Source organism: Hyaena hyaena, unplaced genomic scaffold (genome assembly GCF_003009895.1).
Source record: "Hyaena hyaena isolate Hyena2069 unplaced genomic scaffold, ASM300989v1 scaffold_152, whole genome shotgun sequence".
NCBI classification, from domain to species: Eukaryota; Metazoa; Chordata; class Mammalia; order Carnivora; family Hyaenidae; genus Hyaena; species Hyaena hyaena.
The window spans coordinates 1,572,658-1,688,412 of NW_024080784.1; the positions used below are offsets into that span (position 1 = coordinate 1,572,658).

General features: G+C 37.1%; 1 protein-coding gene, 1 long non-coding RNA gene and 1 pseudogene across 2 annotated transcripts; 1 reads left to right on the plus strand and 2 right to left on the minus strand.

Moving 5' to 3' along the window:
* Positions 1 to 2,750: 2,750 nt before the first annotated feature.
* LOC120236342 lies at positions 2,751 to 34,928 on the minus strand. The gene is made up of 3 exons (XR_005529639.1): positions 34,554 to 34,928; positions 19,454 to 19,587; positions 2,751 to 2,998 (listed from the first exon to the last, which is right to left on the minus strand). It is a non-coding gene; the product is annotated as an uncharacterized LOC120236342 (long non-coding RNA).
* A 243-nt stretch (positions 34,929 to 35,171) lies between these two features.
* RSBN1L (round spermatid basic protein 1 like) lies at positions 35,172 to 108,675 on the plus strand. The gene is made up of 8 exons (XM_039239105.1): positions 35,172 to 35,768; positions 70,864 to 70,980; positions 79,480 to 80,120; positions 97,223 to 97,360; positions 99,600 to 99,742; positions 103,414 to 103,581; positions 104,638 to 104,746; positions 104,828 to 108,675. Exons 1-8 carry the CDS (start codon positions 35,198 to 35,200, stop codon positions 105,464 to 105,466), a joined length of 2,526 nt encoding a protein of 841 aa, XP_039095036.1. The 5' UTR covers positions 35,172 to 35,197; the 3' UTR covers positions 105,467 to 108,675.
* LOC120236362 lies at positions 59,415 to 59,529 on the minus strand (annotated as a pseudogene).
* Positions 108,676 to 115,755: the final 7,080 nt, after the last annotated feature.

The following is a 115,755-nucleotide window of genomic DNA, read 5'->3' on the forward strand; positions in this document are numbered from 1 at the left end:
AATCAGTAGGGGCAAGAGTCCGTGGAATTCAAATCATTACTGTTTATGTTACTTCCCTTTTGTACCTTTACAACCCATCATGGGGCTTGAACTCACAACCCCAAGATCAAGAGTCACATGCTCTCCTGACTGAGCCAGTTGGGTGCCCCTACACTGTAATTTTTAAATTATCACTTTTTCAAGGTGACAACTTTCTTTACTACTTCCTTGGCCTGGAAGGGCATTTCCATATTCAGCACAAGTTCATCAAGTTAGCAAACATTTATCTCAACAGCTACTATGAGATATTTTTAAACAAATATTTTTATCTCTACAGGAGAGGCAAGTTGTTTTTTGATTGTGACTATATAGAGAAATACACAAATAATTTCAAATCCGTCAGTTTTCCTGTTAGGGATCACAAATGGGAATCAAAAGATGGAGAGAATAGTGAGTTTAAAAACCATAAAATCACCTTGTATTTTGTGATGAGAGAAACAAAGTCAAGAGAAATGTAGCTTAAATTAAATCTCCTTACAGCCTGCAGCCCACAGACAGACACCTGAAATGGACAGAGTTTGACCTTCGCCAAGGATCTCATGGCTGCCTTACTGCATTAGTGTTTTTGATTTTTTAGAGAATGTAAGTAACCTTACCTTAACAGCAGCTACCCCTCAAGGTCCTGAAAGCCTTGGTTCCAAATTCCTTAGAGCCTTAAACTATCCCTAACCCTCACTAATTAAAAAGTATATAACCAGTCACTCACCACAACCCCAGTGCAGCTCCTTCTGCCCACGGTCCTGTCCCCATGCTATAATAAAACCACCTTTTTGCACCAAAAACATCTCAAGAATTCTTTCTTAGCTGTTTGCTCATGAACCCTACTTCATAATTTCATCATTTTATACTCAAAATAGGTACTTGAAGAAGTCTTAGGACTTAAGCTATAAAAGGTTAGAGGTGAAGCAATATCTTGCCCCAGCTAGTGCTGCCCTCTTAATAAAAGGAATATAAGATGTGTAGACCCCCCAAAGACTTTCAAATGCCCCAGACATGCCTGTTGTTAAAGTATACCTGGAGAAAATAATCCTCCCAGTAGAGCCGTGAGAGGCTCCCTGCCACATGGTGGGATGACATACACTCCCAGCACTGAATGTTGGCAGAAGGTGGTTGACTGAGACCAAATATTCATTTGTTCTTTCTCAGAACACTGCTTCTCTATGTCAAAGTTTCCACCAGTCATGGGTACTTCCCTCCAAATAAAAAACATGCAGTGAATGTCATTTTCATAATGGTAAATTTATCTAGTTAAATTAAATGTCTTTTTTTTTTCTGTCGTGACTTTTCTATTTAATTTCGTGTTAAGATGTCCTTTTGTGAATAGGGTGGTGAATGACAGTTTTTTCCTTTTCCCATGGTATTTACCTTGGCAAAAGTAAAAGTAAAACACTCCAAGCTGAGGCGCCTGGGTGGCTCAGTCCGTTAAGTGTCTGACTCTGGCTCAGGTCATGATGTCATGGTCTGTGAGTTTGAATCCCACATCAGGCTCCGTGCTGACAGCTTGGAGCCTTGAGCCTGCTTCAGACTCTGTCTCCTTCTCTCTGTCTGCGCCTGCCCCACTTGTATATGTACTCTCTCTCTCTCTCAAAATGAAATCAATAAAACATTTAAGAAAAACCACTCCAAGATAGCCTCCAAAGATATTTTGGAAATTTTACTATGCATAAAAGTCTAATGCCTAGAAAGCCTAAAACGTCTCTCCTGAATTAAGATTCTATAATGCAAAATACAAATAAAATAATCAACAATTCAGGGAATTCATTTTTCCTATGCAGGTAGTGGGCATGAAACTGAACAAACAGAAAACTATTGATTGGTAGAACAGGAATTCCCTGTTTTCAGCCACTCCAAGCATCTCAAATTCTCTCACAGGATATAATTAAATTGATAGAAGACAGCTTCTAGGGGTGCCTGTGTAGCTCAGGTGGTTAAGCACTGGACTTGTGGTTTGGACTCAGGTCACGATCTCACGGTTTGTGAGTTTGGGCCCCGTGGTTCGAGCCCTATGTGGGGCTATGCACTGATAGTGTGGAGCCTGCCTGGGATTTCCTCTCTCTCCTCTCTGCTCCTCCCCCGCTGGTGCTTGTGCTTTCTCTCTCTCTCTCAAAATAAATAAATAAACATTAAAAAAAAAAAACCTTTTTAAATGTTTTTGAGACAGAGAGCTGGTGCTCATGCTTTCTCTCACTCTCTCAAAATAAACATAAAAAACCCTTTTTAAAAGCAGGCTCCATTCAGGCTTTGAGCTGTCAGCACAGAGTCTGACACAGGGCTCCAACCTATGAACTGCGAGATCATGACCTGGGTAGAAGTCGGATGCTTAACCGACTGAGTCACACCCAATAAGCATTTTTTAAAAAAGAGAGTTCTAAAGGCAACTGCCTGTGATTAATTCCTGGTTCTGCCATTCACTAGCTGCTTTATCTTGGTCAAAAATTACTTAACCCCACTCTATGCCTCAATTTCCTTATTCACAGAATGGGGATAATAATACTGTCTAGATCACAGGGCTGTGGTAAGGATTAAATCAGTAATCCATACAAGGAGCTAAATACAGTGATTGACACCTAAGAGCAAATTTACTTTTAGTGGTATTAGTTAATGTCTAGGTAAGGTGTTATACCAATGAGCCCAAAATACATTGTTTTAAATCAGATGTTTATTTCTCATTCTTCTACAGTGTTGCAAAGGAAGACAGACTGCTCCATAAATTCATCCAAGGACCCAGTTGACAATGTGTCTCTATTAGCCTCAGTGTATGGATTCTAATTAACACCAGAGTAAAAAGCAACTGCTTCAGTTGTCCTTTCTTCTTTGGGTAAGCTCTAGGTCCAGTGTGGGGATTGGACTTGCAGACCTGAGATCAAGTCACATGCTCTTCTGACTGAGCTAGCCAGGGGCCCTTCAGTTGTCTTCATCCACAAAGGCTGAGGTAGCTCACCAGTACTATGTCTGCAATCTAGCCCATGAGTGAGGAAAAATAATGTGTTAAGAGTGAGCATTTCATTTTTAGGACACTGAAGCAGAAACTACACCTATCATTTCTATTCATATTTATCAGTCAAAACCTAGTTGACATGGCCACATTGAGCTGTAAGGGAAGCTGGGAAATGTCCCTGGCTAGACAGCCATGTGCTCACTCATCATCCAGTGTACAGTGTAGAGGGTATCAGAAGAATGGATACTCAGAGATCATAATAGTCTCCCACATTACATACTTTTTTTTTATACTGTGGTAAAATATCCATTACATAAAATTGACCATTTTAATTATTTTTAAGTGTACAGTTCAGTGACATTAAGTACATTCACACTATTGTGCAGCCGTCACTACATCCATCTCCCATTTTCATCACCTGAACTAAAAACTCTTTACCTATTAAACAATAACTGCCTATTACCCTTTCCCTAGAGCCCCTGATAACTACCATTCTATTTTCATCTGTGTGAAACTGACTAATCTAGTCACCTCATATGAATGATATCACACAGGGGTGCCTGGGTCACTCAGTTGCTTAAGTGTCTGACTTCAGCTCAGGTCATGATCTTGCCATTCGCAAATAGATCCCCGCATTGGGCTCTGTGTTGACACCTCAGAGCCTAGAGCCTGCTTTGGGTTGCCCCTCTACCACTTGTTCTCTCTTTCTCTCTCTCTCAAAAATAAATAAACATTTAAAAAGTAAATAAATGATATCACACAATATACACAATATGTGTCCCTTTGAGTCCTTTGTTTCATTTAGTATAAAGTTTCCAAGATTTATCCATATTGTAGCATGTATTAGGACTTCACTTTCATTTAAGGCCAGTAATATTGCATTGCATAGATTTACCACATTTTATTTATACATTAATTATGACTGGGGACTTATCCTATTTCCACCTTTTGGCTATTGTTACATTTCATATTCTGAATAATTACCTGAATTATTTTTTAAATTATAACTTACTACTTTTAGGAAACTCTTATACAACAAGCAACAAAATCAAAAAAGGACTGACTGTGAGGTTCACATTCCACTATCTCCAAATAAATGGACTGTGCTAATAAAATTACTGTCATTATCTGCCAGTAATTAATCTTTGTGCAATATCTGTGCAAGTCATTTGAGCGCTCTCAGTTTCATAATTTGTAGAATAAGGATACCAAAAGTAAAAGCAACAAAAGCAAAAATAAATAAGTGAGACTACATCAAACTAAAAAAGCTTCTGCACAGCAAAGGAAACTATTAAGAAAATGAAAAGGTAACATAATGAATGGAAGAGCATATCTGCAAATCAGATTATCTCATAAGAGGCCAATATCCAAAATAAATAAACAACTCCTCCAACTCAATATCAAAATAACAATCTGATTAAAAGTGGGCAGATAATCCGAAAAGACATTTTTCCAAAGCTATACGCTGGTCAACAGGTACATAAAAAGATGTTCAACATCAGTAATCATCAAGGAAATGTAAGTATGAACCACAGTGAGATATCACTTCACACGTTAGAATGACTATTATCAAAAAGACTAGAAATAACAAGTGTTGGCAAGAATGTGGAAAAAAGGAAACCCTTGTGCACTATTGGCAGAAGTGTAAATTGGTGCAGCTACTATGGGAAACAGTATGGAGCTTCCTCAAAAAATTAACAATGAAACTATCATACGATCCAGCATTTCCACTTCCGGGTATTTACCCAAAGAAAACAAAAACATTAATTTTAAAAAAACCTATGCACCCCTATGTTTACTGCAGCATCATTTGCAATATACAACATATGGAAACAACCTAAGTTTCAATCAGTGAATGAATAAAGAATATGTGATTATATCTACAGTAAAACCTTGACTTGCAAGTAACTAGTTCCGTAAGTGTTCCACAAGATGAGCAAACATTTCTCACAAATTTTAACTTGATAAATGAGCAATATCTTGCAATATAAGCAGTATGTGACACTGAATATCACATGATCACAACTAAATCGGTAGTTCTTGAAATTGATGTATGAGTCCTTTGAATTATGCTCACAAACCAAGGTTTTACTGTATATGTGTACACAACACACACACACGTATGCATGCATACACAACACACACACATGCATACACACACATGTGCATACACACACACAGGAATATTGTTTGGCCATGAAAAGGAATGAAATCTTGTCACTTCTGACAAAATGAATGGATAGACCTTGAGGACTACATACTAAGTAAAATGAATCAAAGACCTTTTTTATATGTGGAATCTAATATAGATAGATAGATAGATAGATAGATAGACAGATAGATAGATAGATAGATAATGTATGATATATATATATATATATATATATCATATATCGAGAACTGATTGGTAGTTGCCAGAGGCAGTGAGAGGGTGGGGGAAATGGGAGAACTGCTTTTGGTTTTGTTTCAGTTTACATAAATTGAAGTTAAAAAAAGAACAACAGGGGCACCTGGCTGGCTCAGTTGGGAATGCATGCTACTCTCGATTTGGGGTTGTGAATTCAATCTCCATGTTGGGTATGGAGATTACTTAAATATATATATTTAAAAAAAGAGAACGCTAATGTTATCTATCTTACAGGCTATTTATAACACATATATTGCATCTAGAATAGTAAGTGCTATATAAACATCATTTTTTAATATTATCAATTTGTCAGAATGGTATTTCAGGTACAATGGACAATGTTGGTTGGCCACCGAATGTCCATTTTCCTCCTCCTCCTTCCTAACAGATCCTTTGTCCAGGAACCTATCCCTTGCCCTTGTAGCCTATGAGACTTATAGATTCTACTAAATTCCTAGCTCCGGGGATGGGCTCTAAATGGACTAACACAAAAATATTCATCTATTCCTTCCTTCTAAGAATAGGCAAACAATCCAATACTCATCAATTCAATGCCAGGAGAGGGTTGCTGGAAACTTCTGGAAAAGATCTCCTAATTTTTAAAAACAGTGATAGAAAACCAGTCTTTCCTGCCAGACATGAGCTGTGTTAAGATCTGCCTGCTAATGCTAACGGCTTCAAGTGGCATGATGGGGTAATCTGCTGGAAATGGAATCATCAAGAAGAGTGACTCATTGTATCCCTCAAAGAATTTGTAATTTAAAGGATCTGCTGAATTGAATACTGAAATGGGAACACAGGAAATCGAAGATCCCAGAGAAGGGTAGGGTGCAAACAGCAAGACTGAGTGCATAGCTGATGGGAAGGGGTAGGTGTATTACTTTGCTATACAGAGTACCACAGACTGGGTGGCTTACAAAACCAGAAATCTATTTTCTCACAGTTCTGGAGGCCAAAAGTCCAAAATCAAGGTGTTGGCAGGGTTGGATTCTTCTAAGGCCCCTCTCCTTGGTTTGTGGATGGCTGTCTTTATGTTCACCTGGGTTCTCCCTGTGTGTCTGTCCAAATTTCCTCTAAGGATACCAGTCATATTTTACTAGGGCCCACACTGACTTCATTTCAACTTAATCACCTCTCTAAAGGCTCTATCCCCTACAGTCACACTCTGTGGTGCTGGGGATTGGGTAGGACTTCAACATTTGAATTTTTGAATGGAAATAATTCAGGGGTTAGAAAGAGTGGAAATAATACTTGGAAAAAGAAGAGTGGGGAGGAAAATGACCAATAATTTGTAGAAGATCATGAGTTGTTCCTAAGAGAAAGGGTAAGGAGGAAATATGAAAGAGGTACAATGGGCCTCCAGGAGAACTGCTTTAGGCACTGCTCCAGAAATTTAAATATTCTGAAGCCCCTTCTATTATAGGCTTATGTTCTTCAGAATTCTAATGATAAGACTGCTCTTTGGGTTACTGAATAGGTGTTTTCATTCTATATTTATGTCTGAACTTCGTAAGTTTCCATTTGAAGTCAGGAAATAAACTCAGTCACCATTTATATATGTTAATTTTTTTGAACCAAAGAAATTAGCTTTGAGAATATAGGGATAAGCAGACAAAGTAATGAATGTGTTCATGGTACCTACTAGTCATTAGCTAATGCCTAGTCCTTAATTATGAGTTCAAGTTGTGTTGAATGCAATGCGAGAAGATCTAACAGCAGGGATACTCCAAAAAAGATTCATTAACACATGCAATATAAAGTGGTGGAATAAAGCAGAGGTATATTTCAAGGAAGAAATATCATTATGAACATAATAAAAAGAAGAGCCTGACTTATAACAATTTATACTTGAAGAGTTATGTAGGGGTCCTATATTGAGCCTGAGCTCTGTACACTCTTAAGATTAACCCATGGACGTTCTATCTGGTGCACTGTGGAGCCAATTTGCCTGAGGATATATTTACATTAGGGATTAATAAGGCTTTTAGGGTTCAAACCTCAGGCGTTTGGGGGCACGTGGGTGGCTCTGTCAGTTGGGCGTCCAACTTCGACTCAGATCATGATCTCACAGTTTGGGAGTTCGAGCCCCATGTCGGGCTCTGTGCTGACAGCTCAGAGCCTAGAGCCTGCTTCAGATTCTGTGTCTCCCTTTCTCTCTGCCCCTCCCCCACTTGCACTCTGTCTCTCTCTGTCTGTCTCTCTCAAAAATAAACAGTAGGAAAAAAAAAAAAAGCTCATGTATTTGGTTTAAAGCAAAACATCAAGAACTGTAAGCAATCTGAGATTTTACCCTGAATGCAAACTAAAAAATTAGCCTGCCACATGGATATTGGTACAAGATATAAGGCTCTTGATTTAGAGAGAAAGGAGAGTTTATTATAGCAATAGCATTATCCCAAATATCAGCATTTGAGGTGTGGGAGGAGGACACTAGTTTAGAGTCCCAATTCCCTGCACATGCAGGGGGCTACATTATAGGAGAGGAACCTTCAGCCTACGGAATCTGAACCTTTTATAAGGGACAGTAAAAGCTCGTTTGCTCTTTGCTCCAGGTGATACCATTTCTGTCTTCTAAGGTTGTTTGCTATACAAACATCCTGAAGATATAGCCCAGAACAAAGGGCAGTCAGTGCTTCATTCACCTTATATGTAGAAATGCAAACTTCACGAAGAATTATCTTCAAACAGGCAACAGGTCTAGTGTCTGAGGGAAAGGGTATTTCTGAGTATCTGTTATAGTAACCTCCCATTCATCCTTGCTCTTAGAGAGTTATGCCAGGGTTCCAATCCAAGAGGGCTGTGATAAAAGAAGAAAAACTAAAGGGACCATTTCACTAAAACCTTGTTGAGTCATTGAGAGTGCAAGGAATTCTTGGCACTGGTATAGTTACTTTGACAGAACTGATGAATTTGACTTTGGCACCAAGAGAAGGCATTACCACATCTCTACAAATATTACCACAGTGGCTTGGACAGCAGAGAAAGAGAATGAAAGATGCTACCTCATAATCAAAATGATGTGTTCATAGATGCTTGTGGTATTCCAATAGTAGCCTGGATTTTAAGTCTCTAAGAAATTTAAAATTATAGGGGCGCCTAAGTGGCTCAGTCAGTTAAGCGTCAGATTCTTTATTTCATCTCAGGTCATGATCAGACATTTCATGAGATCAAGACCTGGGTCAAGCTCTTCACTGACAGCACAGGATGTCTTTGGGATTCTCTCTCCCTGTCTCTGCTTGACCCCCACTTATGCTCTCTCTCTCAAAATAAAAAAAAAATTAAAAAAAAGAAATTTAAATTATAAAGTTCTATCAACATTCAGTGATTTCTGAACTGTCCCAAAGACCTTGAAAGTATTAAGGAGCGCAGCATTGTTTCTTTAAAAAAATTTTTTTCTTAATGTTAATTTTTGAGAGAAAGAGAGAAAACACAAGAGGGAGAAAGGCAGAGAGGGAGAGGGAGACATAGAATCTGAATGAAGCAGGCTCCAGGCACCGAGCTGCCAGCACAGAGCCCGATGCAGGGCTCACACTCATGAACCATGAGATAATGACCTGAACCAAAGTCAGAGGCTCAACCAACTAAGCCACCCAGGCACCGTGCTTAGCATTGTTTCTTAATCATTATGCCACATTATCTCAAAAGATGGATGATATTTATCTATGTGACATACTTCATGGATGCATTCAGATTTCCAAAAATGACATATGCAAAAAAAAAAAGAGCAATTTTGCATATAAATGAAAAAAACTGCATTACAAAATGGTTTGTTAAATGTTCATCTAATAATATCATGAATACAGTAATAAAATTGGTCAAGTAAGGGTCAACAAGGTACAGCTTGTGTCTTTTTTAAACTGTCATGATTCTCCCCTAAACTCTACTCTATATTAACATTAATAAAACAAGTTCACACTATTGAAGACCACCTAAATTAACCTTATTTTATTACTAAAATAAAAACGTAAAATTGGTAGATTCCTCCTGCCCTTATTACTAATGTAAGGAGTATTTTTATACTACTTTGAGAGCTCTCATTTGGCCATCATAACTGTTAGGTATCAATTAATAATAATGCCCATAGACATTTTATTTTTGGGTAGTATAAATGTTGATGCAATCATTTGCAATCTCCTCTTCTTTCCAGTCATGGGAAAAAATTTGAAAAGTGAACTCACAATCATGAAAATAATTCAAAATGGCCACAAAGGTAGGTTGTGGATTCTGCAAATTCCCTGTATGTCAGCTGTACTTCTACCCTTCTCTCTCAGGAGATCATATTGGGACATATGTGAGAAAGTGATATTTAAGCCACTCATCAACGTGTGTGTGTGTGTGTGTGTACATACATGTAAACATAAATAATTCAGAACTGTGGTGCCTTATTATGGGGAAATTCTTTTGATCATTTTATATCAAAACATGACTCACAATGTGTTATCTCACTGAGGTTGCAAATAAACAAAAAAACACTCAGATTCATTTAAGTCTTAGTTCTTGATACCCTTACCATTAAATTCACATTTATACCAACTATTTATGGAACAATCTTTGAAGTAAAAATATGTGGAAGAAATCATTTTATAGACTTAACAATTAACTTTTAATATGCCAGTGACTTGTAACAAACATGTAGAAATACCAGCTAAGACAGCCACAGATGAAACAAAGCCAAGTGAGATCCAACAATTATGGTTAGTGTTAAATTGGATGAGTCTTCTCTCTGTTGAAATAGGAGACAAATGCTTTATAGAATTTCATTAAAGCATACATGTGAAAAAAAAGAAGCAATTATTTTTGCTTTATTTGGCATTGGGCAGACTTCAGTTGGAACAAACCATATTTAATTTTCATGTCATGCTGTATAAAGAGAAAAAACTTGGAGCATGTCCAAAGAAGAACAGCAACTGATTAAAGGTTTATAAAATTAGACCTATGAGAAATTGTTAAAATAACTAGGCATGTTCAGTCAAATGCAAGACATTCAGGGAGGATGAACAATTACCTACAAATATGTAAAGAAATGGTGGTTTCCAACCCTGAGGTTTAGGCTAAACAGAAAGTTAAATAATAGGATTAAGAACACAAAACAAAACAAAAACCAGAGCAATGAAAGTTAGAAACTAAATATTGTAAAAACAAACGAAAAAGCTTTTAGAAATTGATGAATGGAGGTACCTATAATTTGGAATTTTGCATATATAATTATTAAAACAATGAAATTCAATTCTGTACTTATACAGAAATAATTTAGAAAGTAGAAAAAGTATTTGATGGATTGCATTGAAAAGTAAAAATCACTAAGGGAAATAAGTCAGAGTAGGATGAATCCTATGGTTTGGCTTATATGTGGAATCTAAAAAACAAAACAAAATGAACAAAAACAGAAACAGACTCAGATACAGGAAACATACTGCTGGTTACCAAAGTGGGGAGACAGTGGCGGGAGAGCCAAGAAAATAGGTGAAGGGATTAAGAGATACAAACTTTCAGTTATAAAATAAGTAAGTCATGGGGGTATAGTGTATAGCATAGGAAATATAGTCAAAAGTACTGTAATAACTTTGTATGGCGACAGATGGTAATTAGATGTATCATGGGGATCATTCTGTAATGTACAAAAATATCAAATCACTAAGATATACATCTGAAACTTACATATTGTCATGTCAATGACACTTTAATTTAAAAAAGTAAAAATCATTTGATCAAGTATGAGGAACATTTCTAAGAAAATATGTTATACTTGGTGGCTTTCTTTGGGATGCATGATAGTGAGAACAGAAAAGAGCTCTGATAGTTAAGTGTGAGCTTCTGTGTAAGGGCAGGGAGGCAGTGTGGTGAGCAGCTTTTCTGACCTATGCAGGGGTGGGGGGGTTCACCAGGAATCCCCACCATGATTCTCTCTACAGTGGTCCTCAACAGTTAATTATTCTTTCTGTTATTTCCAGGGGAAATAGTTATTTCTCGGAAGTATCTTCTGCTTTTTGGAAATCTTGTTGGGCAAAGCATGTAGACAAATATTCTCTAGTTTACTACACTCTTTACCCCTTATGTAGAAGGTGGGGGAGGGGGGGATGAAACCACAAAGTCTGCACCATGTTCTTTGACTTTAAAGCTGTTCTACTAGCCTTATGATAATTTGTTTTTTAACTTAGAAATGCAGAGAATCTAACAATAATCACCTTTAAGTGTTCTAGTTCCTTCTGTATGTTTGGCACCTGAACCCTGTGTTTAATACGATCCCAACATCAATTACAGTGTGTGTGTTCTTCCCCATGCTGAACAGTTCTCAGACCCCAGCTGGGTGTTCTACAATTCAACCTAATTCTGACACTATCTACCTGGCATAGCATCACATCCCAGTTAAAGATTCTGAGTGGCAACACTGCCCTCCTCACCACCCCACCCCTTCTTCGGATCCAATCTCAAGTCCAGCTTGTTACCTGTGTTTCTCACCCGCTGTACAGAACAAGTTCCCACAGCCTCCTCACTGGGTTCAATTAATTTGCTAGTGTGGTTCACACTCAGAAACATTTTACTTATTACATCATCAGTTTATTATAAATGGATATAACTCCTCCAAGGAGCCCTAATTCTTCCCTTCCCTTATGCCAGTTCCACAGTACCTCCCAATACACCTGACAAAAGTTAATGATCAATTCAGTTAATGCTGAGTTCTCTTGAGTATAACATGAAAGGGCCCAGATCCAAGTTGTAAAAGCAGGTTAACACCCTCAGGTCTGCACTATCTTTGAGGATACCACACCAGCAGCTCTGGTGATGGGAGAATAATACGCTATAGGCTTTCACAGGGCAAAGTCCTATCAGAACATTCTGATGAAGCTGTTAACAAGATCAAACAAAGTCCCAGATAGGACTGGTGTCCGTTGGGCCTACTGAAGACCAAAACAGATTAGTGATAAGGCAAATATGGTATTTGTAACATATTTAAATACTGGTGAAATACAGGTGAAGAGTGTTAACATGGTGGGTCATGTTAAAAATAAAAAGTTGGGATACTCTGAGTCTTAGTTTCTTGTTTGGGCCCCTGTTTGCTAATTTGGCTTCATTAATCTTGTTTTGATATCTTCCTACCAGTAATTTTATGTTGCCATTATGTTATTACTGTGCATGCTGGTGGATAAATCTAAATTTCAGCTAATCAAGAGGCACCTGGGTGGCTCAGTCTGGTTAAGCATCCAACTCTTGGATTTCGGCTCAGGTCATGATCTCACGGTTTGTGAGTTGGAGACCCACACTGGGCTCCACGCTGTCAGTGTGCAGCCTGCTTGGGATTCTCTCTCCCTCTCTCTGCCCCTCTCGTGCACACTCGCTCTCTCAAAATAAATAAATAAAAAATATTCAGCTAATCTATATAAATAATACCTGTTCTATTTTTCACTAGCATAATATGGTCAAAACATTTCTGTTCACAAAAGATGCTATTCAACACTGGACATCTGATTTTTAAACTCCATACAATTAGTTTATTTGGTTTACTGCTGGGATACAGCTTGTAGCTGACATACCTTGCAAGCACAGAGTGCAGAGGGGTCAGACTGCCACTTGTCATTATAGTTCAGGTCAGTATCAGATAATAGTAGTCTTTAAGAATCTACAGAAAAAAATCATCCCATTCATATGGCATGGCGAAGAATGCTCTCACCATATGCTTGTTTAAATACTTAAGAAGATTCAAAGTTTCCTGAGAAAAATACAGGCCACATAATAACCCTGTCTGGTGGTGCCTCCCACATATAAATCCAAAGCAGAGAGGGGTAAAATTTATCTGAAGAGACTGCATTTTTAAAAAAATGACTAAGTAACAGTTTTATTTTAAATATCAATATTTATAATAAATTAGAAATCACATCCTTAGTAAATATTTAAACTCCTGATAACTTAATTCTTTTTAGATGTCAACTTAAAATTATATAAGAAGGTGCACAGTTCAAATTCTCTTGGAGACACTCAACATTTTTTGAGGATCACTGTTCTAACCTATAATTATTGAATCCCAACTGTTTCTGCCTCTGCAGGGCACACTGAGTGAGAGCTCCATTCTGGGCTTCAACAGGGATGAATGACTTATAGGCAGGATGAGACTGGGGAAGGTGGGCAGAATCATTCCAGAGATGAGTATCTGGTGAGGCCTCTGCTTGATGTGGCCACATGAGTACCCTCTCCTGGTGGCTGGGCCTGGTGCTGCTGTCCTTTGTTACAACTCACCAGGTCAACAGAGGATGAGGGAGCCAATGTCACTCAGGGATCTTTAACTTCCCACTAAATTATTCCCAAGTGACCTGAGCAGTTCAGTTCTGCATCATGACTGACAAAGTCAGAGACTCCTAGGGACATCTTTGCTTCTTCCCTTTTCTTTGTCCCCCTTTCCCTTCCCCATTGCCTTTAAGCCTATTAGAGTGAGCATGGGCATCAGAGCTGTGATTTTCACCCACATATAAAATGAATGTTGACGACCACTTAAGGAAGTTGTTAAACTCATCTGCTATAGATAGAGAATCTGGTGTAAAGAGCATTTTTCCACCCCTGATAAGCTATATGTACATTTTCTCCTCAGGCAGACATCAGGGGTCCAGGGGCTTGGTTTACAGCAAAGATGCTAAACCTCTCTGTCATTTCACTCTCTTATTCTGAGGAACAATCTTAAGCAGTAATGCAACATGATACATTTCTATACAGTGTCTGATTTTATTTTTTGGAGGGGCTTCTTACACCGTATTGATTTTATTTCAATAGCCTCCATTTATGTTCCATGTTTCATATTAGATCTGTGTCAGTCTCTATGCAGTTGGCCATTTCTCCACAGCCAGGACTCTAGATGCAGAATATCTGAGGTCTCTGAAGCTTGCTCTGTAGGTAGTGTTTGCACAGGTCTTGTCTTGGAGTGGTGTAGCTCTATAGAATCCATTGGGTCTGGCCTGGCTGCTTTTGGCTCAGTCTATGGGTGAAACTAATTGCTCCTCCTTGCTCTCTTCTTTATTCTCGAAGTAGTTATAAATTTAGGAGAGTACTTTTTTCTTGAATTCGTGTGAAGTGATCTTTTTGTCTTCTTGTATATCTTTAGCACCTGGTAAGGCAACAAGGTGAGCCCAGAGGACACTGGGTCGGCAGAAGGGAAATAGGGACTGGGTGGAAAGTGGAGGTTTGTACTAGGCGGAGGCAGGATTATCTGTGGAGGGGACTGGGCTGATGGGGCCGGGGGAACATAAATGGAGAAGAAGAAAAGTTGGAGTAGGGTCATCTGACCTTGCTATTGCCTCTTGATCTGGGTTGAGAGGTAGTCTTCCTCTTCTTCCATCGCTTGGTGCTTGTGGTTTGTGGCTTCCATGATTTCTTCACCACTTTTGCCATGTTGCAGCCTCTCAGTCATCTAACCCCAGGAATCTGGCCTCTGTATCTATATCTCTCCCAGAACAATGGGGAGTCACACCCCTTCTGCTCTGTTTGATCAGCATGGCACTCACCAGCCAATGGTGGCTAAGGGGAGCTCAGACATCACAAAAGACCCCTCTGGAGGGGTGGAGATGCTAGGTAGGCCAAGATCCTCTAGCTGGAAAAGATAACTGCTAAAGAGCCTTCTTATACTGTCCTGCCCCCCTCTTTGTCTCTCCCTAGTCAATTCTAATTGTATACACAGCAGAGAGGGGTGTTTACCCCAAGTCAGTCCCCATGGTTCATTCTACTGACTCCTACTTTTTACTGTTAGTTAGTATTGTGAGATATCTAAAATCAGTAAGATATAAGCATGGCAGCCTGATTTGGAAAACCTAGGAATCAAGAAATTAGGGGACAGTGTTTGAGGCATGAAGCCCTTCATTGTCTGCTCAGAGAAGAAGGCTTTGAAGTATAAATTAGGGGCAGGTGAGTGTGTGTGTGTTAGGATCACTCATTCACAAGAAATAAGATTATATTTAGGAATATATTTATGTTTACAGATATTATGTATAATTATCTTTTGGAGATCAGATGGAAATCTTCGGAAGAACATCTTCAAAGAAGCAAGGAGTTTTATTTAACTTCAATTTTGGGGGATTGCAGATTAGCAGGGATCAGAAGCAAAAGCTCACTTCTGAACCAGAGCTCACCTTTCTCCTCATCTGCACCCATCCTCTCTACCAAGAGTAGAAATGCAAGACTACAGAGACAGAAAATAAAATAGTGGTTAATTAGGGCTAGGAGAAGAGTAAGGGAAATACCGAGTGACAGCTAATGGATGTGTGGTTTCTTATGGGTGATGAAAAACATTATGGTGATGGTTGCACAACTTTGTGAATATGCTAAAAACCACTGAACTGTAAAAAAGAAAAAATACTGGGGTATGATTTAGTTCTATTAAAATTTGATTGCAACTACAAAGAGAGCAAAAACCAGGCAAGGACTAAAGCTACAGACCTCAAATGCACACCTGAGGCTATGAAATTTTAAGACACAAGAAGAAATCAAGTGAACTAGGCCTTCACTTTTTCTGTGTGGAGACATGGCATTCCAGACAAAAAAAAATAGCAGTCTTTTGTGAAAATCCGGGAGGAAAGGAGGTAAAAGGATAAGACTGTGGAAAGAAGGCAGGCATAAAGGAAGAAGAGTCAAGTCAGGAGATGAGAAAACATCCACAGGACCAATGTCTTATGGTTTAAGTCAGGAGACCTCCGTTATCCGCACACACGATGATCTGTAAGGAACTGAAATAGCTGGCACGCCGCTGATCCTACTCCCAGACTGATGCCTATTCTGCCCCAGCCTCCAATTAGGGAAGAGCGAGCTCAACCGGCACCCTTAACAAAGACTATTGTGCAGTCAGAAGTACCTATCTACCCACAGCTTATCCAGTTGTAAGGTGGACAAACAGTATAGCCAGAGATGGGCTCTGTGAAGCAGATCAGGAACAGGGCCTGCTATATGAACTGTAGAGTCAGGTTAAAAACAATAGGATCTTATTCCTGACACATAAAAATATTCAATAAATAGTTTTGCTCCTGTCTTGTCATGTGCTATAAGTTAAAAAGCAGAATAAAGCATGAATAGACTGAAGAGAATAAAGACTGAATAGACTGTATAAGTGCAATGTATTAAAAAAAACTGTAAGATTAAGATCCAATAAAAATATACCCAAAATAGTGGTATTTTAGTGGTTGTTTCTACCTAGCTACTTTTTTTTTTTTTTTTTTATTTCTAGGAGAGAGAGACAGCGTGAGCAGGGGAGGGTCAGAGAGAGAGGGAGACACAGACTGAAACAGGCTCCAGGCTCTGAGCTGGCAGTCAGCACAGAGCCCGACGCGGGGATTGAACCCACGAACTGCAAGATCATGACCTGAGCGAAAGTCGGACGCTTAACCGACTAAGCCACCCAGGCGCCCCCAGAATATTATATTTTATTATTATATTATGTTGTATATTTTTTTGTGTTATGTATGTATGTATATTTGTAATGTATCTATCCCATGAGGCCAGGATCATGTTCATTTAATTTGCCACTGTATACTTAAAACTTAGCATAATGAGCATATGGTAGGGCCTCAATAAACATTATTTGATACAAGACTCTGGGTTGTAAGGTATAGAACTGTAGAATCATTATATTGTACACCTGAGACTAATATAACACTATATGTTGACTATATATACTTCAATAACAAGAAAAAGAATAAAGACTCTGGGTATATTTTTATTGAAAAGATTCACTAATGACCAAATTACAGCCTGTTGTTTCTGTCCTTTTATATGTACATTTTGGAAAAAGGTGGAAAAGTCTGAATTGTAATTTACTGGCAGTCAGATTGGCTACCTTACTTATTTTGTTCTTTAAAAATAGCCATGCAATAAATACCATGAAGGTGAAAATTCTAATTCTGAAAGACTCCACTGCTAATCCCCACCTTTTCCATACAGTGCTAATTTTTATAACAATCTAAACACACAAAAAGTACATATAGTTCCAAATATTTATCAGCTTACAGTAATATGATTATAAGTCATGAGTGAGAGTGAAAAAAAAAAAAAAAAAAACCTCGACATGTACTGAACTGGACGAACAGGTTTTTGAGTCCAAAGGTGGCAAATGTGTAGTTGAATAGAGCAAAAACAGAAATTGTTAAAAGAACAGTAGTGGAAGCACAAAGAGGAAGTTCCTTCGTAAGAAAAATGCGTTTCTAGGGACAGCAGACATTATATTCTGGACCAAGTAGCTGTAGGTCACAGACTGCTGTACTGGTTACAAAGGGGACCAAATTAGAGATGATGGATGTGTTCTTAGAAATCTAGTTCCACTATTGGATAGCAACTCCAAGTACAGGCTCTATGATCATAGGTCAGTACCATATTTATTAACCTCTTGTATATAATTTCATTTTCATTCTGCTAACAAATTACAGTGAGTATAGAAAATATATCCACAAAATATAGAATTTCCAGACTAGATATAAGAAACAAGATTTGAAACATCAGGCTATATTTTTACAAATGGCCAGGTCTCTATGATGGGTAAACTGCTAATGCAGTTAGGAGCATACTTATGCTAGGCTTCCACATAAGAGTTTATGTGAAGAAATGATTCTACAAAACTAAAAAGTCAAAATACTATTTGTCTAAAGAATGGCAGAGCTATTACAAATACATTTGAATTTTTTAAAAAGTAGTACTTCAAAATGCTTTCGTTGACTTGCATAAATAAGGCCATAAATGATCAAATATTCAATGGCCAAGAAAGACCTAAAATAACAAAAATATTTGATATATATGTTCATTGCATTAATGTGTAAATACATTTTGTGTTACTATATAACAGAATAAGTAACTGACATATTAATTGACATATTGCTGACCTGGGCTTTATATTAATATATTAGTTAATATTAAATAATATACTAATTAATTAAAGTACTGCTGACTTCCAGATTTTGCTGACCCACACAAGGGTTCTAAGGAGACACATCTGAGTTGAAGGTGTTACCCCTGGCCTTGACAACTGTCTTAGTCATACTATTTTGGAACCTCATGCACATGACTATGTATAACTTGCATAAAAAGGACTGGCTGTCTTTAGCACTCGAAGATTACACACCTAGAATAACGTATGTTTTGTCTAAAGTCCTCCCAGCACCAATGATAAACTATCAAACTGTTGACAGCTATGACTTCTGTTTGTAGGGCCCTACTTCTGATTTTAGCTCCACTTCTGCCTCATGTGGTTCTTAAAGTAAATTTTTTCCCCTAAAACTGGCCCTGTTTTGAACTGAAGGTCAAGTATTTCCTAATTCCTCCTTCAACATAAACTACACCAAACACAAAGGTGAACAGATTGTTTTCTAACAATAGTACCTTTAATAGAAGTACTGAAAAGCTAAGAAATCTCTTCAAGTTAAAATAAGTCATTTTCTTTTGGAGATTTAAAAAAAATGTTTATTTATTTATTTATTACATTTATTTATTTTTGAGAGACAGAGTGTGAGCAGAGGAGGGACAGAGAGAGAAGGAGACACAGAATGCGAAGCAGGCTCCAGGCTCTAAGTAAACACTCAGTACAGAGCCTGATGTGGGGCTCGAACCCACGAATCATGAGATCATGACCTGAGCCAAAGTCGGATGCTTAATCGACTGAGCCACCCAGGTGCCCCAATGTTTATTTAGTTTTGAAAGAGAGAGACAGAACTTGAGTGGGGGAGGGGCAGAGAGAGACGGAGACACAGAATCTGAAACAGGCTCCAGGCTCTGAGCTGTCAGCATGGAGTCCAACACGGGGCTAAACTCATGAGCTGTGAGATCATGACCTGAGCCGAAGTCGGATGCTTAACTGAGTGAGTCACCCAGGCACCGCAAAATAAGTTATTAAAGAGCATGAATAAAGACAGGACAGATATAGTTTGTACTCAAACTCTTCCATGGCTCTCATTTTCTAACCAGGGTCTCCAAACTCTTTGACTATGCACCATGTATTAGTTTCGAAGGCTACCATAACAAAGTACCATAAACTAGACGGCTTAAACAATAGAAAATTGTCTCACAGTTTTGGAGGCTAGAATCCAAGATCAAGGTTTCAGCATGATTTGTACCTTCTGAGGGCTGTCAGGGAAAGATCTGTTTCATGCCTTTCTCATAGCTTCTGATGATATGCCTGCCATCTTGGAGTTCCTTGGCTTAAAGAAGTATCAATCCAACATCTGCCTTCATCTTCACGTGGCATGATCTATTTTTATAAGGACACCAGTTAGATTAGAGGCCCACACTACTCTGGTGTGATCTCATCTTAACTAATTATATCTGCAAGGACCCTATTCCAAATAAAGTCATATTCTGAGATACTAGGGGTTAGAACTTGAACATGAATTTTGGGGGAACACCATTCAACCTATAACACACCATAATATGTGTATATTTATTTATTTATAAGTTATTTACATCCAGTACTACATTAGGAATTATACACATTATAATGCCCATTTTTTAAGTTTATTTATTTATTATTTTTAGAGAGAAAGCAAGGGAGGGGCAGAGAGAGAGGGAGAGAGAGAGAATCCCAAAAAGGCTCCATGCTGTCAGCACAAAGCCCAATGTGGGGCTTGAACTCACGAACCATGAGATCATTACCTGATCTGAAACCAAGAGTCAGATGCTTAATCGACTGAGCCACCCAGGTGCCCCCTATAATCCCTATTTAATTGGAAGTTTGAAAAAGATAAGGCAAAGGTAAATATACATATAAGTATGGGCACCTGGGTGGCTCAGTTGGGTGAGTGTCTAACTCTTGCTTTTGGCTCAGGTCACGATCTCACCGTTTCATGAGTTCGAGTCCCATGTTGGGCTCTGCACTGGCAGGGTGGAGCCTGCTTTGGCTTCTCTTTTCCTTTCTCTCTGTCCCTCTCCCACTCATACTGTCTCTGTTTCTCTCAAAATAAATAAATAAGCTTTAAAAATATATGCATATAAGTAGTAATATTTTCTTTCTGAATACTGACAGATTGCCTTGCACACTCCCTGGATTACACATATCTCACAGATTTCAAGGATAAAATCAAGTTCTTTGGCTTAAAACACCCAACCTTTCACCATCTGCCCTCTGCTTACTTCACCTGCCTTGTCTCCTATCACCCCCAGCATATCTGGCATTCCAACCAGCGTGAACTATGTGCAATTTCCCACATACACTAGGGCTCATTCTCGCTTCAACAACTCTGCACATGCTGTTTCCTATTTCTGGAATGCCCTCATTCTCTTTGCTTCCTGTAAACACACAGTGAACTCCCAATCATTTTCTAAAACTCAGCTCAAATGCCATCTCCTTTGGGAAGCTCTCACTGAGTGCTCTAGGCAGCATGAAGCACTTTCCGAGTGCGTGTAGTACCTCTTTCCTATCTCTATCATGGCAAATCTGTTTACACATGTATGTTAGGCTGAACTGATATTTGACCATTTTTGACCTTAAAAAAAGCAATTTTATATGTTTCAATTTAACACTTTGGTAGACAAGTCCATTGAGGCCAAAGACATTTTACTCATTTTTGTATTTCCAGTGACTAAAATAGAGTTTGGCATATAGTAAGTACTTAATATATGTTTCCTGAACTTAAAGAAAGGCTTATTTTAATACCACAAACATTCCACATTCAGATTTTTCTTCTCAAGAATGGGGTAAGTATTGACTTGGCCTCTCCCATAAGAATAACCACTGGTTTAACCTTCATTGGCTTTATTTAGTTTAACAGTATTTTAAACCATTTTCCCCTGCTTTGGCATTTATATGTGTGGCAAAATCTCTTCGTAGACATTTAAATTTAAAAAAATAGAGAAATAGCAAGAAGAAGTTACCTAAGTATTGTTGTATGACCAACATAAAAGTATTTAATGATTTTACTTTCAAAGTATTTGTATGCTTTTAAATAAAAAAGTAATCATAAATAGAAATACTTATGACTTCAGCTAAATGAAGAGATTAGTTGTGTGAAATGAATATTACATTTTAAATCCCAACAATTTTCTAGTAAGAGCCAAAGGAAATCTAATTTCAAATTTCAAATTGTGCCTATTATTATTCAGTTTGCGAGAAAGCTGTGATAACTGGAAGAGTGTTTAAGTATTACATGATAGTCTAAAGGCAAACGAGTCCTGTATGCTAAGCAGAACTATTCGGCTAAAGTCATGAAGCAGCACCTGGTGAAACTCATGAGCAATTAGCAGGAAATGAAACACAGTTACAGGAACATTTTTCACTCTTCCTCATTAAAGCCCTTAAGTTAATAAGATGTGTTCACTGACTCTTCAGCATGCCAAGGCAGTCGTGAGCAAAACCTTTCGCAATCTGGCTCTAGCCCATTTGAGAGACTCTTCTCCTTTTATGGCACTTCATGTCTTTTATACTTGAACTACAATGAAGTTCTTACAGAGAGTAGCACATTGAACATGTCATTCCTTATCTTTTTCCAAATGCTCTTTCCTCAGCCTCAAAAGTCCTTCTGTCTTCTTTGCCTCCTAATTTTTAATTCTGCTTGAACACTGTCTTCTCCAGAATGCTTTTCCCTGTTTCTCCAGACACAGCCGTTGATCTGCCTTTTCTATTTTCAATGTACATATTTCATGCTACCACTGTATTATTTTAACAACCGTGCTATAATTTTATATCTATTTTCTCACTGATATTGTCATGGTGTCCTGGGTACATACAGATACTCTCTACTGTTTGTGTATGAATAAATGAGTAAGAAATGAGAGAAGAGTCTTCAATAATGAAGCACCACTGAAAGGCTTATTGGAAACAGATCTTGTGACTAGAAAGTAAGGTTTGCTCTGTGAGGAACAGCATGTGGATGCTCAATAAGTATTTGCTAACTGGGGGCATCTGAAGACTCTTGATATTGGGGTTGTGAGTTCAAGTCTCATGTTGGGTATAGAGATTACTTAAATAAAAACAAACAAAAAATAAGCACCTGCTAACTAAATACCGAATGCACAAGGAAAATAAAAAGCAGACTAATAATTACTTGAAAATAAACTGAAAAAGGGAATTCATAATAGGTAGTAAGTAAGAGAAGCAAGCACCTCTAGCATAAGTGGTAGTATATCAAAGAATGTAGGGGCACCTTGGTGGCTCAGTTGGTTAAGCGTCCGACTTCGGCTCAGGTCATGATCTCACGGTTTGTGGGTTCGAGCCCTGCGTCAGGCTCCGTGCTGACAACTAGCTCAGAGCTTGGAGCTGTTTCAGATTCTGTATCTCCCTCTCTCTCTGACCCTCCCCTGCTCATGCTGTCTCTCTTTCTCTCTCTCTCAGAAATAAATAAAACATTTAAAAAAATGCTTAAGTTTAAAAAATATTTTAATGGGGCACCTGGGTGGCTTAGTCAGTTAAGCGTCCGACTTTCGCTTAGGTCATGATCTCGCGGTTTGTGGGTTCGAGCCCCGCGTCGGGCTCTGTGCTGACTGCCAGCTCAGAGCCTGGAGCCTGTTTCAGTCTGTGACTCCCTCTCTGACCCTCCCCTGTTCACGCTGTCTCTCTCTCCTAGAAATAAATAAAACATTTAAAAAAAAAATTTTAAAAAAGAAACTGTAGAAAATGATATCACTGAATAGCAAAAAAATTTTTTTAATTACTAAAATCTCTCATCATAAACATGACAGATTATCCTGGGAGGCAGAAGAGGCAATGTGAGTTGAGGTAAATATGATTTATATTTTCAATTAGTTATACAGGGGTAACAGGCATTATTAGTATCCCACTAGAAATAATGATGTCCTTCACATCTTCAAAAACATCTGTGTCATTTGCCACTAATGTATTTGTGTTTTTCTGTTTTAATGCTTCTACCTGGAGTATCAGAAACAGTATTTAATCCCCAAACTAAGTTATTTATTCATTTATAAGCAAAACACATGATGACTGCATACCTGTAGTGATATTGGTGCTGCATTATTTTAGGCTTATTTCCTATGATATTCATTGAAGCACTTCCCTTGGTATTTACAACTTTTGTGACTCTAACCCCTGTGCCTATGTGCTGACAGTTCACTGTGAAGAAGTTGGAGAGACTGAACATCCTATACTCCTCACACTTGTGACAGTATCAAAGTGATGAGCAACGTACACTGCTAGGATTTGTGAACTCAGATGGCAAGATTAAGACTTCAAGGCAAATTCTACCCAAGTTACAATAACTTTACAAAAACAAAGTTATCCACTTTGGCACTTGGACTTGTCCATCTCTGCTGGCAAGACTGGATATAGCAAATTTTGCCCTGAGGCTTTGTGCCTTGGTATTCAAGGTTTCCAGGTACTAGATTTGTACCTTTTTTTTTTTTTGGTCCTCATCACTAATACATGTTAAAACTCCTAGTGACAATAGTATTTATCAGGCAGTAAAATCTAATATAGAGAAAAGAAAATTAAAATTCTAAGAGCAGGAATTACAACGGTGCCTGACTGGCTCAGTCGGTGGAGTGAGTGACTTGATCTAAGCATTGTGAGTTTGAGCCCAATGCTGGGTGTGGAGATTACTTAAAAATAAATTCTTAAAAAAAAAAAAAAAAAAGAATAGGAATTGCAATGTAGCTTGTGTTAGATTTAAAAGTTAACTAAAAAAGTGGCTATGTATTTGATGGTTCTTTAGTTTAGCTGTTTAATTATACATCTATTTTTCAGTCAAATGGTATAGAAATAGTTATTCATCTGATGGGAATCAGGAAGAGCCAGCACTTGAATCTACGGCAAGATACATGTTACTTCAAGGCTCTGTACATAAATTATACCGAAAAGCTTTTCAAAGCAAAATCTGTAAGACTAAAATAATGAAATGATAATTTTGTGATAGTCACAGCTGTCTAATTTCTTGGTTCTAGGTGCAGTGTTTACACAAAACTGTTTTCTTCTAACTGTAGGACATGCCCCTTGCCCCTTGGAATCTGTTAGACTTGCTTCGGGATGTTCAGGTTACCCAGACTTTCTCTGGGCAACTGATTATAAAGTTCCTCTAAAAGCTGAGGCCACTGTTTCTATAGGTCTGTTGGTCTTCCCCGACTCTCCCTGACTAACACTTCCTCTAGAAGTAATCATGGCCTATTGTTTTCTGAAAGATAAAAAGCAACAGTGCCCTAAGAAACATGGTATCTTTTTTGAATGACTGTTTTCTGAAGATAGCAATTTAATTGAATGAAACTTCTAAAAAGGCCTGGTTAATGTTTGAATTTAAAATCTGATGCTTTAGAGGGTCAGTCAGCAAGGTGGTGGACTTCGGCTCAGGTCATTATCTCACAGCTCCTGAGTTCGTGGGGCTCTCTGCTGTCAGCACAGAGGCTGCTTTGGGTCCTCTGTCCCCAACCCCCACCCCTCAAAAATAAACATTAAAAATTTTTTTGATGCTTTAAACTTCTGCTTTCCCTTGCAAGACAGGACACATTAGAAAGAAAACTGCTTTAGAGTCAGAATGAATGTGCCATTCCAGCTCAGCTTTGAAGTGCCTTGGAAAACTTTTCTGAAAGCACGGGACAAAGTGAAATGTCCACAAATAAGAGGCTTGTATGAGGCACTCAGTAAATATTACCCTTCTACCCACAGTAATGGTCTGACAGTGTGGCTACATCTATAAAGCTGAGAATAGTTATTCTGGAGGTGAAATTTTCCTGTTTGAAAGGAAAGGATATGTGGTAAAAATTATTCACAAATTGGGTACAGGGTTGGTTGTTTAATCCAAACATTCTATTAGTTTATCATTTTTCTTTACACCTTCTTGCCATACCTAGGTTTCATGGTTATAATAGACTTTACCCTCTACCCACCAGACATCAGCTAAAAATGTTCCTTCTTCCCAGAGAGCTAAGTGGAATGACAAAACATGCTTTTAAGAGCTTTACAACGTTGAGTAAGACTCCTGTCATACATCTTAATAGGCTTCCTATCCCTTTCTAAAATGATCTGATGTCCTCTCATATTAAAATTCTAGCAGCAAAATTAACTCCAGAAGAGACATATTTGTGGATGGTTTCTATTTATTCTATAGGCCCCTTTTACTCTTTATACCTTCTTTCTGCTTTGTGGTTCCTTCTGGCTCTACACTAAAGCCTTTAAACAGTGGGCCACTCCCTCACTTATAATTTTTAACTTCGATTTCCTCTACTTTGCTCTCCTTCTGGTGAACTCGAGTATATACTCAAACTGGAAAGAAGATTGTGGTTGAGCAAGTGGTTGGCTCATATTTGTTGGAAAATATTACTGGTTAAGAAGAGAGCATTCAATTCATCTAAAATGTTGAATAAAGAAATACATGGGCTGAAAGCTTTCAATCTTGATCATTTACTGTCCTTTCTTTTTTATCCTTTATCCAAGTTCCTGGCAGAAGAGAAAGGGGGAAGGGAAAACAGGCTAAGTGTCTCTTCCCACCCTTAAAGAGGCTTCCTTAAAGCCTCACCCAAAGACTTCCACCATATCGTTGCTATCTCCAAGAGTAAGGGAGGTTGGGCAGGCTACTTTTTTCTTATTAAGCTAGGTACATTGCAAACTAAATGAAATAAAGGTTCAGGTAGTAAGAAGAAGGGGGAAAACACACACTAGCCATCTCTGCCATAGAAATGTTGAGTTTGAGGTGTCTTTGACATACTTGTGGAAGATGCTGAGTAGTTAGGTCACAAACACAGAGGAGCAGTCAGGTTTAGAGATGTTCACTGGGGAGCTGTAACTATAAAGCCAATTTACCAAAGTTATGGCATGTTTGAGATTGGCCAGGAAAAATAATGTGAGGGGGGAAAAATGCATCCTTGAATTGAAACTTGAGGGCCTCTACCACTTAATAATGCTTGAGAAGAGGAGGAACCTGTAAAATACTGTGAGAAGGAACCAAATGATAAATCTGAAATGTTTTTGAGATATCCAACTGAACTGAAAGTGGCTGCTGAATTTAACAGATAATTCTCTCCACTGACTGAGCCACTCAGGCACCTCATTTTTATTTGGTTACTTTTCTATGTGTTTTTAAATTTAAAAAAAATTTTTTTTTGAGAAAGAGAGAGAGAAAGAGAGAGAGACAACTCGTGCAAGGAGGGGAGGGGCAGATAGAGAGGGAGACACAGAATCGGAAGCAGGCCAATAGCTCAGAGCCTGATGCAGGGCTTGCACCCACCAACAGTGAGATCATGACCTGGGGAGAGGGGAAAGTGGGTGATGGGCATTGAGGAGGGCACTTGTTGGGATGAGCATTTGGAGTTGCTGTATGTAAGCCAATTTAACAATAAATTATATTCATAAAAAATAATAATTCAGACTGACTCACTGACTGATTTGTCTATACTGATATGTCCAATAAACATTTGTTGAGTGCTGAACGCATATAAGGTATTTTGCTAGATTCTACAGATACATAGGTGAATCAGAGCGAATAAAAAAAAGATAGTCTGTGTCCTATGGAGCTTACTGTTTACTGAGGGAGATGATAAAAAGTAAAGAAATAATTGTAAAGTAATTATAATCTATGATAGGTACTCTGAAAGAAAGAATACTGTGATAGAGAATGATGAAAAGAGAACCACCTTCAATTGAATGGTCAAGGAAGAAAGGCTGTAGGGAATCTGCAAGAAGGGTTGCGAGTGGGAAGGAGGAAGCATTCCAGGCAAGGGAAACATTGAGGGCAAAGTGTCTCAGGCAGGAATGGGCAAAGGGTCTCATGATTAAGGAACAGACAGGGGTGCCTGGGTGGCTGATGCAGCATGAGGGGAGTGTGGGATGAGATATTCAACTATCTTTTCACATGGTATAAAGTAGAAATCAAAATCCTAAAGCAAGAGTTGGTAAACTATCTCTTGCAGTGAAATCTAGCTCGCTTCCTATTTTTATAAAGTTTTACTGAAACATAATCACACCCATTCATTTACATGCTGTCTATGGCTGTTTCTGTGCAACAAACAATATTTGCTACAAAGACTATGTGGTCTGCAAAGCCTAAAATATTTATTACTTGACTCTTTAAAAACAAATTTGCTGGCCCCTGTACTAGACGTGGACTAAATTAGAAATGACAACATGGTAGCTGTAAAGGTCAGGCAGAACCACTAAAGCACAGAACCACTCTTTACAAGCAATAGCTCAAAAGAGAAAGCTACATAAAGATGAGCAGATCAATGTGGTAGAAGCAGAACTTAGAGAAGTCTAAGATGGACTGGTAGAAGAGATGTCTTTAAGGTTAATACAGGGTTGTACAAAGCACAAGGACCTATAGTCAAGGGTGTCAGGAACCTGGACAAGGCCAGAAGATAGTATACTGGTACAGTGAACATATAGTTCAGCTCAGGAATACTGGAGGGCGTCATGTACAGAGGAACAGATTCTAAGAGGTGCAGCAGGCAGCTCTAAGCACTGGTAACAAACATTTATTATGGCTGGAAATCTGAGTATAAAGTGACCCCTGAACAATAAAGGGACTAGAGGTGCTAACCGTTACCTGTGCAGTCAAAAATCCACATATAACCTTTGACTCCCCAAAAACTTAGCTACTAATAGCCTGCTGTTGACTAGAAGCCTTAACAATAACAATCAATTATTATATATTTGGTATATTGTTTCTATTATATACTGTACTCTTATAATAAAGTAAGCTAGAAAAAATATTAAGAAAATCATAAGGAAAATACATTTATAGCACCGTACTGCATTTACTCAAAAATATCCATGTATAAGTGGACCCATATAGTTGACATTGGTGTCCTTCAAGGGTCAAGCGCATTTAATTAGCATCTATTCCAGCAACTGACAAAGGTAGGGTTGTGAATTAACAAACAAAACTCTCAAAAGCTACCTTACGCAAATTAAGTTGTTCTTTTCTAGATCAGAAGTCGGACTGGGTTACATGACTCACAGATAAGTTTTGTTTGGATTACACAGTTTCTTAGGAAACGTGTAATATCTAGACATTAAAAAGGTCTAGATATTTAGCAAGTAGGCCCACTACATTTCCATATGGAAAGAATCAGTTACTTGAGAAGCAAATATAGCTTGTTGATAAGGCAAGTATTCCTAGTTTTCCACAGTCCTCACCACTTCTTACTAGACTACATTCAGTTTGCCTTAATTTTTCTATCTACCAAGACCACTTTGTATTCAAGTTTGTAGCCCCAGGTCCCCATCTTAACTGTAAAGATCACAAACCTGCACTTTATAGATGTCTTTTCAATATACATTCATTGAACACTGACCATATCCCAGATACTATGCACACAAATATAAATACTGCATTATCTCTGTCAAAGAGGAACTTATGGGTTAAAAGCAGAGACCAATGATCCTATGCAGAATGATGGTGGCACAAAGGAATGCCCAATTGTCACTGACCAGTCAGTGAACAACACACAAGGGAGATATTTAAACTAAATCTGAAAAGGTATGCAGACCTTTATTACTGTATTCCAGGCAGAGGAAACAGAATGCATATGGGGACAGGGAGTGCAACTCTTTTGGCAATTATAGTTCTGAACAGATGAAATAGAGGGAAGCTGTAATAGAGTGAGAAAGACAGTGCTGGGATTATATATCAAGAATGGCTCTTATCTACACTCAAAAGTGTGACTTTTATTCCATATGCAAAAGGGAATTCCTGAAGAGACTGAAGAATAACTGAGTTTACATTTTAAATTTTTAAATGTTTTTTAACTTATTTCTGAGAGAGAAAGAGAGAGAGAGAGGCAGAGTGAGCAGGGGAGGGTCAGAGAGAGAGGGAGACAAAGAATCTGAAGCAGGATCCAGGCTCTGAGCTGTCAGCACAGAGCCTGACGCAGGGCTCGAATCCACGAACTGTGAGATCATGACCTGAGCCAAAGTTGGACGCTTTACCGACTGAGTCACCCAGGCTCCCCCTGAGTTTACATTTTAAAGTTTGTTTTTTTTAAAAAAATTTATTTATTTCTGAGAGAGAGAGAGAGAGAGAGAGGGAGAGAGAATCCCAAGCAGGCTCTGCACTTCAGCGTGGATCCCAATGTGGGCCTTGAACCCACAAACCATGAGATCATGACCTGGGCCAAAATCAAGAGTTGGACATTTCATCAACTGAGCCACTGAGGCACCCCCAAATTTACTTTAGAAATACAATTTGGTAGCAGCATGAAGCATAGTTTAGAAGATGGAAGACTGAAGACAGGGACCAGTTAGTAAGGAAATCATTGACAAAACCCAAGCTGACTTGAGGCCTAAAGGCAAGAAGCAGCAGTAAGAAAGGAGAGACAGTGACCAATTGAACGTGGAGGAAGGGAGAAAAAAGAAGTCAAAGATTCCCAAGTCTGTAGCCTGAAGGATAAGGAATGTAGGAGATGACACAGGGGGGGGATGGGAATGGGTGGTATGAACTCGGAGGTGTTTGTGGCCACACGGGCGGCAATGTCCACTCGGCATCTGGATAAGAGTCAGTAATCAGATACAAGGTTAAGGCAGGAGGGAAGTCTGGAACTGTCAGCATTTATGAGCTAGCAGAAGACACTGTGATGCATACTATCACATAAAAGTGTGCAAAGTGAGATCAAGAGGAGGGACATATGGCTAACAATCCCAAACATTTAAATGGCAAAGAGGGAACAATGCTCAGGCTTCTCTACAGAGAAGGTATAGATGTTACCAGCAGCATGGAGATGAAGAGAATTAGAGTGTGTGAGGAGCCGAGATGCTAGTAAATGTTTGCTACCAATTACATACTATAGACTCTAGGTTGGAGAGTGAAGAAAGTATAGAAAGGATGGATTACTATAGAACTGCCAGATTTATTGAGAAAATTAAAAAGGAGCATCCAGTTAAATTTAAATTTCAGATAAATAAAGAGCATTTTTGGGGTGCCTGGGTGGTACAGTCAGTTAAGCATCTGACTTCACTCATTTCGTGATCTCACAGTTCATGGGTTTGAGTCCCATGTTGGCTCTGTGCTGACAGCTTGGAGCCTGGAGCCTGCTTCAGATTCTGTCTCTCTCTTCAACCCTGCCCTGCTCATACTCTGTGTCTCTCTCTCTCTCTCAAAAATAAATAAACATTAAAAAAATTAGAGGTGCCTGGGTGGCCCAGTGGGTTAAACGTCCAACTTCAGCTCAGGTCATGATCTCATGGTTCAGGAGTTTGAGCCCTGTGTTGGGCTCTTTCCGGAAAGCTCAGGGCCTGAAGCCTGCTTCAGATTCTGTGTCTTCCTCTTTGTCTGCCCTCCCCTTGTACTCTACCTCTCTCTCAAAAATAAACAAACATTAAAATAAAAAAAAAATGTTTTTAAAGATTATCTTTTTAGTATAAATACATCCCAAATTCTGTATGGGGCATACTTATGTTAAAAATTTATTCAGTGTTTATCTGAAATCCAAATTTAACTGGGTGTCTTTCCTATATTTTACTTGGCAATCATAATTAAGTAAAAAAGAAAGATCTAGAGTCTGTGAGTACTCTTGAGGTTGAAGGGAAGGAAATGGTATAGAGGAGTGAAGAATGTGAATATTTAAACACTGCAGTTTAGGATTTCAGAGATGGAAGAGTGATGAAAAGGATCAAGGAAGGTCTACTTTGGTATTGAAACAGATGGAAATGCAAGTCCAAGAAGAAACACTGAGGCAAGAATACTGGATGGCTCATTAGTGCGGACACTGAGGTCAACAAAAATGTTAGCTGAAGGGTAGAGGGCATGAACATGAGAAAAGTATCTAAGTCTTCATTAAGTTTGGCAAAAGGATCAGGAAATCAGTGAAGGATGGTACAGCCATACCACAAAAATCTGATAGAAGGGAGGGCTTTTGACATGACACTGAAAGAGTACAAATAACCTGAAACTCTGTGATGTAGAACCGAGGAAGCGATCCCCACCTCAGAGAGAAGGAACAAGTTTTCTGTTCTTTTTAGAGAGTGAGTGGAGGAGGGGGAGGAGAGAAGGAGAGAGAGAATCTTAAGTAGGCTCAAGACCAGCATGGAGCCTGATGTGGGGTTTGATGTGAGACCATGACCTGAGTTGAAATTAAGAGTCGGACGCTTAACTGACTGAGCCACTCAGGCACCCTGAGAAGGAACAACTTTCAAATGTACAGACTGTGTCCTCAAGGTTGCAAACAAGATGGAGAAGCAGGGTATATGATGGTATGTTTTCAACAGAGCTTGTTATAGAGGAGAGGATGCAAAGGTGTGGGAAAGATTATCAGTGGGTTGACAACAACAAACAAAAGAAAAAGAAATGGGGATGAAAAGAACAGGAACAAACAAGGAAGGAATATAGTCTTGACGGGGAAGAAAAGGTAGGCTTTAAAAAAAAATTTTTTTAATGTTTTCTTTATTTCTGAGAGAGAGACAACGTGAGCAGAGGAGGGTCAGAGAGAGAGGGAGACACAGCATCTAAAGCAGGCTCCAGGCTCTGAACTAACTGTCAGCACAGAGCTCAACGCGGGGCTCGAACCCACGAACCAGGAGATCATGACCTGAGCTGAAGTTGGACGCTTAACCGACTGAGCCATCCAGGCGCCCCAAAAAGTAGGCTTTTCTAAACAAGTGAGAACTGGTTTAAGCTGAGATCCAAAGGATGTGACTTCTCACCAGCATCTCATGTTCATCATGTCCAAGGTCAAGGAGTAGCCCAAACTTGTCACTTTTCCAATATTTTTTAGCTCAGTGAATGGTAACACTGTCCATCAAGTCATGCAGGTTAGAAATATTGGAGGCATTCATGATATCTGCCTCCATTATGCTCATTATCCAAACCATCACAGAAGCATCAGGTAAAGAGAAAAGCATTCCAGGCAGTGGAAAATACATATGTGATATTTTTAGGCTGAAAGATATTCAAGTGCATTCTAGATATTCTAGTGCACTCTAGAAACTAAAGAGTTTTTACCTTGATACAGAAGAAGGTCCTAGATCATGATATGTCCTGTAGATGATATTAAGGATTTGCTCTTTATACTAAAAGGAATGGAAGCCATTGGCAGGTGTGAAGCAAGGAAAGAGCCATTATCATATTTAGGTTTTGAAAAGAACATTCTGGGTAGAATGGAGAACATATTTGAGAAAATAAGAATATAGGGAGATCACAGAAAAGTTCAGTGTAGTCATCCCGATGAGAGGAGGCAGTACTTTGAGTAGGGTGACAACAATGGATGTGGAGAAGAGTGGATGGTTTCAGTAAGGTAGCAGAGATTAAGCCAACAGGAATCGGTGATAGTGGTGGGAATTCTTTCCTAATGTTATGAGGAATGATCTAATTGAAAGGGAATGGCTGATTACACAGGAGAGAAAACAGTTAATTGAACCCTGATAACACATAACTGAATTACCTGGAAAGATCTTCCTCCAATTGCAAAGTGGAAGGAGTCCATGAGATCAAGGGGCCATGTCTGCCCACATGAGAGGACAGACAGAGCTGCTGATTACACATCACTATCTGCAGATAGTGAAGGATGTGGACATAAGCTTGGACATGTTGAATGCACACATGCATGGTCTCTTCTGGAGTGGTGGGTGAAGAAACTGGGAATGGGAAGAGAATGGGATGCATTGGGATGCATCTGAGAATGCTAGAAATCTGAGAATTCTTTTTTTTTTTTTATTTTTTTTTTTTTTAATTTTTTTATTTCTAGGAGAGAGAGAGCGAGAGAGACAGCGTGAGCAGGGGAGGGTCAGAGAGAGAGGGAGTCACAGACTGAAACAGGCTCCAGGCTCTGAGCTGGCAGTCAGCACAGAGCCCGACGCGGGGCTCGAACCCATGAACCGCGAGATCATGACCTAAGCGAAAGTCGGACGCTTAACCGACTAAGCCACCGAGGCGCCCCATGAAATCTGAGGATTCTAAATTTAAATCTGGCCTTCCAGATCATTATTTTAGTAGATATGTCAAAGAGTAGAGTGGATTACATTTTTTATTTTTATTTTTTTTAAGATTTCATTCTTTAAGTAATCTCTACACCCAACGTGGGACTCAAACTTAACAACCTTGAGATCAAGAGTTGCACGCTCCACTGACTGAGCAGCCAGGTGCCCCAGAATATATATTTTTTTATGATAGTTTGTTATCTTGATTTATAACTTAAATATTTAGACACATAGTATGTGAGCCTCTAAGCCACACTTGCCCAAGCTCTGCAAATTTAAGGTTAGGACTGGTAAGAATGTCTAACAGTATAAAAGACTATATATAGCGCAAGCAGAAACAAATTCCTGAAGGCCAGAGTACACTGTAGCTGGGCCTTTACAAAGTTAGATGTTCTAGACTTCTAAGTGGGAGAAAAGAAAATAAATGGCACAAGTTTCCAAGTATCCTATTAACATACATAAGAGACACATTTATGCATCTGGAAGGTCAACAATTAAGAGGCTATTCTAATTGCAATGGTTTCAGTGTGACTTTGTAAAAGCTTGAATATGGCAGAAGTTTAGCACATGGAAGAGACCTTAGAGGTAATGAAACTGAATTTACTCCAGTAAAATATAAGTTCTGACAGATAAACCATTGTGACTGAGGTCTCAAAGCTGATGATTTCCAGCCCCATCCTCTCTGTCCACTTTTCTACCAATGTTACTTTTCGTGAAGACATATGCTGACACTCGATTCTAGTCACAAAGTTTTCATTTTCTTTCACTGATATGTATTAAAGGAAGTAAATACTTTCATTATTTAAAAAATTTGAGGCACCTAAAAAAAGGACCATATTAAATTTTGACTCCAAAGTATTCTAAACAAACAAAAAAGGGAAAACAAAAAAAAGTTCCAACTTCATTTGGCCACAAGAATTGGTAATCCTGGAAAGTTACTTTTAAGTGTTTTCCAAAAACTTACAGGTTAACTTGGGCTCCTCTTAGGATTTAAGAATATTCTCCGACTGCTCATTTCCTGAATTTGACTACTTTTATTTTTACCTCTGTTCCTTTGACTTGTTAATATCATGTCAGAGTTACAATCTTACAACCGTATTACTGTAACTCATCTCCCCCAATTCCTTACCTTCTAAGCTATAAATCAAAACACACGATTATACAACATCGAACACTCCGGGTGCTAACCGCTATTTTACAAAAAAAAAAAATTAAAAATTAAAAAAATACTTGCTTTTCAAACATCGATAAATGTCACTAACGGAATTTTCTTAGCAAGTTTCAGTTGTAAGAGCTGCAATAAAATTAAGGTTTTTACGGGTGTATCATAAAAGTTTAAAAGAAAAACTCTCCGCGGGGGGTGTGGGGGGTCTTACCTTCAAGCTCGGAAGTAATCCGAAAGTTCTGGGTTTGCAGGAAGTTATCTCTCTCAAAGCATTAGAGCTGACGATTTTAGCAACAGTAACGAATCTGGTCGGGACACCAAGTGACTTTTGGTCCCACCCATCCAACTGCCTAAAGAAGGAAGGACTTAATTCCGCATACAATTTTCTCCCCTGAGCTGAGCATCTGAGAAACTCGGATATCTGAGAGCGAAGACACAGGGACGGACCAAAGGGACTCCAAGATAAAAAGGAGGAGAAAGTGATACAAAAACAAAGTAGTCTAAACGGAGACGGGTGCGACCTAGGCCGGGGCAGATTTGGGGGTCCATTCCAAACACAGGACACTGGAGTTCACGCTGGCGACAAGTGAAGACCCTCCCCTTACAATTCGCTCCGCCAGTAAGCCGCGCCCCGCGGAGCTTTGACCTCCAAAAGTGGTCCGCTTGACAATCCCGCCTCCTAGGCTCCAGATCCGTGCCTTTGGTTGGCTCCCAGAGGGATCCCTCAGCATAGTTCGTCCAATGGAGGGCTTTACCGGTGGCCGGTCCGCTCCGCCCCTCCCCCGCCCCTCGCTGAGGGCCCGCCCCTCCCCCGCGCCCGGGAGCCGAGGAGAGTAAATACAACAGGAGCGCAAAATGGCGGAACCGCCGAGCCCAGTGCACGGCGCCGCCGCCGCCGCCGCCGTCTCGGAGAAAGAGCCGTTTGGCAAATTGCAGCCCCCCTTCCGGGACCCACCGGGTCCTCTGTCGGCCAAGAAGGTCCGGACTGAGGAGAAGAAGGCGCCGAGGAGATTGAACGGAGAAGGAAGCAGCGGCGGGAACAGCAGGCAGCTGCAGCAGCTGGCGGCACCTTCGCCTCAGAGCTATGGCAGCCCTGCGTCTTGGAGCTTTCCCGGTCTGTCTGCTGCCCCCTCCCCGTCCTCTGCTCGGAGCAGTTTTTCTTTTTCCGCTGGCACCGCGGTCCCTTCGTCAGCCTCTGCTTCCTCGTCTCAGCCGGTGCCGCGCAAATTGCTGGTCCCTCCTACGCTGCTGCACGCTCAGCCTCACCATCTCTTGCTCCCGGCCGCCGCCTCCTCGGCCAACGCTAAGCCGCGCCGACCCAAGGAGAAGCGAGAGAAGGAAAGGCGGAGGCACGGCCTCGGCGGGGCAGGCGAGGCCGGCGGGGCCGCCCGGGAGGAGAACGGGGAGGTGAAGCCGCTGCCGCGAGGTGGGTGCCGGCGCTGGGGGAGGGGGAGGGGAGGGGAGGGCGCCCCGGGTCCCCGCCACCTCCTCGCGCCTGCGGGGCCGGGGCAGGGGGACTGCGGGGGCCGGGGGCGCCAGCCTGAAGGGGGCGGGAGGCGTCCCATTCTCGGCGGGCGATTTTGCCTCCCCTTTGGGGACAGGAAATGGAGCCTGTAATTTCGGTGGCCTCGAGGGGAATGCCCGAAACTCATTTTTAAACATTGTTTCTATCTCCCATTTAATGCGCTGCAAGATTTGTAGAATCCGGTCTAGAGTACTCGCTTAGGTGTACTGGACTACGGAGGGACGTGGGAGGGGAGGGGTCGCGAAGGGGTTGGTCTTGTAAAAGATCTTTGATTGATTATTAGACTGTTTATACGTGGTCACGGAATTCGTATGTGTGACACAGGCTCCAGCGCCAGAAAATCCTGTCAAAAAAGGGGTGTGGAGAGCATTGGCGTCAGCTGGAAGCTACCAGAGGCCTGAGCTTTTCATCCCTATTAGGGAAATGAGGTAGTTAGTGTGCAAGGGCCCGAAGTGTGCTGTTTCGTAAGGTGCTCTCCGCACCGCTCCGTATTCTCAAGTGCTTTCTGGGGTCCTCTTTGGAATACCACCACCCTTCGGAAAGAATTTTCAGCCATATTCTTTTTTTTCCTGCAGCAAATGATAAAATCAGGAGCGTTGACGTTTTTTGGCCAGATCAAGTGACTGCAAAATGTTTTAACATGAGAAAATGGCAAATTCATGAGCGTCCGTTTCAGACAGGGCTAGGCAGTTTTCTTTTAAAACGTAAGCTAGCTATATAATTTTCCGAAAGTATTTATTTAAAATAGATGGTCCTACTTGTTTAGTTATTGATATGCAGTTGATCTGACAGTGGCACAACATGGAGACTGGTTGAAAAGTAGATCTTCGTGTGACCATAAGGATATAATGATGTTTATTATAAATATACGTTGAAAATGTACTGTGAAAGTATTACTGGTTTTTAAGGAAAAATGACATGTCAGGCAGTTTTAGCATTGCCGATCGAACTGTAGCTTAAATCATGAGTAAATTCTGTTTGAATTAGAACGGCTGTTTTCACAATTTTTAAAAATGCTGCCCAGGAGTATGTAGCAGCGTAACACAGGGTTACTTCTTCCCTGCTGTTTTGCCTATAGCAAAGCTTTGACATCTAAGCATAGCCATCAAGTACTGTGGCACTGAATAAAGTTCTCTCAGTTTTGGACTGTGTCGCTTCTAGGAAAGTGGTTTTGAGGATGGAATTTATAGTACTTTTTAGTTCTGGAATTTTAGGTGGTTAGAATTATAAAGCTGTTTTGTTTTAATGGTTACCTTTAAGTTACAAGTGCCTGAAAGTCTGTGCGTGTGCAGCTTGGTATTAGTCATATTTGTGATGTGTAAACAATGTATTTGTTCTTCTAAGTTCTTTGAGGAAGTGAACGTGGGGTATAACATTTGTCAGTGTATTGGAATGGCTGAAAATAAAGAAGTAAGCATTCTTTCACAAGTCTAGCTTAAAATATGGAGCATAAAAATGGCCCTTAAAGTGAAATGGCTGTTAAAGAGAAATTTCTATAGTTTTTTACATTTAGAACCCTCCTTTTGAAGGCTATGGCTTATATTATGCCTTAATATGAGGAATCATAGCTTCTATTTTAAAACGTGCAGAACATATTTTTCCCTGACTTATGTGGGTTTTATTTATTTTTTTGCATATTACTAGACGTAAACACTCTTGTAAGATTTTCATTTTTTTGAGAGAAATACTGCCATTTTACTGAGAAAAAAACTAAAAGAAAAGGATTTTTTTTCAGTGTCTTGATAAATTTAATGGTGAAAATTTTTCCTTCTTAATTTAAGAAGTACTCCTTCTCACGTTCAGATTTAACAATCCAATTTGTTTTAATCAAGACAATTTTTTTAGTGTTTTTTATTTTTTAAAATTTTTTTAAAAATGTTTTATTTATTTCTGAGAGAGAGAGAGACAGCAAGACAGTGTGAGCAGGGGAGGGTCAGAGAGAGAGGGAGTTACAGAATCTGAAACAGGCTCCAGGCTCTGAGCTAGCTGTCAGCACAGAGCTGGATGCGGGGCTTGAACCCACTAACCGTGAGCGGATGCTTAACCGACTGAGCCACCCAGGCGCCCCTCGAATAAGAATATTTTTAAGCAACTGTTATTAAAATAGCAAGATTACATACATCAATCAATATAAATATAATTGCAAATGTGAAAGTCCTAATTTGTAATCCAGCTCTCATTTCTATGAGCTTTATATAAGAATCTTAGTGAGTGGATGGAGGTGGGGCGCCTAGTTGCCTCAGTCCGTGGAGCATGTGATGTATGATATCAGACCTTGAGTTCAAGCCCCTTGTTGGGCTTAGAGTTTACTTTAGAAAAATCTTAGTGCGCAGGTAGGTCTATTGTGTTAAATATATAACTTTTTCTAGCGTTGCTCTAAGTTAGGTAGTTCATGGATAGCACATAGTTCAGTGACCCCAGTTTTCCCATAGCTCCCAGATTGAACAATCTGAATTAGAACAGGAAGTGAGTTATAAAGACACCTAGCAAAGAAAATAGAACCTTCCCTGAAAAAGCAAACAATAACAACAAAAAAAAATCAAAAAAATCTAGCCCCCAACTCTATTCACCAGTTAAGTTCCTGTATTTTAGTAGGGTTTTTTTTTTAAGTCTTTAGTGAGAACTGCTAATTCTGCTAATTTTTTTTTATTGGCTACCATTCTAACAGGAATTATGTGGAATAAATGAAACTGTGTATAAAAAGGCTTGGCAGGCCATTTAGTCAGTGTTATTTGAGTCAGAAACATGATGATTTGTTTTTTAACCCCATGACAAATTAAAAAGTGAATTAGTCCAGACAGGGAAAGATCATTGACAGTGGATTTGAAAGTTAAGAGTGATAAACAACAGAATTACAGAGATGTAGCGGTTTAAGCCCATTTAGCATTTAGACACCTAAAACCTGTGAGGCCATTTAGTCATAGTGCGTAGCTGATTTCCATCATAGCCTGAGTCATCATGTAAAAGTTAAATTTATTTCTTATAAAAAGGAGATGTGCAAAACATTTTAGTTTTTTAAAACTAGAAAATAACCAGATTTGGTGGATATAGAGGTAATCTACTGAAGAATTCACAGCCCATTTTCCTGTAGGATTGAATAAATTTTTGAATTGGTAAATGTGGAAGGTAAAAAACAGATATGTGCTGGAGGTATCTGACATTTAGAATGATATTCTAGCAAATAGTGGAACAAACATGTTATTAGATAACAAAGTGCCTTAACAATTCCAGTAACCAATAAAACGTGTATAGGCCTTCTAATTTTTGTCAGCGTTTTTGCTTTGCATTTATTAACTTATTTTTTTTCTATAGAATGATCCTGTGAAGTATCCCAAGATAAAACCAGAGCATTTCACAGAATGTTTGCCTTGAAAGTATAGTTACAGAATTTAACTCTAAATAAAATAGAGGTTTTTTAATAATCAAATAATTATTTTTGTTTTTATTTTATTTTATTTATTTTAATATTTTTATTTTATTTCTAGGATAGAGTAAGAGACAGCGTGAACAGGGGAGGGTCAGAGAGAGAGGGAGATACAGACTCTGAAACAGGCTCCAGGCTCTGAGCTGGCAGTCAGCACAGAGCCGACGCGGGGCTCGAACCCACGAACTGCGAGATCATGACCTAAGCGAAAGTCGGACGCTTAACCGACTAAGCCACCCAGGTGCCCCTTTTTGTTTTTATTTTAATTCCAGTTAGCGTACTGTGTTCTATTCATTTGAGTTATACGATGTAGTGATTCAACAATTCCATACATCACCCAGAGCTTATCACAGTGCCCTCCTTAATCCCCATCACCCACTTAACCCCTCTCCCTCTCCCCTCACCTTTGGTAACTATCAGTTCTTTACAGTCAAGAGTCTGTTAGAAGTGAATAATTTAAGGTATGTGAATGTTAGTGATTTAAAAGGATAGATGTTGGAAGACTTTTCAAACTATACTTTCCCATATCTTTCTAATATTGTTAATTCCACAACTTTAGATTCACAGTTTTCATCTTTATGACCAAATATTTGTCACTGCTGAAATAGTTTACTGTGATTTCATTTTCTAATATTATAACCTTTTGTTTTTCATGACTTGTTTTTTCATTTGCTTAGTTTTGCCTGGCAAAGTCTTTCTATACCCTCCAGCAGCTCCATAAAATAATTCTCAGTACAATTTTCCACATGGTCAAATCTGTCAGATAAACTTATCAGTTCTGTTTGTTCCTGTAGTCATCTCTTCGTAACTGTCCTTCCTGTTTTAGTCTGGATAGTTTTCTCTTTAGACCTGCTGCAAAGCTGTCATCTTGGGACTTCCCTTAGCTGACATTCGGAGAATTTCTTTCACTTTTGTTGAGTCCTTTTTTTTCTGGATCCTATAACTTCCTTTTGGTTTATTCCTTCATTTTGGTTTCCTCTACTATTACTGTGAACGTGTATGTTGGAAATAAATACTTTTTAAATTTTATTTTTATCCTCACACTAGACTATTTGGCTCTTGAGACATTTGTATATTAGAAATCATTTTCCCTCAAAAGTTTGGAGGTGTTCCCATATTGCCTAGCGTCCAGTGTTGGTGTTGAGAAATTTGATCTCCAAAAAGATGTCTATTTTATGATCTGGAAGATTTCAACCCTTTCATTGAATTTTTAGATTTTAGCTCTCTTTCAAAACAATGGTTATGACGTCTTGATCCTGTATTGTAGCATCTTTTTCCTTTTTCATGGGCATAGAATCTTCTGTTATGTCTTCAAGGATATTAATTATAGTTTCTTTGTTTCTTGTATTGTTTTTGGTTCCTCTGAAACTTTTTTTTTTTGGAGCTTTCTGCAGCTCTGTGTGATCCTTAGCAGTTCCTTCATACTCAACTTCAACATTCAAAGCTGATTGAAAGCTCACTGGGCATGCATGAGCATGGCTTAGTGACTAATGAACTCCCATGTCTTATTTATTTATTTACTTATTTAAAAAAAATTTTTTTAATGTTTTATTTATTTCCAGGAGAGAGAGAGAGACAGCGTGAGCAGGGGAGGGTCAGAGAGAGAGGGAGATACAGACTCTGAAACAGGCTCCAGGCTCTGAGCTGGCAGTCAGCACAGAGCCCGACGCGGGGCTCGAACCCATGAACCGCGAGATCATGACCTAAGCGAAAGTTGGATGCTTAACCAACTAAGCCACCCAGGCNGGAGATACAGACTCTGAAACAGGCTCCAGGCTCTGAGCTGGCAGTCAGCACAGAGCCCGACGCGGGGCTCGAACCCATGAACCGCGAGATCATGACCTAAGCGAAAGTCGGACGCTTAACCGACTAAGCCACCCAGGCACCCCTATTTATTTATTTTTTAAGATTTTGTTTTTAAGAAATCTCTATACCCAACATGGAGCTCAAACTTCACCCTGAGATCAAGAGTCTCATGCTCTACTTACTAAGCCAGCTGGTCACTCCTCCCATGTTTTATCTTCTTTTCTCTGGGTAGTGGGTAACAAGGCTTTCAATTTCTTCAGAGAAAGGTCCTTCATTTTTCTGTCCATCTGTATAACTGGAATAATGAGGATGAGGGGATTGGCAGGGTAATAAGTTTAAATGGTGAGGCTCTAATGCTGGGTAGAAGAAGAAAGCTGTAAGTTTCACCATTCAGTTTCTGGATTTTCATTTAGTCTCCCGTTTTCATACGAATATTTCACTTCTTCCTTTTTCTGTGTGGAATGCACCTGAGCCTGGAGCCATTCTGATTCAGTTTTGCTGAAGATACCTCTCTTCCCCTTAGTAGAGACAGAGAGGGAGGGGAGGAGTGTGTGTGTGTGTGTGTGTGTGTGTGTGTGTGTGTGTGTATGGGAGGGGTGCAGATTGAGTCTGCTGTCTTCTCCCTACAACTCCAATTTCTTTCTTTTTTCTTTTTTCATTATTATTATTTTAGAGAGAGACAGAGTGCAAAGGGTGGGGAGGAGAGGCAGAGGGAGAGAGAGAATCCCAAGCAGGCTTCAAGAGAGAATCCTGGCTCAGGGCTCAATCCCATGACCCTGGGATCATGACCTGAGGTGGATGTTCAACCGACCGAACCATCCAGGCACCCCTAACAACTCCAATTTCTAAGGCTTTCTGAGGGTACTGCATAGTAAATGGGATCATTTGGCATTATCTCTGTAGGTACTTAACATTAACCTTCTTCCATTATCCTAAATTATTTACCATTCTACCACCAGGCAGCTTTCTGTCTTTATACATTGTATTTCAGGTTATAGTAACAGTATCTCTTGGTTACATCAAAGATGGAATTTCTGTTTCTGTTTCTTTTTCTCTCTGTTGTTTGTGTATGTTTTTAAACACTAGATCTTAAATTTTAGCCTTATTTTGATGTGTTCCTATTTTTGTGACATTGGCAAAATCACTTAATCTAAGACTAGATCTTAAATTTTAACCTTATTTTGATGTGTTTCTATTTTTGTGACATTGGTGAAATCACTTAATCTTTTGAGCCCAAATTATCTGTTTTCTAGAGATACCTTTTTCACAGTGTGGTTGTTAGAATTACAAGAATCTAGCACATAGCACCCATTCATAACAGATGTTAATTCCTAACTCTTCTTTCCTACCTAACACAAAGGAGACCTTTCAATACACTGAATTTATGGATAGGTATAACCTATATAGTTTTTCCACTGATATCCTGGCTTCTGGGAATTTCTGGTATTTAGTGTGGCCTATACTAACTTTTTTGAAAGAAGTTTTTATTTTCAGGGTTTAAAGTTATTTTAGTAAATGCTATTTTTCACCATACTTCAATGAATTGAGCTTCCAAGATATGCATAAACTACTTAATATAGGATATTGAAAAAATAAGGATGTATATTTTGTGCTAGAGTAAAAAGTATTATGAAGTATTGTGTCTTACATAAAATCTTCGTGTATGAGATTAGGAGAATCCGTGGTAAAAGTGGATTCTTAACTAAAGTAATATTTTTATTTTTATAACTTCAGACACTTCTATTTTTCAAGGTACATTAAACTTTATGTTATACATATTATTTACTCTTTTTTTGAAAAATTTTTTTAATGTTTTATTTATTTCTGAGAGAGAGAGAGATAGACAGCATGACAGGGGAGGGTCAGAGAGAGGGGGAGATACAGAATCTTTAATTAGGATAAAAGAAACTGTAACAATATAATGAATTCTGGGTCTGCCCTTCACCCTCCTTCAACAGTTAACATTTTACACTTCAAGTTTCATTTCCCCTCCTCCACATGTTTTTATTTTTTTGCACTGGTATTTTAAAGCATATTCCCAACATATATCATTTCACCCCAAAATAAGTAGGATAGAAATTTTTTCCATTATGGAACTAATAATGCCTGTAAAATTTCAACAATGCCTAGATATATATATTCTTTTAGAGTGAAAATCTGCCCTAGTCTCAAACTGTCATTAATAATTTGATATATCTTTTCTTGGAATAGATGTGCTTATATATATATGTGTGTGTATATATACACACACATATATATATATTTGCTTAACTTCTTTTAAAAATACTTTTTAAAAATTATGGTAAAATACAATTAAAATGTACCATTTTAGTCATTTTTAACTGTATAACTCAGTGGCATTAAGTATATTCACTTTGCTGTGCCACCATCACATCAGTCATCTTCAGAACATTTTTTATCTTCCCAAAATGGAACTACATACCCATTAAAGAATAACTGCCCTCTTTCTCCTCCCCATTTGCGTCAGCAACCCCTAGCAACCACCGTTCTACCTTCTGCCTCTGAATTTGAGTAAGCATTTCCTTGTATGAGTGGAATCATAAAGTACTTGTCCATTTGGGACAGGTTTATTTCACTTAACATAGTGTCTTCAAGATTCATTCCTGGTGTCACAATTTCTTTTTTAAAGTTGAATAATACTGCATTGTAGGTATATACCACATTCATCGTGTGATGGTCACTTGGGTTCTTCTACCTTTTGGCTTTTGTGAATAATGCTGCAGTGAACATGGGTGTACAAATACCTGTTTTGAGTCTCTGCTTTCAGTTCTCTTGGGTATGTGTCCTGAAGTAGAACTGCTGGATCATATGGTAATCTTTCAGTTTTTTAAAGGACCTGCCACACTGTTTTCCATAGCAGTTGTAACATTTTATATTCCCACCAGCTGTACCCCAGGATTGGGTTAACTATTTAGTATCAGCAAAGTAAATCTAAGCAGACTAAAGGACGCCTGGGTGGTTCAGTTAGTTGAGCATCTGACTCTTGATTTCAGCCCAGGTCATGAGATTGAGCCCTGCCTCAGGGCTCTGTGCGGAGTGTGAAGTCTGCTTAACAGTCTCTCTCCCTCTGTTCCTCTTCCCTGCTGTGTGTACTCTCTCTCTTTTCCCTCCTCCAAAAAAATAAAAATTAAAAAAAAATAAGCAGACAAAACCCCCCCAAAAATGTTTAAATTAGAGCTGATACTTGTGAAGTCAGTCTGCAGTCAGCCACAACAGCTTAGGAAATAAAATTTGGAGGTTTGCTGAGAGAAAGGAAAGGCATTTGTTGAGTGCTTGTCATGTGCCATGGTATTATCTCAATATTTTTAGATTAAAACTCTGAGTTTTTCTTAGCTCACAGAGAGTTGCATAGCTAATGTGTAAAGAATTTGGATCAACCCCATCTCTGCCGGAGTCTGAGCCTAACTACACAGTGTTACAGTTAATTCATTCCCTTTTTTTCCCTTCCCTGTGATAAACAAGAAGAAGAAAGTGAAGATGAACTTTAAAACTTTTTCCAACTTTTAATTTTTTCCTGACTTTTTATTACAAAACCTTTTAAGCATACAGAAAAGCTGGGAGAATAATAACAATGATCTTATGTTGACTTTCTAGATTCAACAGTTGTTAATATTTTATCATATAGAAGTACTGAATCATTTAAAAGATATCATGATATTTCATTATTAAATAGTTCAGCCTTCACCTTCTAAAAGTAACCACATAACTACAAACATTAAAACATTTTAGAAAATGATCATAGCTAGTACATATTCAAAGTCTTCCAATAACCTCCAGTTTCCCCAGTTTACCCCAAACATACTACATCTGTTTATCTTAATATAGAACTGTCCCACTCACATTTTTTCTTCATGTGACAATGACTTAAAAAAATTTTTTTTTTGTTCATTTATTTTGAGAGAGAGAGAGAGTGTGTGTGTGTGTGTCTATGTGTGTACGCCCACTGGCAGGGGGAAGGGCAGAGAGAAAAGGAGAGAGAGAATCCCAAGCAGGCCCTGCACTGTTAGCGCAGAGTCCTTTTTGGGGACTGATTTCAAGAACCAGGAGATCATGACCTGAGCCAGTACCAAGAGTTAGAGGCTTAAGACTGAGCCACATAGGCTCCCCGAGATTGATTTTTGAAGATCAATTTTGAAGATCAAATTTGATTTTATGAAGATATCAACATACCTGTTACCTTGTAGACTTTTTTTATATTCATGATTTTTAAACATTTATTTCATTGTGGTTTTTAGTTATTTTTAAAGATTTTATTTTTAAGTAATATCTGCACCTATGTTGTGGTGGTATTTAACTTGATTCTTTTTATTTATTATAAACTGGAAGTTGGGTATTAAGATCATGTCTCCTTAAATTCAGATTAAGTCGTTTTGGTAAGACTCTTTCATAGGTGTATTTCATATTACATCCCATCAGGAAACATATAATATCAAGATTTTGCCATTAGTAAGTTGGTTGAGGTGACCATTGTCCCGATTATTGTAGTTCGTTTTTTGGTTTTTATTTAGTTTGTAATCTACGTGTTGATGCTTTGTGAATATCCAGTTTCTCAGTTATTTTTTACCTGATGGCTTCAGTATCAATTAATGATTTCTGCCTGAGTCACATGTTTCATTGGGGCTTAAGGAATGAAACCAAACTATTTCTAAATAAAAAGTGAATTAGATTTGGGAATGAGGAATTCAAAATAAATTGCTACTCTTATATGTAGATTAACATTTGACAGTCTGTTTTGATTTGGGGTACCAAAGTAAATAAGTTCATTGGTATAACTAGAATTTTATGGTAAACATGTTTCTTGAATTCTTAATTCACCATAGTTTGAATTTTGGAAAGCTACTTGCAGAATGCTTGTAGGAAAAGGTTTAGTGTAGTAGTACAGTTACACTTGGTGATCTGTTACAATATTGGTAACAGGGCCAAAAATAAGAAATCCCTACTATTTTTTTAATATGGTAAGTATTTATTAGTATAGTGTGTTAAAAACTATAACTACTTCAAAATTATAACCTCTATTATATAATGTCCTCTGTTGACAATTAGCTGTGTACCTATATGAATTCCCTTTTAACTAGATTTTATCAATTCCTCAGAGTGGGCATCATTGTAGTCATTATTTAATGATCTTTGCCTTGTTCTCAGTGATTGGTTTGAAGGAAAAAAAGAATACCTTTTTTTTTTTTTTTTTTTTTTTTTTTTTAAAGACAGAGCATGAGCTTTGGAGGGGGAGAGAGAGAATCTTAAGCAGGCTCCACAGGTAGCACAGAGCCCGTGAAATCATGACCTGAGCCAAAATCAAGAGTCAGACACTCAACCTACTGAGCCATGCAAGCGCCCCTTATGAAATTAATTTTATCTGTTTCTTTGCATTGCAAATTGAAGTAGCTATGCTGGTTAGCTTTCTTTAGATATTATTTAATTCAGAACCACTTTCAGTGGTTTGACATATGGAACAATATTCTGAAAAGTGGATGTCCCCAGACATTCATTTTCTGGCTGAATCACTGGTGAACTTTATACCTTGAGGGTGTAGTTACCATTTTTCAGCTTTCTCCTTTCAGGATGACGAAAATGTCAGAATTAGTAAATTCTGTCAGGGTTTTTTGAGTTGGGCCACAAGCTGATTCAATGAGAAGTTGGATGTAACTTGAGCTAGAATTTAAGCTTCTTGAGGACAGAAACAACAATAACAATAATAATAATGATAGTTAACATTTACAGAATTTGGTTAGATCTTAGCTTTTTATAAGTACTGTATGGAAGCTCAGAAAATTTAAGTAACTTACCAAGGATATTAAATAAGCAAGCAATCGAAATTTTAGATCATTATGTAGTTTGACTTAAGAGCTCTGGCCGTAAACTATTGTGCAAACTGGGTTAATGTTTTTAAATCTCCTTCATCCAGAATTGCACCTTACTTTGTGAGGTTAACCAAATAACCTGTCTTTGAAAGAATAGGAGTTAGGTTAATGGAGATGATGGAGACAAGCTTATTAGGGGGGATGATGTGAGCAAGATCGTAGAGACAGAAGCAGACGTGTGGATGGCATGTTCAGTGGTCTGTGAATAGAACCATTCAGCTGTGCTTGGTTATTTTGTACAAAGTTGGGAAATAACACTGCATGCCAGTTGAAAGTTTACCACAATATGCCTTCTATTTACCAGGGTAAGGAGTTCAGACTTCATTCTGTGGGCAACAGAAAGGCACAGTTTTTTAAAAATAGAGTGATAATTTATTCAAATTGGTATTTTAGGAATACTAATTTGTTAGCACTGTGTAGGATGAATTGGCTGAGAGAAAAATTAGAGACAGGGATATTGGAGAATACTTTAGTAGTAAAATGAAGTGATTTTAGTAGTAAGGTGATTGAGACTCCTGGACATGGAAAGGAAAAGGTGTTTTGTTTTGTTTTGTTTTTTTAAGCATATTTATTTATTTTGAGAGAGAGAGAGTGCTCACAGGGCAGGGGTAGAGACAGTAGCAGAGGGAGAGCATCCCAAGCAGGCTCCTTGTCAGCATGGAGCCTGACACAGGACTTGATCTCACCAACTGTGAGGTCATGATTTGAGCCGAAATCAAGAGTCAGACACTTAATTGACTGAGTCACTCAGAAAAGATTTTGAGAGGGAATGTATGATAGGGCTTCATCAATATTAAATATATAGCAAGATAGGAGGACTTATATATTTAATTTTATTGTTTTGGATGGAGAGAATAGGCATATCATTGAAAAAATGTGGGTAAGCTTGCAGGAGATCTGGTTGGAAAAGATGCTTGCAGGAGACCTGGTTGGAAAAGATGGATATAAGTTTGAGATACAATCAAGTACTGTGTATTAGAGTTTTCTTATCACATGAAGCTCCAGTTGGTGAGTCAATGTGTAAAGTTTAAAAATTAAAAAAAAATTTTTTTTAATGTTTATTTTTGTGAGAGGCAGAGCATGAGCAGGGGAGGGACAGAGAGAGAGAAGGAGACACAGAATCCACAGCAGGCTCCAGGCTCTGAGCTGTCAGCACAGAGTCCGGCATGGGGCTCAAACCCATGAACTGTGAGATCATGACCTGAGCCCAAGTCAGATGCCTAACGGGCTGAGCTACCTAGGCTCCCCTAAAATTTCAAAATGTTTAGGAGATTTTTTAAAAAAATTTTTTTGTGTGTGATTTATTTATTTTTGAGACACAGAGAGACAGAGCACGAGTGAGGGGAGGGGCAGAGAGAGAGGGAGACACAGAAGCTGAAACAGGCTCCAGGCTCTGAGCCGTCAGCACAGATCCCGATGCGGGGCTCCAACCCACACTGTAAGATTATGACCTGAGCCGAAGTTGGACGCTTAACCAACTGAGCCACCCCTGTTTAGGAGATTCTGTTCAGTTAGTGTGTATATGCTTCCATATTGCATATGTGGAGGCCACCGATTTAAAAGTCATTTATAGTGGCAGACAAAAACCATTGGTTTTTTTGTGAGGAAAAAATAATGTCAGATCCTGCCTTAGATCTTAGGTAACCAGCTGTTCACAGCCTTTAAAAGAGCTCTAAAAAACCAGGATTTGACATGGTCTAACAATTTACCTCACATTAGTCCTCCCTCTTCCGGCCTTCCCCACCATTTTCCTTATCTCTGCTGCTACTATTTAGTATTTGTTTTAGTTTGGAGCTCTTTTACAGTACTCTTCTCTCTGGCTTTGCTAATCACCCTCTTGGTTTTCTAATGTCTGTTGTTAGCACTACCCACATGGTAGTTTAGTTTGGAGTTTTAGATCTATATATTCAACTGCCTTCTTGACATAATCCCTGTTGGATGTTCTATAGGGCTGTAGAATTAGTATATTTCAAAATAGCTTTCCTTGCTCAAATTTGTCTTGCTGTGTATGTTCTTTATCTCACTGCCATCATATATCTAATGGCTCAAGCTTTAAAACTGGATTCTACATTTTAAATTCATGTGACCTGTAGCCAAGTCTTGTCAGTTCTAATTGCTGTCTTTCATATCTGTCTCCTTTTACTGTCCTTTCCAGTCTTAGTTCAAATTACCATTATCTCTAATCTAGATTATTGTATAACTGCCTCTTTAGTGGGCTCTCTACTTCAGGTCTGTGATCTTTCAATTCATTCTTCGTGCTACAGCCCAAGTGATAATTAGAGATGTAAATGCATATGTGATCATGTTACTCCTCTTTATGAGATGATGTTCAAATTCCTAAAAATGTCCTTCAGTTCTCTGAATGATCATATTCCTGTTTGATTCTTCAGCTTCTCCTCAGTGCTCCTTGCTGCCTAGGACTTTCTGTACCTGTTATTATGCCATCCGTGGTTCCACATTTCTACTGCACCTAGTGAATGTCTATTCATCTATCAGGACTCCACTTGAAAGGAAGGGTTTGTTATTCCCTCTATTAGGTTAGGTACCCTTTTCTCTTCCCATGTCGCCTTGCACTTCTATCTTGACTTTCTTCACTTCATTTTAATCACTTATTTAGTTGTCTTCACTAGACATAGCCTGTGAAATCTGGAGGCTGTGGTTTTCTTCTTTCAGGTCAGGGTACCTCTGGGTACTCAATAACTGTTTGGAAAATGAATGAGTAATACTGTATGTCAGCTCTTTCTGCCTGCTCAGAAGAGATGCCTGCTTGTTATTCAGGAAAATTTGGCCATGTATTTCCAACTAAGAACAGCAGAAAACTGATAATGGAATCACAAGTTGACCAGCAGCTCACAGACAATGGTTAAAATGTCAAGTGAGCACAAGAGGCAGCTATTAAGGGCACAAGAACTAGAAAGGAAAGACACTGTGTAGATGATACTAATTGTATTGTGTTTGCCTCAGCTTCAGTTAATCAGAATTGACATTCTATATACTCTAATCTCCAAAAAATGAAGCTTATCAATACATTATACAAAAAGGATATTTTATGGTTTTAATCTGCATGTGTTTACCAAATCTGTAATGGCATTATAAATGGAAATCCTTTTCCACAGTGTCAAAAGAAGTTGAATTCTACAGTCTTTCTCATGTTTGGCTTCTTTCATTTAACATATTGCTTTTTTGAGATTTATCAGTGTTGTTGCATTAATCAATTTGTTCCTTTTTTTTTTTTTTTTTTAGAGAGAGACAGTGTGAGCAGGGGAGGGGGAAGGGCAGAGGGAGAGAATCTTAAGCAGGTTCCACACTCAGCACGGAGCATAATCGAGCTCCATCTAATGACCTCAGGGATCATGAACTGAGCCAAAATCAAAATTTGGACACTTAACTGACTAAGCCACCCAAGCACCCCCCATTGCTTTTATTTCTTAGTAGTGCATTGCATAGAGATACCATTGTTTGTTTTTTCATTCACCATTAATGGACATTTGGATTGTTTCTGGTTTTGGGTTTTTATTTCTGCTACAGACATTCACAGACAAATCTTGTGGTAGACGTATGTTTTCATTCTCTTGAGCACATATCTAAAATGAGATCACTGGGTTATATGGTAAATTTATGCTTAACTTCCTAAGAAACTGCCGTACTTTTCTAAAGTTGCTGTACTTTTTTCATTTCCACCAATTTTGTTAGTTTACTAAATCTTAGTCATTCTAGTGGGTATGTAGCAGTATTTCATTATGGTTTTAATTTCCTGTTCCCTAATGACTACTGGTGTTGACCATCATTTCATGTGCTTATTTTCCATCCTTGTCTCTTTGTTGAAGTGTCTGTTCAGATTATCTGTTATTCTTATTTTCAAATTGTGAAAGTTCTTTACTCTGTGTACAAGTTCGTTATCAGATATGTATTTCATGAATGTGTTTATGTATTTCATGAATGTGTTTTCCCATTCTGTGCCATTTCAATCCCTTAATGTTGTCCTTCACACCTTTTCATAGCAGAAAAATTTAATTTTCATGAAGTCCACTTTGTAATTTATTTTTTCTTATGGAATGTGCTTTTTGCATCTTAACTGTGAGGGCTTTGCCTAACCCAGGATCACACAGGTTTTTCTCCTACATTTTCTTTTAGATACTTTATGGTTTTAGGTTTTACCTTTAGGACTATAGTATATTTTGAAAATTTCTGTATTTGAAGTTTGGATCAAAGTGCCCTTAATTCTTATTTTTCCTTCTTGATTAACTTGAGAATTATTTTGTAAAGTCCACTCTCCCACCCCCACCATTCACCTAGGGTTTTTCATTAATGTATTGATTAAATTAAGGACAAATTGTAATTTCTGAATTTTCTTTATATTTAGAGTTACATGTATGTCTTGGGGCACCTGAGTGGCTCAGTTGGTTAAGCATCCAACTTCGGCTCAGGTCAGGATCTCGCAGTTTGGGCCCCATGTTGGGCTCTGTGCTGACAACTCAAAGCCTGCAGCTTGCTTTGGATTCTGTATCTCCCTCTCTCTCTCTGCCCTACCTTGGCTCATGCTCTGGCTCTCTCTCTCAAAATAAACGTTAAAAAAAAAAGTTACATGTAGGTCTTAATCTACCCTTATATTCTTATATATCTCGTAAAGTGTATTGATTTTTAATACAGATTATGAGTTTTCTTTTGGCATTTTGTTTCATTTTAAGGAGTTTCTTCCAGATTGTTACTGGTATATAAGAAAGCTTTTGGATTTTCTACATATACCTAGTAGTTGGATATGTAATTATATAATAGTGAAAGGCTATCAATTCTTCATAATCAGGAACAGTTGAATTATAATAAGATACTTAGTAATACTTAGGAAGTTATTTCTTTGTGGTACTTCAAGCATTGTGTTTGTCTTTGAAATCTGGCATCTCATTAGCACAGTAGAACTATTCAGCTTGACAAACATTTTTAGTGCTTAGGTGCTGTGGTAGGCTTTAATAAGAATGACAAAATCAACAATATAAAGCATCTGCCTTCAAGTACCTTAATCTAGCAGGATACTAGAAAAAGTAATTATTAGTGCAGTAAGTTAAATACCACAAGACAAATGGAAAGTAGAGATAGTACTTGTGGCAATGCGGGTAGGCAGGGAGGATGGGATTTTTGAAAGAATCTTTGAAGGATGGTGTGGTAGGATTTCAGTAAAGAGATGAAAAATAGCATTATTTGAAGTATAACATTCATAGAATTAGGAAAACATCTATACAATGTCATAAAACTAAAGGAAGGAAATAATTTCTAGATGTTTGATTCTCTTTATAGATTTAACAGTACATATTGCTAAACATCTTTATGTTAGCCCTTCACTCTTTATTTTTGAGAGAGAGCGTGTGCATGCATGCACAAGTAGGGGAGGAATGGGGGGAGAGAAAGAGAAAGAAAGAAAGATCTTAAGTAGGCTCCATTCCCAGCGGGGAGCCTGATGTGGGGCTTTCTCTCACAACTGTGAGATCATGACTGAGCCCAAGTCAAGAGTCCAATGCTCAACTGACTGAGCCACCCAGGTGTCCCGTAACTTTGTAAAATTTAGAACTTTGATTGCATGAAAAAACATAAGTGTATATAATAAAAGTAGTGGTTCCCATATATGCTGTTATTATTAACAGAACTATATGATTTACTGTCTGCATTGTAGATTATAGTTTTAATTAAATAATGTAATTGTATAATGTTGACTTAGAGGTCTAGATGCTCCAGGGTGTGTGTGGGTCACATTTTATATGACAGCTATAGTATAAACTTTAGTGACTAGAGTGATTTAATTTATAATCTACATACCAAGTATAATGTCTTGAAGTATAACATTAGGAAGTTATTTTATATCTTTCTTTTACAATATATTGAGAGGAGAGGAAATATTTACTTCTGTTTTAGAAGCAGGTCTTTCCTGGTAGATCAGTGAAGAAAACCTGAGCTGAAGGTTATAGTACAAGAGGGAGCCCAGACCTCTGTTTCATGTTATACCTGGCTTGGCTTTCATGTAGGTACATCTATATTAATTTTTTTGTTTTCCTTTTAGTGATTGTATTCTTATGACTACTATTACTATGCTATTTTGTCACTCTTTGCATGTTACTAGATAATAGAAATCTGTTTATATTTAATGATGATAGCTACCTTGTCAAGTGCCTAGAATATAAACTGGGGATAGTTGGAAATAATGCATATGTTGCCTTTAATCCCCATAAAAAGTCTAAAAAGCTAAGTGCTATTATCTTTAACAATTGAGAACACTGAGGCACAACATAGTTAATAAGTAATTTGTGTCCGTTAGTGGCAGAACTGGAAATTAAATATGTCTAATTACAAAGCCTGAGTTATTTCCAATGTATTACAGTGCATTTAGAGTTTCTTAATACACAGCTCTCTTAAATTATATCATTTTCAACATGCTTTTCCTTGTTTTTTTTTTGTTTTTGATCTCAGTGTGTTAGCCAAAGCAGCATGGCTATCCCTGAATAGTAAGAAAAATAAGTATTGTACAATCTGAACTTCCTCATAATATGTTCAGGCAGAAACATTTTTTGCATTACTGTACAAAATATAGGACATTGTTGCTGTATGAGTCATTATACTAAATTCTTCCCCTTCGTAAGAAAATAGAAGCACAGAATCGGGGAACACTAGAAGAGAAAGTGCCATCAGAGCTCAGTGAGCAGAAGCCCCTGATTTTGCAAGTACAGGCAGCGGAAGCTCCACAGCCCTCCCACAGGTTAGCAGTTTCTGAGTCCTTGGGTTCTTACTTACTGGAACCGCACAGGTCTTTCACAGCTCAGGGTTCTAACATGTAGCAGGTTTCATAGTCAAGTCCATGAGGACCTTTCACCCTTGTAGCATTTTCCCCTCACTGTGGATGAGCAGACGACTCTAGAGGAGTCAGGTATCTTGAATTCATCTCCCTCATGCTTGTCACATCTCAGGCATCCTTTAATTAGAAAGGAAGGGTTTTCTTCTTTATCTTCCAAGTTTCTGAAACCATTTCTGTTCTTCCTTCCCCTATTATGTTACTATATTCTGGTGAAGATTTAGTGTGGAAGCTGGAAGTCGTGCTGCTTCTATGTGCAGATTGTAAGTTAGGAACTACCTACCATTAGTTAAGTGCAATGAAATATCTCTGGTCCAAATGATTCTTATTATATTTTTTGGTTTTCTTTCCTAAAGTGTAATAATAGGAGCTTTTAACTAGAAATTGAGGGAACTATTCAAGAGTTTTCCTAGTTCTGCCACTTAGTCTCTGTCCCTGAGAAGATCTTACCTGCTCTGAGCCCTGACTTTTCTTCTCTGTAAAATGAGGAGAGTAGCTGAAACCTTTAATTTGTTCCTATGAAAGAAACTAACTTGGAAGCCTTTCTGGCAATTGTCCCACTTCAACACTATCTTAATGATTTCATCGTAGATCTGCTGTTGGTTTTATTGTTTATTTTTAGCATCTTAAAAAATTTTTTTTCAACACTTATTTAATTTTGAGGGACAGAGAGTGACTGAGTGCAAGCAGGAGAGGGGCAGAGAGAGAGGGAGACACAGAATACAAAACAGGCTCCAGGCTCTGAACTGTCATCACAGAGCCTGATGCCGAGGCTTGAAGTCTCACACTGTGAGATCATGACTTGAGTTGAAGTAGGATGCTCAACTGACTGAGCCACCACCCAGGTGCCCCTATTTTTAGAGTCTTATAAAATATTGATAAAAGTATTTACTTTCTTAAATGATATCACAAGTTCTCTAATTTGTCCTCTGCTTCTTTCTTAAATGATTCAACAAACATTTATTTACTGCCTGCCGTATGCTTGGCATTGTGTAGGGGAATGCAGAGAGGAGAGCTGTTTATATTTCTTGCCTTCAAGAATTTATAATTTAATTGGAAAGATTATTAGCTGCAATGTAAGAGACAATTTGTATTGTTACTCATCTTGTTTCTCTTTCTACATGTTGCTTTTTGTTGGGGGGGGGTTCTTCTGTGATTGCTGACCCTTCAGATTATTATCAGGAGTAATTTGCTTCTATTTACATTAACCCTTTTTCATCCTCTCCCTCTGGACTCTTCATTGATTTTGAGCATCAATTATGTGCAAAACACTATTCTGAGTTCTATAGAAGACAACAAAGATAAATTAGATGTAATAACCAAGAAAGAATTTATAATCCAACAGGGCATATAGAACAGGTACACAAAGAAACAGAATTCAAATCATAAGAGAGAGAGAAGGCAGTGGTCATTTTAGGCTGAAGGGATCAAGGGGTCCGTGATGAAAAGCTGAATTTCAGCTAGATCTTGCAGGATGTGTAGGATTTTAGTGGACAAGAGTTGGGATGGGAAAAGACATTCTAACTGAATGGTATTAAAAAAATATTATGGGGCGCCTGGGTGGCTTAGTCGGTTGAGCGTCCGACTTTCGCTTAGGTCATGATCTCGCGGTTTGTGGGTTCGAGCCCCGCGTCGGGCTCTGTGCTGACTGCCGGCTCAGAACCTGGAGCCTGTTTCAGTCTGTGACACCCTCTCTCTCTGACCCTCCCCTGCTCACGCTGTCTCTCTCTCTCTCTCTCCTAGAAATAAATAAAAAAAAATATTTAAAAAAAAAAATATTGGACTCAGGTGTAGTAATGAATCAGTCTGGGATCTTGTGTAGATAGATATACAGTAGAAGAAATTAAAATGTGTCTTGAATATGTAGATTCTTGAATGGCATACTGTGGGAATTTCTCTTTTTACATGGGGTGATTTTGATCATTTGTTTAAAGTAGAAGAGAGTGACATGTTCAACTGTATTTTCAAGGAATGTATTTTGGTCACTGCTGAGTGGGTTGGTGGAGAGAGAAACTGTAACTAGGAAGGTCACTTGTTTCAAAAGATAATTAATCAGTTATGCGATGGCTATGGAAAGGGAAAGGAAGATGGACATAGTCCAGTGGAAAAATAGACCGAACTGAGAAAGTGATGTTAATGTTAGGGGAAAACTGAAGAAGGAAGTATTATAAAGGCTTTTGAGAGTTTTTTGAATTTGAATGTTGGAAAATGTTGTGCCATTAACATAAACAGGGAATTAAAAGGAAAGCTTGAACTTTATTTATATGAGAAAGATGGTAATTTTTATGTTAAATATTTCTTTTTTCTTAAAGATTTAAAAACATTTTTAAGTAATCTCTATATCCAATGTGAAGCTCAATCTAACTCAACCCTGAGGTCAAGAGTTTCACGTTCTCCTGACTGAGCCAGCCAGGCACCCCAAGTTGTTACTTGGGGTTACTTGAGAGAGAGCGAGCAGCGTAGAGGGGCAGTGGGAGAGATTATTTCACGCACTCCCAGTGCTTAGCACGGAGCCCTATGTGGGGCTTGATCATATGACCCTGGGATCATGACCTGAGCTGAAATTTAGAGTCCAATGCTCAACCCACTGAGCCAGGTGTTAAATATTTCTTATGGAAATGAAGTGGTGGAGATTAGCCAAGAGGCTGAGTTGAGTTATTAGTCTGGGATTCATTTATCTAACATTTATAGTTTGAATCATAGAAATGCATTTTTAGACAAGTATGAAAAAAGAAGAAAGAAGCATGCTTAAGGTAGATCCTAATGAGAATGTGCAGGTTTTGATGATAGGATCGTGAGTTACTGAGTAGACAGGATAGTGCAGTACCACTGAGACTTAGGGAAGGGTTTTGAGGAAGAGGATAGTAATGTCTTTTGCAGTGAGGACTGAGAAAAACAGGCTGAGAAGGCATTGCTTCTCATTTTACTATATTCTTTACCTTTTTCTTTCCATTTTTGTGATGTTACCTTCCCTTCTATTTCCCTCCTTAAATTCTGTATTATCTCTCTTTTTCTTCTGTTTCCTGCTTGTTCTCAGATATGTTTCTAGCTATACTTACTCCTGTTTGGGGAAGGTGTTTAGGGAGATCAGTGTTGTTGTTCAGACCAACTGATTTTACAGACTGTATTATTATAGTGTGAATCTTGGCACATACCCAAAGCAGGAAGAACTGTCATAGCATGAAGCCTATTTGAGGTTTGTGGTACAAGAATGTATTGTAACTGAAGTCTTCAGTAGGAAATTCTATCACTTATACTCCTTAAGAACAGGTAGTGTGGGGGCTCCTGGGTAGCTCAGTCGGTTAAGCGTCTGACTTTGGCTCAGGTCATGATCTTGTGGTCTGTGGGTTCGAGTCTGGCGTCGGGCTCTGTGCTGACAGCTCAGAGCCTGGACTCTGCTTTGGATTCGGTGTCTCCCTTTCTCTGCACCTCCCCCTCTGCTCATGCTCTATCTCTGTATCTCTCTCTCTCTCTCTGTCTCTCAAAAATAAGTAAACAAAATTTTTTTTTAAAAAACAGTGTGAATTTTATGATACTTCTATATTTTTTATTTTTATTTATTTAATTATTATTTTTTAAATGTTTGTTTTTTGAGAGAGAGAGAGAGAGACAGAGTGCAGGTGAGGGAGGGGCAGAGAGAGAGACACCCACAGACTCTGGAGCAGGCTCCAGGCTCTGAGCTGTCAGCCTAGAACCTGTTGTGGGGCTTGAACTCAGGGACCATGAAATCATGAAACTGAACCAAAGTCAGATGCTTAACCAACTGAGCCACCCAGGTGCCCCTATTTTATTTATTTTTTTAATGCTTATTTATTTTTGAGAGAGAGAGACAGAGCATGAGTGGGGAAGGGACAGACAGAGAGGGAGACGCAGACCTTGAAGCAGACTCTAGGCTACACTCTGTCATCACAGAGCCTGATGGTGAGCTCAAACTCCCAAACCATGAGATCATGACCTGAGCCGAAATCGGGCACTTAACCACCTGAGCCACACAGATGCCTCTATTTTTTGTTTTTAATTATTATTTTTTTTATGTAAGCTCCATGCCGAAGGGAAGAGTTGAATTCAAGACCCTAAGATGAAGAGTTTACTTAACTGAGCCAACCAGGCACCCCTCTGACATCTCTTTATAAAAAAGATCTAATGAACTTCTATGAAGATCCTTCTGTATACAAAACTCTCTGGTTTAATGAGACATGGTGTACTGTGGGATTTCTCTTTTCCTTAAAAGCTATTAAATCTAACAGATAGTGTATGTATATATACATATTCAGAATAGATGTATAATTGTATCATTTTCTCCTTTTCTTCTTTTTGTTAACTATGACATAGACTTAAGAGAATATATTTAAATGAAGTAGAAATGCACTTGAACAATTTTAATGAAGTGAGGACTTTAGAAAAAGTAACATTATTTTCATGTGTGTTTGTGTATTAAGTTATATATTAATTCACTCTTAGTTTGAAGTTTTTTTCTTTTTTTCCTTCTGAAACACCATAAGTGATACTAAATCTTTAAAAAAATTTTTTTAATGTAATTTATTTTTGAGAGAGAAAGGCAGAGTGTGAGCAGGGAAGGGACAAAGAGAGAGGGAGACACAGAATCCAGAGCAGGCTCCAGGTTCTGAGCTGTCAGCACAGAGCCCGATGCAGGGCTCGAACCCACAGGCTGTGTGATCATGACCTGAGTCGAAGTTGGATGCCTAACTGACTGAGCCACCCAGGTGCCCCAATTCTAAATCTAATTTAAAAAGTTTGCTAAACATAATTATCCGTTCTTTCAGGAAAGAGATGTATGCTAACAACTTAATTACATAAAGTAGTAAATATGAATCCCTTTCTGTTGTAGAAATTTCAAATAATTTAGAAGTACATAAAATAAAAATCAATAATTCCTTTCGGGGCACCTGGGTGGCTCAGTTGGTTTAAGCATCAGACTCTTAATCTCAGCTCAGGTCATGATCTTGCACTTTGAAAGTTCAAGCCCAGTATTAGGAGTTGAAGTCCCGCACTCTCAGTGCAGAGCCTGCTTGAGATTCTGTCTCTCCTCTCTGCCCATCCCCTGCTTGTGTGCATGTATACTCTCTCTCACACGTGCTTTCCCAAAGTAAATAAATAAATTAAAAAACATTTTTTTAATAAGTTCCTTTTGTTTCTTCCATAGGAGTAAGCCCTGGTAGGTATTTTGTGTTCTTCCTTTCATATTTTTCTTTGCATTTACATATATATTTACATACATAATATGTAAATACATATACACACACGTACACACCAGAAAAGAATATGTAGCCTATTTTCAAAAACCTAAATATACTATATGCATTTTTGTGCAACTTGCTCTTTTTACTTAACAGTGTGTCTTGGAGCTCTGTCCGTTATGTACAGTGAAATTTATATACACGTGCTGTGTGTGTCTGTGTTGTGTATGTATGTATAGCTGACACACAATGTCACATTAGCCTCATGTACACTACCTGTGTGTGTCTGTGAATTTGATTGTGGTGACACACAATGGCACTTTGGCTTCAGGTGTACAAAGTAGTGATTTGACAGTTTATAAATATGCTGTGCTCACCACATGTGCAGCCACCATCTGTCCCATACATATGGAATGCTTCATGATTTACATGTCATTCTTGCTCGGGGGGGGGGCCATGCTAATCTTCTCTGCATCGTTCCATTGTTAGTATGTGTGCTGCTGAAGCAAGCAAGCACTGTTATTTCTTTCTTATAATTAAGTTTTGCCTTTATAAATTTTTATAAATAAAAATTTTGGTAAGCTTTCAATTTTAGAATAGTTTTAGGTTTACAGAAAAATTTTCTTTTTTGAAATTTTCTCACTTTTCTTGAAATTTTATATTTGTATGATACATTTCTCACAATTAATGAACCAGTACTGATACATTATTAACAAAAGTCCATACTTTATTCAGGTTTTCTTAGTTTTTACCTAGTGTCCTTTTTTTTTAAAATTTTTTTAATGTTTTATTTCTGAGAGGGAGACAGTATGAGCAGGGGAGGGTCAGAGAGAGAGGGGGATACAGAATCTGAAGCAGGCTCCAGGCTCTGAGCTAGCTGCCAGCACAAAGCCCAATGCGGGGCTTGAACCCATGAATCATGAGATTATGACCTGAGCTGAAGTTGGACGCTTAACCACCTGAGCCACCCAGGCGCCTCCCCTGACCCCCTACCCCCAGTGTCCTTTTTTTAAAAAAGTTTATTGGAGTACTTGGGTGGCTCAGTTGGTTAAGCGTCCAACTCTTGGTTTCAGCTCAGGTCATGATCTCGCATTTCATGGGTCTGAGCCCTGCCTTGACAGCTCTGAGCCTGGAGCCTGCTTCAGATTCTCTGCCCCTCCACCCATCACTGGTGCTGTCTCTCTGTCTCTCAAAAATAAATAAATGTTAAAGACAGAGTTATTTTAGTTTATTTTTGAGAGAGGGAGAGGGAGAACGAGTGGGCGAGGGGCAGAGAGAGAATCTCAAGCAGGCTCTGTACTGTCAGCATAGAGCTGGCACAGGGCTCCATCTCATTAATTGTGACATCATGACCAGAGCCAAAATCAGGAGTCATATGCTGAGCCATCCAGGTGCCCCCCACAGTGTCCTTTTTTCTGTTCAAGGATCCCACCCTGGATACCACATTACATGTAGTCATTATGTCTATTTAGGCTCTTTTTGGCTATAACAATTGCTCAGACATTACTTGCTTTTGATGATCTTGATAGTTTCAGGAGCACTGGTTAAAAATGCCCCTCAATGGGGATCTTTGTGAAAAACTCTCATGATTGGAATGGGAAGTTAGGTTTTTGAGAGGAAGGCCATGACTGTCAATTTAAAAAATAAAATTTAATCTAAAAATTCCAATGAGGTGCTTGGGTGGCTCAGTTAGTTGGTTAAGCATTCAACTATCCTTTTCCGCTGAGGTCATGATCTCACAGTTTGTGAGATGAGCCCCACATTGGGCTCTGTGCTGGGTGGGTGTGGAGCCTGCTTAAGATTCTCTCTCTTTCTCTCTCTCTCTTTCTGCCCCTCCCTCCCTCCGTCCCCATCCCCTACTTGTGCTGTCTCTCAAAAAATAAAATTAAAAATTAAAAAAATTAAATGCTGAAAGGTTTATAATGAGAAATGGCCCTAAGTGTTTGCATTCTCCATCCCTACTCCCAGCTGTTAACTTTTAGTTCTTATCTTTTAACTTCAAATTTCTGAGTAAAGTGCTCATAATGCCTTTAAATTTTTGACTGATTGGTTTTAGACATACTATATTCTTGTTAAGGTTAATAAGTTAGCACTTTTATAACTTAGTATCTTTCCTAACCAGTATTCTCATAAAACTTAATTAAAGTACAATAATCACATGCTTATTATGACTTTGTAAATACTGTTCAATGCCAATCAGAGATCCTTTTCTGTATGGCCTTCTGGGTTTTCATAATAGTTAAAAATGGCCCTCTCTTTTCATATAGATGGTCCCTGACTTACAATGACTTGCAGTGTTTTGACTTGATGATAATGCAAAAGTGATATAATTTAGTAGAAAGTGTGTTTTTGAATTTTGAGTAGGATACTCTCGTGATGCTGGGTGCAGCAGCGAAGTGAACTCCTAGGCAACAATGGGACCACAAGGGTTAACAACCCACGGGCTTACAACCATTTTGTCCCCATACAGCCATTCTGTTTTTTCACTTTCAGTACAATATCCAATAAATTACTTGAGATATCCAATACTTTATTATAAAATAGGCTTTGTGTTGGGTGATTTTTGTCCACCTGTAGGCTAATGTCAGGGTTCTAAGCATGTTTGTTAAGTTAGGTATATTAAATGCATTTCTGACTTAATGATATTTTTCTTTCTTTTTTTTTTTTAATGTTTATTTACTTTTGAGAGAGAGACAGAGCACAAGCAGGGCAGGGGCAGAGAGAGAGAGACAGACACAGAATCTGAGGCAGGCTCCAGGCTCTGAGCTGTCAGCACAGAGTCCCACATGGGGCTCAAACCCATAAATTGTGAGATCGTGACCCGAGTCAAAGTTGGACCCTTAACTGACTGAACCACCCACACACCCCAGTGATACTTTCAGTTTACAATGAAAGGTTTTATTGGGGTGAGATCCCATTGTAAGTCCAGGTAGATCTATTTATATATATTGGCGTCTTCATTTTCTGCCCTGTTCTTTTTGTTCTGTGATAAGAGATAATCTGGCAGTTCCTTCCGGGTGCCTGGGTGGCTCAGTCAGTTAAGCATCCAACTTCTTCGGCTCAGGTCATGATCTCGCGGTTTGTGGGTTTGAGCCCCGTGTCAGGCTCTGTGCTGGCAGCCAGCTCAGAGCCTGGAGCCTGCTTCGGATTCTGTGTCTCCCTCTCTCTCTGACCCTCCCCTGCTCATGCTATCTCTCTTTCTCAGAAATAAAACATTAAAAAAAATAAAATCTGGCAGTGCCCTTTTATTCTTGGAGATAGTTTCTGCAGGGCTGTTATTACTGTACTTAAACCTAAACTGGTTATCTTTCAAGCTAGCTACACAGTTTTCATACTGATATCTTCTTATGTGCCCTTCTGTGCTGGGTGTCCTGTTTCCTTGGTCTCATGCCATTTTCCTTCTTTGTTTACTCCTTAATTTACTTAAGCATATCCCAAGAACGGATGTGTATGTGGTAAAAATGTTTGAATTTTTGCTTGTCTGATCATGTCTTCCCTCATACTTGGTTGATAGTTTGGCCAATCCTATAATTCTAGGTTAAACGTTACTTTCATTCAGCATTCTGAAGGCACTTGCTGTATTGCTTTCTAGTATCTACTATTGTGTTGAAGAGATCTACACTGTTATGTGATCTTTTATATGGGGTCTGATTTTGTTTTGTCTTGTTTTTTTAATTCCTCAGGAGGCTTTTAGGATCTTCTCTTGAAAATACAATTTTATGGGGGTGCCTGGGTGGCTCAGTCAGTTGAGTGTCCGACTTCGGCTCAGGTCATGATCTCACAGTCTGTGGGTTTGAGTCCCGTGTCGGGCTCTGTGCTGACATCTAACTCAGAACCTGGAGCCTGTTTTGGATTCTGTGTCTCCCTGTCTATACCCCTTCCCTGCTCGCTCTCTGTCTCTCAAAATAAAGACACACACACACACAAAAGAAAATACAATTTTATGATGATGTGCTTGGTATGTATGTGGTGAACAGGGCTGTAACTGTGAATTCCATTCTTTGTGCTCATCCCTTTATTACTATTTTTTTAATTTATTTAAGTAATCTCTACACCCTGTGTGGGGCTCGAACTCATGACCCTGAGGTCAAGAATCTCATGTTCTTCCGACTGAGCCTCTGTGTTCATTCCTTGATGCAATCTTAATTTTGGTGATTCATTTTTTCTGAGAAAATTTCTCATGTATTTTGATATTTTCCTTCCCTGTAAAATTCTATTTTCTTTTTCTGAAATTTCAGTTAATTTGATATTGGATCTTCTGAATAGATCCTTTAGGTTACCTTATTTTCTGCTGCTTTTCACTTTGTCTTGTTGCTCTCTTTCTAGAAGATTATCTCAACTTTGTCTTTTGACTTTTTTAGCTTTTCAGTTTTGCTATTACATTTTTTTAAGATTTTTTTTCTTTAAGTAATCTCTACACTCAACATGGGGCTTAGACTCCCAACTCTGAGATCAAAGAGTCATATGTTCCACTGACTGAACCATCCAGGTGCCCCTTTGCTATTGTGTTTTTATTTTTTATTAAAAAAAATTTTTAATGTTTATTTTTAAAAATAATTTGTGGTAATGTGTATTTATTTTTTAAAAATTTTAAACATTTATTTATTTTTGAGAGATAGGAAGACAGAGCATAAGCAGAGGATGGCACAGAGATGGAGACAGAATCTGAAGCAGGCTCCAGGCTCCAAGCTGTCACCCCAGAGCCTGATGTGGGGCTTGAACTCACGAACCGCGATACCATGACCTGAGCTGAAGTCGGCCGTTTAACCAACTGAGCCACCTAGGCCCCACGATGTTATTTTTGAGAGAGACATAGACAGAGTGTGAGCAGGGGAGGGGCAGAGAGAGAAGGAGACACAGAGTCTGAAACAGGCGTCAGGCTCTGAGCTGTCAGCACAGAGCCCAATGTGGGGCTTGAACCCACAAACTACAAGATCATGACCTGAGCCACAGTTGGATGCTTAACAGACTGAGCCATGTAGGCGCCCCTGCTATTGTGTTTTTAAATTAAGTTTTATTTAATGTTTATTTTTATTTGATTTTGAGAGAAAGAGAGAGCAAGGTGGGGAGGGACAGAGAGAGAGGGAGAAAGAGAATCCCAAACAGAGCTCCATGCTCAGAGCCTCAATCCCATGACCGCTAGATTACAACCTCAGCCAGTGTCAAGATTCAGACACTTAACTGACTGAGCCACCCAGGCACTCTATGTTTTAAATTTTAAAAGTTCCTTTTTAAGAATTTCTTGATTCAATTCAGTTTAAGCATTTTAGAGGAATATAGTTAGCTTGTTTTTAGCTCCACCTTTGCCTTGCCTGGGGTACCTGAGTTTTAAAGCCTGTTCATTTTCTCCTGAGAACAAAAGGTGGATATTTGCCTTAAGGAGTGAGATTAAATGATTATTTGACCATTTGCTGTGAGGGTGGGAAAACTGAGAAGCCCAACTACTTCTTATATAAACTTTAAACAATTTCCCTTGTTTTAAGACTCCTGAGTGTGTGTGTGTGTGTGTGTGTGTGTGTGTGTGTGTGTGCGTGCGCACGCGCTTATTGAGGTAGAACCTTTTCTACTCTCAAGGAGTATTAACTACATACTGGTCGGGGAGGAATGATTATAAGGAGAAAGATAAGGTTATAACTAGAAAGAATACCATGTGAAATTTGCTATAGAGCAGCTAGAGGTAGAGAACCTGCCTACTGTTTTATACAGTATAGTATTGATGGACTTGGTCTAATTCTTTAGCACAGAACAGATAAGAATGAGCTCGAAGTTATAGCTGTCACCTCTTGTATGTGGAATGATAAATGACAGCTTAGATAAAAAAAAAAGTAAGTGATACTCAAATACAATTTTTTTAGTTTTGAACAGGTAAATTTTGTTTTGATTTGTTTTTGAGTTCATCAATATGACTATGATAATGAGTTTAAATTTTTGTCATAATGAAAAGACTAAATTATATTTCTTAGATTTTGAAAGCAGAGATGTATATAATACATTTTTGAAAATTATTAGAATGATTAAAAAACAGTGGCAGTCTTCTGTTATGTAGGAACTATGACTTTATTATTCTGAAGATTCCAGATAAATGAATTGTTGATGTATTATAAATCTCTCAAAAAGACACTCTAACAATGCTTTTTATAAGTTCTACTTTCTTTTAACTGGACTGATTCATCTAATACTTGTATATGTGTGTGTGTATTTTCATTCTATATTATTATAATGATTATAATACCAGTGGAGACTAGTAAATTTTATAATAACCAGATGAAAACAATGATTTTATTATTTAAGAACTGGTCTTCTTTTTTTTTTTTTTTTTTTTTTTAAAACTGGTTTTCCATAGTGGTACCGACAGTATAAATCAACCAATATCAACTGATATTGTTGATGGTAAGACTCTTTAGTATAGCACTATTATTCATTTTTATCTCTTGCACACAAGTGCTCAATAGAAGTATATTGAGTGCATTAAATCTGAAATTTACTGTTAAATCAATGAATTGAATAGATCTTTGAAAATCTCATTTATATTTTATTTGAAATTATTTTAATCAATTTTATATCTTAACTTTTATGTATAGTTTATGTCTTTAGCAAATGTTTATTTTTCCAACTGTGTTATTTAGTTTGTTCTAGTTTGATAATGACAGTCATTTATTCCTTCTTTCCCCCATTCTTATATTTCTTTCGCTTCTCTGGGTTCATACTGTTACAATGGGTCTGTTTGTATCTGTTTTTCCTCTGCTTTTTGCCACCCTTTTTATTTTTATTTTTATTTTTTTATTTTTTATTTTATTTTATTTTTTAATATTTTTATTTATTTCTAGGAGAGAGAGACAGCGTGAACAGGGGAGGGTCAGAGAGAGAGGGAGTCACAGACTGAAACAGGCTCCAGGCTCTGAGCTGGCAGTCAGCACAGAGCCCGACGCGGGGCTCGAACCCACGAACCGCGAGATCATGACCTAAGCGAAAGTCGGACTCTTAACCGACTAAGCCACCCAGGCGCCCCGGACCCTTTTTATTTTTAAATGAAGCTTGTAGTCCTTATGTTAAGTTGGACATTTTAAAACATAATTTCTTGTTGTTACGGTAGAATAATTCTTACTTTTGTTCCAATAATTAGCTAGAAGTTCTTTCCAAGTCCTAGATTAGACCATGAAGGTCTATACAAATTCTTGGTCATGAAGAGAAATGAATAAAAACTAAGAATGATACTTTTTTTTTTGTTTTTAAAGAACAGTGTATAATACTAAACATGATGCCAGGAAGCTGTTGTCCTTGTGATGAGATGTAAAAGTGGCTTTTATGAAGGTGAATGCATTGTAACATAGTAGCAGCAGACTTGACATTTTACTGACATTGGTGTTCTGAATTCTTACAGCCAAAAAATGTTTATTATGGCTCAGTGTTATGGACAGATATACATAGGTAATATTTGCATTCATAAGGCTTATATCTTTATAACGTGCTTTTGTATATATTTTCAGTTTAACCTTTATATAAATTCCATTTACAGATAAAATGGGAGATCTGAAAGTTTGTTATCAAGGTTGTAGAACTTAAATGAACCTAGGTCTTCTGAACTTGTAGGCTTTCCACTTTCTTGAGGTTGTAACATGTTTGCCTGTAACATGTAAACATGTATTCAGCAACCTTATGTTATCTGTAACATAATTGTAGAACATTGAATGGAGGCATTTAAAGTTAGATTTTGAAAAAGGATATGCCCTGACAAGAAGCAAAGAATTTTAGGAAGGGTGAAAGATAGGTTGACAGGTGAAGACAGGTATGTAGGTTGGGATAGCAGTTGTTCCACAAAAATGCTTTTCTACTATGAATATATAGGATGATTTGTGTTTGCTTTCTTTCCTTAGAAGGTTTTGGGTGTGGGGTGGGAGGTAACTGTAATTATGTTGTCAGTCAGTTTTCTTGCCTTGGCTATGCTATTGTTATTGTTTGTAGTTGTTTTTCATGTAATGACTTCACACCTTCAATTTATCTTTATTGGAACTATTTAGTATCATACCTGAAGGCATATTCTAAGGCCCATTTTTCTGTTTTATGAAACTAATAATGGTCCTATTACAGAAACTTTGAAACTTTTTGCTACTTAAAAATAATGGCTTTTAAGAGTACCTGGCTGGCTCAGTTGGTAGAGCATGCAGCTCTTTATTTGGGGGTCATGAATTCGAGTCCCACGTTGGGCCTAGAATTTTCTTTAAAATAAATAATGGCTTAGGGGTGCCTGGGTGGCTCACTTGGTTAAGCGTCCAGCTCTTGGTTTGAGCTTAGGTCATGATCTCATGGTTCATGGGTTCCAGCCCTACATCTAGCTTTGTGCTGACAGCGGGAGTCTGCATGGGATTCTCTCTCTCTGCCCCTTCCCTGCTCATGATCTCAGTCTCTTTCTCTCTCTCTCTCTCTCTCTCTCTCTCTCTCTCTCTCTCGCCCCCCCCAAAATAAATAAACTGAAAAAAAATTAAAATAATGGCTTAGAAAATTTTTTTAAGTTTATTTATTTTGGTAGAGAGTGTGTGCGCCTGCATGCGCACAAGAGGGAATCCTAAGCAGGGTTACACACTTTCATTGGCGCAGAGCAGGGGGCGGGGCTCAAACTCACCCACCTGATCGTGACCTGAGCTGAAAACCAAGACTCAACCCACTGAACCACTCAAGTGCCGCCAAAAATAATGGCTTTTAATAATTTGCACTGTTATCTTTCAGTCTTTTGATTGTGTGTATATTTTAAATTTTTAAAAATTGGGATGTATATAGGGACAGGAGTTATATATGGAAAATCTGTATATACTTGCTGTTCAGTTTTGCTGAGAACCTAAAACTGCTCTAAAAAATAAAGTCTATGCTGTCTATAAATAAATATATTTATAAGTATATAAATAAAGTTTACTAAAAAATTGGGTCATAACCATATTATAATACTATTTCCTGAGAAGCTAGTTTGATTTTATTCTGAAAAATATTCATATTTTGTGACTGTGGTAAGTTTATATTATATCATAGTTCTTATATATATATATATATATATATATATATGCCATTAAAATTCTGTAGTTATCTCCATCTGTGTGGGTAGAAATTAGGATCATGGTTACTCTTAGGAGTACTATATAAAGACTAGAAGGGCAAACAGAGGGGTCCTGAGGTGCTGTTCATTTTTGTGAAGATTGAGCTGTATACTTACATGTTTTTTTTTCTCTATGTATATTACACTTTAATAAACTTTTAAAAAGTTAAGTAGTTACTGAAATAACACTTTTAGGTTAATAAAATTAACAAAGATGATTGGGGAAATACATGCAGAAACAGATGATTATTTTCTTCAGTTGTGATTTTTAAAAGTTACTAAATAGCTCATTAAAATGTATGTTTACTTAGAAAATATTAATTTATATATGTGTCTAAGTTCCAGCTATTTGGAGTAAATACTTAGTAGCTGGATGACAGCTTATGACAGGATCTCAAGGACTTTATTTATTTAAAAATATGTATTATTGTTTATTTATTGTTGAGAGAGAGAGAGAGAGACAGAGTGTGAGCTGGGAGGGAGAGGGAGATACAGAATCTGAAGCAGGCTCCAGGTTCTGAGCTGTCAGCACAGAGCCTGATGTGGGGCTAACTCACAAGCTGTGAGATCATGACCTGAGCCTAAGTCGGACACTTATTAACTGAACCAACCAGGCACCCCCTCAAGGACTTTTAACATCGAAAACTAAGAGTTATAAACTAATCTGAAGTGTGAAAACATCTTAATGTATTTCTAGAATTTAAGTCATATGTGAACAGATGAGGACTTTACTTCCTCATTGTATTTCCCTAACCCTTTTCTTATACTCAGCAATGTGTATTTGTTAAGTCAGTGGTCTAGACCTGAGTTGTTCAGTGTGGTAGTCACTAGGTCACTCTCATGTGGTTGTTGAACACTCTGAATAGAGATGTGATGTTAAGTATAAAATATACACTGGATTTTGAAGTCTTAATGGGAAAAGAAAAAAGAATATAAAATGTCTCAGTAATTTGTTAATATTGTTTCTTTTTTTTCAATTTTTAATGTTTTATTTATTTCTGAGAGAGAGAGAGACAGCGTGAGCAGGGGAGGGTCAGAGAGAGAGGGAGACACAGAATCTGAAACAGGCTCCAGGCTCTGAGCTAGCTGTAAGCGCAGAGCCCGACGCGTGGCTCGAACCCACAAGCCGTGAGATCATGACCTGAACCAAAGTAGGATGCTCAACCGACTGAGCCACCCAGGCACCCCTGTTAATATTGTTTCATTTTGAGATGACAATGTTTTACATTCTTTAGCTAACTAAAACATATTATGAAAATTAGTTTCACCTGTTAGTTTTTGTTTCTAATGTGACTACTAGAAAATTCAAATTTACATATCAGGTAAGCATTATATTTCTACTGGGCAGTACTGATATAGATGATAATCTAATCATGAAGAGGTTACAGCCTCAGGGTAGTATTTATAAAGGAAAGTAAGGGGGATTTTAAGAAATTCTGCATTATGTATATACACACTATATAATCTCTGTTATGTTTGAAGATATTTTATAGCTTTTATGTGCTTCAGTCATGACTTCGTAATCAATGAGAAACTTTTTGAGAGCAAAGACTCATTATTTTAAAATTCTCTGTATCTTCTCTTGCTGGAGGCATAGGAGCTTGATTGAACAAGAATAGGACGATACGTCTTATAAACTCAAATTTTTAGAATGTAGAGCAACGATTCCTAGGGATTCTTATACCTTTTATTAAAAAAATTTTTTTTAATTTATTTTTGAGAGGCAGGGAGATAGAGTGTGAGTGGGGGAGGGATTGAAAGAGAGGGAGACGCAGAATCCAAAGCAGGCGCCAGGCTCTGAGCTGTCAGCACAGAACCTGATGCAGGGCCCAGACCCACAAACTACAAGATTAAGACCTAAGCCAAAGTTGGATGTTCAGCTGATTAAGCCACCCAGGCGCCCCTGTACCTTTTATTTTTTTTTTTTTTATATTTTATTTATTTCTAGGAGAGAGAGAGAGATAGCGTGAGCAGGGGAGGGTCAGAGAGAGAGGGAGTCACAGACTCTGAAACAGGCTCCAGGCTCTGAGCTGGCAGTCAGCACAGAGCCCGACACGGGGCTCGAACCCACGAACCGCGATATCATGACCTAAGCGAAAGTCGGACGCTTAACCGACTAAGCCACCCAGGCGCCCCGTTTTACCTTTTATTTTAATATCCTAATCTCACCAGCTAGCCAGATCAGTCATATCCTTTTTGAAAGATGCAAGGGTAAGGGAATTGACACCTAGTCTTATATATACCAGGCTCTGGGTAGTCATTTTATAAATTTTATTATTTGATCCTTATAGTAACCTGTGAGAAAGATAACCATCATTTTATAGGTTAAGAAACTGTGGCTGATTATTTTTTCATTGTTTTGGTATTAATCCAGATATATCTTCATATCTTCAAAGCTAACACTTTCCATTGTAGTTTACTATTTCAATTAGTCAATTATTTTAAGTGATTTGAAGTTAGTCTAATATTGTGGTTGACATGAATTACATGAAGAATAGTCTTTAGAATGAAGATTTTTCTTTAGAATCTTTAGAAATCTTTATAATAAATTTTGACCTAGTGTGATGTGTATATTATGTGTTCCATGTTAATGAATGACAGGAAATTTGGAAATCTATTTCCCCCAAAACTGAGAGGACGAACAAAAGGTCTGTTTGTTTTAAATTCTGATTTTTCATGGTGTATTATAACTCTAGAAATTGCACTATGGTTCATGGGGAAAAATTATAAAATGATTTTAAATATTTCCTTTGTTTTGTCTTTCAGATAAAATCAAAGACAAAATTAAAGAGAGAGATAAAGAAAAAGAGAGAGAGAAAAAGAAGCATAAAGTAATGAATGAGATCAAGAAAGAAAATGGAGAAGTAAAGATTTTGCTGAAAAGTAAGTTTAGTGATTTTAGATGTACTATATTATATTGTTCAGTGTACTTACAGACTTTGTCATTTAAATAAGAAATGTTTGTCTCTGAATTTTGGTGAGAACAAACTTCAATGTTAAGATATTAATATGGAAAGTTATTGTAATAATAGTTCTAATCTGTATAGTAATGTTGTTAGTAGTGTATATATATATATATATTTTTTTTAATGTTTATTTATTTATTTACTTATTTCTGAGAGAGAAAGACAGCGTGAGCAGTGGAGGGTCAGAGAGAGGGAGACACAGAATCCGAAACAGGCTCCAGGCTCTGAGCTAGCTGTCAGCACAGAGCCCGACGCGGGGCTCTAACCCACGAAACGTGAGATCATGACCTGAGCCGAAGTCGGGTGCTTAACCACCTGAGCCACCCAGGCGCCCTGTTAGTAGTATATTTCTTTAGTGTGTTATGAAAAAGTAGTAAAGGTTGGGCTTCATTAAACTATTAGGTTCCCTAAATATAGCTTATCTAATTTTGTGTTTCCGTTACTAGACTTTACCCATAGTTAGATCATCTAAAAAGCTAAGGCAATTTTAGTACAAGAGGGATGGATGGTAGAAGAGATCTTAAAAATATTTGACAGTAACCACCATCTGAAAGTCTGGTATCACACAGGGCTCATTCTACTCTGAGATGAATTAGAAGGTGTACTGTTTCATTGTGTGCTGCTTGCATACCTAAAGATTATCCTCTTGTTTCCGCTTTTTCTCTTTTACATTTGTTTTCAGTTGCTGTTTATACATAGGGCTGGGTGGTCGGGTAATAATGCAAACCCTATCAATAAATCTTTTTTAGGGAATATGTGGTAGAAGAGAAGAAAGGACAGTTTTAAATTTACTCAGAGAGCAAGATAAGAAGAATCAATGGCAGTTTGGTTGCTAGACGGATAACAGATTCATTTGCTGCCCCTATTAAGTCAAGAATTTGCGGATCAGAACACATTGACTTTGATTAATTTGATGTTGAACTCATGTTAATAAGCCATTATATATATTAGGAAGAAAAGGCTATAGCACTGTATGTGTAATGAAATAACTGCTTAATTTATATTATTTAAGATAAACAGAATATTAGATTCTGTATTTTCATTTCATTCTTTGTTATGTTTCCAGATGTTCTTAGGCTAGTTTCTACTTTTCAGAACTTTATTTTTAATACAATTCTTTCGACCTTGGAAGAAACAGGTCAAAGCTTAAGTTGATGGTTACTTAGTTAATGCTCATGGTCCTTTTATTCTCTCTTTTGACAGTGTGTTAGCTGTGTTGTCTAATTAGATTGCAGGCTTTTGAGGCAGGACTCAAATCTGACTACTCTAGTGCTAATGATTAATGCTTGAAGCGTTTACTTAACTTTATCCTGTTGGTTTAGTCAAATAGTCATTTTTTACTGATTTAGTCAGATAGTCATTTTCTTATCCAGTGGAATGCACAGTGATGGAAATTCCTGTCACTTGGTTAAATATTAGATTCCTTACATACCATTAATATGAAATATGTGAATCGAGAGATTACATATGCAAATAAAATTTAAAATAGCCTAAGAAAATGGAGATTTTTCAGTAAAATGCAGTAGTAACCTTGACTTTGAAGTACATGAAAATTTAGAAGGTATTTTGAACTGAACTAAACTGAAAACCTAGAAATGATAAAGGGGAAAAATGAGATAAATAGTTTTAGAAATGAGTTTTAGTGACCTCTGAGATGACCATGGGAAAATGCTTTTATTATAGAATGAAGAAATAATAATCTAATTACTGCCTTACAGGGTTGTGAAGATTAAATCAGGTAAAGTATGGTGGAAGTGCCAATCCTGGTGTCTGGCCCGCAGATAATTTAATAAGTGGATGTGAATCTTTTTTGTAAACATGTATGAAAGATTAACTCTTGTGATTGAAAACCAACAACAACAAAATTATCTCCTCTCTAGGTAAAATATAGATAATTAGATGAATAAAACATGATTCATTTTAGAAATAGTGCCTGTCCCATTGTAAGCACCAAGTAAGGGTTCACTATTCTTATTACCCAGTAAAAGCAATTTGCCCTGCTAGTCTCTGATCAAGGAGAGGCACTCTGTTGTTGGTGTCCTGGAGCAACAGAATAAATTTGGTGGAGGCATTATGCTGGTATTTACTACTGTGTGCCCTTTGTGCCCTTTTTTCTTTCAACCTTTCTTCTCTCTTTATAATTTTCTCCTGATAATGCTGATGTTACAAGCTATGGCACCCACAGGCATTGATTAATGACAGCGTTTGAACTTCTAAAATAGATGCTAACTCTTACTCTGCACCAGCCTCATTTCCTCCAGGTTTTCATTAAAAACTGCATCAGATTGACTATGACTAGACTGTGTATATAAATACATAATTATATACATGCTAAAAAGTTTTCATTAATGCATAGCTTTTAAATGTTTTTTACTGACAAAATAGGACCTTGCTTTATGAGAAATAGTTTAAAGGAACAAATAAGCCTATTTAGTTTATCCTTTTATATTTAACGTCTACCACCTACTTTTTCTGAGCATACTTAATATGTTTCAGCCATTTTTATGTTGTGAAAAGTTGTAATAACAGAGGTGTTATAATTACAGTATTTTTGAGACTGAGTTTTATCATTATAGCACATAAAAGAACTTTGCTGGTGAGCAGGGGGGAATCAGGGTTAAAAGAAGTCAATATCCAAGATTATTGCTAGTATACCAAAGGTCACAGGTAGGTAATTCATGTCAGGAAGAATGAAAATATTGCCATGCAAAACAAGCAAAGTCATTCCCCAAAGACCCAGAGGTTGAAAATAGCTAATTATTGGGACGCCTGGGTGGCTCAGTGGGTTAAGCATCCGACTTTGGCTCAGGTCATTATCTCACGGTTCGTGGGTTCGAGCCCCATGTTGGGCTCTGTGCTGACGGCTAGCTCAGAGCCTGGAGCCTGCTTCAGATTCTGTGTCTCCCTCCCTCTCTGACCCTCCCCTGCTCACGCTGTCTCTCTCTCTCAGAAATGAATAAAACATTAAAAAAAATTAAAAAAGAAAATAGCTAATTACTACTTTTTTCTATGTATGATAATAAGTTATATATAAATGTTAATTCCCATATTGGATATGAAATCAGATCCAATTTTTCTGACAGCCCTTATTTTTTCTTTTATTAACACTAAAATACTAAGGTTAGTGGTGGAAATTAATGCCAGTAGGTTTGTGATTCTTTTTTTGTTTGTTTGTTTATTTAATTAGTCATTAACATTACACTCTGGTTTTGTCTCTCTTTCGGTATGTGTTTATTTCTGTATTTAAGTAAGGGTCTCTTTCCTCTCTGGCTGTGTGTGTGTGTGTGTGTGTGTGTGTGTGTGTGCGCGCGCGCGCCCCCCTCTCTTTGTGACTGAATCTCTCTTTGGCTCTCTTTGCATATGTCTGTGTGTGGTGCTCTGTGTATGTGTGTGTGTCTGGGGGCCAGTGTGTTCATGGATCTATGTATCTGTGGAGGGAAGGTCCCCTATCAACCCTATTTTGTATACTTTTTGAGGGTCCAGATTACTGACAACCCCTCTTTCTGTTATGGCTACCTATCATGATCCTTTAAAAAAAAAAACATAGGTCTGATTTGAAGAATCATAGGATTTAGAGAAATATTACTTTAAATACTTTTTGTGTAAGAGAAGAGCACTGTTAATCAAAATGGTCTAATTATCTTAAGGTATTTAAAGATTTTCATATGCTATATGTCTACTGCATTTCACATGGTTTTCTAACACAGGAAATTAATGACAGATTATATAAAACTTTAAAAATCTATCTAGTGAATGTAAAAATCTATCTAGTGATTGATAGTGCCTTAGTTTGTAAAGAATGCATGTTATCTTATGTCCATCAGAGGTCTCCAACACTACCCCCAGGTTTGATGATTTGCTAAGAGGACTCATAGGACTCTAACACAGAGATGATTTACCGTAGTGGAGGATACAAAGTAAAATCAGTAGAGAGAAAAGGCACATGGGGTAAAATCTGGAGGAAATCAGGCAGAAGCTTCCAAGAGTCCTCTCCAAGTGGAATCACATAGGAAACACTTAATTCTTTCAGCAATGAATTGTGATAACACATGTGAAATGTTCTCTATTCAGAAAACTCTTTAGAGACTCAATGCCCAGGGTTTTTATTGGGGGTTGGTTACATAGACACCTTTTGTCTAGCATGTACCACAATTCCAGGCTCCCAAAAGGAAAATGGTGTCAACATAAACCATATTGCTTACACAAAAAGTTAAGGTACAGTGAGCCACTCTTACCAAGGAATTGTGAGAACATTCTCAAAGTACAAGTTTCTCAGATACCAACCCAGGGCCGCCTCTGTAAGCAGGCCTTTCTAAGACAAGCAGTCTCAGCCATGTTATGTTAACTCTCTTGTGCATACTGTGCTCGCTTTAGTATTTAATTACAGAGTACTTAGTCTTGGGAATTTAATTCCTTGATACTCATTATGAGACTCTCTTAACTGATTTCTTATTATTTGACATTTTTCAGTTTCTGACTATTTAATACTGTTACTATTTTCATCCATCCTTGTGAATAGAAAATAGACTGTTGTGTCTAATTTATTTCAAAGTAACATGTATTCTAATGGCTGGGTATTTTCTATTTTACTTTTTAAACATGTGTCAGGTATAAATGTAATAGGATGTGAAGCTTTTATTTTCATTCAAATGAAATTATTTTGGCAACCCATTTAATTTCTACAGTTTTACACATATTTTCCATTTAGTTATTGTACTTATGCATTTTAAACTGTAAGTTCTGTTTTTGGTGCTCACTTCAGCAGCATATACTAAGTTCTGTTTTTATTTATTTACTTTTTTTTTTTTTTTTTAAGTGGGTTCCATGCCAGTGTGGAGCCCAACTCGAGGCTTGAACTCAGGACCCTGATATCAAAACATGAACTGAGAGCAGGAGTCAGACACTTAGCTGACTGAAACCACTCAGGCGCCCCTTTAGTTCTATTTTTTTAATTCACTGCTATCATTTTTATTTGACGCATTTGGATTTTGCTTACATATATAAACCTCATTTATTTTTCATACTGATTAACTCCCTGTTTAAATTTTTTTCATTATTAATTTTGTTCTTAAAATGTTAACTTGAATCTAATGTTTTGGTAGTTCATTCCTAGGTAGCAAGTATGAATTTAATATATTTACTTACTTACATGTAAACTTTAGAGAATTAACACTTTGCATTTTCTGACTTTACAAACTTATGTAATCAGTAATGTTGAAAGATTTTTATTTTTGCTTTACACAATTATACCAAGTAGGCCTTCATTGTGTATTTATGAATTTTTAGAAGTGATGAGTTTTTAGAAGTTAACATTAAACTTCCCTTTTTTAGAATTGCTATCGACTTAAGAGAATTTTTATGCTTGTTGTTTCCAAGATTAGGATTTAGTGCTATTTATATTGTGGAAAACTTTGGCTGAAAGAGGGACAAGGAGAAAACCCACAAACCCCATTAGTTTGTTGGTGAGAGAAATCTCTTTATTTATAGATTTACTAAATGTTTGTCTGTAGCAATGTATTAAATGTCATGAGGAATACAATTACTGGGGGGAAAAGTATCACTTCACTTTGAATTCATATAAAAGTTATTTGTTTTACTCATATAGTATGTGGAAGGACATGTGATGTACAGGTATCCTATGAATGAAAAAATGACTTTATGTGAATTTATTTAAAATTTTTTTTATTTGTTTATTTTAAAGTTTTTATTTATTTATTTTGAGAGAGAGCTGAGGAGAGGCAGAGAGAGAGAATCCCAAGCAGGCTCCACACTGTCTGCACAGAACCCTAATGTGGGTCTTGAACTCACGAGCCATGAGATCATGACCTTGGCTGAAACCAAGAGTCGGACACCTAACCAGGCTCCTGAGCCACCCAGGTGCCCCTGTATGAATTTAGAATGAAGTGATTACAGTTCCAACTAGAGGTGAGGGAAAGCAAAATGAAGGAAATGACATGAGTTGTTTTTAAAGAATGGTAAGAAAGAAGTCAGGAGTGCTGGGTAGGACAAGGGTTGTTTTCAGAAGAGGAAATGTCTTAGCAAGTAGTAGAAAAATAACACCGGCGTAAGTGTTTTATAAGAAATTGTAAGTGGTGCAGATTGACTAGAGAATAAAGTACTTGAGAGCATTGTCTTTTTTTTTTAAATTAAAAAATGTTTTTTTAAATTTTGAGATGTAGTACATACTTGCAAGCAAGCAGGGAAGGGGCAGAGAGAAGGAGAGAGAATCCCAAGCAGGCTTCTTGCTCTCAGCAAAAAGCCCAATGCAGGGCTTGATCTCACAAACTGAGAGAGAGATCATTACCTGAGTTGAAACCAGGAGTCTGACATTTAACCTCCTGAGCCATCCATTCGCCCTGAGAGCATTGTCTTTAAATTCCGTACTGAAGAGGTTATATTTTATTTTATTTTTTTTAATATTTTTATTTATTTCTAGGAGCTAGAGAGAGAGAGACAGCGTGAGCAGGGGAGGGTCAGAGAGAGAGGGAGTCACAGACTGAAACAGGCTCCGGGCTCCGAGCTGGCAGTCAGCACAGAGCCCAACGCGGGGCTCGAACCCACGAACCGCGAGATCATGACCTAAGTGAAAGTCGGACGCTTAACCGACTAAGCCACCCAGGCGCCCCTGAAGAGGTTATATTTTATTTGGTAGGCATTGAGAACCTTTGAAAGCAGTTTACTTAAAGGATGAGTATGATCCAACAATATATAAACTTTATAGAGAGATTATTATGACTCCAGCATTCAGGATGAGAGACAGTCATGAGGCTTTTAAACCAAAAATTAATACGGGAGTAATGTCAAGAAAGCAAAAAAAAAAAAAAATCAAGGATGAACTGGTAATTCTGTTAAAGCTTAGAGAGATCAAAAAGAATAAATGGAGAGGCTATCATTGGATTTGATATTTGAATATTCTGGGAAAGTAAATTTGAGTAGACTGGAAGCAGACCTAGAATTTAAGGGATAAGAATGATAAGGTAATAAATGGAAGGCCCTCAGCATAGATGGTTATTTTGAGAAGTTTGGTCAAAAGAAGAGGATAGGAAACTATTTTTGTAAGGATTTTTGGAGTTTGTGGGAGGGACTTATTTTTGAAAAGTAGTCAGGACCTCTCAGTCACTGGAGACAGAAAGGAATAAAAAAGACATATGTGCATATGGAAAAGTTAAGGAAAGGAAGCAGATTGGGAAGATTTTATTTATAACAGGTTGTCTCTAAAAGTGAAATAACAGGTAGAAACAGTGACTGCTTTCTCTTCTTAACTCTTACTATAATGGCTTTCTCATATTATCTTAGGAACCATGATATATTTTTTAAGTTTATTTACTTATTTTTGAGAAGAAGAAAAGAGTACAAGCGAGAGAGGGGCAGAGTGGTGGGAGCTCAATGTAGAGAGCCTGCCATGGGGCTCGATATCAGGACTGTGAGATCATGACCTAAGTATATATCAAGAGTCCAGCACTTAACCTACTGAGCCACCCAGGTGCCTCAGCATAATATTTTCTTGTGAAGATGTTTACTTTCTCCTATTTTTCTTACTGTACAGAAATAAATATATTGTGATGATATTACATGTTTGTGTGTACACTCAGTGTATAGCTGTATAGCCTCTGTGCATTACTCTTGTATGTTTTGAAGTTCTAAGTTTCTGGGCCCAGAATCTACCTGACTTTAGTTGCAGAAGCTTATTAATATATAAGGCCATAATATCCTAAATCTTTTCCTTTTTATTCATCTTTTTACTAGTACATAGGTATCATTTATTATATGACATGTGAAATTATTCTAATTTTGTCATCTCCTTTATGCTTCCTTATTGAGTCTTTGGGAACTTTGCAAAGTCTAGTGGACCTCAAAAATAGTCCATTTTAGATGTAAGAATAGTTTAGTAAGGAGGAAATATGGTAAAAAGCTAAGGAATTGCTGTGTTTGTTGCTGTTAATACAATGCAAGTAGTTTTCTTCCTTTGTGGTTTATAAGTTTTGATACCTATATGCAATTTTTAATAAGTTCGATGCATAAAAATGATGATATGTATCAATGGGAAACATCTGGTAGACATTATTCATATTGACCTCTGTTCAACTCCCATTTCTGGTTTTTTACATTTAAATTTGAAGAATATGTTTTCTAAAACAACCATTCATCACTTCATTAAACTGATGGGAATGTCTGCTACATGTGAAAATGGTACCATGTGCTATATGTATATATTTGTCTTAGGCTTTGCGCATGCGTGGGGGGGGGTGCGGCAAGAGGGAAAGAAATTGACTATATCATGTTTATCAATACTGTGTGAAACAAGTTCCAGATATAAAGCTAAATCTAAGTAAACTTTGCTTATTTATTATAAAATAGTTCCTTAAGCATGATTTTTAAGTAAAATATGGAGTTAAAAATTTTTTTTTCTCAACAGGTGGGAAGGAGAAACCAAAAGCAAATTCAGAAGACTTACAAATTAAAAAAGTAAAGAAGAAAAAGAAAAAGAAACACAAAGAGAATGAAAAACGGAAGCGTCCAAAAATGTATAGCAAATCTATTCAAACCATCTGCTCAGGATTGCTATCTGATGTTGAAGATCAAGAAGCCAAAGGCATCTTAAATGATAATGTAAAGGATTATAGTGGAAAGAATTTGGATACCAAGAACTATGATTCCAAAATTCCAGAGAACAGTGAGTTTCCATTTGTCTCATTAAAGGAGCCACGGGTTCAGAATAACCTCAAACGGTTGGACACTTTGGAGTTCAAACAGCTCATTCATATTGAGCACCAGCCTAATGGAGGTGCATCCGTTATCCATGCCTACAGTAATGAACTCTCCCACCTGTCTCCTGTGGAGATGGAGAGGTTTGCAGAAGAGTTTGTGGGGCTCGTGTTCAGTGAAAATGAAAACTCTGCAGCTTTCTATGTAATGGGTATTGTTCATGGGGCAGCTACTTATTTACCTGACTTTTTAGACTACTTTTCATTTAATTTTCCCAATTCACCAGTGAAAATGGAAATATTAGGAAAGAAGGATATAGAGACAACAACTATGTCCAATTTTCATGCTCAGGTAAGAGGTTTTTAGGGTTTTTTTTTTTTAAACTTTTAGTTATAGGTTTTAAAGAAGTTTGTTTTTTATTTTGCTGTAGGTTTGAAATAAAAAGGTAAGACTATAATGACAACTCTTGGGAATATTAAGAATAAATTACCTTCTTAATGTGAACATAAGAGTTTAAATTTCGGATTCTGAGGTTCCTGGATGGCTTAGTCAGTTGAGCGTCTCACTCTTGATTTCATCTTGGGTCATGATCCCAGGGTTGTGGCATTGAGTCCTACATCAGGCTCTGCACCACTGAGCACGGAGCCTGCTTAAGATTCTGTCTCTCTCTGTCTGCCTCTCTTCCACTTTTGTGCTCTCTCTCGCTCTCTCTCTCAAAAAAAAAAGTAATCTAAAAAAATAAATTTCAGATTCTACTTAATTTCTTTTTTCTTAGAAATAATGAAATAAGATTCTGTTGTCCTTTTTTTACAAGGATTTATCTTGGAAATGAAAGAAATGTGATGAATGTAGCCAAGTATTTTCCAGTCCGTACAGCAGTACTCTTCCCTAAAGATCACATAAACTTATTTTCTTGTCTTATACCTTAAAAGTGCTTACCAGTGAATCCTCCACATAGTAGGTGCTGAGTAAATGTTGGCTGTTAAATATATTGTAGTACAATGGAATCTATTAATTCCGCAATTATGTGAGGAAATTAGTGTATCAGTGCATTTATTGAGCTAATTTCCTTTTCCTGCCCTCTTCTTTGGTATAGAATGCACTTTATTTTAGAAGGCAGAGGCAGAATCAAATCCACTGGCTTGAAAGTGAATGTGGGTTCATCTAAAAGGCCATTACTGGGGCACTTGGATGGCTCAGTTAGGTGAGCATCTGACTCTTGATTTTGGCTCAGGTCATGATCTCATGGTTTGTGGGATCAAGCCTCATATCTGCTCTGTGCTAACAGTGAGGAGCCTGCTTAGGATTCTATCTCCCTCTTTCTCTGCCCCTCCCCCTGCTTGCTCTTGCGCGCGCGCGCGCTCGCTCGCTCTCTCCTCTCTCTCTCTCTCTCTCTCTTTCTTTATCTCTCAAAATAAATAAATAAACAAAAAATAAGTAAAAGGCCTTTGCCATTTGTCACCCACTCTCAGATCATGGACTGCTTAGGCCAGGAGATCAGCCAATTTTCATACTTACGGGTGCTGAAGTTCCCAGTTTTCTAAGTAATAATGGACATCATTCTAGTTTGGAAAGAAGGAAAAAGTGTAAAAAGTTCCAAAGAGATCTTAGTGATCATCTGTTGCAACCTTTCTCACTTTATAGATAAGCAAACAAACATAGATAGGAGTAATTTACTATTTTAAGGTTAGTAGCAGTGCCAGGAGTAGAACACAATCTCCTTAATCTTCATCCAGAACTGTTTCACTTCTTCTGAGTATATTTCTTAATATGTGTTTAAATTACAGTCTCCACTTTAAGTGATAGTCTGGACGTCCAGTCACATCCACGTATGCCAAGTCCCCTTCGCCCACTGTATGCTTGGTATATATTCTGTAATATACTGTAGTCTGGAAAATACAGTAGTACTTACAGTTTTAATGTGCCTTTGGGGGGATATTCCTTAATGTAACATGTTTGAGAATCAGAATTTAAATGCTGAAAGGGAGTGCCAGAGTATCTATTATTAGCACTGTCATTTTATAGAATTCTAGAATGGTTAGTAACTTGTCTGAGATTACACCTTCGTCTAGTGGTGGAACTAGACTGGCATCTAGTAATAGTACCTAGTATTTATTGACTAAGTAGTAGATACTATTACTTGTTCTGTGCCAAGAACTGCTCTGAACACACATGTAATAACTCCTTTAAGCCTTGTTACAATCTAATTTTAGAAACAGGGAGAGAGGAAATAACTTGCCCCTAGTCCTTTGGTCTAGATCATTCATTCGTCATTTATTATATGTCTACGTGCCAGGTTTTATGCTAGGCCTCTTGACTTCCAATCCACTTATTTTCATTATATCACAAACTGTCTTGCTGCCATGCTATGCAAGTTTATTTCAGTAATCTTATAAATGTTGTAATACATTTGCTTTTCAAATAGCTCTCAAATATATTTGCTTTCAAATTAGGAATTTTTTTATTAAATAAGGACTTTTATGTTTACTATGTAATAAGTATATAAGTATTTGGTAATAAATGCTTTTGTTATTTTTTTTTTAATGTTTTATTTATTTCTGAGAGACAGAGACACCGTGAGCAGGGGAGGGTCAGAGAGAGAGGGAGATACAGAATCCAAAGCAGGCTCCAGGCTCTGAGTTAGCTGTCAGCACAGAGCCCGACACGGGGCTCGAACCCACGAACCATGAGATCATGACCTGAGCCGAAGTCAGACGCTTAACCGACTGAGCCACCCAGGCGCCCCTAAATGCTTTTGTTATTGATTAAAATGAGATACTGGGACTCATTAATGGTGCCACTGTGTGGCCAGGTTGTGAGTCGTGAGTCCTTGAAGAGCCACGTACCATTACCTATTCAGTGTTTTGTTTTAAAACATATTACACAGAGGAAACTAGGCAGATGCTAGAATTCTTTGTTACCAGCAGTGGCTCTGGCCCCTATGTCATCTGTCAGCTGCAAGGACAGCTTTTACTTCTTTAGCTTTACAGTTACTGGCAGGAAGCTGCCTGTGCAAGATCCATGTTTTACTGCCTCAAGAGCCTCCAGATCAAGTCATTCCTGTGATGTGGGGAAGAATATCCAGTGAAAAGCCATTTGAACTACTCATTTGGTATTTCTTCCATACTGGATTCTTGTTTTTTTAAGAACAAGGAAACCTAGGGGTGGGTGCCTGGGTGGCTCAGTTGACTTCAGCTCAGGTTATGTATGATTTCATGGTCCGTGAGATCGAACCCCACGTGTCTGTACTGACAACTCAGAGTCTGGAGCCTGCTTCAGATTCTGTATCTCCGTCTCTCTGCCCCTTACCAGCTCCTGCTCTCTATCTCCCTAAAATATAAGTAAATAAAAACATTATAAAAAATTTTTTTAAAAACAAAAAATAGAAAAAGAAGGAAACCTAGGAAGTTGTTTGCTGCAGACTGGGTGGGTAGCCTTGAGTTTGTCCTTAGGCACTAGCTATCTGAAACTGAATAGGATCCATAAGAGAGCAATTGGAGAGAAATGAGTATAGTTTTTGTAGTTTATTTTTATTTCTGATTTCTTGATTCTTCTCAGTAAAACCTCTATCTCTTAACCTAATTTGTGGAACACTCCAGGAAATTATTTTTTTACCCATTTATATAGGTTTTTATTTGGGAAAATGCTTTATGAATTGCAGAGACTAATTTACCAACATGTATTTATAGCTAAACCAGTTTATAACTTGAGCCTTTTCTTCTCTTGAAAATGAGAACCTCTCTTCAAAATTTAATTTGTAGTAGTATTTTATAGTCATAGTGAGTTGTAACTGGGTTAGTATGGGTGGTGGCTTGAACTCTGTTGTGGGGTGGATAGAAAGAGAAGGGGTCTAGTCACCATCTTGCAGTTTACCCGCTGTGATACTAGCCTGCTGCTTCTGCTTTGTCTCCATTTCCTCACCTACAAAATAAAGCTAATATTAATCAGTTCACAGGGCTGTTAGCAATATTTCATAAAATATTAATGGGTTACACAAAGAAAGTTATACTTAGTACAGTATTAAAATTTTCTATTTTGTTGAATAGGTGACAACTGACTTCTGAGTGAGGATTCTTAAAAGTATGGTAATTTGTGGTAGGGAGTTCAGCAAATACTGAAGATAAAAAATTACCACAAATACTTTATATACAAGTAAGAAGTTGACTTCATTATGGTGTATGCACAAAATGGGCTATTATTGAGCCATAAGAAGGAATGAAATTCAGATACATACTGGTACATAGTGTGGGTGAACCTTTAAAACATGATGCTGAGTGATGGGGCGCCTCAGCATCATGGGGCTCAGGTCATGATCTCACAGTCCGTGGGTTCAAACCCCACTTCAGATTCTATGTCTCCTTCTCTCTCTGCCCCTCCTCCACTCACATTCTGTCTCTCTCAAAATAAAATAAAGACATAAAAAAATGTTTTTAAAAAACCCAAAACATTATGCTGAGTGAAAGAAGCCAGTTATGGAGGCTTCTCGGTGGCTCAGTCGGTTAACCTTCCAACTTCGGGTCAGGTCACGATCTCACAGTTCGTGGGTTCAAGCCCCACACCAGGTTCTGAGCTGACAGCTTGGAGCCTGGAGCCTGCTTCAGATTCTGTGTCTCTCCCACTTAGACTCTGTCTCTCTCTCTCTCAAAAATAAATATAAAAAAAAAATCCAGTTACAAAAGGTCACATATTATATGATTTCTCTTCTGTGAAATATGCCGAATAGGTAAATCTGTAGAAAGAGCAAGCAGATTGGTGGCTGCCAAGACCTGGGAAAAAGGGAAAATTAGAAATAACTGCTTAATGGATATGAAGCTTTCTTCCTTCCTCTCTCCCTGGCCTTTCCTTCATTGAGATTTTTATTTAATTTATTTTTTTTCTTAGTTTATTGTCAAGTTGGTTTCCATGTAACACCCAGTGCTCATCCTTCTTCTTTTTTTTTTTTTTTTAAATAATTTTATTTCTAGGATAGAGAGAGACAGCGTGAACAGGGGAGGGTCAGAGAGAGAGGGAGACACAGACTCTGAAACAGGCTCCAGGCTCTGAGCNGTCTGGGATTGGTCATTGTACGCACTGACAGAGGTCGATTTGCCACTAAGAGCATTTCTTGTGCATACTGTGGGTGACAGTGTGGCTGGGCTGAGAAAGAGTACAGCAGCTATAGACCTTCTGCTTAATTTTTTTTTTATGTTTTTTTTTTTTTTTTTATTTCTAGGAGAGAGAGAGAGACAGTGTGAGCAGGGGAGGGTCAGAGAGAGAGGGAGACACAGACTCTGAAACAGGCTCCAGGCTCTGAGCTGGCAGTCAGCACAGAGCCCGATGCGGGGCTCGAACCCACGAACCGCGAGATCATGACCTAAGCGAAAGTCGGACGCTTAACTGACTAAGCCACCCAGGCACCCCGCTCATCCTTCTTTTAAAATCTTTTTAAATCCTTTTAAAAATCTCAATGATTTTTAAAACATTTTTTTAACTTTTTTTTTTTTTTTAAGTAATCTCTGTGCCCAGTGTGGGGTTTGAACTCACAATTCCAAATCTAGAGTCATGTGTTCCACCCACTGAGCAAGCCAGGCACCCCTTTTATTGAGAATTTTAATTGCAACGATTGAGGTATAACATTGTTAGTTTTAGGTGTATGACTTAATGATTCAATATCTGTATATATTCCAAAATGATTACCACAATAAGTTAACAACCATCACACGTAGTTGCAGATTTTTTTCTTGTGATAAGAGCTTTTAAGCTCTATTCTCTTAGAAACTTTTAAATATAAAATACAGTATTATTAATTATAGTCACCATGCTGAACATTGCATACCGGTGACTTACTACTTATCTTGTAATTGTCTTGCACCTTTTGAACACCTTCACCCTCTCTTATCCCCTCCCACCCCCACTTCTGACAACCACCAGTCTTTATCTGGATCTGTGAGCTCATTTTTTGTGTGTTTTATTTTAAGATTCCACATAGAAGTGAGAGCATACAGTATTTGTCTTTCTTTGTCTGAATTTATTTCAATATATACTACCTGCAGGGTTCATCCATGTCGCTGGAAACAGCAGGATTTCCTTGTTTTTTTTTTCAATGACTGAGTAATACTCCATTGTATGCTTCTATACACCACATTTTCTTTATTCATTTATCTACCAATGGACACTTTTGTTGTGTCTTGGCTACTATAGATAATGCTGTAGTAAACGTAGGGGTGCATCTGAGTCTATTCAAGACAGTGATTTCATTTCCATTAGATAAATACCCAGAAGTGAAATTACTGGATCATATGATACTTTTATTTTTCATTAAAAATTTTTTTAAAAGATAAACTTCTTTAAGCCTTTGTTAAACTGGTTTTTTAAATAAACAACTTCTTGACATATATATATGCACAGTGTGCACATTATAAATGTATAGCTTGATGAATCTTTACTAAATGAACACACCTGTGATTTTAAAAAGTAGAATATTACTGGTAGCCAGAGCTTTCTCCAAAACCCTATTTTTACTACTTTGCATCCTTCCCTCCACCCCGCCCACACTAGTACATACACAAACACTCAGGTAACTACTTCCTGACTTCAAATATCACAGATAAATTTTGCCTGTTTTTGAACTTCTTTGTAATAGAATCAAATAGTATGTACATTGTTGCGTGTGGCTTCCTTCCTTTTATCATTATGTTTGTGAGATTTATCCTTCTTGTGTGTAACAGCAGTTTATTTTCTCATTGCTGTATGGTGTTCTGTTGTATGAACATAACCACAATTTATTTTGTTTACTATTGATGAATATTTGAGTTTCCAGTTTGTGGCTATTACAGTAGGGGTGCTATGAATATATGTACATGTGTTTGGTGAGCATATGTATTTGGTTCTGTTGGCTATGTATATAAAATTAGAATTTCAGGATCAAAAAGTATGCAAATGTTCAGCTTTATTGGATACTGCAGGTTTCCCAAAGTCGTTGTACCAATATACATTCCCACCAGCCATGGTCCACATCTTTGGCTACACTTAGTAGTATCAGTCTTTCTCATTGTAGCCATTCTGGTGGCTATGTAGTAGTATCTCACTGTAGTTTTAATATGCATTTCCCTGATGACTCAGGAAGTCACATTCGTTTTTATATAATTATTGTCCAGTATCCTCTTTTTAAAAGTAAGTAGTCTACTCTTTTGTACATTTTCCTATTGGCTTTTTTTTTTCTAATTGAGTTGTTGGAGTTCTTAATATATTATGGATGGGATAAGAATCTTGTCAATTATATGTATTGCAGATATATCCTCTCACTCAGTGGCTTGCTTTTTCACTCTTAAAATAGTGTTTTGATAACTAGAAGTTCTTAAGTTTAATGTAATCTAATTTATAAGGTTTTTTTCCCCTCCATTTATGATTAGTGCTTTTTGTGCCCTACTTAAGAAATCTTTGCCTACCCCAGGTCATTTTTGTATTCTCTGAAGTTTTCTTTTGGAAATGTTTGTTGTTTTGTCTTGTGCATTTAAATTTACAGTTCTTCTGGAATTGATTTTTATATATGATAGGAGGTAAACATCAAGATTCATATTTTTTCATGTAGGTGCTCAATGGACATGATCATTTATCAGAAAAGCACCCATTCCACATTATATTGCAATGTCCACTTAGTCCTGAATCATATATATGGTGTGCGTTTCTGGGCTCTAACTTCCTTACTCTTTTTGTCTTAGTTGCTGCAAGTTTATAATAATGCTTGATATCTAGTAGAGTTAGTATTAGTTTTTCTGTTCCTCAAGATTTTCTTGGCTCTTTATATTTTCATATAACTCTATAGTAAACTTGTCAGATTCCACAAAAAGTCTGCTTAGGATATTGACTGGGATCACATCGAAGTTTTAAAGAAGTTTGGGTAGAATTGATGTCTTTATAATTTTGACTCTTTCAGTCTGTGATCATGGTACTTTCCTTCATTAGTTTTTTATTTTCTCTCAGTAATATTTTTTGTTTTTCATCCTACAGATCTTATACATCTTTTGAGATTTATTCCTAGGTATTTGAGGACTTCATTTTATTGATCATTGTTTTTGAGAACTTGGAAGCTCTGAGTACCTCTTAAAATATGACATTAACACTCATCTTGAGAAACTGAAAATGTGTCTCGTACCTTATTCCCTTTCAGGATCCTTCTTCCCCTTACTTATGGCGTTATTGTGCAACATGCTTATTAGTAGAATCATATAGTGAAGCTAAATATTTTGGTGACATCAAATGAATTAGCCTGCCTACTGTCATGTGAATTTGTCTTCACCAAAAGAATTGGTTGAGATAACATTAATTGGACTAATGCATGTTAGTATTCTACGGGAGGAAGGAAAGGAGGTATCAGTATTGGAATGTAGTTTCACTTAATATCAACCATAGCAAAGACAGGGTGTGGGAAATAAAGCCAAATTCATGTTTTAGTTTGATTATTTGATCATGAGCCATCATTAACTAAGTTCGGTAGGTTAGGTTCGGTAGAACCTGGTATAGTTGAGAGAGAATACTTTTTACAGAGTGGAGGAAAGCATATCTGTAGAGAAGTTTTGAATTTTAAAATTTTGTAGTTCAGTAACTGTCCTTTAATTCCCCATTCTACCTTTTATATTCTGAAAAACCTCTGATCCAGTCAAAACCAGTCCAAAACGCAGTATTCAAAAGATCAAGAAACATATGAGATCATTGAATGAGTTGTTGGAGACGAAGGGTGCAAATCCAACCTTGATTTTTTTTTTTAATCTTTGTTTGGAAAATGCATTTAGCAGCATTAAAGAAATTCTTGATAGGGGTGCATGGGTGGCTCAGTCACTAAAGTGTGTCTCACTCTTATTTTTGACTCAATAAATGATCTCACAGTTCATGAGGTTGAGCCCCACATTGGGCTCTGCCCTTCAGTGTGGAGCCTGCTTGGGATTCATTCTCTCTCTCTCTCTCTCTCTCTCTCTCTCTCTCCCTCCCTCCCTCTCCCTCCCTCTCCCCCCTCTCCCCCCCCGCCCCTACCCTCCTTGCATGTATGTGCATGTGCACTTCTCTCTCTTCAAAATAAATACATAAACTTTAAAAAAATTTAACAAAAAAATGAAATTCATGATAATGATAGTATCTATAATGATTAGCCCTATTTTTTAGTGGATAAAACAGTATAATAAATGTTAAAATATGTTTTTTGCTATTTTCTTATATTGTAATATTATACTCTGTGCAAATATTGGAGCTTAAAATGTAAATAAAACCCCTTCAATTTCAACCTAAAATAGGTCCTCATTTGCCCAAGGTTAGATCACACCCAAGGAAGTAATACCACCAGCAAGGTCGCTATATATTTGATATAAAATTGTTATTGTAGCTGTTCATAGTACAGCCTGATGGTCCTGACTACCAGTGGCTTGTGGAACCCAAACTAAGTCCATCCTCATGAGACTAGTTTGTTTCTGTCCCTCACTCCCTTCCCTCTCTCCCTTCTTTCTCCCTTCTTCCCTGATTAAAATCTGAGCAACCAAAATTCATTTGTCCTCAATTCTTTGGAAACTAAAAGATGACAAATTATGTAACCATTCCTAGATCTTTTTAGTGTTTGTCTTTGTAATACTATTCTGTAGTTTTCACAAAAACTCTTTTTTGCACCTGTTCAGGCTTTATCCCTGAAATGTGTTAATTTGAAATTTTTTGTGTATTTGTGTGTGTGTGTACACATAGTGTACACATAGTGCACACACACACATATGGCAGTGACAGAGGATTGAGATATCCTAGACTTTGAATTATTTTGGTTTTAGAATTCATTTTACTTGTGTAATTATGTTTTCCATCTTCACCTGTATCCTTGCAGGTTGCCTGAAAAATTTAAAGACCATGTGGATTATATGTTGTTTTAATAGGTCATGTCACGTCAGTAATGTTGTGGCTATGAGGTTAGTGATATAATGTCAGTCAAACTGTATGATAAAACTCTATTTGAGAACAGAAACATATATACATGGATTTTGGTTGTAAGTTCATAACCTAACTATATCATCAGTTATTTTGCTGGAGCAAACAAAACCTTTAAAACTTAATGACTTAAAGTGATTTCTCACAATTCTTCGGGCTGTCTGCAGAGTTCTTAAGGTCTCTGTCAGGTTGGCTGGCACTGAATGGCTTCATCCACATCTGGTGACTGGCAGGTTAGTTGGTCTTAGGAGATCCTGTTTGTATGTCCAGTGGTTGGTGCACTGTCAGCCGGAATGATGATCACATTTCTCTCAGCATGTAGTGGGTTAGCCTGGGCTCTTGCACATGGTGGTAGGCGTACGATTCCACAGAGCAGAAGGAGGGCAATCCCTAGCGCACAGGCCTCAGCTTCTGTTGTGTTTGCTAATGTCCACTGGCCAAGGGAAGTGAAATCGCCAAGCCCAGATTCAATTCTTCATGACAGGACTGGTGCAGTCACGTTGGTTAGAAGTGAGCATACAGGGCCGCCTGGGTGGCTTAGTCAGTTAAGCATCCGACTTCGGCTCAGGTCATGATCTCAAGGGTGGTGAGTTTGAGCCCCGTGTTGGGCTCTGTGCTGACAGTTTGGAGCCTGGAGCTTGCTTTGGATTCTGTGTCTCTCCCTCTCTCTCTGCCCCTCCCCCGGTTCCACTCTCTCTCTCTTTCTCAAAAATAAACATTTTTTAAAAAGTTAAAAACAAAAGTGATCATACCTACTTGGGAAAAATCTTTGGTGGTTATTTGCAAGTCTCCACATTTGTCCTCATTTTTCTACCATCTCCATTTTGTTCAAATATTCATTTGAGTCAGGAGACAAAATGGCAAGTAAGACAGGAGTTTTATCTGTCAGGGTATAAATGAGATTTCTTTCTTGTCATTCAGTATTTAATCCGTACATACTCTGAACCCTGTATTTGGAGCTGTGAGAATATGAAAACTGGAGCTCTTGTCTTCTAACTTCCCTTTCCCCTCCAACTCTGAATCCTGTTTATTATTTCATCTTGGTTCTGGGTTGTTTATATAAAATAACTTAGGTTACGGTGTTAACTCATGATTAAATAGTTGATAATAGTGAAACAGTTATTAAATCTGATCTGTTAAGCTTTGTCCCTCTGCATGATGAGACAGTTAACATTAGTTGGCTTCTTCCTGGGGTCATTCAATGTTTTAGGCCAGTAAAAAAAATTTGATATGCCATCTTTGAACCATTGGCTGCATTTGTATTAAATTTCAATTTTGACCATTTGTGCCTGCCACGTCTTCCTTGAATGCTTAGGAGCAGATCTATGCAAAACATGACTGTGGCAAGTGCCAGCTCTAAATGAGAAAGGGAACTTTCTCCGTCACTGTACTGTGTTAAAAATTAATAATAACATTTTTATCTTTATTTTAGTTGAAGTTACATGCATATATTTTTGAAAGAGAATGTTGACTAAATGTCACCATTACCTGTTAGATTTTGATTTGAGAGGATATGCCAGATGTGGTGGGGAATGGCTCCCCCTTGTGGCACACTCATTAAGTAGATTTTAGATTTGCCTCAGTAAGAATGTGATGAGCTAACTTTTTTTTTTTTTTTAATAAGACTTTCCCTCTCCTTCCCCCCTTCTCTCAAAACATTCAGCAGAATTGACAGCCTCTTCTGCCCTCACCCCCTCAATTTTTGGTTCTGAGAACTATTCTGTTTTTGTGTTTTCTTCAGTTTGATGCTGATACTAACTAGCTAGGAACATCTGTAATATCTTCTGTATTTATTATGGCTCACTATTATTCTGTGGAACCTTTACTGTCTCAGGATGTTGATAGGTATGCTAAAACAGCTATGAGAAAAACAGATTTTGAAGTCAGAATAGTTTGTGTAATGTTGGGTCAAATAAGTTATGTTTACCATGAGACGTCTCAGAAATGCTAACAGTCCGTGTGTGTGGTAAACCTTCCACACATGGAACAGTTTCCCAAATTTATTGGACTATACTGAATCCTCTTATCAGGGGCTGACATATCAGGAAGCATATTTTATGAAACAGCAAGTTGTTTCAAGTGAGTCTTCATGTTTTTTTGAATTACTTATTACATATTTGCTTCTTCCCTTGTAACAATATTTATACATAAAATAAAAGTTTTGAGTCTTAGAGATTTATTTTTGGCAGTGTTTTTCTTTGTCGGAAAGACTACTTTTTCCTTTTTGTAGCAGGCTGATCTCAGGATCGTTAGATCTTCTTTTTGTTCATTTATTTTAAAGATTACTTTTCATGAGGAATAATAAATAGGATTTAATTTAAACATGATTTAATTAATCAGTTCATTTCTTGTTAAGCAGAACTTCTTAGACTTTGTTATTGACACTTAAACAGACATTGGGTATAAGAAGTCTCCTATTCTTGCTTTTTCTTTCCCTTTATAACATTTATAAAGAATATATGAGAGGAAAGGTAAACATGCATTCATGATGGTGGTAGGTTTTGAGGGTGAAGGGAGCTATGGGAGGAGATTTAGATTAAAAATATTCCATCTGCTTCTAACAGGCACTATTTAAATATGAACTTAAGTATTTAAATATAAGCAGAAGTATTGCTTGTCTCTTACTGTGTTGTCTTTTAAAAGGGCACACCTTAATTGAGAGGAAAAATATGTGTACTCTTTGTAAAAATGCATTTTTTTAAGGAAGCATATAGGGTATGTTTTAAAGCAGTGACACGTTTTGATATTTTCTAGTAGATTTTTTAACTGCATCAGAAAACTGATGGCTTGACTGCTGTTTAATGAAGTGAATCAAAGCAAATAAAGTAATCTCATGTCCAATCTCATCAGAATGCGATGTTTTCCAGATAGGTGATTTTTCCTGATAATGGAAGCCCATAGTTTTAGTTACCATGATTTTAATGAAAATACCCTTTTTACTGAGCATGTGCAATAAAATTTAACTCTGTCGTCAGTCTAGGTTTGTCATTCTGATGCTCTAATACTGACATCCTAGGGGAGGTATAAATATGTATGCTTGGTCCTTGCCTTCCCTTCCCCCTTCACATTCGTGATTTCTTATCCTTTATGATTTTAGAGATTAGTTAGGATTGTGCCTGCTGTAGAAACATAACGTCAGAAGAGACCCTTGTAAGAGTCATGGTTTTATGGTGTTTATTTTGGCGATCCAGAGATCCTTTAGACCTTGACCTGTTTCCTCCTCCCCGCCTCTTTTAGTTATAATTGTTAAATAGATGTTTTTTGGAGAATTGAGGTTTTTTAATCTTACGATATTGTAGATTTAATTTCATTCCATGTAAGAGGGGATATTTGCTATATAGTATTGCAGTAAAATAGGTGACACCTAAATCAAGAGGTACTTACTTTTTTGTGAAAGGTGTGTGGATTACATTCTTATATTTTGTTTTAACCACTTAAGTGTCCTCTTTATATTTCACCAAGAGAGACCTTTTTGAATTTGAATGCATTGTTATGTGTAAATTTGCCATGCTTAAAACATTAAATTAGTGATTCTGACTGATTTAGTGTATGTTTGAATATTGGGTTATGAAACTACAAAGTTGTGTTTATTGGTACATAATTAAGTTATATTACAGTGTATTTTAAAAGATTGCTTTCACAAAATTACTTTTGTGAAATTTTCTAAGATTTTGATGACTTCAGTTTAATTTTTAAAAATTAGTTTTAAATTTAAATATATTTGTATCCATTGTATTAGGTCATCAGATTATTATTTTTAATATTTAGAGAATAAATGTCTTGGATGAAAATAGCTGTTTTTGAACATGATAGATAAGTATATATAGTTTATATAAAGACCATACTTTTAGTAGAATTTATTGTGATTTTAATAGTAGTTAAATAGGATGTACTTTACAGTTTTAGCACATTTTGGTGAAAAGGAGAAAGACCTGTACTATTATAGCAAATTATGTGTGCAAGTAAATTTCACATATTATATATATGTAGCTTGTCATGAGGTGACAAGAACTATAAAGATTCAAATACAGTATTTAAGATTATAAGCTGACAAGTAGAGTCTATATTACTTTACTCTTGAAAATTCAGTTTTTCCACATTGTCTTTTGAAATATTTATGACTTATAATAGGGCCATATTTTAAAACATCAAAAGATATAGGCTCTTTTTAGATAGCCTCAAAATAGAAATGGTGGGAGGGGGAATCAAGTTTGTTCTAATGTATTTAGTGTATTATGTTAAAGTTTTTAATATTTATGCCTGTATTCATTTAGATGTGTTTCATTTTAGTTTCAAAGAAACAACAACGTTTATAACTTAGAAATTAATGTAAAGGTAATTTGAATGCAATGAGATGACTAGGTCAGTAATGTTCCCTTCAATTAATAATCATTCTAGCCTAAGATAACATCTAGTTAACATTTGGTTAAGTCAAAGTTAGTGAAGTACTTAAGTTATAAGATAAAACATTATCATTTGTCTTTAATATTATCATCCAAGAAGCTTTACCCAGTTTTTCAGTTACTAAATGATACATGTTTTTACTTAACATTTAAACACAGAAATTATACTCTAATAGGGCTGAATGTTAAATTTTTTAATAATCAGCTCTGGTTTTCTGATAACTTATGATCCTTTCTTCTCTATAGTTTAATAATGCTTTTAGTAGTGTTTTGTTTTTCGTAGGATTGAAGCAGTTTGAATTGCATGGCTGCTGCTTGGTAGAACTCAAAAAAGTACCTCAATTATTTGCGAAATGAATTATTTCATATATAGTAAGACCTGTTTTTACCTATTACATAAGTTGTTATCATTTCACATTTACATTTCCTCAGAGAAGATAATCTTTGACTCCTAACGTTCACATTAAAGAACACTCTTTCATGGTATTATCTTTTATATGTACACATTTAATTTTTGCACTTATCCTCTTGGAAAAAAAGCCTAGTGGACCATCCACCCATTTGACTTTTCTTGAAAAGTATGTTCAAAGTACCCATTTCTTTAGGAGAGCTTATAAATTGAGTATGCTTAGTATTTTAGAAGAATTTGATCATTGAAGATTCCTCCTTACCCAAATTATTTATTTGATCATTGAGTCACTGCCCCAATTATTCAGTTGATCGTTGTTGATATTTTGATGTCATAGGATGAACCAACTGGATAGCAAGGACTTCCTTGATTTGGCTTTGTTAGAACTAGTTAATGATTTTATTTGAGAGAGAGAGAGAGAATGTGTGTTAGCAGGAGAGGAGCAAAGAGAGAGACACAGAAACTGAAGCAGGCTGTTAGCTGTCAGCACGGAGCCCGACGCAGAACTCGAACTCACGAACTGGGAGATTGTAACCTGAGCCAAAGTTGGATGCTTAACCTAAGACTGAGCCACCCAGGTACCCCAGAACTAGTTAATGAGTTAGATGAGTTATTGGAGTTAACAAATTAAGGAGATTTGAGGCACAGAAATTTTATTTGTTTGAAGTGGAAATATTATCATCTTTATGTGACTTTTACAAGTTAAAGGATGTATTTCAAAGCACTTGGAGAATTTTGAGTTTTGTGGTGTAAGTAGTTTGATTTCACTGAATGGCCATGAGGTCTTCTAATACAATCATTTGCAGATCCAAAACTGAGACACAAACTCAGAATCACCTAATAGAATTAATGTTATGTCCGTTCTGGTAAATTTGCTTAATTTTGAATTGATAATAACCCTTAGCTTTGTTAGACTACATTACAGAAATGCATACTGGTGACTAATTTTCTTGTAGTACTGTTAGTACATGTAATCATCTAAAACCTCTTACAGCCAGATCTTAACTTTTAGTTCTGTCAGTTATAGAAGATGCTAAGAACTTTTGGAAGACAGGAAAATGGGGCGTGCGTACAAAATGGGGACACAGAACTCTCAATTTTCTTTTTGTAACTTGAGGATTGGAAGAATGTTTTATGGTTCTAAGAAGTGAGTTCTAAGAAGTGAGTTTTTGACAGTTAATCAAAACTTAAATTTGGAATTCTGGTAAATAAACTTATTAAGGAATTAATGTCTCATTGTTAATTGCTTTCACTGATTATTATAAAAATGAAATAAAATCCCCTGGTATTTGAGTCAAATTACTCTATTATCACAGAATTTTTATTATCATTGGTTTTTATTTTATTTATTTATTTTTAATTTTTTATAGTTTATTTATTTTTGAGACAGAGAGAGAGCATGAGTGGGGGAGGGGCAGAGAGAGAGGGAGACACAGAATCTGAAACAGGCTCCAGGCTCTGAGTTGTCAGCACAGAGCCTGACACGGGGCTCAAACCCACAAACAGTGAGATCATGACCTGAGCTGAAGTCAGATGCTTAACCGACTGAGCCACCCAGGCGCCCCTCATTGGTTTTTAAGTATGGGGTTGAGAGGGCTTAGATTCTTGGATACATAAGACTGTCTATACCAGCTGTGATAGTAAGGATTTGCTTTATGATGTGACTATCTTTTAGAGTGTGTCCATGACGTGTTAAAAGCCTCACCATTCCAGGTTTGCCTCCTGAGATATATAGGACTTTGAATTTTAAAACTGCAGGAGACCCAGGCAAAGTGAGACACTTTGATCTCCCTAAATTTAGTGCCCACAAAGGCTAATCCAGAGATTAGAAAGATTATTAGGATTTTGCCTAAAGTTTATGAAAGAAGTTGTTTTGCCTTATAAAGATTTTTGTTTACTCACATTAGGATATTGAAAAAGCATCGATTTCTTTGCAGGATTTAAATGTGCTTGTCAGAATTCAAGTACCAAGATTCTTGAGGTGTGGGTTTGTTTTTATTCGACTTGATACTCAAAGAATGCTGCCCATTTGCTCCATTGTGCAGGTGGCTTTGTAGCTTTATATAATTGTTAAGTGTTCTTCAATCTGAGATGAATCATTCCACTTAAAGAAACTAAAACTCAAGGAATTTAAGATTTCTGAAGGTCACATAGGTGGTAGATAAAGGTAGAGTTGGAACCCAAGACTCCAGATTCTCAATCTCTAGTAGTTTTTATTAGAGTTAATCATAGAAATAAAGCTGGATCTTAAGTAACATGGTATGATGTAGAAGGGAAAATGATTCCTAATGGCCTTTCAGACATACAGACCACTGGATAAATTGGATAAATGTAACACTTCAGGGGGGAAATTCCAATAAAAAGATATGAGGCATTTAGGAAAAATTAGGTATATAAACTTTTTAATATAATTTAATTGACCTTATAGATCAAATAATGAACTGTATTGTGAGAAGTTAATGTATAGAATTATGCTGTTGATCTCTGTGTTTTTATAAGCAGTATGGAGGAATAGCTAGAGAAGGTAAAATAGCTTTAGTATTGATTTTTTTCCATGCCTTTTTTTTCCTATTTGTAAAGGCTGTTTTGTTTTGTTTACCTCACATTATGTTCTTATGTTCTCAGACAATATAATTTAGTATTACAGAATGATAGCAAGCATTATCTTACGTATAACTTTTAATTAAATCCATATCCTTCAGGTAAAAAGAACATATTCTCACGGTACTTATAGAGCTGGCCCAATGCGACAGATCAGCTTGGTGGGAGCAGTTGATGAAGAAGTGGGAGATTACTTCCCTGAGTTCCTTGACATGTTGGAAGATTCGCCATTTTTAAAAGTAAGAGAAAACAATATCAAGTAGTCTAAATTGTGGGTGTCATTTTCATGGTATGGGTGGCACAAATCATGGTGTTTCAGAAATAGAACTCTTATGTAGTGTGTGTACACATGACTTCTCAGGTACTGATTATAACGGCAGAGCTGAGTGGTGAACCAAAATAACATTTGCCTGTTGCTCCCACTTTAGGAAATTAGGTTCCATCTGTTTGTTAGCTTTTTATCTACTGAGTACCAGAGGATTTAAGAATTACAAAAGGATGCTTACAAATTAAATGTTTAGGACAAAGGAATGGTAGTTTGCCCTTGTGGAAAACTGGCTCAGGAAGTTGTACATCTGTATTTCAATCTTGGCTCTACTTACCTGGGATGGGCAAGCCATTTAAACTTTCTAGACTTCAGTTTTCTCATCCATAAAACATTACATTTAGACTATGTAGCTTTAAGACCCCTTTAAATGATTTCTAGCCAGATTCCTTTTATTTTTTTTTCAATAATCTCTGCATTCTAGAAAATATTTCTTCTTGTGAGCTGCTGGGACTGTTCCACTGAGAGAGAAATTACTGAGCTATATAGTTTTTTGATCAGTAATTTAAAGGTCAGAATGTGACATGATCATTTATCTCTAATATTTGCTACCTAATATTGTAGATCTCTTCTTTTGTAACTTGTACTTGTTCCATTTTCTAATCTATGTGTGTATACATATCTTTTCTAACTTATTTTTTTCACTCCATTCCCCTTACATTTTCTTTTTTATTTCTTTAAGCCTTTTGTTATTTTTCTATTTTTCCCAACTAGTGAGATCATGGAATTTGATGGCATTTATTTTAAGTGGTATTTTTAAAATGCCATCATTTAGGGGCACCTGGGTGGCTCACTTGCTTGAGCGTCTGACTCGGTTTCAGCCCAGTTCATGATCTCACAGGTCGTGATTTTAAGCCCCACGTCAGGCACAGAGCCTGCTTGGGATTCTCTTTCTTCTCTCTCTCTCCCCTTGTTGTCTCATTCTTTCTCAAAATAAATAAACTTTAAATTTAAAAAAATACTATTGTTTAAAAACATCAATGTTTCAGATTTAGTTTTAAAAGCAAATGAATTAAATGCATTCCTTTTTTTAGTTTTTTTAAATGTTTTATTTATTTTTGAGAGAGAGAGACAGACAGCATGAGCAGGGGAGGGTCAGAGAGAGAGGGAGACACAGATCTGAAGACAGGCTCCAGGCTCTGAGCTAGCTGTCAACACAGAGCCCGATGCGGGGCTCGAACCCACAAACCATGAAATCATGACCCGAGCTGAAGTCAGATGCTCAACCGACTGAGCCACCCAGGCACCCCTAAATGCATTCTTTTAGGAGAAGTTTTATGTGACAGTCCCTTTCTTGGAAGGAGATGGAATAAATGTTTTTTAAAATGCCATTCTCACCATTACCAGGACAATGGCCCTTAGACATTTTTTCTGTCTTTTTTTTATTTAAAAAAATTTTTTTAATGTTTTATTTCTGAGAGAGAGAGAGACAGACAGACAGACAGCGTGAACAGGGGAGGGTCAGAGAGAGAAGGAGACACAGAATCTGAAGTAGACTCCAGGCTCTGAGCTAGCTGTCAGCACAGAGCCCAACACGGGACTCAAACCCAGGAACCATGAGATCATGACCTGAGCTGAAGTCGGATGCTTGACCAACTAAGCCACCCAGGCGCCCCATCTTTTCTTTTTAAAAGCAAAGTTGCTTTTAGACCAACAACCTCTTCAAGTAACTACTAAACAGAAATAAATTTTGACTTTGGTTTGGTTTTTCTTTTTGTTTTGTTAGGTCTTGATTATAACTACAATGAGGTATCCTTTTTTTTTTTTTTGGAGATACCAGGTTTTTAAAACTTAGTAGTTCATTTTTCTGGATTCTCATGGAGAACACATGCTTATTTTGCCAACTTATTAACATTATATGACCCTTTTATTTGGTAGAAGGAGGAATAACAAATGATGAATATAGTAAATCATATTTCTGCCAGGGTTAGAGGAGTGAACCATCTGAAAATAATTACTCTTGATATGTTTGAAATAGAATTTGTTGAAGGAAAATGTATGAATACATAGGAATATATTCAATATAGGTATGTATTTTAAATGTATAAGTATAAAGGTGTTTATGAAAGTTTGTCAAGGGGGCAGTATTCTTTAATGTATATTTGAAGATGCAATTGAAAATAATTGGTTTCTGTGTAATTATTTGCCTCTAGTGTACACTGCCATGGGGGACACTGTCTAGTCTAAAATTAGAGAGTCGAAAAGACAGTGATGACGGTCCCATCATGTGGGTACGCCCAGGAGAACAAATGATCCCTGTGGCTGATATGCCAAAGTCACCTTTCAAAAGGAAAAGGTATGTTGAATACAAATTTTTATTGCCAGGGATAGATGTTTGTATGTTGGGGGTGTGCGTGTGTTAGTTGGAAACTGGAGAAAGAAGGAAGGGAAGGTTTAGAGCATACTTGGAATGTAAATTCAAAAATGGCTACATATGCTGATAAAATCTTTTATAAAATATCAAATATAAATGAGGCTTGAGTAATGTAGGCAAATGACAATAAATTGTAACTAGGAATGGATAAAAATGTCATTTACATCAAAGACATAAACTATCTTGGCATAAATTTAATAAGAAATATTCAGAACCCATTTTAAGAAAACTACATCTCCTAGAGGATATAAAATAATAACCTAAACAAATGGAAAACCCTGCTATGTTCTAGATTGGATAAAAATGAGTGTCCTTTGAAATTTTTAGCATTCCACTTGGACTCACACTTCCAGCACAGGATTTAATGATTTTAAACTTCAGAAGGAAGACTATTAAAGTCAACAAATATCCAAGAAAACTGTGAAAGACAAAATAAGTGAGGGGGACCTTGTGTTACTAGATATTAAAAATTATAAAGCTCAAAAAGATCATTGGAATACGAAAGATTATCCAAATAGATCGAAGTATGATGGGACTTTAATGTATGAGATAGATGGGAAAAGGAAGATTAATGTTGGCATAATTGAAGTCCATTTGAAAGAAAACAAAGCCATAGCCCTTATACAGGAAGTCAGAGATTTGAACATAATAGATAAAAAATTAAAATATAAGAATAAAACCTTTAAACCTAGGCGAGACTGAGCAAGTTAGAAATATATAATAGTAATACTGTTTGTGAGAGAAAAGACATCAACAACTAAGTTCAAAACTGTGACAGACTGGACTAAAACATTTATAAATGTGTGCCAGACTAAAGTTAATATACAAAGAACATTCCCAAATTGACAACAAAAATGTAACACAACCTGGTAGAAAAATAGGCCTCAGCCAGTTGTATTAAAAGAATCTTGAGATACTATTTTTACCTATTACATTGGCCAAAAAAAAAAAAAAAAAAAAAAAAAAAAAAAAAAAAAAAAAAAAAAANTAAAGTATTAGAGGCTGGGAGGTAAAGGAAACAGGATCATTTATTTATATATTGTTGGTAGAAAGGTGAGCTGCTATGATCATTCTGTGAAAGCAATTTAACAATAGCTCATGAAGTTTAATGCATAAATACTATTTGATCCAGCACGACTACTTTTGGGAATCTGTCTTAAGAAGTGAAATCACTAAAGGTAAATGTATGTATAAAAGAATATTAATTGCAGCATTCTTGGTAGTGAGAAATAGAGTTTAAAATGGTCTCAGTGCCCATTAACAGTGGAATGGTTGAATACATTTTGGCACATTCCTATTAAAAATATGGTGAAATAAAATCTTAAAAGATGTTATATATCCATTCCTTTGGGACTCCTCCTGGCTGGCTCCATCAGTGGCTCATGCAACTCTTGACCTTGGGGTTGTGAGTTTGAGTCCCATGTTGAATGTAAAGACTACTTAAAAAATCTTTAAAAAAAAGAATATGTTGAAATAGTTAAAATAAATGAATTATTTGTGTCCGTTGATTTGGAAGGATTTTCGTGACATTTTTAAAAGTGCAAAGTGAAGAGTAATATGGCCATTATGATTGTATTTTTATGAAAAGAAATAAATGTGTATAAGTATATATTTATGTGAGTACAGAGAAAAATGTGGAAAAATGTACACTAAGTTAACATTGGAGTGGGTGATGGTGGAGATGATACGTTTTTTTATATCCATAGATGTTATATTATTAATTAAAGTGATTATTAGTTTAAAAAGAAAAGAAAAAAGGAAAATAGTCACTGAGTAAACTGTAGGTTGCATGAGGACAGGAAGTCTGTTGTGCTTGTTACTAATGTGTCTCTAGCACTTAAACAGAGTGCCTGGTGTTTAGTAAATATTTGTTGGTTGGATGATTTATTATATAAGTTGGTAGTAAATGATAAAATGACAAAATTGGTGTGTTTCTCATGGTTCTTAACTTGGATATATAAATCATTTTGAGAATCTGAAAGCCTGTCCCCAGAACAGTGCAGATATACAGAGTTTTACATGTAATTTAAGGGAGTTCACCAGCCCTCTGAGGAAACTCCCTGCCCTTAGGGATTAGAAACCATATACATGTGATGATTTCATATCACGTAGTCTGACTAACTGATAACAACATTGGCCAAGGCACTGTGCTAAATGCTTCATCTAAAGTTTTAATTTATTAGAATGTGGTGTTAATGACACCAGAGTTGTAGGCTTGAAAGCCTGTTAGCTTTCCATAGGAATCATCATCTAGCTTTCTGACACCTATAGAACATAGTCACAAAGGGAAAAAAATATGATGTAGCATCATCTGCATGTGTGTGTGTTTGTGTGTGTTGAAAAAGTGTAATACAAGAGTGCACAAAGAGCAATAAGTAGGAGAGATGGATGGTGGGAAATTAGAGAACTAATAAGAAAGAGTGATTCTAGGGGTTAAGACTAGGATGAGAGGAGAAAATTATGGGGGCAATCTGGATTTGTCTTTGAAAGCAACAGGAAACTGCACAGGAAGATGATAACAAGACGATGACTCCTGTCAAAGAAATTCTTCTCACCCTTTTCCCCTTTTGCAGCACAATTAGAGGGTTTTTGCATTGAATGAGACTAAGTAGCAGCTTCTGTATGCATATCTAGGTGAATGGTAGGGGAATGCAGGTGGCTGTCCTTTAAGAGGGAGCTAAGGTTTTCCTTTCTACCTCCAATAAGTCATGCATGTTTTGTGGAAGTACTTATTACTTGGTATTTTCTTCCTATTTATTTGTTAGTCTTCACGAGAATATCAACTCCTGTGAGAGTAGGGAACTTGTCTGTTTTATTCACTACTGTCTTGTTCACTAGCTGCAGTGCCTAGATAGAACCTGGTAGGTATACAGTAGGTATTATGTAAATATTAATTAATCCATTTTTGAAAGTTACCTGTTTGTTCCAGATAATATATCTTACATTAGCCATGTGATTTGAGTGGGAGGCATGGCTCTACAGATAAGACCCAAACCTCAGGTAAAGATTCTGGAAGGGAACCTGGGTAAACCACAGGACCTATGATTTAGTTGTTTATCCACCTTACAACTGACATTTTTGTGAAGGGTATGTTAGAAAAGGTAGGGGATTGTATGTGTTTTTGTTTGTTCTTGTTCATTTTAAAAATAGAACTTGATTTGGGAGCAGGTGATGTAAAATTTCCTTTTGTCTCTGAATTATGTAATTACTAAATCCTTGATGGCAGTTAAGCCTCAGGACTTCATTACAAATGTTTGAAGGTGATTTCAAGCCTTAATACGTAAGTCAGCCTCTCTTCCTACCTCCTCTGTCTTTTTCTCTTTCTTTCTTTCTTTCTTTCTTCCTTTCTTCCTTTCTTTCTTTCTTTCTTTCTTTCTTTCTTTCTTTCTTTCTTTCTTTCTTTCTTTCTTTCTTTCTTTCCTTCCTTCCTTCCTTCTTTCTTTCTTTCCTTCTTTTTCTTTCTTTCTTTTCTTTCTGTCTGTCTGTCTGTCTGTCTGTCTTTCTTTCTTTCTGTCTATCTGCCTGCCTGCCTTCATGCCTGCCTGCCTGCCTACCTACCTCCTATCTGTCTATCTGTTATTTTATTTTAATAGAACTACCAATGAAATAAAAAACCTGCAGTACCTACCTCGAACCAGTGAGCCCCGTGAGATGCTCTTTGAAGACAGGACAAGAGCCCATGCAGATCATATAGGACAGGGCTTTGAACGACAGACTACAGCTGCTGTTGGAGTGTTGAAGGCTGTGCACTGTGGAGAGTGGTATGTATTAACTACTGCTTTTTCTTTTTTTTTTTTTTAACTACTGGTATTTTAATGAAAGATTTTCTTCTAAAATTTTTCTTGGGAAGTTTCTCAGTAATTCTCCTTCCTCTGGGGAAAGTAAGTTTCATTTTTCTCTCTATTTGGATATCCTAATTGTATAATTGCATTAGAATTTTTCAATTGTTAGAATGTACTTTTACTCTTTTGGGTTTGACCATAATAGTTTGATTTTCTAAGTGATTAGAGGTGAAAACAATTGTCTTAATTAAAGTTAAAGAAAAACTAAGGTTCACTTGGTGCTTACTGTGTCATCATTGTCCTTGATGATATTACCCTACTTTCCCTCTGTATCAATATATGTTTCAGATTTTCTCTTTATCACTGTTTTTTTTTTTTTAAAATCTTTTTATGATTTGTTTTGGTATGACTTTTTTTGTAATTCTGTTGCTTGGGATTTCATTTCAAAATCTGTTTTTTAGCATGTTCTGTAAAAAATGTTATTTGTGTATTGCTCATTAATTGATGAATTTGGGGATTTTTTTTAGAATTAAATCTTAAAGACACTATTAATCCCCCACAAATAGAGTATTAATAGTTTAGTAGCACTTTTCTAATGAATGTCTCTTAATTTATTAAGAGTTATTTAGGAATTTTATATGTAATTGCAGTTATATATTTCTTTATTGAAAGTATTCTCTTTTCCTCATATTTACCTCTAATTTTTATGTAGCAGTTTCATCTTTAGTATTTAATTTGTTGACGTATTGACTTTTAAGGTAAAGCCCTTACTTTTTGATTCCCATAATTAACCAATTCAAATTATTTTTCATTTTTCAAAATATGGTTATACATAGCTATAATAAAATATGAGGCAAGTTGTTCTATTTATGTTTAGGCCAAAACTCATGGTTTTATCCCTTTGTTTAAGTATGAAATATCAAATTACATTTGATTTTATTTCTAAGTACTTCTGTTTTGACCATAAATTTGATAAGAACTTAACCAAGTGAAATATTAATGGAAGATTCTTCACTGTTTCATGTTCTTTATTAGGCCTGCTCAACCCCGAATAACCAAAGATGTAATTTGTTTTCATGCTGAAGATTTCTTGGAAGTAGTTCAACGAATGCAGTTAGATTTACATGAACCTCCACTGTCCCAGGTATATCTTCAACCATTACTGTCTTCAGTTTAATTTTTATTGTGGAAAAGACTTAACTGGTATTCCTGTTTCTTTTTTTAGTGTGTCCAGTGGGTTGATGATGCAAAACTTAATCAGCTGAGGAGGGAAGGCATCCGCTATGCCAGGATTCAGCTGTATGATAATGACATTTATTTTATCCCAAGGAATGTTGTTCATCAGTTCAAGACAGTTTCAGCTGTATGCAGTCTAGCATGGCACGTTCGGCTCAAGTTATATCACCTTGAGGAGGACACTGTTCAGAATACAGCTACTCATGAAAAAGGCACATCACCAGATTCCACATCATCAGTTCCTGGACCTCACACTGACCACATGCTTTGTGCTGTAAACAAACCCTCCTTGGATTCTAATTTTTCAGACAAACTTCATTCTAAATCTGAACTACAGCAGATTAAACATGAACCTCTTGCATCTGTAAGAATCAAGGAAGAACCTGTGAATGTTTATATTGCTGAAAAGACTAGAGCACCGAACATGGATGGCAAGAATGTTAAAGCAAAATTGGATCATGTTCAATTTACAGAATTTAAGATTGACGTGGACTCTAAATTTGAAAATACCAACAAAGATTTAAAGGAAGAATTATGTCCTGGAAGTCTCATAAGTCTAGTTGATACAAGGCAACCTAGTTCAGCACATTTAAATCAAGATAGGAAAGATGACGACATTTTGTGCTGAATTTGTACATAACCATTTAAAAATTTTTTTAAGTTAATAATGTAATAAAGATTCATGAATTCTGAAAGCAAGCCAAGGACTTGCTCCCAAGTCTGTTACAAAATAGAGTTTATGTAGCTTTGTAACATTCCTCAGTGCCTGTCCATAACTGTGAAGTATCAAAGCACTTAGGGCCAGATGCACTGTAAACATTACAGGTTTAAACAAAAGGAGTCTTTAAAAAATCATTTGATTTGGAATTGTAGGTTTTAGAATAGAGCTGACATTAACATATATATATATATTTTTTGTAATATGAGCCAGAATTCTTTTTTGACAATTTAAAGGCTTTTCCATAGAGCTTATTTATACCAATTTTTTTTCATTTTACTGTGTCAGCACTGTAGTGTATATAGCTTTTAAAAAATCTTTTTAGTGTGATTTATACTGAAATGTGAGCCACTTAATAAAGGTTCATAATAATAAATATGTTTTCTGTTGGGTCTGCAAAAAGACAAACTGACAATTCAGTTAAATCATTTGGTCTATTATGTTTCTGCTGGTGTATCCATTTAGAGTGGTAATGGAGTGCAAATGTACCTATTCAATCTAGTGAATATTTAAATTCCCCACACTGTGTAAGCATTTTTAAAACTGAGATTCAGTTATGAAAGCATATTTATATATGTGTGTATGTATGGGAATATATATATCATATTTTGCATAACTTCTTAAATTGCTGAATAAGATGAATATGTGAAACTTCCTAGCCTCACTCCCTGGAATACGTTTTAAAATATTTATATTCAACATTAAGAAAGCAGTTTAGATAATAGAAACAGTTTTATAAAGTTGGGAGAAATAAGGTCTGTTAGTGATATCTAACTCTTCTAACTAATGAAGTTACGTGACAAGATTACATAGCTCTAAATTTTCTCTGTAGTGTATGGAATGAGAAGTTGAGAACATTTTCTTACCAATCAGCATCTGTACTATACTTAATAGAAGCTGAGTAAAAATAATTAGTTACAGAATGTTTAGTTGGGAGCAGTTAAAATCCTTTTTTACTTTTTCTTGCAGAACAAGAGGAAAATACGACAAATACAGAATCTTTTAAGGGCAATGACTCAGCTGCCATATACAGACATATAACTAACAAAGTAAGATGTGTTACCTCATTTTTCTAAGGATCCTTCTCCCTACCTTAGCAAGGAAAACAACTTAGAGTACTTTTTTTCCCCCGCCAAAAAGCTCTAGAAATTAAAATTAGGGTAGAAACAGAATTGCCAGTGCCTGCCTAAAGCTTAAAACAAATCTCTTAAGTGATGAACTTCAGCACTAATTGAGACTGCTACCACTACTATAATTGAAAGTCAAACACATGTCTTTAATGTATGCTTTGATATAAGGAACTCTGCTCATTGCAAACCGATTTTATTTACCTTTGGTATTTTTCTGGGCTCTTACTTTGGTTGATGACTTTTAACTGTGGTTCTTTTGGGCTAGTGTTACTATTTAAATTGTTTCTGCTCCAGCTTCATTTGTGGTACCCATAAAACTGCTTATCTTTCTGGTTAGGAAGAAGCCACTTAGAGGCATTTCACCAGAAAAAATAATTGCAGCAGTGATATTTCTGGCCCACAATTTAAAAGGGTAGGCAAATATTGTAGGAAATCTCAGTGGTTTATAGGAAATCAATATATTTGTAACATAGGAATTTTCATGGGATAAGGAAGGTATAAATCATGATAATGTAAATAGGGATTTTGTTTATACGTTACTGCCTTAGCCTGCTCTTCACCACTTTAATCTTCTCTTTTAAGCTAAATTTATTATTTGCGTCTACCTTTTGGATACAAAAGTTAATAACAAATCAGTATTGAGAAGTAGGAGAGCATGTGGTTAAAATGTTTTTGTTTTTCTCTATTTAATTGCGGGGGTGATATATTTAACAATGTTTTTTAGTTTCAATTTTCCAATAGTATACACATAGATGCATGAGATCATACAGTAATAAAAGGTCTTTAGGGTATCCGTCCAAAATATTATGAGCCTTAAACTTTTGCCTAAAAGACATATCTAAAACAACCACAGTGGTTGCTTTTAGGTATTGTTTCTTTTATAAACAATACTCAAAACTTGTCCATATTTTGAAAATGTAATGTTTTATAAAATACATACGTTTCTCTGGAAGTGAAATATAAATCAGTGGGCTCAGACTTCAAGCTACAGCTTTGTCACCTTGAATAATGCTATGTTCCTTGTCTTACGGGTTATAATTTTAAAATCCTCTTCAGATTCAATCTGACAACTTTCTGACTACCTTTGTTACACACAAGTAATTTCTATTTCAATATTGCATTATGTTAATGGTTTCCTAGTTAGTACATTCCAGTTCTTTATCTGAACACAAGTTCTTTTTTGGGGGGTTTTTTTGTTTGTTTGTTATTTCCACTTTCTTGGACCAGAATAATAAAGCACTTAATATGTAGTTTCTATATGATCTTATGCTATATAAACAGTGATTGTGTAAATTATTAAATTGATACACAGACCTTTAAAAAAATAACTAAGGTACCTCAGTGGTGTCTGCTATAGTGCTTTTCTTCTTCTTTTTTTTAAATTACTTTTGTTCATACCTTTTTAGCTATCTAAGAAGTAATATCTTTTCCATACTCAGGTTAGCTGGTTAGCTAGCAAAAGAATTAAGCATTTGTGATATTTAGTTGAAAACTTTACTAAAGCCATATTCATTTTTTCCCTTGTCCCTAAGGCTGTTGACCTTAAATAAACATTAGGTTGATCTAGCACAACACTGTGTATGTGTGTGTATGTGTGTGTGCATGTGTGTAAGATTATTGGAAATACTATGTTTATTCCCGCATATATTCATTTTTAATCCATTATATAACTTAGGGGAGGTGGGGTCAAGGAAGGTACGAAAAGTTTTATTTCTTGTGTTAGGTCTTCAAGGTATTTCATTAGTGTTCCTGAGTGAAACGGTTTTTTCCCAAATACTTATGGCAGGTGAGTTAATTTCTGTAAATAATAGATTAGCACTGTTTTGGTAAACTTGCATTCACTTTTTTTGTTGGACAAGTTCATTGTCATGTAAAGCAAATATCTAAAACAATGATTTTACATTTAGCAAAGATGCAAGATTTGTTTTTAGAATTTGAGAGGAATTTTCCTTGTCTTCCACCTTTCAATAAATACTAAAATTGAGAACTTAATCTTTTTACCTTGTTTTGTAATTATTTTCTTATATTTGGCATTTTATTTTCATCTTGTCATCTTTAAAAGTTCTTGTTTCTCTGTCTCAAAACCATAAGATCTTGAATTCCAATTTGAAAATCTTTTTTTCTCTTAAAAATTAATTATCCAAAGTTGATTCATGCCAACCTAGAATACAGAGGATTACCTTAAGTACGGCTGCTAAACTAGTTAGGTATGGGTGCTGGTAGGGCATGCTAAATCACTTCCCTCCCTCTGGACAGGACTGTTTGTCTCCCTGGAGGGGAGGACAAAAGTGCCATTGTTTTCCAAACACTTTTAAGCTGGTAAAAAGTGACATGATGGGTTTTAGGTCTTTAGAGTGGTAGGAGAGCTGTTGCTTAATCTTTCTCCCACCTGGTGTAACTAATTTGATATGTGAACAAAATTTTGGTTTTGGAATGCCTTGTGTATTTAATGAAAGACTTAATTAAGCACTGACAGTGTATCTCAGATAACATAATTAAGAAGACAAGTAGGGAGAAAGATAAATCTCTATCTCTGCTCTGGCTTTTCTGTTCTGTGACATACTGCATAGTACAGATGGAATGCTTGCTCTTTAGAATGTTAAGCGCAAGAGGCTAAAAGGCAGTGTCTTTTCTAAGTTTACAGAGGTTATATACCATATCTCTCCTGGGAGATCAGGGAAAGGAAGGGGGAAAAAACATCCTGCATTTCAGGTTATCTTCCCTTTGAGGACTTAAACCCAATCACGTAATGTGAATGCTCCAAGAATAAAATGTGGGCAAATAGAATTTCTGTTAACTAGAAATGAAAAGTAAAATAAAGACATACCACTTGTATGTTTTATTACTATTATCTGCCTTCCAGGAACTTCACTATCAAAATATGAGAACTGTGGATCCTTCTACACATTTTTAAATTTATGATTTATGCATCTATATTTTTTAAAATGTTAAATCTGTTTGGTTTCCTATAAAGTTTATTGCTTTTGTACTACTAAAGACTACTAAGTGGGAAGATTCAGAGACAAGTCAGTATACTTGCAAATATTTTGCATTATACAGTGTTTAAAATTTTATTTGGACAGGCAGTTCCACATCTTCCCTCTACATCTCAAGTTTCTTCTTTCTTTGAAATTGTGTTTTAACTAAGCTAGACATGTATGTGAAAAATCTCAGATCTGTCTTCTTTAAAAAAACAAAAACAAAACAAACAAAAAAAAAAACCTACTTTTCTTCAGTCTGGCTTTTGTTTATGCTATTGTTCCATCTCCCTGACTGAGTTCTTGGAAATCTGTCTGCCTTCACTTCCTCATCTCACTACAGTTTTGTTTTAATCCTCAAATTTAATCACCCTGCTTAAATGGTTCTCTCAAAGATCACTTTTTGATCTTTGAGATCAAAATTCAGTGGCTTCATTTCTTAATATTTCTGTTTAATCCTTGAAGCACTTGTGAACAATCATTTACTCCTTAAAACTCCGTATGTATGACCTAACTGTTCTGTTGTGCTTTTCCATTTCTTTGGAGGTCTTCTTTTGCCTATTCACCACTACTTAAAGCAGTCTCAGATTCTTTAGGTCTCTATACTGTGTCCCTGCATGATCTTCATGACCCCATGACTTCAATCAGCCTTGGATTCTCACTGCAGCTCTAATAATCCCTGTAATCAAATCTAAGTTATTTTCCCTAGCCCCCAGGCATTAGCTGTTCCATTCCCTCCTAATTTGGTGATTGGTATCACTATCTCTCTACCTAGTCATCTCACAGTAATCAGATTTCTCTATCTTTTCTTCTAACTATATACAACGTGTTGTGAGATTTTCTTGTCTTCAGAAATGGTTTTATAATTTGTCTGCTTTTCTTGTTATAATAGATGCTCAGTCATAGTAGATGTTTATCTCACCTGGACTCTTAAAATGGCCTAAAATGTTGTAGGCTGTCTGCAGTCCTCTGCCCCATCCCCATTCCAATTCATTGTTACTACCGGCTTAATCTTTGTAAGACAAATCCTGATTGTTACTCTTTTGCTTAGAAATATTCCATGGCTCCTTTCCTAAATAGAAGCCAAATGTTCATCATTGCGCCACAAAGACTTCATATGGCCCGCCCTTTCCAGCTTCATCTGCTACTACCTTCCATTAAAGTGTGTGCCCAATTTTCAGCTTATCTGGTGCCAGTACTTGCCATTTCCCTTGTGTACTTTTAAAATTCTTTGCTTTTGCTGGGGAAATCTCTGCTTGGAATATAATGGTGAAATTTTACTCATTTTTTCAAAATTCTAGTTAAACATCTCTTCCATGTGTCTTACTGATTTGTCTGTTCCAGCTGTCCCCTTATCCCAAAGTGGGTGTAGAACCATTTCTTCCCTCTGCTTTTTGTGTCCCTTCGTGCATATTATTTAATGTACATGTTAGTTAAGTACACATTTGGGCTCTGGCTAAACCATAAGCTAGAAGTTACATTTTTTCATCCCTTTGTATCCTCAGCATCCAGTGTATTCACTTGGTATTCAATAAATATTTGAAGGAACCTTAGCTGCTAGACATTAACTTGGAGTGGGAGAAACAAATTATGTAGATTTCTATAATTTAAAAAGTCTTTCTCTGACTCTGATTCATAATGTAATTCTAGAATTGCAATAGAAAGAAAAGTGGAGAAAATTAGATCAGCAGGCACTGTAAAGAGACCAAGTTTCTATTTTGTATTTACAGTCTTATGAATAAGTTTAAGAAACGACCTGTTAACCTGGGCCCATTGGGCAACACGGAGAAAGTAAATATTGTAAAGATTATTAAACCTATAGAACCCAACTTTTTTCCTTCAACTAGAGATATACTCACTACAAATTAAGGATAAAATGTAACTAGACTTAGCTAAAATGAATAAAATGGCAAATAATCATATAAAATGCACCTTAATATCTCAATCTGAAGCAGATTTTTAACTGTTACTAAGTCTTGCTTGGCAACAAAGTCTCCCTATTGATACTGTAAATATTCAAAAATTGAAAAATTTGAAGATTATAACATGCACTAGTGTTTTTAGTCTGTATCCATTCTGTTGCATGATTGGGACAAGGAGTGGGAAAGGTGGCACATTTTCACAGACCTGTGTGAAGCCACTTTACCAGTATGATACTATGCTGAGGGCATTTGAGTAGCACAGCTGTGGGTAATTAAAGGGGGAATAATACACTTGTACAACACTGCGAAATTTCTTAGTTTATATTTTTCTTCTGTAAAATGGCTGAATGGGGGAAAATACCTATTCTGTTAATTGGTGGTGAGAATTAAATGACAACATGCCAAATGTTTACTCAGCACATTGATTTATATATTGTAGACACGAGTGTTAGCTTCTCATCCTGGAATTAATAATAAAAAGAATAGAAGAGCTAGGTTCTGGGTTAGCCTAATCATTTCACACCTTTCTCACTAATTCTTCTCTGTATACCTCTTTGTAATTTTGGGCAAAGGACAGGTATCTGGGAAGAGGAAAAAGTTGAGGTGAGGTTGTGGTGGAGGTAAGGTAGGTCTCAGAAACAAATTTCTTCCTAGTTCACTATTTTGCCCTGAGCAAGAAATTCAAAATCACATCTTGTCACAGATTGCCTTTTCCTGATTACAAAGTTGTGTTTGTGGTATATAGATGATAGTGATTGTAAATTTACTTTGTGGTGTAAGATTACCAGTATGATTGGGGTGCCTGTGTGGCTCAGTCGGTTAAGCGTCCGACTTCGGCTCAGGTCATGATCTCACAGTTCGTGGGTTCAAGCCCTGCGTCGGGCTCTGTGCTGACAGCTCAGAGCCTGGAGCCTGTTTCGGATTCTGTGTCTCCCTCTCTCTCTGCCCCTCCCTTGCTCACGCTGTCTCTCTCTCTCTCTCTCTCTCACAAATAAACAAGACATAAAAAAAAAAAAGATTACCAGTATGATTATAGTTATGAAAACTTGAACATAGGGCAAGCAAAATGAGAGTAGAACATTAAAATATAAAGTAGATCCCTCTCATAAAAGCTTTTAACCCAGGGTTACCTTATCTAACATTTGATAACTGGTACGTACCTTCCACTGATACTTTCTATTTTTTTTTTCTTCAATAGCAAACCCATTTGTGGAAATAGCATTTGGAGTTAGACTTCTCCATCTGTCAATGCCCATGGGCTGATTTACATTTCATTTATGTGGGCTTTAGTTTTTCAGTCATTGTAATGAGGTTTTTGTTTTTTCTTGGTTCTAATACTCATTCCTGTGTACCTTCACTATCTATGTCATGATTTATAAGAATACCAACAATACTTTGAGGACCACTGACATTTACTGGGCAAACATGACCAATCAAGATCAAACTCCTTTTGTAGTTTCTGGCTTGTTTCTTAGTGTAATACTAAAAGCACTCTGATTGTCTTCAGAAAAGTGAAATGACTATGCTTTTCTTGATGACACAGGTGCATAGTAATATGCCTGGCCCTACATGAAAATGGTTCTATGGTTTCCTCTCCTTTTTTGACCATTACTTCTGTTCATTAGTCAACATTGGTTACTCTTACTTGCTGCACTGTGAAAAAGCAGAATGGAAAACAGCCTAATTCATAAGGTTAAAAACTTTTAAAATTACAGTAAACCTTAGTCCATGGATGGATGTCTCCTTCTCAAAGCTTTGCACAACTATTTTTCTTGGTGCTTGAAAGTCTTCCATTGGTGGGCTCATCTTTTATGTGGTAAGTTGATTGTACCACCATACCCAGCCTCTGTGTTCATGAAATATTGCTGAATTAAGCTGTGCATTCTTTCAATATTTTTTACTTTTCATATTTCCAAGTCTTAAAAAAGTTACTTTGTTCACAAGTTGCTTTTACTAGAATTTTTGATAAATCTTTTGCCCCAAACCAGGTTATTTTTTGCCCATGCTGACCTGGAAAATACTGGCTTCACGAAGAACCTTCATGTTCCATACTTTCATGTTTAAGTTTCTTTCTTAAGGCAGAGTGTGTTAGTTCTTTTTATAAACACCATTGGTAAACATCTTTTATAAAGGAATTATCCAATAACTAAAAACAAACAGGAAGTTATTTTTCTGCAATATTATTTATTTCATTAGTTTTGCTTTTTCTGTGAGCATAATTTCTATCCTGTCTTTAATTACTTAATATTTTAAATGTATTCCAACCACTGAGGCTGTGATACTGTGATTTATAAGAAATCTGTATTTGGTCTTTATCCCTATTCCAGGCAAAGGAATTTAACACCTTTAGAACTTAAATGTTAAGTGTAATAAAGGTGTCTCTTGATTATATTAATGAGGTGACTTTTGGAAAACTCCTAGGTAACCTAAGGATAGGGGCTGGTTGCCAGAGGAACCAACCATGTGATTAACGGGTTGCAACTTCCAGTCCCCCCTTCTTTATACTTCAGGGGAGAGGAACTGGAAATTGACTTCCATTACCAGTTGCCACTGATTTCTTTAATATGCTATGTAATCAAGACTCCATAAAATCCCAAAAGGACGGGGTTCAGAAAGCTTCTGGGTTGGTGAACACAAAGAGATGGGGGAAGAGTGGTGTGCCCAGAGAGCATGGAAATTCCCTGCCCTTTCCCCATACCTTGCCTTACTATTTCTTCATCTTACAGTTCCTGAGTTATATCCTTTTATAATTAACTGGTAATCTATTAAGTAAAATGTTTGGGTTGTGAGCTGCTCTAGCAAAATTACCAAGGAGTCATGTGAACATCCAGTCTAATGCTGGTGGGTGAGAAGTACAGGTAACAACCTAGATTTGTAATCGGTATCTGAAGTTTGAGAAGAGGAGGCATCTGCTGGAATTGGATCCTTAGCCTGTGAGATGAGATACTATTTCAAGTACTGTCAGAACTGAATTAACTCCTGAATTGGTGCCAGAATCAAGGAGGCACACATCAATAACTTACCATGCTGCTTCAAGTTGTGCATTTACGGTGTTAGTATAACAAATTAAGAAAAAGTTCTTTCTGGGAACCTTTCAGATACAATTAATTGATCCTCATAGGTCAAAACATTGGTTATTACGTGGCCTTTCAGATATAATAACCCAGTTTCTCTCTCGTTTCCTCCAAGACTTGTCCCATATTTTTCTCTTAGAAAATCTCATACAGAGATTTGCTTGTTTTATGGCCCAAGTTGGGGGTCTGTTTTTGTATGGCTGTGGGACAAAATGGATAGTTTTGAGTAACTGGAACAAAAGTCAAAATAATAGTAACTTTGTGATATGTGGAAATTTTACAAAATTTAAATTTCATTGTCCATAAAGTTTTATTGGAACATAGCCATGATTTATGGCTGCTTTCTGGCCCCAGAGCGGATTTGAATAGTTGAAGACAGAAGCCATATAGCCCACAAAGCTTAAAACATTTACTCTACAGCCTTTTACAGAGAAGTTTTGCTGACTCCTGACCTAGCTAATTGTTCACATGTGGTGCAGTCCTTTTCCTTTTCCCTGTGAGAGATCATACTGAGATAATACATGCACAAATACAGCTTTTGCCAAATTTCAAAATCCTCCTATCTGGTTTCTCAAAGAGATGAAAGCTTTTTTCTACTTTGAATCTATCATTAGAGAGACCAAATGGTTTGGATCTCTCAGTTGAATCAGAAATATCTGATCAAGTCTGGAACATTATGTTCCCCATATTAACTATCCCTTTCCATCTTATTTTTAGATGCTCAAAATAGCATATATACCAATTATAAGACAGCAAAATGCTTGTAATTGATAATTTTTATTTAGCTTAGCTCTGTAGTTTCATAAGCTACATTAATTTGTGGTGTTGTAACTTAAACTTTATCATGTCATCTGCTTTACAAAGGAGAACTACACCAAAATGCTATATTCAAAGCAATCCTCTCAAGTATTGGCAGCCAGGAATCACTTTCTTGTGGGTTAGGTATTTTTTAAGACAAATAAAATACTACTTTAGGTTCTTCCTGAAGCTAAAAATGAGGTTGTGTAGGGGGAGAACCATCACCTGTTTTGGGTTATAATACACTTAAGACTGGGATTCTTATACGTAATGTCACCTGTGCTTCCCTGGAATGGG

What these genes read in the sequence shown, in the direction of transcription:
- RSBN1L (XM_039239105.1), top strand. Translation starts at nt 35,198, where the DNA reads ATGGCGGAACCGCCGAGCCCAGTGCACGGCGCCGCCGCCGCCGCCGCC. An exon ending in TGTCCAATTTTCATGCTCAG is followed by an intron (nt 80,121 to 97,222) that starts GTAAGAGGTTTT and finishes CATATCCTTCAG; the next exon opens with GTAAAAAGAACATATTCTCA. An exon ending in TCACCTTTCAAAAGGAAAAG is followed by an intron (nt 99,743 to 103,413) that starts GTATGTTGAATA and finishes TTATTTTAATAG; the next exon opens with AACTACCAATGAAATAAAAA.